General features: G+C 40.3%; 1 protein-coding gene across 1 annotated transcript; it reads right to left on the reverse strand.

The window, feature by feature from the left end:
- Positions 1–4,791: 4,791 nt before the first annotated feature.
- On the reverse strand, positions 4,792–118,557 carry TRAF3 (TNF receptor associated factor 3). Its single transcript, XM_083360234.1, has 13 exons — positions 118,246–118,557; positions 116,886–116,940; positions 70,508–70,623; positions 42,636–42,894; positions 39,781–39,832; positions 36,220–36,324; positions 32,588–32,755; positions 29,813–29,893; positions 26,011–26,085; positions 23,119–23,211; positions 19,687–19,827; positions 8,240–8,414; positions 4,792–6,049 (listed from the first exon to the last, which is right to left on the reverse strand). The coding sequence occupies exons 4-13, from the start codon at positions 42,875–42,877 to the stop codon at positions 5,478–5,480; spliced, it is 1,704 nt and encodes a 567-aa protein (XP_083216360.1). The 5' UTR covers positions 42,878–42,894; positions 70,508–70,623; positions 116,886–116,940; positions 118,246–118,557; the 3' UTR covers positions 4,792–5,477.
- Positions 118,558–144,179: the final 25,622 nt, after the last annotated feature.

Consider the following 144,179-nt stretch of genomic DNA (forward strand, 5'->3'; position numbering starts at 1 on the left):
CTACATTCTCAAAAGAAAGTTACAATATAAGGCTGAAAATGAATGTTGCATAAAGCCACCCAAATTCTTACTGTAAATAGTTGAAACAAAATAAACAGTAAACAGTGCAAACACAACCATGCATATTGATCTTTAGGCACTGAAATAATCTTGGTTGGATTCTGTGAGATTAAAAATAGATAGGTTAGCATGATTCAATAAGATATGACAGACTAAAGTGCTTTGTTAAAATATAAGGGAGCAAAGCTGCTTGGAGATCTAAGCTAAAGTAATCGAAATTAATAGCATTAATACTGCAATTAGTGAAGGCGTCCTTAAAACACCATTAACCAAAAGCTGACTTAATACTGAATTCTATGCGTTTCCATTGAAATAATCCTCCTGTGAGCCCCTTGGGATCATCATTTCAGAAATATTTCCTTAGCTAACAAAGAAACAGAATGACCAAGGGCCAGTAAAAAAGCTATGGAATCAGGAATAGCTTCCAGCTGGATTTCCCATTGACTTTTCTTGTAGGAAACTGCAAAGGAGAGTTGGAAATGATGATCACGTGTCTGCGGCAGTATGGCAGCACTGAAGAGGCCACAACATTGCCAAATTTAAATCCCATGGGATGCATTCTTTATGTTAGCTCATTTGAGTTATGTTGATTCAAAAATGGTTGCCTTATCTTAATGAAGGTTAAAAATAATCAAACTGACATGAAAATTTTAGTAGTACACAGAAATGCAAGAAGTTTTGTAATACCAAGTGCAACTCTGGAGTAGGAGCATTGAAGGGCAGTACTAATGAATAGCCTTTGGGAAAGGAATCCAAAGATATAAAAAAAATAACATATTCACAATTTTTTTAAGAAAAAGAGCTTTGGACTTTTTAAAATACTTTTCTCTCAGTTCAGAGAAGATACTAACACGGCTGGTTTTGTAGGAAGGCATCTTCTCTCTTGCCCTATCTCTACATAAATCAGGGCCAGCAAAGATACATTCTTAATATATAAGCATATATGATCAAATCAATCATGAAAGGTATTATTTGGGGCAGTAATTGGACTTTTCTCCTTACCATTATAGAATCACTTTCCATAAAAACTTACAAAGTTAAAAATTGGTTTTTGAAAATATTTTAATTTGAAAAATGGGGTAACTTTTGGCAATCAAAACAATATTTGTTATGTGTTATTATAATTTAAATTATATATCTCCTATATGGATTGGGTTAACGTGGACAAATACTTTTAGAATCTTAAGGGAGGTAAAATACAAGTAAGTCATATAAATGCAAATTCTAATCCTATTTCTACATCACATTCAATTTACTGTATCTACATTTCAGGTTATAATTTCTTCCACAAACTGGGCTATTCATGATTCATACCCTAAACAAACATCCTATGAAGAGTAGTAGATATATACTATATAAGCTATCATTCTTTCAGTCCTCTTGGATAAGCATCTTTACCAAAGAACATGTTGTCATCAAGAACATGTAACTTTATAGCCATCTTACAAAACTTACTTCAGAACATGTAAGGTCATCTGAACTAAATAATTTTGTCAATTGACTAGCTAGCTTGCTGTGCCTATATTAAAAGCATTAGTGAGCCAATGTGGATGACAAAGAGTATGTTCACAGCATTAAAATTGGATCATTTTGAAGAAGAAAGCATTTGTTTCTAAAAGACAACACCAAAATATATTGAGAAGATGTCTTATGGAGATTCTTGGTCATCCAGGTCATAGTTATCCCAAAGATGCTTTTTCACAAGTCAACTGGACTTTCTTGGGTTTTTTTGGAAGATGTTTCCCTTCTCATCCAAGAAGCTTCTTCAGCTCTGACTGGATGGTGGGGAATGAAAGGATTTATATTCCCTGCAGATAGCTGTTCATTTGCATTCTTTTAAAAAGTTGTTAGTGCTACCTGGAGGCTTGACCTGACCCATCAGGACAAGAGTCAGCAGTCCATCTGCATTTAAAAGACAAAAGCCACTCTTTCGAAGACAGCAAAGTCCACATTTTGGACAGAGAGGACCCCTGATTTGAAAGAGGGGTCAAAGAGGCCACCTATGTCAAAACTGAACAGCTCTCTCTCAACAGAGAAGGATACGACACCATCTATCTCCAGTCTACAACACAGTCATCAGTTCCAAGAAGGCTCCACACCCATTTGCACCACTCAGGTGACCCTGAAGACACAGATAAGCCTCCAGGTAGCTTTAACGACTCGTCAAAAGAATGCGAATAAACAGCTGTCTGCAAGGAATATAAATCCTTTCATTCCACACCATCCAGTCAGTCCTGAAGAAGCTTCTTGGATGAGAAGGGAAACATCTTCAAAGAAAAATAAGAATGTCCAGTTGCCTCGTGAAAAAGCATCTTTGGGATATTGAGAAGATAACCCCAAGTTAATTTTTTGAACAGTATGTTTTGTTTTGAATATTTTCATCCCTACTCCTACTCCTTTCTGGGTGCTGGTTTAAAAAAAGAACCATGAGATTATCCTTTTGTGCTTTGGGGAAGCAAGTTATTTTATCAGCTCTAAGACTCTGTAGCAGAAATTCTAGCACTTGCATTGATCTACAGGTTTGTGACAAGAAGAAAAACTTCACATAATTGTGGGGAAAATAGCTATAACAATGGAGCCATAACAGCTGCCACAAATATGTTGATATCTGGTCTTATTTATTAAGAAGGGAGTTTTAATAAAGTGCACGTCCTAATTTTATAGCCCAATAAGATAAGTATTTTGTGTTTTAAATGTGTATATATATAAAAAAATCCTTTCAAACTGTTGCGGATCAGAGTAATTGGAATATATAAGCCAGTCATTATTGGCAATCTGTAGATTTAAGAAAAAGAATTAGAATTGATTTTTTTTTTACTCAATTTGCATTTTCAGATGTTTTAGGAATAAGAATTATTTCTGAAGGAACAATGCCAGATTAGACCAGTCTAGATTATAGAACACAATTAACATATTCCAATAGAACATTAACTGCATGTTGCAAAAGCTATGGGTACTGAGCCCTTTGGACATTTTCACTAAGGAATCCTGTTTTCAGTAAAATTCTGTAATGCATATACAAAAGCTCAGCTACCTATACTCATAACTATAAGAATAGTATGAGAAGCCAGGTTAATTCTTTCCCCTAAGAAAAGATGATGGGTTTATATCAGCCTGCCTAAAACTATGGCATATAGATCTTGAGTAGGAAGTCTTCCTTTTTTTAACAGTACTAGAATGGTAACGCTTGCCTTCTTACATTGATTTGTACCAGTTGACATCTAAGAACCATAAGAAAGACAGAATACAGTACCTGAATAATGGAAGGCAAGAATAGGAAGACATATTGCTACAAAATGCTCTGGCTGCCAAATAGCAGGCCGTATTCAAGCAGGCGGCTTGAAAACCCATGAAAACCACTCCGCATGCACTGTATATTTATTAACAGAAAAATACCTCTTGCAGGCACTGGGTAGGAAGGCACAGCCATAAAGACCAACGGCAAGGGCAAGAAACACAACTATGAAACATGACAATTCAACTGAGTCTTAGACATGAACTCTGCCTATAATGCCCAACATAAGAGGAAAGCTCAATGGATGTAACATCACTGGCTAGACAACAGGCCACACAATTCCTTTTTCCATGTCCACATCAGTTCCTTCTAGGGGAGCACTCAAGTTACACAGCACCCATGCAATTAAGCAGCACCCACATGGTTGGTGTACGCTCAAGCTATGCCATTAGACTTACTAGTCTCACAAAGGACTATTAAACAGAATTCTGTGGGTTGCAATCAGCATGATTTAAAGGCTGGAGAATGCTTTCTAGTAAAGCTCAGGTAGTTATTTAAATAGGAGGCTCCTGTGGGTTTCCTGTCAGTTTGCCAGAAAACCGTCACTGTGAATTGGCTAGCAAATCTATTCTCTCACAATTCTGAACTGAGCCAAATTGAAATGATTAGCTCTGCTACTTCGAGGCATTTTATCATGCAGTAGTTTCACTACTGCTTTGGAAACCGAAGGGGCACTGTCAGAAGTCCTAGCTCCATAGGAGCACTGTGAACAAAAATATAGCACCTGAATAAGTAGTATTTCATTGATGGAAACCCTGGCAAGCCAGACACACATTTGGGTTTCCATTTCTGTACGCTGCAAAATATTGGTGGGTTTTACAGATCAGTCAGCACATTATGCCTAAAGTCCAGTTAAAACAAGTATTCTAACGATTGGAAATTAAAGTCTGAATACAAAACTATGAGCTACAAAGCAGCACATCACAGCTAAGGCACATGAATGCATGCACGCCACCATATCTCCATTAAGACACTGCTTTCTCCTAACGGATATCCTCTGTAAGATAGAAAAATTACTACCTAGAGGATGAATTAGCAGTTTCCCATATAGGTATTACTCAGTACTACGCCTCCTCTCAAACCCAAAAAATATGTTGCACATTTATGCTTTAGCAAAAAATATAATATAATATGTTTATATACACACATCTATTTTATAGAGCTTGGTCTGAGCGCATGAGGCAGAACTTTAAAAACATACAGGATTCCATTTAGAACTCCAAAGTTCAACAAATGCCCTATTTTAGGGTGAAAATTATAAATCTGATAATGATGCACAGCATCCATGAGTGATTTTTTTTCTTAATTTTGAAATAGTGTCATTAACTACGACATATATTGTAGGTTTACATTTCTAAAGAGAAATAACAGCAGTATTGATTAGTTTCTTTTCATATCACAAGTGATAACCTGCATTTGATCTTTTTTTTCTTCCAAGAAATATCAGTCTATCAACAGTTTTAAAATAAAATGTTTTCTGTAGCAATTAATAGAACTCTAAACAAAAATATGACTCTGATTTAGACATTTTCAAGAAGATCTAGACATTTTTGTCAAGGTCTTCTGACAAAGTAATTTTTAAAACAGAGACCAGATGAGGCCTTAAAAATAGACAATATACTGTATTTCAGACAACATTGCACTTAGATGTTCAAAGTAATAATATCTTTAACTGCAACAATACTTCATAATTTCTTCTTCTTTTTACTTAACATGCTGACAGTTTCTAGCTAACCCACATGTGAACTTTTATTTTCTAGTTAAAATGAAAGTAAAGTCTGATGTCGTATTCAGCATAAGATACTTTGTTTTTTTCCTCTCCCAAATTATTGTCAATAAATTACAAAAAGCTTTTCTGACAGTGATCTTTGTCTTCATGAGGGTTAAGTAACTTGCCAGAACTTGAAGTGTTCCTATTAGTTTAGAAAATACACCACAATTATGGTTTCTTAATGGGTTGCTATGTTTGCCATTGGACCCTATGTAAGTTATACCTCCAAACTCTTCCTCTGTTAACATAAAGTGGTCCTCTCTGAGCTTTAAGGACCTCTCATTGAAGACAGATATAAAAAAGAGCCCCAAATGGAGTTGTCTTCTGTTGAATCTGCCTTTCTGCTATATGTCAGGGGTCTGGTAGATCCGAAGTATCCACTATGACTTTAATAAAAATAGTATCATCTTTAATATATGTTCCATTTTCTAGAACAGTTTGTGCAACAAAGACTGGGCAGCCAGATGCAATATTCATTTCCCCAGTGGGTTTCTTGAAACTACTGCTGTTGGGGTCTGGCTTGAACGCATCTCCTAAGTGGCGCCGAGAAGGTCCTTGATCCATCAACATAAGAGTGACCTTTTGCTTGAATGGCCAAGGAAGCAATGCATCGTATTCTCCCCGCATTATAACAAAGAACAAAGACAAGTGCGTCCCTTTGCCCATCCCATCTCCATTGAGGTAAACCCTGGCACACATCTTATAGCCAAAGTATCCTGTATAAAATGGTTGGCTATATAAGGACAAAGTCTTCCCCATAACAGCCTCTTGCTTTCGACGTTTATAATCTCGAATTTTCCAGATTAATACTCCATTGTAACTTGCTGTTTCCAGGACTTGAAATCGTAGGTCCATGTCTGCCAGACGGATGTCATGAACACTTAGCATTTGATCATGTCTCGATAACTGTGATTCTAGAAGACCTAGAAAGAAAACAAGGGACTTTAGATTTTTAAAAATGTCAAAGGGACAGTTTTCCCATTATGTTGCACTTCTTTCTTCATTTACACCCACTCTTTGTTTAGTAACCGAGTTTGTTCCAACGACTAGGTCTTTAAGCAATGTAATTGCTAAATGAACATGTAACCCTTGCTGCAAAGATCACTGGTTGCTGCCATCTCTTTCAGATAAAGTTGTCTTGTACAGCTACACAAGTGTTAATTCTCACTCCAGTGGGCATTGTCAGACACACAAAATTTGGTCATCAATGAATGTATTGGTTGTAAAATTAATATTTTATTACCATCATATTTGTGAATGGTAGCTGATCAAGGTAGTTGTTTAACAATGAGTGGGTATATAATACTTGAGAATTCAGTGTGAAAAACACCCAAACCTGCAAAAGATGTTTCCATAGTATTAAAAATGTAAAAAGCTTAGGGTGAAATTAATGATCACATAAAAACAAGTCTTCAGAAATAATTTTCTGAAAAATTATTTTCTGCAAAATTACACAAAGAAAAGCCTTCTTTCCTGCAGTGTGACTAAGTATTGAATGTCCATTTATTTATACTCATCATTTCAATTTATTTAGCCACCCATGAAAAATGAATGATTCTGGGCAGCTAACAGCATTTAAAAACACCATATAAGCAGATACAAATTATACACATTGAACTGTAAGCTGCCCAGAGTCATTGACTGAGATGGCCATAGAAGTTGAATTAAATAAATAAGTAATCAGCAACTGAAGTAAAAAACCAAAACCATATAATCAATACCACCACATCACAGCCTCTGCAACACATTTGGATGGAATGGGGCAACTCGCTGCAAGTCAACTCACTACAGACAGCTCACTTTGACCAACTTGCCACAGCCAACTTGCCACAGGACAACTCACGGGGGAAAAAATTAACAATTCAATTATTATTTAATTATTTAAAATAAATTTAAAAATATTTTAATTTTTGTCATTCACATTTTGTTCTGTCCTTTTGCATCCATTCTTTAATGATTCTATTTCCACCATTTCTTTGATATTAGTCCTGCAGTGAGTTGTCCATGGCAAGTTGTCCCTGGCGAATTGTCATAGACCCCATCTGGATCTCCAAGATAAGTGACACAACTATGTCTTTATGGTCTTGTTTCAGGCCAGCAAGGAAGAGGCATATCTAATCTCTGGATAAAAGATGCTCCAAAGGGTGAATGCAAGCTTGTGTAGTAGATGTGGGGGAAGATATGTGTGCAGTTATTTGCACACATACACAGAAACTGAAATTATTTTTCTGTGGTTTAAATGTTCTATTATTCTAGTTGAATGTTTTTTTTAATATTAATGGGGCTTTGATCTCTCTCAGAATTCTCCTCAGTAAATCAATTCTCCATGTTTACAAGAATCATCTTCCTCTCTTTGGAATGGGAGCTTATGACATTTCAATCACCAGCAGAAGCAACAAGAATCTTACCTAAACTTTTAAGCTCTGAATGACTATAGTAATGCTCTGTAATGAAAAGAGTAATTCAAGGTGCTTGAACAGATGGCAATCCTTTTATATGCTAATTTGTCTTTCAATTGACTAAACAGTATTGTGTGAGCCTGTTAGAAAGGTACATGTCATATTGCTAATTGGTGGCTTTATTGCTTCATTCAAATGAGGCAATGACCTTTTATTTTATCAGATCCCATTGTGCTGCTCAGAAGAAAGATTCCTCTGAACTAAACATGTATGATGTTAAGCCTTATAGTAGAGGTAACCTCAAGCTATAAATGGGGAATGGATCAAGCAAAATATAATTAAATAAGTTTTTCTACTTACTTTAGAAGGCAATTGCTATTCATTTTATGAATACATCCACACATATTTTATATACTGCATTTCAAGAAATGAAATTTCTTTGGAATTCTGAAAAGTTAAGCGCTATCAAAAGTTAAGCATTATCAACCATATGGCTCTTAGCAAACTATATATACTACTTTGCTCTGATGGGGTTTGACAGGAGAATACCTCAATTGGTTTAGCAGCATACTCTAAAACAAACATTATGCAAATTAATCAAAGAATTAGGTTAAAGAAATAGAAAACTTGCAAGAAGTTACATGGAAGCAGCATTTCAGAATCTCTAATTTGTCAGAATCTGGCATTACTTCACCATCTCATGTTCAAACTTACCTGTGTTTCTAGCTCCTTGCCCAGTACTTTTATCAATGCTTTCCAGTTCAGTCACCCTGTTCTGGAGGGACTCAACGCTACTCTTCATGCTGTCTGCTTCTTCCCAGTTCTGTCGGAAAGGTCGGATCTCTTTGTCTAGTTCTTTCAGCTTCTCAGCTTGACTATCTATTACCCGCTTTAAAAAAATAAATAAATTGCATAAACATAGAACAACTCCAGGAAAATAACATACAGGGAACACTTAACACTGTACAAGAAAGTTACATATAATTATAAAGAATTTCAAATAAACCAAGCATAACTGCCTAGTCATGCTACGGCATAGGTCGGCAACCCGCGGCTCCGGAGCTGCATGCGGCTCTTTAAGCCGTCTCCTGCAGCTCCCGGTCGCCCGGTGTGCGCGCGCACCTCTCCAAACGGGCGGAGGTGCGCGTGCACCACTCCGAATGGGAGGGGGTGCGCGCGCACCACTCCAAAGGTTTGGAGAGCTGAGTGCGCACCTCTCGGAACAGGCAGAGGTGCGCGCGCACCACTCCGAATGGGAGGAGGTGAGCACGCACCACTCCAAAGGTTTGGAGGTGCGCGCGCACCTCTCGGAACGGGCAGCGGCGGTACCCGTTTGGAGACCTGCTGGTGCCAGTTTGGAAAGCTGTTGCGGCCCGTTTACAGAGCTACCGCCTTCAGTAGCTTTGTAAACGGGCCGCGGCAGCTTTCTAAACCGGCACCAGCAGGTCTCCAAACGGGTGTTCGGGCAGAGGTGCGTACGCACCTCTCCAAAGGTTTGGAGAGCTGCGCGCGCACCTCTCGGAACGGGCAGAGGTGGTACCCATTTGGAGACCTGCTGGTGCCGGTTTGGAAAGCTGCCGCGGCCCGTTTACAGAGCTACCGCCTTCAGTAGCTTTGTAAACGGGCCGCGGCAGCTTTCTAAACCGGCACCAGCAGGTCTCCAAACGGGTGTTTGGGCGGAGGTGCGCACGCACCTCTCCAAAGGTTTGGAGAGCTACGCGCGCAGGTCTCCAAATGGGTACCGCCGCTTCCCGTTCCAAGAGGTGTGCGCGCAGCTCTCCAAACCTTTGGAGAAGTGCGCACGCACCTCCGCCCGAACACGCGTTTGGAGACCTGCTGGTGTTCGGGCGGAGGTGCAGTTTGGAGACCTGCTGGTGCCGGTTTAGAAAGCTGCCGCGGCCCGCAGCAGCTTTCTAAACCGGCACCAGCAGGTCTCCAAACAGGTGTTCGGGCGGCAGTTTGGAGGTCCCGGGGGTGGCTCTGGCGGCGCCCGGGCTGAAGGCGGCGCCGCAACCCAGCGCCCGTCACCAGGGAGACCCGTCACCGCTGGTGTGCAGGAGCGTCCACATAAAAAAAGTGGAACCACGCGCATGTATCCACGCAAGCGCATGCGCAAAAACTAAAACATTTTGCGCATGCGCAAAACATTTTGTTCTATGCGCATGCGCGGTTGCACGCATGCGGTTCCCACTTTTTTTAATGTGTGATGGAACCGGTTCCCAGTGCCTCTTTTGCTTTTTCAGGTTGCCGACCCCTGTACTATGGTATTACTCACCCATCTAAAGGTAAAGGCAGGGCTTTTTTGTCACAGAACGCTCAGAACGGAGTTCCGGCACCTTTTCTGGATGGAACCTTGTAGGGTAGGCAAGGCGGGTTGTATGACATGTGTGAGTTCCAGCACCTTTTTCTTTTACAAAAAAGCACTGAGTAAAGGTAAAGGTTCCCCCCCACATGCGTGCTAGTTGTTTCCAACTCTAGGGGCCGGTGCTCATCTCCGTTTCAAAGTCGAAGAGCCAACGCTTGTCTGAGGACGTCTCCGTGGTCATGTGGCCAGCATGACTAGATGCCAAAGGCACACGGAACGCTGTTACCTTCCCACCGTAGTGGTCGCTATTTTTCTACTTGCATTTTTACTTGCTTTCGAACTGCTAGGTTGGCAGAAGCTGGGACAAGTAACAGACGCTCACTCTGTTATGCGGAACTCAGGATTCGACCCGCCAAACGGCCGACCTTCTGATCGACAAGGTCAGCGTCCTAACCCTCTGAGCCACCGTGTCCCTTTACTCACCCATCTAATAAACCTTATTAATGCAAAACAATTAAGTGAAAATAAAATTTAAGGAAACTTACAATCTCTGCAAATCTTTTCAATAAATTTCGAACAAATGAATATTTTTAGCATCCATTTAGATAATAATAATAATAACAATAACAATAACAACAACAACAACAACAATAATAATAATAATAATAATAATAATAATAATAATAATAATAATAATAATAATTTGGAAGGGACCTTGGAGGTCATCTAATCCAACCCCCTGCTCAGGCAGGAAACCCTAAAACATTTCAGACAAATGGCTGTCCAGTCTCTTCTTAAAAACTTCCAGTGTTGGAGCATTCACCACTTCTGGAGTCAGGTTGTTCCACTGGTTAACTGTTCTAACTCTCAGGAAGTTTCTCCTTAGTTCTAGGTTGCTTCTCTCCTTGACTAGTTTCCATCCATTGCTTCTTGTCCTGCTTTCAGGTGCTTTGGAGAATGGCTTGACTCCCTATTCTTTGTGGCAGCCCGTGAGATATTGGAACACTGCTATCATGTCACCCCTCACCCTTCCCTTCATTAAACTACACGTACCCAATTCCAGCAACCGTTCCCTATATATTTTAGCCTCCAGTCCCCCAATCATCTTTGTTGCTCTTCTCTGTACTCTTTCTAGTGTCTCAACATCTTTTTTACATCGTGGTGACCAAAACTGGATGCAGTATTCCAGGTGTGACCTTACCAAGGCATTGTAAAGTGGTATTAGTACTTCATGTGATCTTGATTCTATCGTTGGCTCATATTGAAATGATTGTCCACTAGAACTCCGAGATCCCTCTCACAGTTACTACTATTGAGCAAGGTACCACCTATACTATACAGTTGCAAGAAAAAGTATGTGAACCCTTTGGGATTATGTGGTTTTTTGCATGAATTGGCCATAAAATGCGCTCTAAACGTCATGTAAGTCACAACAATAGAAAAACACAGTCTCCTTAAAATAATACTACACAAACATTAGCTGTTGTCATGTTTTAATTGAAGATAAGATGGAAACATTCACAGTGCAGGATGGAAAAAGTATGTGAACCTTTGGACTTAATAACTGGTTGACTCTCCTTTGGCAGCAATAACCTCAACCAAACGTTTCCTGTAGTTGCAGATCAGACCTGCACAACGATCTGGAGTAATTTTGGACCACTCCTCTGCACAAAACTGTTTCAGTGTAGCAATATTCTTGGGATGTCTGGTGTGAATCGCTCTCTTAAGGTAATGCCACAGCATTTCAATCGGGTTGAGGTCGGGGACTCTGACTGGGCCACTCCAGAACGTGTATTCTGTTCTGTTGAAGCCATTGTTTTGTTGAATTACTTGTATGCTTTGGGTCATTGTCCTGTTGCATCACCCATCCTCTGCGGAGCTCCAGTGGCGGACAGATGGTCGTACGTTTTCCTGCAAAATGTCCTGATAAACTCTGGAATACATTTTCCCATCAATGACAACAATCTGCCCAGGCCCTGAGGCAGCAAAGCAACCCCAAACCATGATGCTCCCTCCGCCATGTTTTACTTTGGGGATGAGGTTTTGATGTTGCTGTGCTGTGCCATTTTTTCTCCACACATAGTGTTGTGTGTTTTTCCCAGACAACTCAATTTTGGTTTCATCTGTCCATAGTATATTTTCCCAGTAATGCTGTGGAACATCCAGGTGCTCTTTTGCAAACTTCAAACATGGACAGATGAAACCAAAATTGAGTTGTCTGGGAAAAACACACAACACTATGTGTGGAGAAAAAATGGCACAGCACAGCAACATCAAAACCTCATCCCCAAAGTAAAACATGGCGGAGGGAGCATCATGGTTTGGGGCTGCTTTGCTGCCTCAGGGCCTGGGCAGATTGTTGTCATTGATGGGAAAATGTATTCCAGAGTTTATCAGGACATTTTGCAGGAAAACGTACGACCATCTGTCCACCACTGGAGCTCCGCAGAGGATGGGTGATGCAACAGGACAATGACCCAAAGCATACAAGTAATTCAACAAAACAATGGCTTCAACAGAACAGAATACACGTTCTGGAGTGGCCCAGTCAGAGTCCTGACCTCAACCCGATTGAAATGCTGTGGCATGACCTTAAGAGAGCGATTCACACCAGACATCCCAAGAATATTGCTACACTGAAACAGTTTTGTGCAGAGGAGTGGTCCAAAATTACTCCAGATCGTTGTGCAGGTCTGATCTGCAACTACAGGAAACGTTTGGTTGAGGTTATTGCTGCCAAAGGAGGGTTAACCAGTTATTAAGTCCAAAGGTTCACATACTTTTTCCATCCTGCACTGTGAATGTTTCCATCTTATCTTCAATTAAAACATGACAACAGCTAATGTTTGTGTAGTATTATTTTAAGCAGACTGTGTTTTTCTATTGTTGTGACTTACATGACGTTTAGAGCGCATTTTATGGCCAATTCATGCAAAAAACCACATAATCCCAAAGGGTTCACATACTTTTTCTTGCAACTGTACCTGTGCATTTGATTTTTCCTGCCTAAATGTAGAATCTTACTTGTTTCACCACTGAATTTCATTTTGTTAGATAGCGCCCAGTGTCCAAGTCTGTCCAGATCCTCCTGTATCTTATGTCTATCTTCTGGAGTATTGGCTATTCCTGCCAGTTTGGTGTTGTCTGCAAATTTGATGAGTTCCCCATCTATCCCCTCATCCAAATCGTTGATGAAGATGTTGAAGAGCACTGGGCCCAGAACAGAGCGCTGGGGCACCCCACTACACACTTCCTTCCATGTAGATGCAGTTCCATTGAGGACCACACGCTGAGTACGGCCAGTCAGCCAGCTACAAATCCATCTGGTGGTGATGCTGTCTAACTCACATTTTTCTATCTTACCATCTACTTTATCAAATCGTTGATGAAGACCTAGAACAGAGCCCTGGGGCACCCCCATTACACACTTCCTTCCACCTACATGCAGTTCCATTGAGGACCACACACTCAGTACAGCTGGTCAGCCTGCTATGAATCCATCTGGTGGTGATTCTGTCTAACCCGCATTTTTCTTTCTTATGAAGTAGAAGGTTGTGATCTACTTTATGAAATGCCTTACTGAGGTCCAAGTAAATTAGATCCACAGCATTCCTCTGATCCACTAATTTTGTCACTTGGTCAAAGAATGCAATAAGATTTGTCTGGCATGATCTGTTTTTGACAAACCCATGTTGGCTTTTAGTGATGACTTTGTTAGCATCAAGGTGTTCGCTGATTTGTTGTTTGATTATCTTTTCCAGAATCTTCCCAGGTATTGAGGTTAGGCTGATAGGTCTGTAGTTTCCAGGATCTATTTTTTCCCTTTTTTGAAGATGGGAACTACATCAGCTCTCTTCCAGTCCTCTGGTAGTTCCCCAGTGCTCCAGGATCTTTGAAAAATATAGTTCAGTGGTTCTGAGATCACGTCTGCCAGTTCCTTGAGAACCTTGGGGTGTAATCCATCTGGTCCTGGTGATTTGAACTCATCTAGGCTGGACAGGTGCTCACTTACCATTTTCTTGCCTATCTTAACTTGCGTTTCTATTCTGTATTTTATGGCACTGTTTTTGGTAAGTTGGACTGTTTTTTCCCTTTGTGTAAAGACAGATGCAAAAAACGAGTTAAATAGTTCTGCTTTCTCCCTGTTGCTTATCACCTTCTTGCCACTTTCCCCCACTAATGGACCAATCATTTCCTTTACTTTTTTCTTGTTTTTTACATGTTGAAAGAAGCTTTTTTGTTACTTTTGACTTTGGTCACAAGCCTTAGTTCGTTTTGAGCCTTAGCTTCCCTCACTTCATCTTTGCAGGCATGGGCTATTTGCTGATATTCTGCGTTAGTTATGTGCCCCTCTTTCCACTTCTTATACTTGTCTTTATCTTTCAATTTATCAGAGAGTTCTTTATGCAGCCATGCTGGTTTCTTTTGAGAGCTATTATTTTTCTTCTTTGATGGTATTGTGCTAGACTGGGCCTTTATTATCTCACTTTTCAAAATTTCCCAAGCTTCTTGAGTTGTTTTCCCCTTTAGCATTCTCATCCATGGAATTCTTCCCAAGGTCTCTCTAAGTTTATTGAAATTAGCTCTTTTAAAGTCCAAGACTCTAGTTTGACTGTGTTCTATTGCTTGTGCTTCCAGAATGTTGAATTCCAATATTGCATGATCACTTCCCCTCAGGGTTCCTGTGGCTTCGACACCTTCTATCATTTCATCTCTGTTAGTGAGAATTAAATCCAATATCCCCTAGTTCCCTTCTCTACTTTTTGGGAGAGAAAGTTGTCTGCTAGGTTTGTCAGGAATCTGTTTGATCTCCCACTTGGTGCAGAGTTTGTCTCCCAGTTGATATCAGGGTAATTAAAGTCCCCCATTACTAATGTGATGTGCTTCCTACATACCTTAGTTAGCTGAATAGCAAAAAGTTCATCTATTTCCTCTGTTTGGTTGGGCGGCCTATTGTATACACCTATGGCAATGTCATTTTTTCCCCTTTTATACTGACCCAAATGCATTCAAGTTTACAGTTTACATCATTCTTGTGCTCTATTTCTGTAGAGATAAAGTTATTTCTTATATAGAGAGCAACTCCACCTCCTCTTTTGTTTGGTCTGTTTCTTTTAAATAATTTAAATCCCTCTAGCTGTGTGTTCCATTTGTGGGTTTCGTCCCACCATGTTTCCGTAATGGCAACAATATCATATCCGCCCTCATTTACCTGAATTTCTAGTTCACCCTGCTTACTGTTCATACTCTGTGCATTGGTGTATAGACATTTGAGTCCTTTATGACTGTCCCTGTGTTTACTTGCTACATAACGCGTGTGGTGCCTGAGTTCCCCTATTTTCTTAGATTGCTGGGGACAGTGATGTTCTCTATCAATTAACCCACTGTCCCCGTTGTTTAGTTTAAATATTCCTCCAGAAAAGCTGTGAATTTATTGCCAAGTAACTCAGTCCCTTTCGTGGATAGATGCAGACCATCTCTTTTGTACATTTTTTCATTGGACCAGCTACAGACATCGTGACTAATATAACCAAAGCCTTCTCCTTTACATCACTCCTTTAGCCAAATATTAAATTCTGCTATACACTGGCCTTTTCCATTTTTCTCCTTATACACTGGTAAAACTTCTGAAAAAGTGAGCCTGCAGCCTATTCTGCTGAGTTCCTGCCCCAAGCTCTGGAAATCATTCTGCACAGAGAGTACATCTTTTGGGACAGATCGTTAGTGCCAAGATGTACAATAGCCTCCACATCACAGTCCTTGCTGGCATTCTTGATTATTTTAGAAATACGCTTCTTGACCCTACTGCCAGTAGCACCTGGAAGACACCTGACCTCTTTCAAAACCTCTGTGTCCTTTCCTAAATTTACATCCCTTATAATTGAATCACCAACCAGAAGGTAGCTTCTCTTTTTGGATGCCTTTCTGTTCTTGGAAGACTGGTGCGTAATACCAGATTCGCACTTCTCCCTGTCGAAAACAAGTTTTTCATCTTGGACCACGATCCCCTGCTTATTTGAGTTATTATCACAGATACCTTTACTTGTCTCCTTAATGTCCCTGTTAAGGTCAGAAAGGGCACTGTATCTGTTGTGCAGGGACACAGCAAAAGCTTTGTGTTTTTGGTTCACAGATCTCACCCTGCCAGATCCCACGGTTCTCTACACTGCCCTTCTCCTGCAGGATCTTTGTGGTAGAGGGAGCTGATAGCACGAAGGCTCAATAGATTAGAAGGGCTGAACTTGACACCTAATTTCTGCCTGAAGAGCACAGATTACAGACCCTAGATAAATAATCTGTCCTTGTAGACTAGTGATTTGTGTACAGATAGGACATTTTTCCAGTTTGAAAAGAGTGCTGTGAAAGACAGCTGCAAAACAAGTGTTGCACTGAACTAAGCCAGAAATGCTGAGATGAAAGGAATCTCAGATGCACGTGCCCTGAATGTACCACCCCTATTTTTGATTTTTAGTTATATGATTCACGTGCCTAATGGCGTGCGGGCCGCTAGTTTGCTCCTCCACCCACCTTCTTCTTAACTCACAGTATTGTAGCTTTTCCCAGCAGCCTCTGGCAGTTTAAAAGCAAAGAGGGTCCAATCAGCAAGGGCATAGTTACTTTGCTCCTGCACCCACCTTCTTCTTAACTCACAGTATTCACTAAGAAAGAAATTTTACTGAAACATTTATATAACACAATACCACTATTACAGTTGCAATGGGGTGGGGGAGAAACGGTATATTGCTATATTCTTTTTGGCCAGGCAAAATCAACAGAGTTGTTAGAAACAGCAAGTTTGTGATTGAGAAAAATCTTGGGTTGGAAAATTTGTTCCCTGTTCCTCTCTGACTGTACCAGTTCCATCACTGCAAAATATAAATGTATCATGCAACCTGAAAGGAGTTCCAATTCCTGATCTTCAGTGGGCCAAGGGACATTAATAGGGCTTTTGCTCTTTAGTTATATACTACTCCATAGCGCTGTACAGCAGTCTCTAAGCAATTTACAGTGTCAGCGTATTGTCTGCAACAATCCAGGTCCTCATTTTACCAACCTTGGAAGGATGGAAAGTTAAGTCAACCTCGAGCCCCCTCAGAATTGAACTCCAGTGTGGGTAGAGTTAGCCTGCAATCACTGCACCACCACAGCTCTATTGTATTTTCTAATACAATACACTGCCCCATATAATTTGAAAAAGCAAAAATTTTAACTGGAAGAAATTGCAATCACGGGATTTGAAATGACAAGTATTACTATTCAAACCCAACTTAGAATATTTGCTCTAACTATAATGTTGTCTACTGAATCTATATTGTTATGGTAGGCAAAAGAAAATTAAGTAATTTCTGAATAATTTTTTATCAGTTGATCATTTTTGTTGCTCTTCTATTTGATTAAGATTTTTAAGCAAACCATTTATTTCATTTACCCATGAGTTGCAAGATAAATTGGCCAGGACAGATAATTTCATCTTGATCTAGAAGGAGAACAAGAGGAAATATTTTGTTTTTTATGTGGCGTCATTATGCCTTATCTGGATGTGCGAGCAAGCGAGCGAGCGAGCATGCGTGTGTGTGTGTGTGTATAAAAGCTTAAATCTCAGGCAGAAACAGTGAAATTTAAGGTTAATGGTATAGACAAAGAAATGTGATTTTCTCAATTTTCCACCCATTATTTCCTTCCATATTTATAACAGTTGAAAATTGAGTGAAATATCACATTTTCTCATATATTTTTTAAAAAGATACAAAATTGCTGAACAAGACTTTATGCTCAACAGATTGCTGAATCACACACCATACCTAAATTGGGCAATTGCATTGCCTTTCAAAAAAACACATTTAAAAAAAGTTGCCTAGAATATATTTTCTTTAACAAAAAGAATCAATTAGTTCTGAATTAATAAAATAGAGAGCGAGCTGTACCTATATTATTTTAACCCACTGGCTTTGGAAAAAGAAAGTCAATAACAATAATAATCAGCCTAACATATATACAGAATAATAATAATAATAATAATAATAATAATAATAATAATAATAATAATAATAATAATAATAATTATTATTATTATTATTATTATTATTTTATTTGTATACCGCCCTTCTCCCGAAGGACTCAGGGCGGTGAACAGGGCAAACATATAAAAGTACAAAGATACAAAAGTTAAAAAAGAATTAAACACAATGCCCAAGCTAAAACAATAAGTAAATATATTTAAAACAACAATAAAATCCCAACCCATCCCCCATCAGGCCAGGCCGGTTTGTTCGAACAAATAAGTCTTCAGATCGCGTCGGAAGGAGCGAAGGTCGGGCGCCATCCGGAGCTCAACCGGCAACCGATTCCATAAATCTGGGGCGCCCACAGAGAAGGACCTCCCCCTGGGGGCCACCAGACGACATTCTCTGACCGGTAGCACCCTGAGGAGGCCCTCTCTGTGGGAACGCACAGGGCGGAGGGAAGTTGATGCCGGCAGCAGGTGATCCCTAAGGTACTCCGGACCCATGCCATGTAGGGCTTTGAAAACCATTACCAGAACCTTGAATCTCACTTGGAAGACAACTGGGAGCCAATGCAGCTCACGGAGCAGAGGTGTAACATGGGAGTATCGGGAGACTCCCAACACAACTCTCGCGGCTGCATTCTGTACCAGTTGGAGCCTCCGAGTGGTCCTCAAGGGCAGCCCCATGTAGAGAGCGTTGCAGTAGTCTAAACGAGAGGTCACGAGCGCATGAGTGACCGTACGCAGGGCATCCCGGTCTAGATAGGGCCGCAACTGGCGCACCAGGCGAACCTGGGCGAAGGCCCCCCCTAGTCACAGTTACTATGTGATCTTCCAAAGTAAGCTGTGAATCTAGGAGGACTCCCAAGTTGCGAGCCCTATCTACGGGGGGTAATAGCTCACCCCCCATAGAAAGAGATGGAATATTCTGAATATCCCGAGATGCCGGTATGTACAGCCACTCAGTCTTGTTGGGGTTGAGTTGTTCCTCCCCATCCAGACCCGAACTGCTTCCAGGCAACGGGACATCACGTCGAGGGCATCACTGGGGTGGTTTGGGGTCGAAATAAAAAGCTGGGTATGGGTACTGATGATACCCAACTCCAAAACCACAAATGATCTCACCCAGCGGTTTCATGTAGATGTTGAACAGGAGAGGCGAGAGGACCGACCCCTGAGGAACTCCACAAGCGAGAGGCCTCGAGGTCGACCTCTGCCCCCCTGCCAACACCGACTGCGAACGTCCCAGGAGATAGAACCACTGAAAAACTGTGCCTCCCACTCCCAATCCCCTGAGACGCCGCAGTAGGATACCATGGTCGATGGTATCGAAAGCCGCTGAGAGGTCTAATAGGACTAGGACAGAGGAATATCCCCTGTCCCGGGCCCTCCAGAGATCATTCACCAGAGCAACCAATGCCGTCTCCGTGCTGTACCCAGGCCTGAAACCCGATTGGTACAGGTCTAGATAATCCGCTTCATCCAGGACCAGAGGGAGCTGATGCGCCACCACACTCTCAACAACCTTCGCAAGAAAGCGAAGGTTGGAGACCGGACGAAAGTTATTTATGTGTGTAATTTACATTGATAAATGAATGCCGCTAGTTGAGGTAGAAAGGTGACTATCAAACACATTTGGATTTACAAATAATGATATATATTTTCACCATAAAAGCTGTACCTGTGTGTATTCATAAAACTTCATAAAGATAACAAGGAACTATCAAAATTCATCTATATTGCACAGCCATGTTTTCTGAACACTTATCTATTCAGAAAAAGCTTATTACTGGGGAAACCTAAGAAAACGGTTTCTGCATTTTTTAAATGGAAAACAAGCCAAAATCTTACCTGCAAGTGATGTATTTTGGTTTCATTACTTCGCAGCATTTCCTTCTGTCTCTCAATTTCTATTTCAAAACTACAAATTTGATTATGTAAAGTTTGTATGCTCTTATTCTTTTCCAAGCTTTCATTCTGGAGCATGGCCACCTGGAAAAAAAAATCTACAATTATTCCTCCAAATGTGGAAAAGCTTCAGCTATCTCTCATGGTCAATGGATTACAAAAGAAGTAAGATGGTGATAATTGTGTCATCCTGCTTTGTCTCTTAAACAAAATAAACCTACTGGGGATTTGTTCTGTGGCCAGGAGTGAAGCTATTATATATGTAGTAATTAAGTGAAACTACAAATGATGAAAGCCAAAATCAGCCTGTAATATTTTTATGAATGAAATCACACAAAGGAAAAATGAAAGAGGGAAAGGCTTTGTTGATATTCCCTGAAAGTAATCAATCCATGCTTTTGTTTCCTTAAAATTCATAGCCAATTTTCTAGACTTTTGAACAGTTTCATAAAAGACTGCTAACTAATACATTTTATTCACAGCGTGTGTCACCCACAAAAACTTGCACATGGTTCATCAGTGTTTTTCCTTCCCCAAAAATATCTTGCACCTGGAATTCAGCCCTCGTCTTGCCAAAAGCACATTCTATATATTTGAAACTGAGAGCAGCTAGAAAAAAAATGTCCATGTAAAACACACCTTATTGCAAACTGCTAAGGATAAACATCTATGATCCACCCAACATGGCACTGACTATCAACAGTAAAAACACACCAAGATAGACAAACATCCATTTTTCTACCATCAGTAATTAAACTGTGTAAGATCAACTAACCCTTTTTTGTTTTAAAAAAAGAGAGGCTGCTCTCCCAACACCTTGCTCTGGAACCCGAACAGTATTTGCAGAATGTTGAACTATAAGAAACACAGAAACACAATGAAGATGTATGCCCAGGCATAGCAAAACTCTAAAAAGTCTATTTAGCTTACTTCCTACAGTTTCAGAGCCAGCCTCAGGCAGATTAGGTAACCTTCCATGGTGGTATCACGCAAGTAACATTCACCATTCCAGAAGTACTATTTTATATTCATATTAAGTTCCCCTGCTAATCTCAGCTCTATGAATAAGTGTTTATCCTAGAATTCTCTCATGGATTAACCCAGTATACCTGTTCATATATTCTTGTTGAAGATGACAAAGCAACAACACAATATCAAAGGCAATAAAATTTGCAAGAGATGAGATGATTCCTGACTATTTTAGAAAGGATGCTTATAAAGATATTCAGATTCTGCATTGGTACTTGTTACATGTAAGATGGTGCTGGAATCTGTAGCCTTTCAGATATTTTTTACTGATTACTGGACTGTATTGCCTTGGGCAGCTAGCCCTTCGAATCTAACAGGTCCCCAAATATGCATACCATAACATAATAATCTGTATTATTTTTCATATTATGTCTATTTATTAAGACAACCCATATAACAGAATGTTTCAAGCTTCTCACATAAAAATTTTCCCCCAAAACTGGTACTTTCCAGATGTTTTGACCAATTCTCATCAAAGACCATGCCACATGCAAATCACTTTGGAGTTGAAATCCAACATAACTAGATCAAAAGAAAGGTATTTTGAAAGAAATATTACATAAAGCTTTATTTAAAGATGAGAATCAGGATCAAATTTCACTTCAGATTATCAATATCAACACTTGAAAGCCAGTCTAATTTTCTTTTAACAAGGCACTAGCATCACACTTCTGAAAAAAAATAAGAATTGAATCTGTAACTTGTTTCTACCCCTAGAAAATGTTTTCCAACAAAAATGGCAAAGCCCACATTTCTGAAGAAACTATTGTTTAATTGCAATTTATATATGTCAAGTCCTAGGGCTGTTCTTTTGAGTCAGATTGAAAGGCAAAAGATGTTTCAGAATATGTATCTTCAACTCCTTAAACTAAGTACATTTTTCTAAGGATTGTGAAGGAACAGCTATGCACTAATGGGAAAAGATAAATCTGCTTTAAGCTACTGCAGATGGGTATGGCAAGGGCATCCTCACAAACTCCAAATCACATGCATGCCCTTTATTTGAGCAGTTGTGTTAGATGTCACTTCTACCTTTGAGCTGCCCTGGACAAAAAACATTCTTTTTATATATAAATTTTTATATATTATATATTTTTATATATTTCCACTAGAACAACAGCTGTACTTTGGTGAGGTAGCTGAGAACTTTGGCTATTTCCAGAAGAATTGTTAATGTTGCATACAGTAAAGATCTCTTATGCCATCACTCCATTTTGTCTTTTTTTCTTGGAACAAAGACAAACCATTTAATCAGAAATAGCACAACAGAAGCACAACTCTAAAAACATAGCATTTCTCTTGTTAGTTGGGGATAGGGATAGCGTAGAAAAGAAAACAATTCCAGTATCTGCAGTGATGCTCATTTCATCTCTCTGAAATGCTTTAAGGCATTGTGAGAACACACTCAAATGTTTCAGACATCTGCATGGGCACTAGTGATTTTGAGAAGTGCGCAAATAAACATTAAATTGATTTAGCTAACATCTTGAATACTTCAATTTAAATAGCAAATACTGACTTCTTCTGTTATTAGGGTGCAAGAAAGCTAGCATCATGACTGGTGGGTTTATTTCACATGTTATATAACATAGGAACACTGATAATGTGTGTGTATGTATATATGGTATGGTATGGTATGGTATGGTATGGTATGGTATGGTATGGTATGGTATGGTATGGTATGGCATGGCATGGCATGGCATGGCATGGCATGGCATAGCATAGCATAGTATAGTATAGTGTATACAGTGTAATGTTAAAAATGTGTATCCCGGAGTGTACTATATTTATTATAATTCTTCTTTGGGGGGAGTAAAGGAGGAAGAACAAGAAGAAAAAGGACTAGAGTGAAACTATTATAGATAAGTTTAAGTATACAATTTCATGATCCATCAAATAGAATAAACCTTAACTTTGCAATAAAATATAGCAGAAATTAATTCTGTGAATAATGCATTATGATTCTATGAGTAATTAAAAAAACCAGAAATTTTCTGGCACAGCCTCTGTTAGAGATTGTTAATCAGTTGTAAATGATAAAAGTCTTCATCTCTATTATTAAAAGTCCCCAACTCCTTTCTTTATGAGATGAACCCAATGGGAAATATTTTATGAGAAGCATCCAGCTAAAAGCACAAAATGAATATGCCATTGATTCATGAAAAAAACTATTTCAATGTTTATTTTTAACTATGAGGCAGTTTAGTTTGGATTTGCTTTTAAAGTCATTTCATTGCCTTTGAAACTAAAGAGTACTTAGATAACCACTCCAAATTCCAGAATTTTACCTGTGCTCCATTAGTAAAATATATTGAATAGGAAAGATAATGTGAGCAGGAGATGTACCTTATTTTCTAGACAATTACTCCACTCTTTCAATAAGTCTACATGCTGCACTGCTGAGGTGGCTTCATGTGCTTTAACTTGCTGGTTTGTTCCCTGTGACAAAGAATATATTTTAGCCAGCTTCATTTCTTAGCAAACCTACACTAAAGTATAGTATTGGCCCATCTACAATTGAACAATATTATATATTAACCCACTGATGCATTTTCAAACATATTACTGGAGACCTATTTACTGGAGTACAGATAAAAACACAGATTCAACTTTGCAATAATTAGTGATGCACCAAAAATTCTTCTTGAAAATTTAAAAACGTAACAACTACATTATCATTATTTCAAATCACATTTCAGAATCTTCATCTAACTGAAGGTTACGTAGTAATTTTTTTAACAGTAAAATGTTCCACAAATGCTACTCTATAGCAAATAATTATCTCAAAAAGTGGCAAAAACCCAGACTTTCTATCGTGTTGCCAATATTTCTTTAAAGAATTATGACCATCCAGTCATTCTCAGTTAAACCATCTCTTCCTTACATTGTTTTACTATGCAAATGTTAAGTTCCCTTATCCTTACAGTAAAACTTCCCTGGGGAAGCATCCTATACTAAAACCAAATAATGGGTGCTGGGCAATCTTCCATCTTTATACATGGTCATATGGAAATGGGTAGGGTTTTACCCTAGTAAAACTGGAGTTATCCACTTAAGATAATTTACAAGAGATTCAGTCAGACAAACAAAAAATGTTTTACAAAGCCACTATTATATGATATGACAGACATCAATGTAAAGGGAGTCTAGACAAATTCATAGTTAATAAAGTCATCAATGACAATTATATACCACCTTCTGTGGAAGAAAAGGAAAATATGATTTTTCCTGAAAAAAATCTAGTTGGTTATGTAGTGATAAGAGGACAAGACTACTGGCTCTGAGACGTTTGTATGATTTTAAAGTTCAGTGGCAACACAGCTGACTTTCACCAATTTCAAAAACTGAAGAATAATCAGTTTTTGAGATTGGTGAAGGTCAGCTGCGCTGCCAGAGATCACCAGCAGATCTGAAACCTATAAGTTTGGAGGGAGGGACACATCTTACAAGAAGGCAGTGACAAATTCTATCACTACTGTTGTTACGAAAACTACATGGATATGTCCATGAAGTCATAAAAAATGTGTTTTAACTCAATTACCTTCTTTCCCTGACAGAATAATAGAAATGACAGGAGATGGACATCATTAACAGTGTGGTTTTAAGGGCAATAGTTGTAGCAGTCATTTTCTTAGTTATATTAAAGTTCCACAGGAACAAACTTGGTAGATTGGATTAAAATTTCTAGGTTACCAAAATGCTTTTATACAGAGACAAGCAGTTTCAGCTGAATAGACTGAAATGAAAACAGTCAGACCCAGTTCAAATACCCCCAGAAATAGTAGCACTGCCTGCTTTAATAAAATAAAATTCCCTACTCTAAAGAATGTTGAGAACACTTTAGTGCTGTTAGACACAATATAGCTCAGCATCTTATATAATTAAATAAGAAATTATAATATACAGTACTTAAGGAAAAGACTGTATTTGCCATCTTTTTCTGTCATACTTTTAGTATACATGTCATTTTGATAAAGAATTATGGTGTAGAATGTTGCAAATGTATCCTTATAAATTTCACTATGTACATTGTGTTCAATATATTCAAACTCTATGCAAACACATATATATTCAAACATACAACATAAAAATAAAGAAGGAACATGAAGCAATGCTAACATGACAGACTATTTCTTCTTAGAGCAATTGTGTTATATGCAAACCACTTAATGTTTTGATTTTATCACTCAGTGCCATTTGGTGTCTAGAGCCTTTTAGAAGAAAATAGTTTATTTCTCTTGTTACTTCTTACTGATCTTATAGCATCGCTACATGGAAATATAGTCCACTTTTAAACAGTGAGAATGATAGCTCTATAAGGAACTTGGATTACACTACCCTTCCTTCCCAAAATATTGAAAAGTGTTAAACTATGGGGGACAAAGGATTTTGTGGATTCAACATTAGATTTTAAAAGTGGCAGTTAATATTCAAATAAATAAAGTTAAACCACAAGTCACACGTCTGCAAGGTAGATTAAAAATAAAAAAAGACATGCAAGGATTTTATTTCAGTGAGCTACTCTTTACCCCATCCTTTTTAATATAACTCTCTTGTTGGAATTTAACACTGATATCAAATCAGTAATTTTATTATAATTCTAGAAAAACATGTACTGCACAAATTTAAAATACATACATAGCATAGCCTTGCTAAAAAAAGAACCCATCTTCTACTATACTAATTTGTTTTTGCCGATTTAATTTTTATTGTCAAAAGTTAGACACAAGTCTGTTCACACTTACAATATTATTACCAGATTTGTACTGGGATAATATATTTAGTTTTCTTGAACACAATCCACTAAACTCTGAATCTATATGGAATACATATCTAAGCGAAATTCACAACAGCGGAAGTTACAGAGGTTTTTAGCCTGTTATGGATCTGATCCCTCTCAAACAGGAAGAATTGAAATGTTTCTTTTCTAAAGAAAAAAAATGTATTGCTGAAACAGCTGAAATAATTACAGTCTGCTTTCTTGAATTAAAAAATGTGTCTTGCATATTCTAAATTTGATATTCAAAACTCTTTAAACCATTTAAATTTCTAAAGTATGAAAAAAGAAAAGAAAAAGGACATTACTGTAAATCCAATATGAAGCTTTTAATCACTCAAGCAACTGGATGCATTCTCTCTTCATGGATAACAAGAGACATCAAGTCCAGTCCAGAGAGTTATTAATAATATTTTCTTATTGCAGACTTTCATCAAGTATATAAATCATTATATACTGACCTGAAAAGTGCAGCCATAACGCTTAAAACTACAGGTACTTGGGGCATTAATACATTCTGACAAATGTGCATTCAACTGTAATAGGAAAAAAATGTGAGTTTTTTGGGGGGATGGAAAATGTATGCATAATAAGATTAAAAATATATAGGGGATGCAATATAAGTTTGCATTGTGGTTGATTTGTTTTAGTTTGTTTTAAAACCATGTGTTCATATTACCTCCAGTTGTACTTGAGAGTATACACATACACATGTAATCACAGGAACATTCCAGTAGAATATACAAATTGACACATTTACAGTGAAACCTAATCAAATAATCATTTCATCTAATTTCAAAAGGATTTCAGTGTGTTTTTATCAAAAAGCCAATTTTTCAAGAGGTACATTAAATAACCTTGTGGGCCAATCATTCCAGATAAAGGTTTCACTGTATATAATGCACATCCTTCCCCATCAGGCCGCCTCCCAAATTTTTAATTCGAAACAATTTTTCATGCAAAATTCCAGTGATAAGAAAATAGAACATTTTGACAGAGACTTTAAACAAATATTGCATGAAACAAACATATACATTTGTAAATTAAAATTTATATTTACTAAAACAGCACATAGAAATAAAAGTTGCTTAAGTAACCACATGTTGTTTCACACTGTTTATATATATATATAAATTATCCTAATAGCTAAGAGCAGTGGAGAATAAAAGTAGATATAAGATAGGAAAAAGTCATATAGTAAAAAAAGGAACGGTCTTTATTATTCCACAAAAAGCTTTTGGATCCTCTAAAGCAGGGGTGCCAAACAGTTACATCATACAGAGGCTGCGCCCACCCCAGCTCTGGCAATGCAAAAAAAGTCATGATATGTTGCGACACATCACGTGACATGGTGAGTTTGACACCCGTGCACTAAAGCATCACTGAATACCGACTACACTGAAATCTTGGCTGCCTCATACAATGTCAGTGATCTCAAACATCCCTTGTTCCTCAACCCTCTGCTTGCATCTAATGGAGATCTGACTCAGGATCATGGAGTCTGTAATATCTCCACAGCTCAGCTTCCTGTTTATGGCATATAATAGATGCACAAGAAAAAACAGTTTTAGATTCACTCTATAGCATCAGAGTAAGAATAACTGCAGGTAACATGGGATATGCTATTTTTGTAAAGATTAAGAATTTTTTTAAGATGCTATAGAAATTGGGGGGGAGGGGGAGAAATCCAAGAAACACAACTTGCTAATTTTTAAATAAAGAAAAACAGCCAATCCATACTTCTTAAGAAGCAATTCTTTAAAATTGAACAATATCATCCTAGAGAAAAATCTAAGTGTAAAGAGAATGGCACAAATTCATTTTCCTGAACAAAAATCTAGGAATTATTTTTCCTTCCAGATCTCACAATTTTGCTTGGTCAATTTCATAGAATGAAAGCCATCTCCACTTTTTATGCAATCATACCCCCTGTACTACTCTTATTTTTTGGCCGGAGTTTTCATATTAGTGGGAGAGTTTCAAAACAGTGGAAAGATTACTATTTTACTGTTGGCAAATCAGGTGACTTAAGCAATAAGTTAGAGCCATATAAATTAGCTATTCTGCTATTTCAGAAAATTCTAGATAAACTTTCTTTATAATTTAAACTCAATAAAGTTCTCCCACAAAAGTATAACCTCAGCTATAATATTGGTTCGTAAGCTTTATTCAACTGTAATGATTTTTCTGAATTTATTAAATAATCTAGACATTACTTGCTCATTACAAAACCTGACCAACCGGTTATAGGGGTTTCCAACCTTGGCTGGCTGAAGAATTTTGGGAGTTGAAGCCCATAAGCCTATTTCTGAAAAAAATCTATTTCCCAGTCAATACTGAAACCACCAAATCTTATTAACTTTAGTGTAAATACTAAGAATTGTTGAATGTTTATTCTATACATAGTTCAAATACATCTTCTGAATAGTTCCCTCCCTGCTTCAAACCTGTTTCCATTGGGTCGGTAGACCTCTAATAAATGTTCTATCAAAAGAAGACATCCATATTAATCTCTGACCAATAAATACCAATAAACCCATCATACCATCATAATTTTTTTCTGATTAGCGTCAATGAATATGATTATAGTTATATACACTGAAGGTGAAGCATCACATTACTTCAATCAGTAATGCAAGACATCACCATTCACTTGAACTGCAAAGAAAAATTGCTTGTCAGGGTATGGAATGCTAAATAATCTACCCAAATTTCTCCTCTAGCACTTTTTTTTAAACCCAGGACAGTTTTGGAGTTCATTTGGAAAAGAAATTTGGGAATAAAATGACTAAAAAGGACTGGAGAAGCATTGCCAAGGAATGATTAATATATCTCCTGCACTGATTTTTGCTCAGACAGACCAAAACAAACAAACAATTTCATTTCAGATAGAATTTTTATCCTGTATGACCGAGTCCTCTTTATTGCAGGATGTAGGTATTTCGGCTAGATATTACATTATATTACATGTATATTACTTTAGCTTCCAGTACAAATAGCTTCTCAAATCAAAGAGACTATTGGAAGAAATAAATACAAATTTGTATGTTACTTTCTTAGAAATATTGTGCCCTCATGATTTATTGATTAATGTAAGTTATAAGGAAAAGATCACAGATTATGAACTGAGTTGCTCATGTCAGCTTAACAATCTAATGGCTCTAAACTTACCAAGCAATTACACAATTCCTAAAATCTTCTATACTACCTATTCATTAGAAAGAACAAACAGGTTTTCTGATACCTGTGATAATTAAGAGTTTTAATGCAGCATATGTTGTGTTTTCCCCAAAATAAGCCCTAGCTTGATTTTTATGTGTGTGCCTAATAAGCCCTAACCCCAAAATAAGCCCCAGTTAAGACCCTGCCCACTCTGTCCCCGTCTGGTTGTACGAGATGGGGCAAGGTGCACATGTAAAAATCAAGCTAGGGCTGGAGTGAGTGAGTGTGTGTGTGTGTGGGGGGGAATCGAGCTGCTCCATGCACCCCGCACCCGCTTACCTCAGGACCACTGCAGCCAGGCCTCCCACACCCCAACACCTGTGGCACTGTTGTTTGCGGCCACTCGTAGCTGGTTGCATGTTGTACCACTGCTTGCAGCAGGCCATGTGATGTATTGTGCTACAAGCGCCAACACCAGCACAATGTGCCACACATTGTCCTGCCATGAGCAGCGGCACTGGCACCAGGGACTAGGTGGCCTCCTGTCGTAAGTGGTGACATCGGTGTGATGCGCCACATGGCCTCCTGCTGCAAGTGGCACCAGCGCAGCCTGCTGCGAGCAACCGCAGAATTCAGGTGGCGGTGCGGCAGGTTTGGGGTGTGGGAGGCCTGTTTGCAGTGTTCCTGAGGTAAGCGGGTAAGACATCCTCCAAAAATAAGACCTAACGCCTCTTTTGGAGGCAAAAAATTATATATTTTTTGGGGAAAAGTTATTTATTTTGGGGAAAACACAGTAATAAGGGAAAATTATTTATTTTGGGGAAAACACAGTAATAAGGGTAAAGGGAAAAACTGCTGCAAGCATTGCAAATTTTTGTTTACTTATTTATTTAAGAAAACAGCAGCATTATATTCTGGGAGTTTAGAAATACCTTTAAAGTTAAAGGTAACAGAAAGACTTTTTCCCTTGTTTTTCAAATGTATTGGAGCTGCTTCTGGCAAATTTCTTACATATTATTTTAACAAAAACATTCTGCAGCAACTAATATAATACAGCATGTTATCTGATTTTATAAACAGCTCTGCAATATGATTTTTTACCTCTTTTCTGAGGAGTGCTGAAACACTGCACTGATGAGGACATGTAACCATAACACAAGGACAGTCTGCATCTTCATGTTTCTAAGAAAACAATAGGAAAAATCATGTCACATACTTATACATTCATAATCACTTATACTGGACAAAAAAATAAAATGGCAAAGAAGTTATTTCTTAAAATAAATAACATGAATATATAACATGTCAATATAATTTATTTTTATGACTGAAATATCTGCCTTTTAGAGATGCACAAAATGTTTCTTCCTCCAACCTCCCATTTCAAGTGTTCCAAGTTTGAACAAAATGTACATTATCTTGAGTTCTATTACCTGGAAGTAAATGTGCACGAATGATCTTATGCTGACATAATTTTTTAATAATGCATTTTGCTTGTTAGTTGTGCAACAAAGGGGGTGTGTGCATACACACACGTGATATATATACATATCACTTTTTAATGTGTATGTGCACATCTATATGTTGTAAACACAACACTTGATTGCAGCACAGTGATGTTAATTTTTTATAGAACAAAAATGAAGCGGATACCCAATAATAATTCATTAAAATAATCTATTCCTAACAACTATCTGACCCAGCCAGGCTTCTCTAGATTTTACAGGGTCTTGGTCACTGCTGTTAATATGCCCATCAATTGCATAATGAAATGAATGCAAAATATTGATCTCTTTATGCTGATGATGGACCTCTGTGAGATTCCTCAACAAACCGAAGATTGAATGAGTCTCTGTGGAGAACCCTAGAAATGATTCGATTGATCCTACAGCAGACAGTTTTAAAACACTGGATCATTTTTTTGCAACTTTGCCATCTTACTTATTTCTGCAGCACTGTGATAAAAAGAAAATAGCAAGGCTATTTTCTATTGCTTCATTCAAAGCTTGAAACATTCCATATTTGGCTCCAAGCTTTTTTCAATAGGATGTAGGCAGCACAGAATGTTTTAAGCAGGGTTTTGTTTCCAAGCTTGAAGTAAAACACAACTAGGCCAATTTTTCATATTTGAGAATTTAAATATAAAATTTAGACTTTTGAAGGCTACAGGCATGTATTTTGTCCCACCAAAACCCCAAAATCTGCAAAGAAATCTCTAAAGAAACATGGTTTTAATACTGCTGCTATGGTAATCAAAGTCACAACTAGCAGATGCAATCAGGTATCAGGTTGATAAAAGTTGCGCTTTCCAACATACAACGTGTTATTCTAAATTAATTTTTAAAAAATCAGTAACCAGTGCCAAAGATACTAGTCTCTTGAAGAGTTATTATTCATTGAATTGAAAATCCTCAATATAACTGTGATTTCTTACTTTGCAGAACATGTAGAAGTTTAGAAATATCTGAATTATCAAAAGCAGAAAAATATAAAAGCTTATTTGTATAACTTTCATTCCATCCCCCAGTCCTGTACAGCTTCCTTCATCCCTCTTCATTCTGAAGCCTTGGAATTTGGTTTCCTCTATTTGTCTGACAACTCTCTCTCACCCGTGTAAAATGATTTGGAAAAAATGGTATAACTTTCTGTTATTTTCCCCAAATATAGCCATTGACCACTTCTTATTAGATCCAACAGAATGAAAGATTTAAGAAATCTGAATTCCAAAATGTTCCAATTGAAGCTCATATTTAATTTAATTTAATTTAATTTATTGAGATTTATATACCGCCCTTCTCCCAAGGGGACTCAGGGCGGTTCACAGGGCATAAATATAAACAACAATACAAACATTAAAAAACAATTAAATCAATGCCCAAGTTAAAACCAATAATAAAACAAGCCTATATAAAAAACCCATGTACCCCCATCAGGCCAGACCCGCTAGTTCAAATAAATGGGTCTTCAACCCGCGACGGAAGGATCGGAGGTCTGATGCCATCCGGAGCTCTACCGGCAGTTGGTTCCATAACGCCGGAGCACCCACAGAGAAGGCCCTCCCCCTGGGGGCCACCAGTCGACATTCCTTGACAGGAGGCACCCTGAGGAGGCCCTCTCTGTGGGCGCGCACAGGGCGGAGGGGAGTCGACGCCGGCAGCAGGTGGTCCTCGAGGTATCGCGGACCCATGCCATGTAGGGACTTAAAGATCATAACCAAAACCTTGAACCTTACCCGGAAGACAACTGGCAACCAATGCAGCTCACGGAGCAAAGGTGTAACATGGGAGTACCGGGAAACTCCCAAGACAACTCTCGCGGCCGCATTCTGTACCAGTTGGAGCCTCCGAGTAGTCTTCAAGGGAAGTCCCATGTAGAGAGCGTTACAGTAGTCTAGGCGAGAGGTCACGAGCGCATGAGTGACCGTACATAAGGCCTCCCGGTCCAGATAGGGTCGCAACTGGCGCACCAGGCAGCATCATTTCTTAGGGCATATGCTTCCCAGTTTATAAACTATTTAGAAGACTTTCAAATTACAGCCTCTGGACCCTCTACTTGGAAAGATTGCCTTCCAAATCATGGTTATCTATTTGAAATAATCACATAAAAATATTCCTCCACTTTTCAATCAAGGCAATAAAAGTGACCTTAAGAGACTTCAGCCTTTTGGACTTTCTCCATTCAATCCCATTTACTAGGCTGCTAATTGTAATGAGTGAGAAACAATGGAGAAAAGGGTGCATTGTTATTATATTAAGCGTGTGCATATGGCACTGAATGAGCTGTCTGTCTTAAAGGCTCCCAGATTCTTCAAAAGACCTTGTTCACCATAGATACTTTCCTGAAAAGTTGTTTTGCTTTCTAAGAAGACATACTTACTTGTATCATAATGATTGGTACTTGGCTTTTACAGTATTTACATGTTGTTTCCCGATAGTTACAGTTTTTTTCTATATGATCTGGTAAATCTTTTCTCAGTATTTTTTCTTTACAATCAGTACGAGGACATGGAAGTTCTTCAAAGAGACAGTCATTTCTTAGATGTGTCTGAAACCAACAAGCACCAGGTCACCAATACGCCAAGGGTAATAGATTTAGTTTATTTATCAATTTAAAGATAATGAATCTTGTTAACTTTATTTAGTGGTCACAAGAAATTCAAAATATTCTTCCCCCTTGTTTTTTCTTTGGCATAAAGTATAAGTTAATATTACATTAACAGCTGAGAAAAAACACAAAAACCTGGTTGCCAATAAAGTTCGAAACATCTGACTTCTTGCAGCAGTAGTGCTAAAACATGATATAGTTAGTCCTTGACTTACAACAGTTCATTTAGTGACCTGTTACAACAGCACTGGGAAAAGCGACTTATGTGTGTTGTTCACGCTTACAACCGTTGCAGCATCCCCAAAGTCATGTGATCAAAATTCAGTCACTTGGCAACTGATTCATATTTATGATAGTTGCAGTGTTCCATGATCATGTGATCATCTTTTGTGACCTTCAGACAAGCAAAGTCAATGGGGAAGCCAGATTCACTTAACAACCATATTACTAACTTAACAACTGCAGTGATTCACTTAAATGTGGCAAGAAAGGTTGTAAAATGAGGAAAAAGTCTCTTTAAAAGTGTCTCACTTAGCAACAGAAATGTTGGGCTCAATTGTGTGGTTGTAAGTTGAGGACTATTGTATTAACTTCAAAACACAAACAGAGGTACCTACCAAAGTTTATTGGGTTGGAGTACTTAAGAATTTAGTATCCAACAATAGTAAATTTCTCTGTGTTTTCATATTTTTAGTTGCCAGTCTATTATTTTTAATATGTGATCATGTAGTTAAATTAGATAACATTTTATAAATACTACCTGCTACTCAAAGTTTCAGTTTTCTTTGGCTTGGTGGATTCAAATAGAGAGGTCAGAATTTGCACATATTTATTAATAAGTCTATTCTATGAATTGTTGTACTATCTGCACACACACACAAAAACCCAACAAAAACTTGTGCATTACATTCATGTACTTCAAAACATACTTTATTTTAAAACACAAATATCTAAATGTTTTTGACTGAGCTTTTGGAACAACATTTGGAGAAATGCAAAATCTGACTCTGTATTTCTCATCTTCATAGTAACCTTCAAGTGCAGATTAAGTACCTTTGTTTAGTTGGAAGCCAATGTGTACCACATGCAGTTGTATATAACAACAACAACAACAATAAAGCTGCTGCAAGAAGACTGCACAGACTGATTACAAGCAGCGGCATGACAAATTAGCAACAATGGTGCATTGGAAGATCTGCAAGAAATATCATTTGCCTGTAAGCAAGAACTGATGGGACCATAAAATAGAGAAAGTCATAGAAAATGACAAAGTTAAACTGCTCTGGGACTTCAGAATTCAAACAGACAAGCACCTGCAATATAATAACCTGGACTTAACAATTGTCAATAAGAAAGACAAAAAACTCTGGATAGTGGACATGGCAGTGCCTGGAGACAGCAGAATAAACGAGAAAGAACTGGAGAAGATAACAAAATACAAAGATCTACTTTGTTCCACCGGTTAATTGTTCTGTCAGGAAGTTTCTTCTTAGTTCTAGGTTGCTTCTCTCCTTGATTAGTTTCCATCCATTGTTTCTTGTCCTGCCTTCAGACACTTTGGAGAATAGCTTGACTCCCTCTTCTTTGTGGCAGCCCCTGAGATAGTGGAACACTGCTATCATGTCCCCCCCTCGTCCTTCTTTTCATCAAACTAGACATACCCAATTCCAGCAACCGTTTCTTATATGTTTTAGCCTCCAGTCCCCTAATCATCTTTGTTGTTCTTCTCTGTACTCTTTCTAGAGTCTCAACATCTTTTTTACATCGTGGTGACCAAAACTGGATGCAGCATTCCAAGTGTGGCCTTACCAAGGCATTGTAAAATGGTATTAACACTTCACGTGATCTTGATTCTATCCCTCTGTTAATGCAGCCTAGCACTTTGTTGGCTTTTTTTGGCATCTGCAGCACACTAGGACTCCAAGATCCCTCTCACAGTTAACTACTATTGAGCAAGGTACCACCTGTACAACATCTGTACATTTAGTTTTTCTTGCCTAAATGTAGAACCTTACTTTTTTCACCATTGAATTTCATTTTGTTAGATAGCACCCAGTGTTCAAGTCTGTCAAGATTCTTCTGTATCTTAAGCCTGTCTTCTGGAGTGTTGGCTATTCCTGCCAGCTTGGTGTCGTCTGCAAATTTGATGAGTTCCCCATCTATCCCCTCATCCAAATCGTTGATGAAGATGTTGAAGAGCACTGGGCCTAGAACAGAGCCCTGGGGCACCCCCATTACACACTTCCTTCCACCTACATGCAGTTCCATTGAGGACCACACACTGAGTACAGCTGGTCAGCCAGCTACAAATCCATCTGGTGTTGATGCTGTCTAACCCACATTGTTCTATCTTATCAAGTAGTAGGTTGTGGTCTACTTTATAAAATGCCTTACTGAAGTCCAAGTAAATTATATCCACAGCATTCCTCTGGTCCACTAATTTTGTCACTTGGTCAAAGAATGCAATAAGATTTGTCTGGCATGATCTGTTTTTGACAACCTCATGTTGGCTTTTAGTAATGACTTTGTTTGCCTCTAGGCGTTTGCTGATTTGTTGTTTGATTATCTTTTCCAGAATTCCAGAATATGAGAAGGCTTTCTCCAGTATTCTTATATGAATAGATATCCTGTACACAGATGATATTTGAGCAACTTTCTGAGGGCTTATCTGAATTGTTTGAATGGTGACTACTCTATTACTGCATGTTTGAATTTACTATAGTTTGGAGCAATAGGCCTGCTATCAGCATTGTTAAAAAAGTAGCATTGGTCCTTAAGAACTATACAAGTCGATCTGCCATTTTGCACAATAAGCCTTTAAAAAGATACTGAACAAATATATCTCCCTAGCTATACTGTATAAAGTTTACAAACCTTGGTCTAGAGCAGACATGTTAAACACAAGGCCCGGGGGCCGGATCCGGCCCACGAAGTGGTTTCATGCGGCCCGCGAAGCCATCCTGGAAACAGTGAGGGAACGGCCCCCACTGCCTTGGCCCTGGCCCAGAGACCCTCCTTCTGCCAGAGACCCTCAGATCTGTCCCACTCCTGCCCAGGCCCCCATAGGCACCCTTGATGTGAACGATGTAGAGCAGGCCACGCCCACCCAGTAGGCCATATGCACTCTAGCCATGCCCACCCAGTAGGCCATGCCCACCCTGGCCATACCCACCCGGCCCCTTGAGGGCAACCGCAATGCTGATGCAGCCCTCAATGAAATTGAGTTTGACACCCCTGGTCTAGAGACTTAGCCTACTTCATACATTACAATTTTGATGTGGGTTTGTTTGTTAAAACAATGTGTAACTTAGGTTCAGTTAACACCACAAATCATATAATCTAGCATTCAGTGATGAAAGGAGAGGAAGAGACAAAAACATATTGGAAGGTTTTCAACTACTTACCAGCAACTGTCCCAAGGTCAGTTGATCTCGACAACCTTTATTTTCATTTCTGCAGAATATCTGAAGGGCTAGAAGCTCCCTCCGACAGCAATTATCTTTAAATATCTAGAATTAACAGACATTTAATAGAGTTTTAATTGCAATAATGATATAAAAGTTTATCATTTTGGCACTAACCAGCTTGATGCAAATAACTACATTCTGATAAATGGCTCAATAAACTTCTCTTAGACAATTAAAATATATAAACGTACATTCACATGAAATCTGGTAAAACTATTTCAGAACTTTTTTTATGAATAAGAAATTTTGACGGCAACTGCTACAAACGGACAATACAAGAACGTCTTCACTTTTCTTTGCACAGTAAGATGTATTCGTGCAAAGTCTGAATTAGTTTGAAAAAAAGATTTGTATAGACTACACTGTACTATAGAGTACACAGTATTTGTCCTGATTTTTTTTTAAATTGGCAGTATCTTAAAGTACAAGAAATTATACATAAGAACAGTTCTTCATTTTATAGTAAAAGGAGGAAGATGGGCAGTTCCTAAATATGGTAAATAAATAAGTTAAATAAAAAATGTTGAGCTATACTAATAATAATAATAATAAAGTTGGAAGGGACCTTGAAGGTCATCTAGTCCAACCCCCTGCTCAGTCAGGAAACCCTATACCATTTCATACAAATGGCTGTCCAGTCTCTTCTTAAAAACTTCCAGTGTTGGAGCATTCATCACTTCTGGAGGCAGGTTGTTCCACTGATTAATTGTTCTAAATTTCTCCTTAGTTCTAAGGTGCTTCTCTCTTTCATTAGTTTCTATCTGTTTTCTTATCCTGCCTTCAGGTGCTTGGAGAATAGCTTGACTCCCTCTTTTATGTGGAAGCCCCTAAGATATGGTAACACTGCTATCATGTCACCCCTTGTCCTTCTCTTCATTAAACTAGACATACCTAACTCCAGCAACTGTTCCTTATATGTTTTAGCCACCAGTTCCCTAAGCATCTCTGTTGCTCTTCTTTGTACTCTTGCTAGAGTCTCAACATCTTTTTTTACATCATGGTGACCAAAATTGGATGCAGTATTCCATGTGTGGCCTTACCAAGGCATTGTAAAGTGGTATTAACACTTCACATGTTCTTGATTCTATCCCTCTATTAATGTAGCCTAGCTCTGTGTTGGCTTTTCTGGCAGCTGCAGCACAATTTTTGAACCAGTCCAAAAAGTGAGGAAATGAACAAACACCCCATTTTTGCCATAGAAAACTGCAATTACATTTTTTCACATTACATTTAACATTTATTGGTACAGATTGGTCTTTAAACAAAAAAAATGCAATCCAAGGAAATCTTTAGTAACCATTAGGGCTATCTGTGTACTTCCAACTTTCATTAATACCAAATATAGTAGAGAACCATAATTCAATAGAAATTTGAAATATCACCTATTCTCTCCTACCTGCTTGTTGTGTGACAAAAGTAACAGATCCTTCAACTCTAGGATTAACTGCTAGACCATAACACTATTTATATAGCTATAGATTGATTTTGAATGGTTCCAACAGTTCTCTTGGTTCACAGCTGCAAAGTATACAGCTGAGGAAAATTATATTTCCCAGGACTGTCTACTCTCAACTGATTAGAACACATATGGACACAAAACCTATAAGGTGAGTTTAAACTATACAAAAGCAGACTGTATGTCAATGCTTACTGTTTTTAAATTAGATTCTATGAGGCAATAAAACATCTATAAAGAGTAATAAAGATCTGTCACAAATGACTAAGGAGCAGAGAAATGAGTCAGATAACAAGACTTTGCACTAAACTAAAGGTCCCCAACCCCCAGTCCGTGGACTAGTAGTGGGCCGCTGCATGCCAGCAACCGGTCCACACAAACAAGCTCCATCTGTGGAATGCAGGCAGCACACAAAACCATGCACTTTCTGGTCTGTGGAAAAGCCTTTCTCCACGGAACCGGTCCCTGGTGCCCAAAAGGTTGGGGACCTCTGCACTAAACAATTTTCTACATGATGAATGCTACACAACCAGCTCAATTTGAGGTCCAGATAAAAAAGTATATAAAGGAAGAGATCAAGCAGGTAAAATCAGAATTAATATCATAGAAGAGCAGTTCAGGCAGTGAAGTAGTATCTAATTTCTAAAGCACCCAAATATTTTGTTATACAGTAGTAGAACATTAACATTTGGACTTGGTTTTTCAGCAAAAAACATGGGTTAAATGATATTTACTTTCAGTTGCCAGAATTTGATTTTAACTTTTCTTTAAAATGAAAAAGAGCACACTTTCTAGCAGTGCAAAATGTCATCTCTACTCAGTGGACCCTCCAATCACCTTCTGAATATCATCTGGAGGATATTACAGGAAATGTATAATACTTTTGAGTTTGTCAATGAGTTTTCTGATAGTATTTGTATGGCCAATATTGCAAAGAGCAAACTGAACTATAGCCGCCCCAATCCATTATCCTCCAAATGTGGTACGTGTGCAACTGCCAGGATTCCCAAGACTGCAGTTTCTTCGGGCTATATATGCAGTACAACTAAAGGAACCAAACTGGGCAAGGATAATGGACTTTATATGCTTCCACATTTTAAGTTCTTCAATATTTTCCCATTCATGTGTGCATGCCATGTATATTACCATAATGCAAAGCAGCTTCCTTATGGAAGAGCAGGCAAACATATATCTATTTCTGGTGGCCCTAGTGTTAAATTTTTTTTTCCCCTTCTGTCTCTGGGGATTCAACATTTATCTTTGGCTACCTGCATGTGCGTGTATATATGAACTTCTCTTCATGGACATTGTCAGAGAAAATGTTTGTATTTGCAGATGTAGACAATTGTGCACCAATGTTATAAAAGACCTCAAAAAAGGAACTTATGATTGGATTTGAAGTTCCAACTTCTGCCCCCCCAATCATGTGACTGCATTTTTGGAACCCAGCAACCAGCCAGCATTTATGGCCATTTGCAGCATTTCATGGTCACATGACCATGAATTACTAAGTTTTTCTTCCTGGAAACCAGCATTTACTTTGACTTTCTGGGGAAAAAATGCCTCATAGTGAACAATGCCCACCACAGAAAAGGTTGTAAAACTGGGTGCGGTTATAAGGAGACCCACTTTATGTCCATTACAACTTAACAACCAAAATTGCAGACTCAATTATGATCAAGACTACCTGTATTTGTTCAAAAAGAAGTCTATAGTTCACCTTGTTATTATTCATTTGTGTAAATCATTGTAAAAATAAAATGGCACGTGCTATTTCCAGCCCACTGAATGAGTGAAACTTTAGGAAAAGCCATAGGGGGAAAAACCAAAAGAATTCAACAAGATCTCTTCATTCAAAAACTGTATTAATAAAAATTCTATAGTACGAAATGCAGAGATTCATTTATATAGCACAAAACCTTTTCTAATTTGAGCTATACAGTTAAATGGATTTTCAAAGTATAACCAAAGCAAAATATTGTTATGCTAGTAATGGTAACAGCAACAACGCAAAATTGCAAGATTATGGGGGGAAATTATACCTTATCCTTCACTATTGTATCTTGACATGCTGTACATTTTGGACTTGTGGAACTAGAAGAGAAAAAAAACCTTGATTTTAGATTATAAATTGTTTGTAGAGATATAATTGCCGATAGAGAGGAAGACAAATCAGAATATGGAAGTAAGAAATTATGTAGAGATGAGTGCATTAATATTAACAAAATCAGGTGTGTACGTTGACAGAGAGACCAAGGAAAGAGACACAGAACAAAGACAGACTAGACTGGAGCCATATTACTGTTAATGTAGATTTTGATTTATGCAATTCAGGATAATTTTTTATAAACACAACTGCTTCATTGTTCTAGGGTGCCTACACATAAATCACAGGTTTTCTTTGTGACCCTTATGGGAGCCCCTAGGCTTAGGTATACCTTTCTTGGCATCTGCCAGGGTACCTGTTCCACCAATTTTCTACATTTTTTGTTTAGAAGTAAATAAATAGGAAGCAAAACATCAATCTCAAATACAATCTGCAGCAATATCTTTGGGTCCCAGAGAGGTCTATTTTATTCTTGGAAAATAAAAATGTAGTGTTTTAGCTGAAGTATGCCATTGGTCTGAAAAGAAAGAGAATTAAGCTGAGGTGGTAGTTATCAATAGAAGAGATTAGAAGAAGTGATAAGAAAACAACTTCACTAGTTTGCCTTCTGTTACATAAGATTTTTTTATGATTGTCATGACCATTTTTTAACAGAACCCCTGAAATCCACTCAAAATTCCAAATCTGCCCAACAGCTGAAAGGGATGAGAGACCCTGACTTGATCTTACGCTACAAATGGTTTGGAAAAAATATAACATTTCATACTTATTAGACAGTGCATTCACAAGTTCAAGGCCAAATTCTTTCATAGTGTGTGGAACAACCAAGGTTTTGCTGTGGCATTTGTTTAAAATAGAGCAATAATTGTTACAATACTATACTGAATTGTTTGTCCAGCATTTGAATGCCAGCTACCATCATTACAGTTCTTGACCATTTTAATCAAATTGAAACCTTATATTTTAAAAGTAACAGTTCTGCACTGGCTGTAATTTTTTTCTGTATTGTTTGTTCCTCTGGTACAAATACAATGCTACAAACTACATTCTGCAGCAGACTAAATAGCAGAAAGGTGTCATCATTTTCTAGTCCGTGCTGAATCTACTCAAGTGGAATGTCTGTTCTCTTCAACTGCTCTGTCGTAGAGATTACTAAGCAGTAGTCATCACTGAAAAATCATTGGTAGTTCTTGTATTTATATCCTCAAATGACCCGAAGAAGTACTAAAGCTTCACAGCTCCATTACTGAATGCCAATATATAAACCAGAAACCGGGGGGGGGGGGGGGGGGAAACTACGCACAATTCTGAAAATCATCATTATGACACATCTTTCATTTATTTTAATAGTTGTAAAAAGGAAAAAAAAATACAATCATTGAAAATATTTTTAAAAGCCACTATATGTAAACCAACAATGCAGGGGAATGCTAAGTACTAAAATGCCATAAACCCTTTTGTTCTTTATATATTTAAATTTACTTTTATTTATTATTTCCTGACAGAAAATATTTTGGTAATATACCAATGCTAAACATTTTATATCAGAAAATGATCAGATAGAAAGTTGTAATACACAATCACTTTTATCAGGAAAAGTCGGTAAGATGCATTTCTGATACCTGCATATTAAGGATGTATCAAGGAGGATCTAAAGGTATCTAAAAACCTGCAATGAACCTAACAGCAGCAGTTTGTAATTAGAAACTTTGTTGTTGTTGTTGTTAGTTGCGAAGTCGTGTCCGACCCATCGCGACCCTATGGACAATGTTCCTCCAGGCCTTCCTGTCCTCTACCATCTTCTGGAGTCCATCTAGGCTCACGCCTACTGCTTCAGTGACTCCATCCAGCCACCTCATTCTCTGTCGTCCCCTTCTTCTATTGCCCTCAATCTTTCCCAGCATTAGGCTCTTCTCCAGTGAGTCCTTCCTCCTCATTAGGTGGCCAAAGTATTTGAGTTTTAGCTTCAGGATCTGGCCTTCTAAAGAGCAGTCAGGGTTGATCTCCTCAATTAGAAACTACCTAGAACAATAATTCAACTAGAGCCACTATAAAATCTTCGTTTTGTTCTACACATCTGTAAAAATCACACTGCTATTTTCTGTTCGTTCAACAATTATGAACATTTCAATTTTGTGGCCTCACTACATAATTTCAAATTCCTATAAATTTTGTATCAGCCATCACCATCACACACATGCAATTTAAAATTAAATTATTTCTTAGATACTTCATCACTATCTTATTTGGGGGGGGGAAGAGCTCAAATGCTCTTTTGCAGATACAAATAATCAGAGCAATGATTTATATTTAATATCACATATGCTTTCTAAGGCTCTCTGGAAGCAACTGAAATTAGAAAAGTTTTGAAGTGTAGCATAACATTAGAGCAATATTTCTCATCCTTGGCAATGTAAGATGTATGGACGTTTACTTCCAGAATTCCCCAGGTAGTTATGGGAAATCTGAGAATTAAATCCACACATCTTAGTTGCCAAGATGGAGAATCTTTGCATTGGGGTAATCTCATCTTTTTCTGGATTAAAAAATGGTGTACTTATTTATATTTAATTTTTATAAGTAGTGGATTTCTTAATACAAACCTAACCTATGTTTATTCTGAATTGTGTCTCAGTCTTTCAGCAAGTACCTAATGAGTACAGTATTGTTATTTAATGTGTCAATTGCAAGTAAACAGCAAAGAAAGAATTGAGATACAGGTTTAAAATCCTAAATTTCATTTTTTTTAGTCTAGTTCATATATATATATATATATGAAGAATGACTAACCTCAACAGAGAACTCATGCAGGTCTCACAATAGCGATGTCCACATTCTGTCTGTCTTGGATTACACAAGATGAGATGACATTTTTCACATTTGTATTTGTCTTCGACTGCATTCACAAATTTTTCCTTGTAACCACCTTGTTCTGGTACATAAATGGATGGGATAGGGTGGCGATCAGGATTTGACTTCTGCTGTATTGTTTCCACTAAGACTGGAAGATCTGCTTTCTTGCTTGCATCCATGTTGGAATTAATAAACACTATAAAGAAAACATACGTATGCTCAATAATTAAACATATTAAGAATAAAATAAAGCATAATCTTTTATTTATACAATTCATATGAAAATGAATGCACAGGTCACACTTGCATTTGCTTGAAATCATACTACTCCCTCCTGTGGGCCAATCCATGGATAAGGCTTAATCCTCAATGATTCCTCATCAAGTAACCATCTACCACCTCAAACTTAAAATTTTTCAATTGAATTCATTCATACCAATCTGTTGAAATAGAATTTCTAGTAGACATAGTGAATACCAATATTTTTTTCAGCTTGTTCATCCTTACAGCTCCTAAGTATTAGCATCATTAATAGTCACAGGGAGGAGCACTGCTCTCACTAATCTTGCATATTGCACTGAGAATAAAACAATGAAGTTAAGGAACTGGAACATTTTAGCTCTCAGTGGACTATGGCAGAAACCTGTGACCTGGTTACCTCTTGTTTATATTTGTGCAAAACCTTAAATCCTTTCTGTCCTATTTCTGTCCTATTTCTGCACTTTACCTGTTTGGTTCAGACAGACGAATGACTCAGTGAGGTTTAACAGCAAAAGGTTTATTCAATACACATATGTCAACTGACAACTGTCAAATAACTCTGGCTTTTATACTCGAGCTGTTTAAACTGTATCCAATCACAAGCCCGGGTTTTCCTGCCTTTACAACATTAACCAATAATTGCACCAGAATCTCCCGCTTCAAAGGAACCTTCTTTGCAACAAGCTACTGACATATTTGCAACAAAGCTACTGACATAACACCCCTTCCCCTCCAGTTGATGTTATTTGTTGACGTAATCTCTCAAGTATTTGGGTGGCCTATGGACCCTAGATGGGTATCTATTGGTTTGGTTACTTAAGTCATTGTTAACTGACTGTCTGATTGGCTGGCTTATATTTATGGGTCTGGAATTTTGAATTACAGGCTCTGAAGATTCCCTACTAACAGATTGTGATTGCAGTTGTGTTTGTTGTTGTTGCTCAGGTACTGCTGGCCTGTTCATAGGGGACAGCTCCCAGTCAATTTGACAATGTTGTGTGTTAGCAGTAGTCACACTGGTTTGAATTTCCGCTTCACCGCTAACTGGCAAGTTGTTTTGATTAAGCCAAGATGCAGTATCACCCCCGTGTACGTTTTGACCCCCATCGACTGGCATACTTCCGGCAACTCTCTTCCTTAATTGATCAATATGTCTTTTACTTATTCTATTCCCTTCCCCCTCAATGGTGTAAGACAACGGCCCCATTATGTCAGTGACTACCCCAGGAACCCATTTGTCCCCCTGTCCATAGTTTCTGGCCCAGACTAATTCTCCAATTTTGAAGGACCTGTTTGGGATGTCAGGTTCAGCACTTGAGGGTAGTTTGTCAGGATGTAACCTGTCCAGTTTGGTGGTTAGCCGTTTGCCCCACCTCATTTCCGCAGGGCTTTTCCCGGTAGCCGTGCAAGGGGTTGTGTGTTGGGTCAGCAAAAAGTCTGCAAGTCTTTGGTGCCAGTCGCCACGGATGATTCGCTTCAAGGCGTCTTTGGTGGTTCTAACGTTGCGTTCAGCCAAGCCATTGGTGGACGGGTGGAAGGGTGCTGATGTTGCATGTCTAATCGAGTTGGCCCTGAGGAAATCCTGAAATTCAACAGAGGTGAATTGGGGCCCATTATCCGATACAATCACATCAGGTAACCCGTGAGTGGCAAAGAGGCCCCTTAGAACCTGTATTGTTCTACTAGATGTCATTGAATTAACAGGCACTACCTCCAGCCACCGAGAGAAGCTGTCCACCACAACTAGGAAGGTTAAGCCTTGAAATGGCCCTGCAAAATCAATGTGAATCCTAGACCAAGGATTCCTGGCCAATTCCCACTTATGTGTGTGTGTGTGTGGCAGCTCTGGTCTAGATCGCTGACACAAATAACATCCTGAGACGCATTCTTCAATATCTTTATCAAGCCCTGGCCACCACAAATGACTTCTAGCTAATGCCTTCATTCGCACAATTCCAGGGTGACCCTCATGTAATTCCGTTAAAACTGTAGTTCTGTGAAGTTCAGGAATAACAACACGGTTGCCCCACAATATACATCCCAAATGGGATGATAGTTCATTCTTCCTCCTAAAATATGGGATGTACTTGGCATCAGGGTTAGTACTAGGCCAACCACCAAGAACCCAGGTCATAATCCTTTTGAGAATATGGTCTTTTTTAGTAGCCTCAGCTATTTCTTTAGCAGTTAAGGGGCATTCAGGAATTTCCTGTAATGACATAATTTGTCCTACTGGGGCAGGGTCCTCCTCTGTGTTGGTTAAAGGCAGTCTACTAAGGGCATCTGCATGGCCCATTTCCTTACCAGGTCTATGTTGCAGTGAGAATGAATATGCTGAGAGGAAAATTGACCACCTCAGCATTCTGGGAGACATTATTTGGGGTGTCTGTTTATCAGTGGTAAACAGTCCCAATAATGGTTTGTGATCAGTGAGTATGGTAAAGTTCCTACCATAAAGGTAATCATGGAACTTTTTTACTCCTGCCACGATTGCTAATGCTTCTCTATCAATCTGTGCATAATTCCGTTCAGCTTTGGTAAGCGTCCTGGAATAGTATGCAATTGGCTTTTGAATGCCCTGACTATCCATGTGACTAATAACGGCCCCCACACCATAAGGTGAAGCATCACAAGCTAAATAAATTGGTTTATTCTCAATAAAATGAGTAACTGTGGATTGGCTTGAAAGAATATCTTTTAATGTTTGAAAACTGACTATGTTTATCTTGCCACTGCCATGGGGTTTTTCTATCTAATAGTCTATGTAGTGGTTCCGCGATGGCAGCTTTATGTGGCAAGAATGTATGATAAAAATTGACTAATCCTAAAAAGGCTTGTAATTCCGCCTTGTTTTTTGGTTCTGGTGCCAATTTGATTGCCTTAATTTTATCAGGTGTAGGGTGAATTCCATTTTTATCTATCCTAAATCCTAAAAATTCTGTGGATTTAACTCCAATACAGCACTTTTCCTTTTTTAATTTAAGTCCAGCCCCCCTAAATCTTCCCAGTACCTGTTCCAGACGCTCAGCTAATATTTCTTCATTTCTTCCAGCTATTAGAACATCATCAAAGTAAGGGCATACACCAGGTATGCCCTTTAAGGTCCTCTCCATCACCTCCTGGAAGATACCTGGAGCTGCTGCAATACCAAATTGCAGTCTGTGGACTCGGAACGCCCCCTTGTGGGTAACAATAGTTTGAGCTTCAGCAGCCTCCCTGGAAACAGTAAGTTGCAAATACGCCTGCGCCAAGTCTAACTTGGCAAATATGGCGCCGTCCTGTATCGTGGCGAGGACCTGCTTCACCGTCGGGACCGGGTAAGCATGCTTTTTCATTCCTAGGTTCAGGGTGGCTTTGTAATCAGCGCAGATCCTCACATCCCCATTAGGTTTAAGGGGTGTGACGATCGGCGTCTCCCACAAACCACCCTCGACCGGTTCTAGAACGCCTTGGCCTACAAGCTTATCGAGCTTGGCCTCGATTTTTTGCTTAAGGGCGAAAGGCACCCGTCGGGCCTTAAGCCTGATGGGTTTAACCGATGGGTCTAAATTAAAATTAATTGGGGGTCCTTTATATTTACCCAAAGACCCATCAAATACGTCTGCGAATTCATCGCAGACAGATTTGAGGGTCTTATTATTAATAACGGTGTTTATTCCCCCGACCCAAATTCCCAGGGCAGGAAACCAGTTAAGGCCTATTAAACTAGTTCTATGGCCTTCTGTAACTATTAAGTCTAGTATTCCATTAAACCCCTTATATTTAACTCTAAGGGTAACTTTTCCCTTAATTTTTATTGGGTTTTTTTGGAAATCTGCCAATTGAATTTTGGTTGAACTAAGTGGAATTTTGCGACCACTTTTAAGTTCAATCTTTTTAAGGGTCTCACTTGAAATTATGGACACTGAGGCCCCAGAATCAATTTCCATTTTGCAAGGAATTCCTTGCAACTGGACTACGATTTTTAATTTTGATCCCAAAATGTGATTTATTTTTCTCTTCCCTATGTGATTAACTCGCGCCACCTCGTCGCGGTTGGGGTATTGTGCCCAAGGTCTAGGGGTCTCCTTGCCACTATAGTGAGGGGTTACCTTACCTTCGGGCCAAACGTCGATTTCATGTAGACGATTGTCGCGTGCACGACCTCTGCAAATGGCTTGAATGTGGCCGGTCTTTCCGCACAATCTGCATCTGGCAGAGCGGAATCTGCATGTTGCTCGGGCATGATTTCCCCCGCAGCTTCCACGTCGGTTGTCGCTGTCGCGCTGTCTAGCTGGAACTTCTCTCGGTTGTCGTTGTGGTGTTGTTGGTTGTCGTTGTGGTGTTGTTGTTTGGAATCGGTGACTCGGTTCTGGTCCTTCACTGCGGAATGGTTTTGCCGCCATTTTTCCAAACCGCCTGGTGACTTCGGCTATGTCGGCTTCCCATTGTGGGTCCACCTCCCCGCAGTCCACAGGGCTTTCTTGGTTTATTTCGGCAGAAGCAGCCATGCTATTGCGGGGGGGGGGGTCGCGATACCCAGTGGATTCATAAGTCAAAAGTTCATCAAGGACTTCTTGCAAGTCGCCGGTGGGCTTAGCGATAATTCTATTTTGTAACTGCTCGTCGCGTAACCCGAGCACCACTCTGTCCCGGATTCTTATTTCTAAGTTATCATATTTACAACGTACCGCTGCTTCTCTGACTGCCGCAACGAATTTTGTTATTGACTCGCCCGGCCTCTGATTTCGTTTTTCAAAGATGCGCCGCCAAAAGAGTTCTGATCTTCTTGGTGTAAAATGTACCTTTAATTTGGCCAGCAAGTCGGCGTACGAAACGCTTGATACTGGCAATGGTTGACAAAGTCCCACGGCAACCCGGTACACAGGTGTGCCACAGATAGTCAGTAAGGCAGCCGCCTTTTTCCGGTCGTCGGTTATGCCGTTCACTAGCAAAAATCCTTCGACCTGTCCCACATATTCTTCCCAGTCCTCTGGGAAGTTTGGATCGAATTCTTTTAAAGAACCAATTTGCGCCATTCGGAGGTTTGAGGATTCCGCCGTGGCCGCTTGCGGTTGACTGTGAATTTTTAAATTTGCCGCTTTACGCGCAGCTGCTTGTCGCCGATCCTTCACTAGTCCGCCGTCTATCCCACCTTCGTCGCCAGTTGTTTGGTTCAGACAGACGAATGACTCAGTGAGGTTTAACAGCAAAAGGTTTATTCAATACACATATGTCAACTGACAACTTTCAAATAACTCTGGCTTTTATACTCGAGCTGTTTAAACTGTATCCAATCACAAGCCCGGGTTTTCCCGCCTTTACAACATTAACCAATAATTGCACCAGAATCTCCCGCTTCAAAGGAACCTTCTTTGCAACAAGCTACTGACATATTTGCAACAAAGCTACTGACATAACATTACCAATTCAAAAGTGCAATTCAAGGTGCTGGTAATAACCTTTAAAGCCCTACATGGCTTAGGCCCGGGGTACTTGCGAGATCACCTGCTGCCATTGTCAACCTCCCATCACCCGGTTCGCTCCCACAGAGTCGGCCTCCTCAGGATTCCGTCGGCCAGGCAATGCCGACTGGCGACCCCCAGGGGGAGAGCCTTCTCTGTGGGTGCGCCGACCCTCTGGAATGAGTTGCTCTGGAGCTGCAGATGGCCCCTGACCTTCGGTTCTTCCGCCGTGACCTGAAGATGTGGTTGTTCCAACAAGCAGGCCTGGACTGACTACGATTTTTTATTGGGTTAAATTGTTTTGTAATTTTGCATTTATTGTTTAATTCTCTTTTAAATTTTTTACTCTATGTTTTTTAATTTTTATTGTTGTGAGCTGCCCTGAGTCCTCAGGGAGAAGGGCGGCATATAAATTTAATAAAACTAAAACTAAACTAACTAAAATACCTTAGTCTTGGATCAAGACTAGCCAGTTCCTCAAAGGCAACGTAGTGATATTGTCTTATAACTGACAGCTAAAGAGTATATATTACATCTGCTGCCATCTCATCCTTCTCAACAGCATTAGCTGTCCCTCTGTTTCCAGTCAGGTAAACTTTCCCAACTGTACTTTAAATCACATTTCAGGGTAAGAGGATAGACACAACAAATATATCCCTTATATCAGTGGTGTTAAACTGCTGGCCTGTGGGCCGGATGTGTCATCGGGAAACCACGACCACCCCATTGTCGGCAATGGTGAAAAAGCTCCGATATGTTGCACAACATGTCTGCCTTATATCCTTATGAGTTCAAGTTTCTTGATTTTTATTGTCTTTCTTGAAATTCACACAAATTATTCCTGCCACTAAGCTTAGAACGATTCATCTACTCTTATTTTTTAACTAATTCCAACATTTTGAATAACGTTGCAATGCCAATATGCACATATTCCACAAAATCAGAGTTTACATCAGTGGTATTTAATCTTTCCAGCAAAATTCTGTCACCTTAGTAAAAGCAAAAGGGGAAACTAATGCACCCTCAGCTTTCTCTAAGACATGTCACATGTCTTATTTTGTACTACAAGCACAAGTACATTCAAAACAATGTTTGCTATATCAAATACTGTATGTACACAATAGATCTCAGTTCTGTAAAACCAGCTGTAATGATGCTTTCTGTTAAATCTTGGAAAATCTATGGCCTACATTTTCCAGTCTTGTATGGCTTCTTTCAATTGTTTTATGCTCTGGCTGGTATCAGCTTTGATGCCATCTAGCCATCGTGTTTTATGGCAGCTTCTTTCTTTTATCACTGACCATTCTGAGCATAACTGCCTTTTCCAGTAAATTAATTACACATCATGGGAAAAATAAGTAAGATAGAATTTTGTGATTTTGCCTTCCAGTGAATGTCTGATTTTATACACTCCTGTACTTGCTTGTCTCCTTTCTGTGCAAGGAATATACAGGACCTTCTCCAACATCATAGCCTAACTGAGTCAAATTCCTCCTATTAGGCTTTGCTCCAACTTTCACAACCATAATTAGTTATGGAGCATACAATAGTGCATATTAATCTGCATTTATTTGCCAGCCTGATGTCCTTGATTTTCCATACTCGATTTATACTCATCAATGTTGGGTGACACAGTGTGATTGTATACTTTATTTCTGGACTACATTCCCTACTTCAATCAATTTGTGATCCTAGGAAAGTGAATTCTTGCATACATTCAATTTATTCACTGCCAATTGTTATTTAGACATTTCTAGTTTTTATAGTGGTCATGAGTTTTGCCCTTTTTATGTTCAGGAAGAGGCCAAATGTCTAACTTCTTCTTTGATCTTTTTGATTAGATATTACAGGCCTTCTTTGGTTTCTGAGAAGAGTTTGTCTTTAGCATATTAAAGATTGTTGGATGTTCCTTCTTCCAATCTTTACTCTGATTTTTAATTCTTCAAGTTCCAGTGTTATCATGATCACTTTGGCATACAAGTTGAATGAAAAAGGTGAAAAAAATGCAACCTTGCAGCACTCCTTTCTCTTTTTTGAATCAGTCAGTGTGTCCATATTACATTCACAGACACTTCCTGATTTGTGTTCAGGAAGTGCACAAATGTGTTATAACAACTGCACCAACTTGATCAGATATGTTGGCACCCTAGGTCTTCTAGAGCTCTCCACAGCTTGTCACGATCAATACAATCTAAGGCTTTCTTGTAGTCAGTAAATAGATGTAGATGTTCTTTTGATATTCTTCAGATTTTTCCATGCTCCAGCATAGATTTGCAATATGGATAGTGAAACTAGCTTGAACTTCAGGTAAGACCCTTTTGATGATCAGATACTGTATAGCGCCAGATATTGTTGTATGATCTTAAGGAGAATCTGGCTAGAGTATCAGATAAGGACAACTGTGTGCTAATTAGATAATCCTTAAAGTCACTGTTTTTTGGCAATGGACGAAGACTGATTGTTTCCAATCCTGTGGCCATGTGTTCTTTTCCCAAATTTTCTGGCACAAAGCTATGGTGGATATGGATGGTGCAGGCCTCAGCAATTCTGAAGGGATGGTTGGACCTTTTTGTTTAGCAACTGGATCATTGCCCACATGACATTTTCCTAAAGGATGGCTGGTCCTATTTCTGTATCCCTTTCTTCATCATCCTTGGGAGGATGGGTCTCTTTGTTGCAGGCATAAAGTTCTTCTGTATATTTTCACCATCTGTTCTTGACACCTTATGTTCAGGAAGAGGTTTTGTTTTTGAAGATGTTTTTATAAGTATCAAATGGTGTACCATTTACTAAAGCCAGGTGTGCAATGGCACAATTTCATATTCTAACAAAGTATTCAAAATTTATATGTATTTAAAATGAACTAGATTAAAAGCTGTTTAGTTTTGGATTTAACTGGTAATACATAGTAAGAGCAGCAAAAGGTTAAAACATGGTTACAACATGGAAACAGTTAGAGGAACAATGGTATGGTAATCACATCCTTAAAATTGCTCATTTTGACATTAATTTATTATTGATCAATAAATCAGAACTAAAATATATTCTTAAGCTTTAAAGTTCTATCGTACATTCAGTTTTTCCAGTTTACATTTCCTTCCTGTGAAACAAACATTCTAAGATTCACTGATTTTCTAATCATTCACTAGGATCTGGGACATGACATAAAAAAAGTCTGTATGTTTGGTCATAGATTTAGTATTTGTTAACTATTCCAGTTCATGCAGCCCTGGGCCATGTTACAAAAAGCAAAAATGAAAAAAGTAAAAAAGTAAAACAGAAATAAAATACAACATTAAATAAATATAAGTATAATGATGATCTAGAATCAATCAGAATCAAAGGCACTGTGAAATAAAATAGACTTAAGAATTTGAGGAAGGAAGGGGCCCAGCAGATCTACTGGATATGGGAGTGGGAGAGACCATGGCGAATGGGTGTTGGAAAATGCCTGTTGCTTTATCCCCAACTCCATGAACTTCATGAGATGGGAGGATTCTTAAATAAGACTCCCTAGATTTTCAAATTAGATAAGAAACCAATTCTGGAAAGGTAGTGCCTGATGAGCCCCAGTGCTCCAAAGATTATGAATATGAATAAATGAAGTCTGGAAGAGAAATAAGATGACTCACTGAGCTTTTCCATGTGAATAGTTGCATGTAATTTTATGATTAATAACTTCCTGCTATGTTGTTATCAATTAGGACCTGCAGGACTAATGAACTAATATTTTTGATTGACAGTCACAGAAAAAAACTCTTATACAGAAAATAGTCTTTTGAATGACTCTATGCTCAGGAAGAGCCAACATCAGCATTTTTTCTACTTTGCATAATTTATATTTTAGAAAGACTGAACAGCAGAAAGAGCAGCTTAATCAACCCTTCTCATTTTTTCAATCACAATAGCAGTCTTTCAAACTTGCTTTACATTTTAAATAATGAGGTGGAAAAGATGGAGAATTTTGTGTCCAATCTTGCTGAGTCCAAAGAGGTGTTGGGGAATCAACAGCTGATTTAGTCATCACAGGATGTTCCTAAAAATTCATTTTCTAAATGAGATAAGCAGGAAAAGTAAGTATGAGCTTTACAAATTTACTAACTCTATATACACCAAATTCAAGACCAGTGAAGAATAATTTACCATTTAAGGAGCATTACCACAGAAAACTGCAGGAACACATAGAAAATGCACATTCATTAGCGGATGTGAAGTATTCCAGATTTGCAGTATAGGTTCAAAAGGATCCTTTTATTAGCACATTTGGAAACTGAAATTGAAATATTAGATATTACAGAGAAACTGATATAATATTGACATTTTTACTTCATTGCTTGGGGTTTTTTAAAGTGTTTATTTACAAAAGGCAAAGAGTCAAATTCAGAAACAAAAGAGTCTGCATGGACTTTATTTAAGTCTGGAAGTTGGACTGCTTCCATATTTTCAACTTATATATAAATTGAAATTTTATTTTATAAAACCAGATACTAAATACTGATTTTCAGGCAATGCTGATAGCCTAAAGAATGTATTAAGATACAGAAAAATAAATCCTAAAACAGGAGGAAAATTAATGTGTTTAGGTACCACATTAGGTTTCCGATTATGAACTAAATGTTTAAAAAACAAAGAAGAAAAAGCAAGGATATCGTAGCAGGGGAATTCTGTCCAACCTCTACTTTAGGCCAGGTGTGGGATGCTCAGAATGGAGCAGTTGCCAACATTCTATGCCAAGGTCCAAATGCTTTCCCTATATGCATGCATTGGAGAAACTGAACCCTAATCACTGCAAGAAGCATAGGCACAACCATAGGTGAACCTCCTCCTTGACCTTGCATCATAATTGAGCAAGGCCTGAAACCTAGGAGAACAGATTTTCCTATAACTGTCAACAAGGTCTCAGTTATGTATACCACATCTGTGCATCTTTCCATTATATATGGGTAAGGTCATATTTCATAAAGATCTGGTGTTTATTAGCAGCAGCCTGAGCCCTGGGTACCTAAATTCTGGTCCCTATGCCCAGGGATGAAAAGCTGGCTTTGAAGTACATATGTTCTTTTTCCTGCAACAATCTCTCTGTGAGAGGACACCAGCAGTGGTAAGGACTGCACCATTACTATTTTGAGGAGACAACCATTTAAACAATGATGTAGCTGGAGCAGACACAGGAAAGCTTGGCTCTGCAGTGCAACACCACAACGGAGAGAGAGAAAAAAGGAGTTAAAGACTTAAAGAGAACTAAAAAAAAGGAAGTGATGCCAGGGAAAGTCTAAGAGGGCAAGTCCCTTGGAAAGGGGTTTTTCCAGTCACAAGGAACTGGAAAGCCCTGGAGTACTAGGCTGTTATCTGGGAGGGGTTGAGGCCAGAAAAAGAGAGGGGATGTTAGCCTTTCATACCACCAGCATTTTCACTTACTCCAAGCCGTAGATGCGGCAGAAGCTGAAGTTGAGGCTGAAAGCAGCACAGAGCAACAATAACAACAGTACAAAGGGTCAGAGGGAGTCAAATTGGAGCATATTAGATACACAAACTGCCAGAGAAGGTCAAACCAGAGGAGATATGCCAAAGAGGACTGAATCAGAGTAACAGGATAAACCAGTGATCAAAGAGTAGGCTAGATGTATCAAATGCCAGAGAGTATCAATCAAAAAGAGCTAATGCCAGGCCATTAGTACTAGAAAGCCATTGGCAGAGGTGTTGAGAGCCAGAACTAGAGCCCAAGCAGTCTTGGCATAATAGCAGCTTAAGTCAGAGAAGGTCAGTGCAGACAGAAAATAAGTTAAGACTACAGCAGCAAAAGTAGAGGCAATCAGGATCTATAATGATGGTCAGCCACACATTAACAAGAGAGATGGCAAAAAGCCAGGAGAAAGGTCAGTAAAAGTCTGGAATTGACACATAGAAGAATGAAAATTTAATAAAAGAGATTATAATAAAAAATACAGTAGTAAGTACAGGTAATCCCTGAGTTACGAGCGTTCACTTAATGCTCATTCCATATGGTGTAGTAACAACAACTTGCACCTAAACATCGGCAAGACGAAAGAGATGGTGTCAGAAATGGTGGAACCTTTAAGAGAATTGTTTAGGACAATCCAATTGGGAGGAGCTGATTCCGAAGGAAGATCAAGATATTACCCAAGCCAAAAATTATAGGCCAATATTGCTTTTGAATACTGATTACAAGATATTTGCAAAAAATTTAGCAAATAGATTAATGAAGGTAATGCAGCAAATGATTCAGAGTGATCAAACTGGATTTATAAGTGGTAGACAAATGAAGAATAATGTGAGACATATTGTAGATCTATTGGAATTTTTGGATAGAAATAACCAGGTTTCTGCAGCACTGATCTTTTTGGATGCTGAAAAAGCCTTTGATCAATTGGATTGGCAATTTTTATTTAAGGTATTGGAGAAAATGGAGTTTGGGGAAATTTTTTTACAACCTATTAGGGCAATATATCAGAAGCAAACAGCTCAAATAATAGTTAATGGTAGTTTGACAGAAATATGTAATATTGAAAAGGGTACAAGACAGGGGTGTCCGTTGTCACCTTTGCTGTTTGTTTTAACATTGGAAATATTATTGATTAAAATACGAGATTCAAATAAAATTAAGGGAATTAAAATAAGAGATCAATATTATAGATTGAGAGCGTTTGCGGACGACCTGGTTATTACAGTTAGTCAACCGACTTATTCAGTTGTAGAATTGATGGAGATAATAACGTCATATGGGAAAGTTTCTGGATTTAAGATAAACACACAAAAAACTAAAATATTGTCTAAAAATATGACTATAGAACAAAAGGTTGTTTTAGAAGAGTTAACGGGATTTGAAATAGTTAAAAAGATTAAATACTTGGGGGTATATCTTTCGGCTTCAAATGTAAAATTATATAAAAATAATTATGAACTGTTATGGTTAAAAATACAAAAAGAGTTAGATGGTTGGAAAAAATTACAATTATCCTTACTGGGAAGAATTGCAGCAGTAAAAATGAATGTTTTGCCAAAATTTTTATTTTTGTTTCAAATGATACCTATACTTAAAAAGGATTCAAATTTGGAGGAATGGCAGAAAGGTATTAATAAATTTGTTTGGGCAGGGAAAAAACCACGAGTTAAATTTAAGATAATGCAAGATATACGTGAAAGAGGTGGTCTTAAAATGCCTAATCTTGAATTATATTATGAGGCTGCTGCTTTATCTTTAATTAGTGATTGGTTTAATTTAACACAAAGGAGATTATTAAATCTTGAGGGTTATGATTTGTTATTTGGTTGGCATGCATATTTATTGTATGATAAGAAGGTGGATAATGTTTTTAAGATACATATATAAGGTATGCTCTGTTGCGAGTATGGAAAAAATACAGACATAAGTTAAATTATAAAATACCAATTTGGGCAATACCTAAACATGCAATAGAAAATATAAATGTTGGATTTAAACATGATGTGATTACATACAAAGAAATTTTAAGGATGGAAAGTTTGATAAGTTTATACCCTGTATTCAGCTCTGGGAGTGGGGGGGGGAGGAGAGGGTAAGGGAGGGTAAGGGGGAGGGGAGGGGGAGGGAGGGAGTTCTTTCTTTTTAAAAATGTACTGTAAAACTTTTCAATTAAAAAAAAAGAAAGAGATGGTGTTAGACTTCTGGAGAAAAAAAAGGAGGAACCTGCCCCACTTTACATCTGGGAGGACTGTGTGGAGAGAGTTTCCTCCTTTATATTTCTGGGAGTCTACCTCTGTGAAGATCTGACCTGGAAAGTTAACACAACCCAGGTGGCTAGAAAGGCCCAACAGAGGCTTCACTTTCTTAGGGTCTTGCGGAAGAACAGGGTAGAACAACGGCTTATGACCCTCTTTTACCGGTCTACTATAGAGAGCGTCCTCTCGTATGATATTGTGGTTTGGTATGCTGGTCTGACAGCCGCGGACAGGAAAGTATTACAGAGGGTAGTGAGCAAAGCACAAGACATTGTGGGCTGTCCCCTGACACCACTGGATGACATCGCCAGGGCTCGTTGCCTTGGAAGAGTGAGGAAAATTCTCAGGGATCACTCACACCCTGGACGGTATCTCTTTACTCTCCTAAAATCAGGTAGGATATATAGCAGTATAGCCAGCCGTACCAACAGGCTGAAAAACAGCTTTTATCCGTGGGCTGTTAGGCTTTTGAATGGGATCTAATCTCTGTGAACTTATGCAGAATTGACTTGGGAGGCCGGTGTGTGATGTAGTTGGTTCACATGGTGTGGTAGGATGGAGGGTTTGTTGTCACTGTGTGTTGGGGGGAGGGAGCACGGGGGGAGGCTCAGCTAATCTCAATGTACACATGTTGTACTTTGACAATAAAGGTTTATTTATTTATTTATTTATTTATTTTATTTTTTAACTGATAAGCACCCTCTAGAAAAACCCAACATTATGAATATTGCAGCACTACAGCAGTTGTTCATCCTTACAAACTACTGCAGAGGCTCTGCAACATTCACCCTATTCTCCCCCCACTCCCCCCAACTCCTTCCCTCTCCCTTCCTGCTGCGCCAGATTCACCTTGAGAAGATGTGTCTCCTCTTTGCCACAATTTCTGCCTTTGAGGGAGAGGAGAATCAATGGAAGCTCCTGGATGCCGTAATATTGCGTGAGTTCAGGCACCCATCCTTTTTGCAAAGAATGGCTACCCAGAAACTATCATTTTTTGGCGCAAACTCTGTGCTTGTCTCCTGCTCCCACCCAACTCCTTTCCACCACCACCGGAACACTTTTTATATGAACAGAGAACTTAGGGAGATGGGGACCTCTGTCTGTGTGTAAATGCAACGCTTGAAAATGCAGCAAATTGCTGCGTCTCCAAGGATCCCATATGTGCTCAAACACCTTTTACCGAATGGAGACCTTGGGGAAATGGGGAGTCCCATATGTGAGCAAATGCAATGCTTGGAAACACAGTGAATCACTGCATTTTGAATAGCCCCAAAGGCGCTGAAACACTTTTTATCCGAAAGAGACCTGACAAGAGATAGGAAGCTCCATGTGACTACCAATGAGGCACTTCAGAAACGGACCATTCCTTTCTGTTTCTGAACCACCCCATTGGCAGTCACACAGAGCTTCCAATCTCTGTCAGGTCTCCATTCAAATAAAAAGTGTTTCAGCGGCAGTGGCTTGGGTTTCTCCGCTCCATCCAAGTAGAAGAAAGTGGAGGCGCAGAACAGGATTGCTCTCAATAAGGCTGGCACACACAAGCAAGTAGCACACCTGCATCTTCTTGAGAGCAATTTTGCTCTACTCCTCTGGTTTCTTTTGGACAGAGCAGAGAAACTCAAGCTGCTGCTGCCACTTGAGTTGGAAAGATGACAAGGAGAAGAGCGGCCAGAATTTGTGCTACTGGCCAGTCAGGCAAGGAGTAGGTCAGGCAGGCTGAGTGGCTGGCTGGGGAGGGGAGTTTGTGGTCACTCAGGTTGCTGCCCCTGCCGCCAGCAGCATGTACACAGGTGCAAGGGGATTCACTCTGTGATGCCTCCCCGCTCAGTTGAAGGCTTTGTCCCTGCCCTCAAACTAAGGCAGGCACATGCAAGCGAGCAGCGCACCTGGGCCATGGAAGGCATTGGTTCCTGTGCCCAGCTGACTCCAATCCCATAGGCAAGCAAACACTTCCCCCGCCCTAGAATGGAAGCTTCTGGGGGCCATGATCTCTTTTGAACTTGCACAATATTATAGCACCCAGGAGCTTCCAATGTCGGCATGAAAAGCATTTCCAAGCTGACTCTCCTCTCCCTAAAAAGGAAAGAAACTGCGGCAGAGAGGATTTTTGCAAGGTATGTGAGTCCGGCACGGCAGGAAGGGAGGGGGAAGCATAAAGTATCTAGTGGGTCGGGAAGGCCTTGGGGGCCTGTCCCATCACTATGCCCTCCATGGCCTTCCCCACTCTGAGATACCTCATGTGCACCTAACGAACCGTGCATTCACCCATGCATTCGATTAGCAAATGTGTGGGCCAAAGCAAGGAGTGATCTGGTTTGAGGTACAAGATTCACTCCCACAAATTTTCAAGTTACAAATGAAATAGGCAGGCTCCATTACATTCATAACTCGAGGACTACCTGTAGGTTCCAATATGAGTAGGGGCTGACTAAAAATATCTTGGCAAACAAGCTATAAAGAAAGAAACACCAGCAAGTAAACCAGTCTTCTGAATCTCTCTGGGGAAGAAGACTACCAATGAGTGCTGTGAATGGCAGCTCCTCCAGTGGTTTCATGAAGGTTCAAACCCCAGAAACAGAGGAAGATAATATTTTTGCTCTTAATAGTAGCAGAACCTTTCATAAGGACACTAAGCCAGCTAAGTGATCAATAATAATAATAATAATAATAATAATAATAATAATAATAATAATAATGATGATGATGATGATGATGATGATGATGATGACGACGACGATGATGATGGAAGGGATCTTGGAGGTCACCTAGTTTAAACCCCTGCTCAGGCAGGAAACCCTATACCATTTTGGTCAAATGGCTGTCCACTCTCTTCTTAAAAATTTCCAGTGTTGGAGCATTCACAGCTTCTGGAGGCAGGTTGTTCCACTGATTAATTGTTCTAACTGTCAGGAAGTTTCTCCTTAGTTCTAGGTTGCTTCTCTCCTTGATTAGTTTCCATCCATTGCTTCTTGTCCTGCCTTTGGGTGCTTTGGAGAATAGCTTGACTCCCTCTTCTTTGTGGCAGCCCATAAGATATTGGAACACTGCTATCATGTCCCCTCTCGTCCTTCTTTTCATCAAACTAGACATACCCAATTCCAGCAACCGTTCCTTATATGTTTCAGCCTCCAGTCCCCTAATCATCTTTGTTCTTCTTCTCTGTACTCTTTTTAGAGTCTCAACAACTTTTTTACATCGTAGTGACCAAAACTGGATGCAGTATTCCAGGTGTGGCCTTACCAAGGCATTGTAAAGTGATATTAATACTTCACGTGATCTTGATTCTATCCCTCTGTTAATGCAGCCTAGCACTGTGTTGGCTTTTTTGGCAGCTGCAGCACACTGCTGGCTCATATTTAAGTGATTGTCCACTAGGACTCTGAGATCCCTCTCACAGTTACTACTATTGAGCAAGGTACCCCCTTGCCTAAATGTAGAACCTTAACTTTTTTCGCCATTGAATTTCATTTTGTTACATAGCACCCAGCGTTCAAGTCTGTCCAGATCCTCCTGTATCTTAATCCTGTCTTCTGGAGTGTTGTCTATTCCTGCCAGCTTGATGTCGTCTGCAAATTTGATGAGTTCCCCATTTATCCCCTCATCCAAATCGTTGAAGAAGATGTTGAAGAGCACTGGGCCCAGAACAGAGCCCTGGGGCACCCAACTACACACTTCCCTCTATGTAGATGCAGTTCCATTGAGGACCACACGCTGAGTACGGCCGGTCAGCCTGCTATGAATCCATCTGGTGGTGATTCTGTCTAACCCGCATTTTTCTTTCTTATCAAGTAGAAAGTTGTGATCTACTTTATGAAATGCCTTACTGAAGTCCAACTAAATTATATCCACAGCATTCCTCTGATCCACTAATTTTGTCACTTGGTCAAAGAATGCAATAAGATTTGTCTGGCATGATCTGTTTTTGACAACCTCATGTTGGCTTTTAGTAATGACTTTGTTTGCCTCTAGGTGCTCGCTGATTCATTGTTTGATTATCTTTTCCAGAATCTTCCCAGGTATTGAGGTTAGGCTGATAGGTCTGTAATTTCCTGGATCCATTTTTTTTCCTTTTTTGAAGATGGGAACTACATCAGTTCTTTTCCAATCCCAGTGCTCCAGGATCTTTGAAAAATATAGTTCAGTGGTTCTGAGATCACATCTGCTAGTTCCTTGAGAATCTTGGGGTGTAATCCATCTGGTCCATTTTCTTGCCTATCTTAACTTGTGTTTCTATTCTGTTTTTTATGGCACTATTTTTGATAGGTTGGTCTGTTTTTTCCTTTATGTAAAGACAGATGCAAAAAATGAGTTAAATAGTTCTGCTTTCTCCCTGTTGCTTGTCACCTTCTTGCCACTTTCCCCCACTAATGGACCAATCATTTCCTTTACTTTTTTCTTGTTTTTTACATGTTGAAAGAAGCTTTTTTTATTATTATTGACTTTGGTCACAAGCCTTAGTTCATTTTGAGCCTTAGCTTTCCTCACTTCGTCTTTGCAGGCTCGGGCTATTTGCTGATATTCTGCCTTAGTTATGTGCCCCTCTTTCCACTTTCTATACTGTACTTGTCCTTTTTATCTTTCAATTTGTCAGAGAGTTCTTTATGCAGCCAAGCCGGTTTCTTTTGAGAGCTGTTATTTTTCCTCTTCGTTGGTATTGTGCTAGACTGGGCTTTTATTATCTCACTTTTCAAAATTTCCAAAGCTTCTTGGCTTCCGGCTTGTGCGTGCGGCGCTTCTGGACGCCAAGAACAGTCTGCTTCCTGCCGTCCGTTCTTTCTTTTTTGGAAGACCCTGAAAAGGGTCGAAAATTGCCCTGGACGGGCAACTACCAAGAGGACACCTTCCCTGTGATCGTGGAAGGGTGGCAGCCCTCCGCTTGAATCCGGGACAACTACTTTGGCCTGAAGAAGAAGAGACCAGCCATAAAGATGGCCGATCATTAAGCCACTCCCTGCCGAAAACCAAAAGCAGTACCTAGCACTAAGAAGCAATCTGGAGGACCTAGGGGAGATTTTACTTTTCTTAACTATTTTCCTGTGGGACTTTCCTGAAAATTTCTTTCCTCACTTTTTGAAAAAATGGCGAATATCTACTCTGGGAACAAATCTTAAAGCCTTAAAGAAATTCAGGTAATTCAGCAAAGAAATTAAGTAATTCTATTTGTATTTACTAAAAGGTTCCTATTTTTTGGTGCGGATCTACTACCCTATTTCCTCTCTAAGCTGTGAATTAAAGAAAAAAAAATTGGACTAATGCTACAAAAGTTTTATATTAATTTGGGGAAAAAAGAAAAAATTACACTGCATTTTATATGCTATTGGTGACATCTTGTGGCGAAACCTGGTACAGCAAGTAAACCTTTCTCCTGTTGTGAGAGCTGACGGAATAACAGAGCAGTCCTTGACATTACTTTTAAAGATAAGTGTGGGAACAACTGTCACTGAAAACAACTCTTGGAGGTGGATAATCTTTGACTATTATTAAAATAGCCTCCATGGAAGATTTAACTGCAAACAACAATGAAATGGATGAATATATCCCACCACTTGATTATAAACTGATATTGGACACGATTTTGGCAATGACAGAGCAAATCAAAGGTAAACTGCAAGAAAAATCTGACAACTTAAAGCCACCAAATCAAATTCTGACCTTAAATGAGGAAATAATAATTCAAGAGCAAATAGAAGTGGAAACTAACACTAAAATAGGAGAATTCAAAGAACAAATGCAACCTACAGAGAATCTTAAAGTCCAAACTTCAATGTAAACTACAAAACTTACAGCAACTAATCAAATGACAACCATCACACCAGCTACTACTTTCTGCCTAATCCAGATGGAATTGGAAGAAGAAAAAGACGTGCCTGATTTAATGACAACTATATTGCATCAATCATCAAAAACTGAATTATTAAAGCAAAACTTCAATGATTACAAAGGGGACACTTTCTCTGCAAAACTGACATTTGGATACTCTCCCTGGATTCAAATAAGGGGTACAGGAAGAAAGGGAAATACATTTGAGAACTTAAAAGATGCCAAAAGGGAAGCCTGATTGGCACAAAAGGAAGGCAAGTGTTAGATTTAAAAAACTGAACTTGTTTCTTTCTTGGGATTCCTAAAGATAAACTATAAAAATAGCTTTCAATGGATTAAGGGGAATCTCTAAAAAATATAACTGATTTAACATTTAGGTTTTAGATTTGTAAGGGAAAACAAAAGAAAGCTTTTAGAATATAATTCTGAACTATATTATAGAATTTGGAATGATATCGAAAGATAGCATTTTAACAATTGATGTATGGTTAAGATGACATATAGAATATATTAGTTGTTACTTTTGAACTATATTATAGAATCTAGAACTTTATATACAAAAGATAGTATTTTAATAACTGTTGAACGGTTAAGACAAAAAATATCTTTCTAATAATTGGTGATTTGTTAACATGAAAACTAGATTTTAATGGTAAAACATAAGAATGTTTTGTAGCGAACAATGTAAGTTTTGTAGGTAAGAGAATTATTCTTTATTGAAATAGGGAATTGTGGGTTACCCAAAAATTAAGCTTTCTTTCATACATTATAGGCTATTCTAGAATATTCTATTGAAATTAGATAAAATTTAAAAACAAGATATTGATATGTATTAGTGAAAATATATTGAAAATTTTGTTAATTGACTAGGTTACAACTAGAAATGTATTAACTTGACTATTTTGGACTATGTGATAATTAAGGGAATCAAAGAGGGAATCCCCATTGATGCAACCTGAACTATTTATAACTTGTTATTTGTTATTTTGACTACCCAACCACTGTATTGCTTCACAAATACATGTATATGTAAATATAAAAAAATCAATAAAACTTGTATAAATTTTTTTTCCAAGCTTCTTGAGTTGTTTTCCTCTTGAGGATTCTCATCCATGGAATCCTTCCCAAGCTCTAAGTTTATTGAAATTAGCTCTCTTAAACTCCAGGACTCTAGTTTGACTGTGTTCTACTGCTTGTGCTTCCATAATGTTAAATTCCAATATTGCATGATCACTTCCTCCCAAGGTTCCTGTGGCTTCAACACCTTCTATCATTTCATCTCTGATAGTGAGAATTAGATCCAAAATGGCTAATCCCCTAGTTTTCCTTCTCTACTTTTTGGGTAACAAAGTTGTCTGCTAGGTTTGTCAGGAATCTGTTTGATCTTCCATTTGGTGTGGAGTTTGTCTCCCAGTTGATGTAAGGGTAGTTAAAGTCCCCCATTACTATTGTGATGTGCTTCCTACATACCTTAGTTAGCTGACTAGCAAAAAGTTCATCTATTTCCTCTGTTTGGTTGGGTGGCCTATAGTATACACCTATGGCAATGTCATTTGCCCCCCTTTTATATTGACCCAAATGCATTCAAGTTTACAGTTTTCATTATTGTTGTGCTCTATTTCTGTAGAGATGTAGTTATTCTTATATAGAGGGCAACTCCACCTCCTACTTTATTTGGTCTGTTTCTTTTAAATAATTTAAATCCCTCTAGCTGTGTGTTCCATTTGTGGGTTTCATCCCACCATGTTTCCGTAATGGCAACAATATCATATCTGCCCTCATTAACCTGAATTTATAGTTCACCCTGTTTGCTGTTCATACTCTGTGCATTGGTGTATAGACATTTGAGTCCTTTATGTCTGACCCTCTCTCTCCTTTCTACATAACCTGTGTGGTGCCTGAGTTCCCCTATTGTCTTACCACCTATTTGGTTAGTGCACTTTGTGTGGGACTTGCTAATAGAAGTTTAATTTTGCTTGACAGCAAGGTTGATATTCTTGTCCACACACACATCTATGTTACATGCATTGATAGCCCTATAATTTTTAGATTGGCGGGGACAGGGATGTTCTATATCAATTAACTCACTGTCCCCGCTGTTTAAATATTCCTCCAGAAAATCTGTGAATTTATAGCCGAGTAACTCAGTCCCTTTCGTGGATAGATGCAGACCATCTCTTTTGTACATTTTTTCATTGGACCAGCTACAGACATGGTGACTAATATAACCAAAGCCTTTTCCTTTACATCACTCCTTTAGCCACATATTAAATTCTGCTATACACTGGCCTTTTCCATTTTTCTCCTTATACACTGGTAAAACTTCTGAAAAAGTGAGCCTGCAGCCTATTCTGCTGAGTTCGTGCCCCAAGCTCTGGAAATCATTCTGCACAGAGAGTACATCTTTTGGGGACAGATCGTTAGTGCCAAGATGTACAATAGCCTCCACATCACAGTCCTTGCTGGCATTCTTGATTATTTTAGAAATACGCTTCTTGTCCCTACTGGCAGTAGCACCTGGAAGACACCTGACCTCTTTCAAAACCTCTATGTCCTTTCCTAAATTTACATCCCTTATAATTGAATCACCAACCAGAAGGTGGCTTCTCTTTTTGGATGCCTTTCTTGCATGACTGGTGTGTAATGCCAGATTTGCACTTCTCCCTGTCGAAAACAAGGTTTTCATCTTGGACCACGATCCCCTGCTTATTTGAGATATTATCATACCTTTAACTGTCTCCTTAATGTCCCTATTAAGGTCAGAAAGGGCACTGTATCTGTTGTGCAGGGACACAGCAAACGCTTTGTGTTTATGGTTCACAGATCTCACCCTGCCAGATCCCACAGTTGTCCACACTGCCCTTCTCCTGCAGGATCTTTGTGGTAGAGGGAGCTGATAGCACGAAGGCTCAAAAGAGTAGAAGGGCTGAACTTGACAACTAATTTCTGCCTGAAGAGCACAGATTACAAACCCTAGATAAATAATCTGTCCTTGTAGACTAGTGATTTGTTTACAGATAGGACAGTTTCCAAGTTTGAAAAAGGTACTGCGAAAGACAGCTGCAAAACAAGTGTTGCACTGAACTAAGCCAGACATTCTTAGATACAAGGAATCTCAGATACACTTGCCCTGAATGTACCACTGCTGTTTTCGATTTTTAGTTATATACAGCTCTGAGCAGTTGAAATACTGCTCAAAAACAATGAAGATCTAATCAGGGCCCCAAATGCAGTTCAAATACAATGCAATCCAATCAGGGCCCTAGCTACTTTTCTGGTGCAGCCTTCCCAAAACTTACAGAATGTAGCACTTCCCAGCAGCTCTGAGCAGTTGAAATACTGTTCAAAAGCGATGCAGATCCAGAGCCCCAAATGCAGTTCAAATACAATGCAATCCAATCAGGGCCCTAGCTACTTTTCTGGTGCAGCCTTCCCAAAACTTACAAAATGTAGCACTTCCCAGCAGCTCTGAGCAGTTGAAATACTGCTCAAAAGCGATGCAGATCCAATCAGGGCCCCAAATGCAGTTCAAATACAATGCAATCCAATCAGGGCCCTAGCTACTTTTCTGGTGCAGCCTTCCCAAAACTTACAGAATGTAGCACTTCCCAGCAGCTCTGAGCAGTTGAAATACTGCTCAAAAGCGATGCAGATCCAATCAGAGCCCCAAATGCAGTTCAAATACAATGCAATCCAATCAGGGCCCTAGCTACTTTTCTGGTGCAGCCTTCCCAAAACTTACAAAATGTAGCACTTCCCAGCAGCTCTGAGCAGTTGAAATACTGCTCAAAAGCGATGCAGATCAAATCAGGGCCCCAAATGCAGTTCAAATACAATGCAATCCAATCAGGGCCCTAGCTACTTTTCTGGTGCAGCCTTCCCAAAACTTACAGAATGTAGCACATCCCAGCAGCTCTGAGCAGTTGAAATATTGCTCAAAAGCGATGCATATTATTATCTAGACCCGTACCAATCGGGTTTCAGGCCCGGGTACAGCACGGAGACGGCATTGGTCGCTCTGGTGAATGATCTCTGGAGGGCCCGGGACAGGGGATATTCCTCTGTCCTAGTCCTATTAGACCTCTCGGCGGCTTTCGATACCATCGACCATGGTATCCTGCTGTGGCGTCTCAGGGGATTGGGAGTGGGAGGCACGGTTCTTCGGTGGTTCTCCTCCTATCTCCTGGGACACTCGCAGTCGGTGTTGGCAGGGGGGCAGAGGTCAACCCCTAGGTCTCTCGTTTGTGGAGTTCCTCAGGGGTCGGTCCTCTCGCCTCTCCTGTTCAACATCTACATGAAACTGCTGGGTGAGATCATTCGTGGTTTTGGAGTTGGGTATCATCAATATGCTGATGATACCCAACTTTTCATTTTGACCCCAAACCACCCCAGTGATGCCCTCGCTGTGATGTCCCGTTGCCTGGAGGCGGTTCGGGTCTGGATGGGGAGGAACAGACTTCAGCTCAACCCTGACAAGACTGAGTGGCTGTACATTCCGGCATCCCGGGACATTCAAAATGTTCCATCGCTCTCTATGGGGGGTGAGTTTTTACCCCCCGTGGATAGGGCTTGCAACTTGGGAGTCCTCCTAGATTCACGGCTTACCCTAGAAGACCACATAGTAGCCGTGACTAGGGGGGCTTTCGCTCAGGTTCGCCTGGTGCGTCAGTTGCGGCCCTATCTGGACCGGGATGCCCTGTGTACGGTCACTCATGCGCTCGTGACCTCTCGTCTTGACTATTGCAATGCTCTTTACATGGGGCTTCCCTTGAAGACCACTCGGAGGCTCCAACTGGTACAGAATGCGGCCGCGAGTGTTGTCTTGGGAGTTTCCCGGTACTCCCATGTTACACCTTTGCTCCGCGAGCTGCATTGGTTACCAGTTGTCTTCCGGGTGAGGTTCAAGGTCTTGGTGATGGTTTTTAAGTCCTTACATGGCATGGGTCCGGAATACCTCGGGGACCACCTGCTGCTGGTGTCGACTCCCCTCCGCCCTGTGCGTTCCCACAGAGAGGGCCGCCTCAGGGTGCCTCCGGTCAGAGAATGCCGGCTGGTGGCCCCCAGGGGGAGGGCCTTCTCTGTGGGCGCCCCGGCTTTATGGAATCAACTGCCGGTTGAGCTCCGGATGGCACCGGATCTTTGCTCCTTCCGGCGCGGGTTAAAGACCCATTTATTCGAACAAGCTGGCCTGGCCTGATGGGGGAAATGTTAGGGTTTTAATGTTTTTTATATTTTGATTGTTTTAATTTGGGCAACAATTTAATCCTTTTTAACTTTTGTACTTCTATTTATATGCCCTGTTCACCGCCCTGAGTCCTTCGGGAGAAGGGCGGTATAAAAATTCAATTAATAATAATAATAATAATAATAATAATAATAATAACAACAACAACAACAACAACAACAACAACAACAACAACAACAATAATAATAATAATAATAATAATAATAATATCCAATCAGGGTCCCAAACTTCCTAATCACATTAAAAATTATTCAATCCCACTACTTTAGGAATATTAGAGACCTTCAAAACAGTGAGCTTAATTTGACATCCGTTGAGTTTTACATCTTTCGGACTTGAAGAAATTTTAAAGAATTGGCAAAAAGCTTTTTATAAAAGGAGTTTGATTTTAAAAAAAATTAAATGGATTTAAAGATTAGAGAGATATGGAACAATGCTTATTATTTAATTATAAATATGTTTATTTAAAAAAACAAATATTTATAATTAAATAATAATTTTTAAATAATTAACTATTTCCTTTCAATAATTTCCCATTCAGTTATATTATAATAATATACTCCCATGGGAAATGACTGAATCATGCTAGCAACCAAGATTTGATGACAATTGCAAATGGACACTAGAGGGAACTAAAGGACCAGGCAGAAAAAGAGTTAAAGTGCCTAAGCTAATTATAACTTTTTCTTATTAAAAAAAGTATTTTGAAACATGGATTCAAATATTAATAATATCTCAGAAAGGATACAGATTTCAATGGGCAGACTTTTAAAAGATGATGAAAAAACATTTACCCGAGTTTGAAGGCATGGAAGACAACAAAATTGAGATTACCCAAATGGAACTACAAAAGACAAATCAAGAAAAAGATATGGATATGGAACAGCTGCACAAATAAATTCTAGACGATGCCTCTTTACAAAGGCTGGTGAAAACTTTAAAGACTGCTTATAAATGCGGTCAGATGCAAAGAATCAGGCTCATTTGTTAGACTGCAGCATCGGAGATTTTTTCCCCCCAAGCCTATACCCAAGAATCTAGTCAAGTAAAGTTCAACGCTAAATTGGCACCAGATATATGTGAACGGAATTCAGGAATGTTTGGACTTAGATCATTTGTGGCAATGTAAGAACTCTAAACTGATGACATGCTTAATTCCATCCCCCTCAGCTTTGCCTATTCTACACAAAGTGTGATAAATGATCAACTCTTGTCATGTGATAGGAATGATTTAATGATCAAGACTGTGCAGAGCAAAAAGGAATATAAAGTTGGACTATTTGATCATGGAGAAATTATTTGTTTGATATTTCTGGTAATTCCTAATGGACTTTTTGCTGAACTAGAATTAAAAACATGATTTCTAGACTGTGTAGAAATAAAGGTTACGGTATGGGGAAAAGAGCTTTTTTTATTTGTAACTTGGGTGTATATTAAATTACATTATGCTTGATGTGAAGAAGGTTCAATTCAATTCAATTCATTTATTTAATAATAATTAAATTATTACCAAAAATATAATATTATGTATATAAAACTAGGTGTAGAAATTTTGGAGAAAAATAATCATAAAAGTTGGATAAATGAAAATAAAATGATTAAGAAATATAGATTATAATATAATTAGATACAAAAAGGATAGGACACTAAAAAGCAGAGACATCACCCTGCCAACAAAAGTGCGTATAGTCAAGGCTATGGTCTTCCCAGTTGCAATGTATGGCTTTGAAGGGTGGACCATAAAAAAGGCTGAGCGCCAAAGAATTGAGGCCTTTGAACTATGGTGCTGGAGAAGACTCCTGCGAATTCCTTGGATTGGAAGGTGATCAAACTGGTCTTTAGAAGGCCAGATCCTGAAGTTTAAACTCAAATACTTCAGCCACCTAATGAGAAGGAAGGACTCACTGGAGAAGAGCCTAATGCTGGGAAAGACTGAGGGCAAGAGAAGGAGGGGAGGACAGAGAATGAGGTGGCTGGATGGAGTCACTGAAGCAGTAGGCGTGAGCTTAAATGGACTCCAGAAGATGGTAGAGGAAAAGGAAGGCCTGGAGGAATGCTGTCCATGGGGTCGCAAAGGGTGGGACACGACTTCACAACTCACAACAACAGATAGGAAAATACAGTTTTAGAAATAATATAGAAATAAAAAATCTTAAAATAAGAAGCCCAGAAATAACAGATAAGTCTGAAGAATAAGTTTAAAAAAAGGCCCACAATTCTATTTGTAAAACATATCTTTATTTTTAACAGATAACAAAATATTAAATTCTCTACTGCACTAGCAGGAGGAAAGAAAATCACCTTTTCTCTATGGATTGCACTATCACTCCAAAAAACCTATAACAATCCCTAGCACCTCCTGCTATATCTACATCATTAAGCCCCAATCAAATCACTCCTAAACATCAAAATGTACATTACCTGCACCTGCCACCTACCTATCTCATCAACATCAGCTAATAAATACAGGACATTTCTATGGGCTTAGTTTGTCTTGTAATGCCTTAACTTACACAATATCAACCCTAACTCATTTCACCTGCCTATCTTGTAATTAGTCCCATTAGCCTTTACCCTTCAATAATAGAAACAAATCTTCCACGTTTCCTAGGAACTCCCGTTATCTGTACACCTTCAGTATTTACCAGATAACAGTGCCCCCCTGCCACAATTTTCTCACTGTGGAGTAGGAGAGTTCCTCAGTAATTTCCAATTTGTGCACTGGGCATGTGATATTGTCTTACTTCCTATTCGAAAACCCACTCTAACTACAAAATATCTGATAAGACTGGTATTTATCCTCTTTCCTTTTCACTGGTTTTTGCAAGTTAATCTCCTTATCAGAGTCCAAGTCTCTGACTCTGCTGCTATCTGTCTCACTGACCTCTCCTGAACCAGAAGCTCAGAGTTTTGGAGTTGGACTCCAATCTCCACTTTGATCTTCTAAATCAGTGGTTAATGAAGGCAAGCTGCACTCCTCTTCTGACCATTTAAGCTGGACATACTGCCAGTAAAAGTTCACCTCTGCCATACCTCCATTGCTACCTGAGAAAGCTGGCTTTTCCATTGCAACTCTTTGTAGAGGCTGAACCAAATTCATTGTCCGTAATCTTGTTTGTTTTTTTTAATCTGATCTATCATTCCTTGGCTCTTCCTTTCCCTGACTGTCCAAGGTGACACAGCTTACTTCCATGGAGGATTAGAACACAGGTCTCCCCTCTTAGAGTCCAAGTCTTAACCATACAATATGCTAGCCCTCATAACGTCACTTCTATTCTGAAATGTTAGTAATGTTTATTTCCCAGAACAAAATAGCTTACCTCTATGAAAGATGGAAAGGATAAGACCATCTAAATTTGATCAGAGGAAAACATCAAAGAAAAATGAACACTTAGGCTGCTCCAAGTTGATGTCATCAAATGTGGATTCTTTTAACCTAAAGATACAGACAAACATGTTTAAACCCACATCCAAAATACTGATATATACAGAATCCTACAGAATTAAACATATCTGGTGAACACATAATCAGACTGTCCTCCTTCCCACAATTATTAAGTGTGTCTTTTTTACTCCTTTAAGTTTTTAATGAGTTTTTAATCTAAGACTCAAAACTGCCTACAGTCACAGGTCAGCAGATATATTTTGTCAAAGATAAACATTTCCATCCACCTTTAATTTGAAAAAATAAATGCAAAACAAGAAGGCCTAGAAAATAAATAGCTATATCCAATCTTGGTCACTTCACTGGTTATTTACAATAAGAAATTAATTTTCATAGTTCAAAGGTACATTTTGCTAGGAGACAGTTATCCTGTGTTAAGATGGGTGGCCAATAAATTTTATAAATAAATATTTTGAGTTTTTCCACAATGAAATAGAATTGTCTTTAGTTACATGATTATTCTCTAATTTCAGGCAAACATAAAAAGTGAGCAAATCTTATACGTAAAGCAAAATTACATTTCAGAGAAAGGAAATGGAAGAATTTGATCAAACACTATGTTTGAATTCAGAATATCTTAGTATTAGAAAAATGATTTATCATATTAAGGGACTGTATAAGAAATCTACTGATTACAGAAATAATTTCCATTAAAGAGCTCATCCAGCTGATTTCATGAAATCTGCAACTGCAGCTTCAGAAAAAAAGCCTTTTGCTATAAGTGAAAAATATGGAAGTGCTCTTAGACAATAAAGCTATAGGACAGCAATCTCTAATACAACTTTTGCTACATTATAATTTCATAAAATATGTTTTGTTGTTTCTTATTACTTAAGAAACCTATCTAGAAATCTCCATTAGGAGTGTTGGTAGTAGCTCACCTCTATGCGCAACTATTCATTTTAAGTCTCTATTTTCATCCCTATATTATGCAATAAAGAGATTTTGCAACTTTCCTTGAAGATGAAGTCTGTTTCAGTGCCTAGAGTTGCACTGTAAGCACTACAAGGACACAAGGAGTTCTAGTAGTTGGTGACTCACTACCATGAGAAAATGAAATAAATATGTGCAGAACAGAACCCATCATCTCAAAGTAGTTTGCCATATGCAAGGATCAGAAGTGCAATGGAATTTCCAAGATTTATCGTATCCATTAGTTAGCACATGGGGACAACTACTTTTGCAAAATCATCTATTTAAAAATCTAGGAAGGAAGTTCAAGGATCTGAAAACTGAGGCTTATGAGGTCTTCTCCCTACTTATTGTTTTTAAATCCAAGGCACATTTTTATTATAATTTTCTTTTAAAATCAAGAAAGCCAGTAATACGTGATCACTTTTTCCTAAAACTTCTGGTACTTTTCTATTAAGTCTTCCTTATTTTTTATTCATTTATCACATTGTATAACCACCTATGTCACAAGTGTGACTCTGGGAAGCTCACAATTAAAACAGCAGAAGCAATAACAATATAAATGTTCATTTATAAGTCTTGCAGCCGTAAAGTATGACATCACATGACCATGTCATTTAGCAAAGACAATTCTGGCAGTCCTGGATGCCAAGAGAATCACCAGCAATCACATGACAGCGGGGATGGTCAGATGGCCAGAACTCTGAGGACCAGTATTATGTACTACTTGTTCAGTGTAATTGCAAAGTCAGTGAGTGGCCATTAACTGTGGACCACTTGTATTTTTATTTGTTCCTATATTTATTTTAATCCAAACTCTTTACAGTATTTCCAAGTTCACTTTCTTAGACTTGTGAGCAAATATAATATATGTACAGTATCCATAAGGATATAAAAATATAAACACACTAAGACTGCTTCGGATTGCTTATAATGTTTTGAGTTTATGCATTTACGATAACCATTATTAAATGGAGAATTAATATTTTCTTTCTTAAAAAGTCAAATTCACCTTTATTCCCCATATTCTAAGCATTTGTGTATAGACAACAAAGGTCATGAACTTTATGAGCCATGTTCTTTCTGATTATTTCATAATCAGAAAGCTAGAAACCTTAATTATAAATAACAATCATAAATAGACTCCTATGGCAAGAGAAGCTAATCAGAAAAAGAATTAGAGGATAAGAACTTGTTTTAAAAAAAGATATATCAGACTTCTCAGGGGCAATTAGATAAGAAACTGCAGAAACAAGATTTCCAAGAACAGAAAAACTCTGATAAATAGCAAAGTTAATTAAATTATTACAAAAGAATCCCACTGACTACTACGTACAGTATATCTGGTATTAGGCTATTTGCTGGTGATCTTATGAGAATGTGTTTTCACGCTACAGAACACCCTTTCCCTCATTCCTGCAGAAGCCTGGTGCTTCCATTATCCCCTCCCCCTCAGATAGCCAATCCAAAGGGTCTGTTTCTACATTGAATCTCTTTACTTGTGTATGCATAAGTGTTGATTTTGTACATGGTATGTTTGAGTACTCCTCCCTCCAAATTCCTAGAGTGGAGGCCATGTTCCTTTACCATAGAGCCAAGCTTAGGGCATCTAGGCCAGATGATGGCCAAATGCTCTCATAACGCCTATGTGAAGGATTTGATAACTGATTCAGAGCAGGAAAAGTTACCAATAGTACAAAATGCCCCAAAGTCCCACAATATAAACAAAGGCCATGCATGCATTGGCACTGCTTTTCCACCACCAACAATGAGATTCTGCTAGTGTCTTTTGCTGCATGTATAATTAGACATATACTGATGTCTCATAAGCAGATGGAACGAAATGGTGGGGATAATCAGAGACTATTTCTCATTCCCATCCAGTGTGTTCAATTCTTAAAGCACTGAAGGAATGTTTCTAAAGATTCTACAGTGCCCTGTCCAATTAAATCATCCTATAGTTTATTAGATAGGCTCCTTTAAACTGGTCAATCTATGTCATCTCATTCCACCTCACATCCTGGACTAGAAGTTGTGTCACTCATTTATTTATTTATCAAATCTATATGCTTCCCCAGCCCAACTGAACTCTACAGTTATACTTTGTGCTTACCTTGTCACTGTTGTTCAATATTATGATAAGTTATTCGTTGTCTAACCAGTTCATCAAAAGCAGCTCTCAGTTAGGCCATAAATTTTAGTATACTTATCCATAAAAAGTGGTTGTTCTCCAGAAGACGGACTGCCCGTTTTGAGGTTTCCCTGGTCAACAAGCCAATTATAAACCTTGCCCAGTAGGTTAAGAGTTAATAAATATTTATCAATTTTTGGATGGCAAAAGAGTCATATTTATTTTTATATTTATTATGAGTCATCACATCAGTGTGATCTCTTAAATTAAAATCACATAGATTTTCCCTATGATTACTTGGTAAATTAGAAAAAGGACTAAAAGTAACAGAAGGAAACTGATCAAAGATAAATGCAAAATTCTTCATTTAAAAATTAGAAAGTAAAATCATAGGAAGTGCTCAGGAATACCTAGGAATACCTAGTTTGGCAACAGTATTTGTGAAATTAATTGTGTGAGATTCTTGGTCCTCTCTGAGGTTGGTTGTTTTCTTGCAGACATTTCATTACCGAATTACGTAACATCAGTACTAGAAGAGAGTGAGGCTTGCTATCTATTTATATATTAATGACTTGTCCATCAGTGTTGATAGTAGTGGTTCCTTGATTAAACTGTTTTTTAATGTTAGTTTGTAAGTCTGAGTTAATAGTTCCTTAATTGGGGTATTGTCCACTTCTTGATTGATGGTCTTATGGTGTTAAACTCTGCTTATCTGGGTAATGATAGCTCATGAGGCAATGTTTTGGTCTTGTGTTAATAATAATAATAACAACAATAATAATAATGAAGTTGGAAGGTAACATGGAGGTCATCTAGTCCAACCCTCTGTTCAGGCAGGAAACTCTATACCATTTCAGACAAATGGCTGTCCAGTCTCTTCTTAAAAACTTCCAGTGTTGGAGCATTCACAGTTTCTGGAGGCAGGTTGTTCCACTGATTAATTGTTCTGTCAGAAAATTTCTCCTTAGTTCTGTTGCTTCTCTCTTTGGTTAGTTTCCATCCGTTGCTTCTTGTCCTGCCTTCAGGTGCTTTGGAGAATAGCTTGACTCCCTCTTCTTTGTGGCAGCCCCTGAGATATTGGAACACTGCTATCATTTGTTTCCTTTTTGGCTTTTTTATTGTCTCTTTTGAATAGTATGTAGTTGTTGTTAATCTCCTGTGCCTGTTGACGTGCCTGTTGATTGCTGATTTGTCTGAATGCCAGGCTTCCAGGAATTCTCTAGGATTTTTGAATTTGACTTGGTTTAAGATGCTCACAATTCCTTGTTGAAACTATGGTTAAGTCTGTCCATGTGTTGTGAAAGGTAAGTTTTCATCATGTCTTTAGGACTGCTAATTGGTGTCCATGGATGTGTTCTGTTAATCTTCTGCCTGTTTGTCCTACATAGTGGATATTAGTCCTTATACTGTACATTGCAGATGATTCCTGGTTTTCTTCTGGGGCTGCTGTAGTTTTTAATTTACTTAGGATGTTTTGGAAGGCTTTAGTTGGTTTGTGTGCTACAGTGATAACATGTTGTTGTAACTGCTGGTGGTTTCTGACATGGTTTGAATGTACGGCAGTGTTATGTTTTTCTCAGCTTGTGTTGGCTATACTGTAGTAGACTGATCAAGCACTTTTTTAATAAAGTTGTATGGGTATCCATTTTGTTGGAAGATGTTGTATAGATGATCTAATTCCTTTTTCTGATGTCCATGGATTACTGCAATGTGTTTGTGTTCATCTAAATAGTGTTCTTACACAGATTCTCTTGTGAATAGGGCAACATGTTTTCTTCTTCCCTTGTGAATTTTATTCCTTTGAAGATGATGTTGATAATTTAATTGTGCACCATCAAGTCAGTGTGATCTTTTAGTAGAGATGGACCTCCTCTAGAAACCTCTGTCCCCAATATGGCCCTTTCCCAACAGTACACTCATCACCACTATACTGAGTCAATCCATCCATCCATGTAGCTGTCCTTTTCTTTTCATTACACTCCCTAGCTTTACAAATTTCTCAAAGCAGCTGGATTTTCAAGTGTCCTAAATATGATCATTTGAGTCTGAAGGTTTGTAGTTCAAATGAGAATTCTAGATTTATTTGTTTTGTGTTCCATTTGTTGTTGTTGTTGTTTTTTTCTTGGCTATTCATATTCTCAAAAAGCCTTCTTCAACACCAACACTGAAATGTGTTAACATTCTTTCTATTCTGATTCTTTAACTATTATCAAAGGGGAAATCACTACCAACACAGTTTTGATGCATATGTGTGTACACACTTCCAGTCATATTTTCTAAGGACTTCAATATTATTCTACAAAATCCTACTCTGAGGCATATTTATTGATTCTTGGATCCTTTACTATTAATAGTCAACCCTAAAAAAAGCAGAAGCTATCTCCCTCTTCAGTATTTTCATTGACAGTCCTAAAGCTGGTTGTAAAGCTTGTTATTTTAGTCTTAATCTTAGACCCACTGTTCTCCTTGACTTTTCTTACTAGAGCTTGCAGATCATTTGCATTTTCAGCCCTTAGAGAAATGTCATCAGAATATAAGTTATTGATATACCTTCCTCTAATTTAAAAACCATGTATACTCTCCAATCCAGACTTCAATATGTATTCAGCATGTAGACTGAATAAATAAGGACAGACTACATAGTTTTGTCTCACTCCTTTGCCAATCTGGAGCAGCCTGTTTTATCATGTTCCATCAAAAGTACTTGTGAAAATCTAATTACAAACTTGGTATTAGTCATCAGTGTAACACAGTTGCAAAAAAAATGCAATTCAGTTTTGGACTGTATCAACATAAATATAATTTTCAAGTCATGGGAAATAATATTTCCAATTTACTTTGCATTCAACTGAATCCTTCTCAAATAGTGTCCAGTTCTGAGGAGATTCAGGAACAATAATTTGATGTTCTAATAAATAAGATATTCCAAAGCATGTTTAGCATAAATAAATAAAAGGAAATACCCATAACTGAGCTAGGATCCAAAAACAGGTTTTATGAATTCAGGAAGGCTTGATTTTTTTTCCCCAACATCCCCTTGATATATAATCATTTCTAAAAACAGCCATTCATTGGTAATACTGAACAAATGGAAATGACAGGTAAAAGAAATAAAATGAAACCCATCAGTCTAGTAAGAGCCCTTTGTATCAACATAAGCAAGTGAGAGGATGCCTGACCTGCTTTATAAAGATTTCTTAAGAAATATCTAAATGTAACATGAAGCCCCCTTATTTTATTTATAAAATCCCTATACCATCCTTAAAGCCAAAAAGCATAATAAAACTAGTTGCCAAATGATTTTTGAAGCCAGAAAAACATGAAAATGAAATATATTAAAATAAACATTAGGTGCATACATTTAATTTTAATATTAATTTTAAAGCAAATCACAGTGTTACACTGAATCAAATGTGTTAAATATGTTCAGGATAGCCCTGAATAGCAGTTTCTAATAGTGAAACCACTACAGCAAAAGATATCTACCACTTTGTATTTTGCAAATAATTCCAGCAAAAAAGAGGCCATAGAAATAGATTATACACACATTGTCTCAACAATATTTAATTTAGTAAGTGTTCATCAGGATGCTCAGGTTCTTCAAATAACGTAAATATTTAAAATGTGTATCAACAAAATAGGTATCAGAATAAAGAACTGGGGTTCTATTTTCAGATACCAATGTGGCCTTGGGCTTCTCCAAAAAAGGCCTATACAATCATATTAAAAAGAAAGTACACTCTTTGAGTTCTATGATTTTATGTATTACCTGGTCCTTGGCAGCTCTTAAAAGTAGGTATATACAAACTCAGATGAACAACAGCACATGATGTATTATACCATGTCATCATTTATTTTTCAAAAAGAAAGCCAAAATAGAGAAGCCATGTGTGAAAAACTATACTTTCATAGATATGAAGAGGCTAAGTAACAGCCAAGTGCTACTAATCAAATGCTCTTGATCAATTGTTCATCAACAAGTGTGGCTAGCTCTACAAAAGCCAAAGTATAGGACGTTGCTGCTCTCCAGCATTCAGGTGTATATTAACACAATGCCAAACAGTAAATAGATCAGCAATGATCTTAGAGAAGCAATTGTTGCTGCCCATTAATCTGGGAAGGGTTATAAGGCCATTTCCAAACAATTTGAACTCTTTCATTCTATAGTGAGCAAAATTATTCACAAGTGGAAAACATTCAAGACAGCTATCAATCTTCCCAGGAGTGGATGTTCCAGCAAATTTACTCTGTGTAATGCTCAGAAAAATTGCCAAAAGAAAATAAAATAAAAAAAAAAATCCAAGAGTTACCTCTCAGACTCTACAGGACTCAGACAGCATGTTAAATGTTAAAAGTTCATGACGGTACAATTAGAAAAAGACTGATCAAATATGGTTTATTTGAAAAGGCTGCCAGGAGAAAGCCTCTTCTCTCTATAAAGAACATGGCAGCACAGCTTAATCACAAGGGCTCTGGAACAATGTCCTTTGGACAGACAAGACCAAAGTGAAGAGGTTTAGCCTTAATGCACAGTGCCATGTTTTGCAAAAACCAAACACAACAGATGAGCACTAACATCTCATACCAACCATTAAGCACAGTAGCAGAGGGGTGATGATTTGGGCTTGTTTTGCAGCTACAGGACCTGGGCTCCTTGCAGTCATTGAGTCGACCATGAACTCCTCTGTATAGCAAAGTATTCTACAGTCATATGTGAAGCCATCTGTCTGACAACTAAATCTTGGTCAACATTGGGTCATGCAACAGGACAATGGTCCCAAGCACACCAGCAAATCTACAACAGAATGGCTGGGGGAAAAAAGAATAAAGGTGTTGTAATGTCCAAGTCAAAGTCCAGACCTCAACCCAATTGAAATGCTGTGGGGAGACCTCAGGAGAGCTGTACATAAACAAATGCCTACAAACTGAAGCAATGCAGTAAAGAACAGTGGGCCAAAATTCTTCCAAAATGATGTGAGAGACTTAATACCTTCTCTAGTATTTCAATACTTGATACAATATCCTTTCCCATATCTCATTCCTTATTGTAAATAGTAACATATACAGGTAAAACTCAAAAAAATTAGAATATCGTGCAAAAGTTCATTTATTTCAGTAATGCAACTTAAAAGGGGAAACTAATATAGGAGATAGACTCATTACATGCAAAGCAAGATAGTTCAAGCCGTGATTTGTCATAATTGTGATGATTATGGCGTACAGCTCATGAAAACCCCAAATCCACAATCTCAGAAAATTAGAATATTACATGCAATCAATAAAACAAGGAGTGTACATAGAACAATATCAGACCTCTGAAAAGTATAAGCATGCATATGTACTCAGTACTTGGTATGGGCCCCTTTTGCAGCAATTACTGCCTCAATGCGGCGTGGCATGGAAGCTATCAGCCTGTGGCACTGCTGAGGTGTTATGGAAGACCAGGATGCTTCAATATCGGCCTTTAGCCGAATGAAGTCAGCATCCCCATAAAGCTCATCTGCAGAAGGAAGCATGAAGTGCTCCAAAATTTCCTGGTAGACGGCTGCGTTGACCCTGGACTTAATGAAGCACAGTGGACCAACACCAGCAGATGACATGGCTCCCCAAATCAACACAGACTGTGGAAACTTCACACTGGACTTCAAGCATCTTGCAGTGTGTGCCTCTCCATTCTTCCTCCAGACTCTGGGTCCTTGGTTTCCAAATGAGATGCAAAAGTTACTCTCATCAAAAAGAGGACTTTGGACCACTGAGCAACAGACCTGTTCTATTTTTCTTTAGCCCAGGTAAGACGCTTCTGACGTTGTTTGTTGTTCAGGAGCGGCTTGACAAGAGGAATACGACATTTGAAGCCCATGTCCAGGATCTGTCTGTGTGTGGTGGCTCTTGATGCACTGACTCCAGCCTCAGTCCACTCCTTGTGAAAGTCCCCAACACTTTTGAATGGTCTTTTCCTGACAATCCTCTCCAGGCTACGGTCATCCCTGCTGCTTGTGCACCTATTTCTTCCACACTTTTCCCTTCCACATAACTTTCTATTAATGTGCTTTGATACAGCACTTTGGGAACATCCTTTTGCAATTACCTTTTGAGGCTTTCCCTCCTTATGGAGGGTGTCAATGATGGTTTTCTGCACAACTGTCAGGTCAGCAGTCTTCCCCATGATTGTGACTCCTACTGAACCAGACTGAGAGACCATTTAAAGGCTCAGGAACCCTTAGCAGGTGTTATGGCTTAATTAGCTGATTAGAGTGGGACACTGAGCCTAGAATATTGCACCTTTTCACAATATTCTAATTTACTGAGATTGTGGATTTGGGGTTTTCATGAGCTGTAAGCCATAATCATCACAATTATGACAAATCACAGGTTGAACTATCTTGCTTTGCATATAATGAGTCTATCTCATATATTAGTTTCCCCTTTTAAGTTGCATTACTGAAATAAATGAACTTTTGCATGATATTCTAATTTTTCGAGTTTCACCTGTATAACCTTCATCAAGTAAATCCATTTTGTATTTCCAAACTTTCCCTATGAAATAAAGCAAAAAGAAATCTCTCCCTACTTCTAAACAGATCTTTAAAGCCTCATCATTCAATCCTGGTCAAAAATAAATCCCATTAACAGCTACTAGAAACAGAACATATAAGTAAGGCATTTGATAAAGTAGACCACAAACTACTGCTTGATAAGATAGAAAAATGTGGGTTAGACAGCATCACCACCAAATGGATTTGTACTTGGCTGATCAATTGCACTCAACGTGTAGTCCTCAATGGAACTGCATCTACATAGAAGGGAATATGCAGTGGGGTACCCCCTTCATGGATTACTGCCTTGTCGTGGCGAAGGGGCTTGCGTAATTCAATGAAGCTATGAGCTATGCCGTGCAGGGCCACCCAAGACGGACAGGTCATAGCAGAGAGTTCTGACAAAACGTGATCCACTGGAGAAGGAAATGGCAAACCACTCCAGTATCTTTGCCATGAAAACCCTATGGACAGTACCAAAAGGCAAAACGATATGATGCTGGAAGATGAGCCCCTCAGGTCGGAAGGCGTCCAATATGCTACTGGGGAAGAGCAGAGGGCTAGTACTAGTAGCGCCAGAAAGAATGAAGCGACTGGGCCAAAGCCGAAAGGACGCTCAGCTGTGGATGTGTCTGGTGGTGAAAGGAAAGTCCGATGCTGTAAAGATTTTTTCTCCATAGGAACCTGGAATGTAAGATCCATGAATCAAGGAAAGTTGGACGTGGTCAAACAAGAGATGACAAGACTGAACATCGACATCTTAGGTATCAGCGAACTAAAATGGACAGGAATGGGTGAATTTAATTCAGATGACCATCAGGTATACTACTGCGGGCAAGAATCCCTCAGAAGAAATGGAGTAGCCTTCATAGTCAATAAAAGAGTAGGAAAAGCAATACTGGGATACAATCCTCAAAATGACAGAATGATCTCAGTTCGAATCCAAGGCAAACCATTCAATATCACAGTAGTCCAAGTCTATGCCCCAACCACCAGTGCTGAAGAGGAAGAAATTGACCGGTTCTATGAAGCCCTACAGCACCTTATAGAACTAACACCCAAAAATGATGTCCTTATCATCATGGGGGATTGGAATGCTAAAGTAGGAAGCCAAAAGATAACTGGAATAACAGGCAAGTTTGGCCTTGGAGTACAAAATGAAGCAGGGCACAGGCTGATAGAATTTTGTCAAGAGAATACGATGGTCATAGCAAACACTCTTTTCCAACAACCCAAGAGACGGCTCTACACATGGACATCACCAGACGGTCAACACAGAAATCAGATTGACTATATGCTCTGCAGCCAAAGATGGAGAAGCTCTATACAGTCAGTAAAAACAAGACCAGGAGCTGACTGTGGCTCAGACCATGAGCTTCTCATTGCAAAGTTTAGGCTTAAACTGAAGAAAGTAGGGAAAAGCACTAGGCCACTCAGGTATGAATTGAATCATATCCCTGTTGAATATACAGTAGAGGTGACAAATAGATTTAAGGAATTAGATCTGATAGACAGAGTGCCTGAAGAACTATGGACAGAGGTTCGCGACATTGTACAACAGGTAGCAACCAAAACCATCCCAAAGAAAAAGAAATGCAAGAAAGCAAAATGGCTGTCTGAGGAAGCTTTGCAAATAGCTGAGGAAAGGAGGGAAGCGAAAGGCAAGGGAGAAAAACATAGATATGCCCAATTGAATGCAGAATTCCAGAGAATAGCTAGAAGAGATAAGAATGCCTTCTTAAATGAACAGTGCAAAGAAATAGAAGAAAACAATAGAATAGGGAGGACCAGAGATCTTTTCAAGAAAATTGGAGAGATGAAGGGAACGTTTAATGCAAAAATGGGCATGATAAGGGACCAAAATGGCAGGGACCTAACGGAGGCAGAAGAGATTAAGAAGAGGTGGCAAAATTACACAGAAGAACTATACAAGAATGAGCTTAACGTCCCAGATAATCACAATGAGGTGGTCACTGACCTCGAGCCAGACATCCTAGAATGTGAAGTGAAGTGGGCCTTAGAAAAGCTGAGCAACAACAAAGCTAGTGGAGGTGACAGTATTCCAGCTGAGCTATTCAAAATCTTAAAAGACAATGCAGTAAAAGTGCTACACTCAATTTGCCAGCAAATTTGGAAAACTCAACAGTGGCCACAGGATTGGAAAAGATCAGTTTACATTCCAATTCCAAAGAAAGGCAGTGCCAAAGAATGTTCAAACTATCGCACCATTGCACTCATTTCTCATGCTAGTAAAGTCATGCTTAAAATCCTACAAGCTAGACTTCAGCAGTATGTGGATCGAGAACTACCAGAAGTACAGGCAGGATTTCGAAGAGGCAGAGGAACTAGAGATCAAATTGCCAACATACGCTGGATCATGGAGAAAGCTAGGGAATTCCAGAAAAACATCTACTTCTGCTTCATTGACTATGCTAAAGCCTTTGATTGTGTGGATCATAACAAACTGTGGCAAGTTCTTAAAGAGATGGGAGTACCAGACCATCTTATTTGTCTCTTGAGAAACCTATATGCGGGTCAAGAAGCAACAGTGAGAACTGGACATGGAACCACTGATTGGTTCAAAATTGGGAAAGGAGTCCGGCAAGGCTGTATACTGTCGCCCTGCCTATTTAACTTATATGCAGAGCACATCATGAGAAAGGCAGGGCTAGATGAATCAAAAGTTGGAATTAAGATTGCCGGAAGAAATATCAACAACCTAAGATACGCAGATGATACCACTCTAATGGCAGAAAGTGAAGAAGAACTAAAGAGCCTCTTGTTGCGGGTGAAGAAGGAGAGTGCAAAACTTGGGTTGAAACTTAACATTAAGAAAACCAAGATCATGGCATCTGGCCCTCTCAATTCCTGGCAAATAGATGGGGAAGAAATGGAGGTAGTGACAGATTTTATTTTCCTGGGCTCCAAGATCACTGCAGATGGGGACTGTAGCCAAGAAATTAAAAGACGCTTGCTCCTGGGGAGGAAAGCCATGGCAAATCTAGACAGCACACTAAAAAGCAGAGACATCACCCTGTCAACAAAAGTGCGTATAGTCAAGGCTATGGTCTTCCCAGTTGCAATGTATGGCAGTGAAAGTTGGACCATAAGAAAGGCTGAGCGCCAAAGAATTGAGGCCTTTGAACTATGGTGCTGGAGAAGACTCCTGCGAGTCCCTTGGACTGCAAAGCGATCAAACCGGTCAGTCCTAGAGGAGATCAATCCCGACTGCTCTTTAGAAGGCCAGATCCTGAAGCTAAAACTCAAATACTTTGGCCACCTAATGAGAAGGAAAGACTCACTGGAGAAAAGCCTAATGCTGGGAAAGATCGAGGGCAATAGAAGAAGGGGACGACAGAGAATGAGGTGGCTGGATGGAGTCACTGAAGCAGTAGGCGTGAGCTTAAATGGACTCCAGAAGATGGTAGAGGACAGGAAGGCCTGGAGGAACATTGTCCATAGGGTCGCGATGGGTCGGACACGACTTCGCAGCTAACAACAACAACAACCCCAGTGCTCTGTTTTAGGCCCAGTGCTCACATCTTCACCAATAATTTGGATGAGAGGATAGATGGGGAACTGCCCAAATCTGCAGATGACACCAAGCTGTCAGGAACAGCCAACACTCCAGAAGATAGGCTTAAGATACAGAAGGATCTTGACAGACTTGAATATTGGACGCTATGTAACAAAAATGAAATTCAATGGTGAAAAATGCCTACATTTAGGCCTACATTTAGGCAAGAAAAACCAAATGCACAGGTATAGTATAGATGGTACCTGGCTCAGCAATAGTTAACTGTGAGAAGGAACTTGGAGTCCTAGTGAACACTTAAATATGAGCCAGCAGTGTGCTGCTGCTGCCAAAAAAGCCAACACAGTTCTAAGGCTGCATTAACAAAGGGATGGAATCAAGATTACATGAAGTGTTCATACCACTTTATAATGTCTTAGTAAGACCACACTTTGAATACTACGTCCAGTTTTGGTCACCATGATGTAAAAAAGATTTTGAGACTCTAAAAAGAGTACAAAGATGAACAACAAGGATGATTAGGAGACTTGAGGCTAAAACATATAAAGAACAGTTGCTGGAATTGGGTATGTCTAGTTTAATGAAAAGAAGTACTAGGGGTGACATGATAGTATTTCAATATCTCAGGGGTCATCACAAAGAAGGATCAACCTATTCTCCAAAGTACCTGAAGGCAGGACAAGAAGCAATGAATGGAAACTAATCAAGGAGAGAAGCAATCTAGAACTAAGGAGAAATTTCCTGATCGTTAGAACAATTAATCAGTGGAACAACTTGCCTTCAGAAGTTGTGAATGCTCCAACACTGGAAACTTTTAAGAAGAAATTGGACAACCATTTATCTGAAATGATATAGGGTTTCCTGCCTGAGCACAGGGTTGGACTAATATATCTTAAAGGTCCCTTCCAACTGTTATTCTGTTATATATATTTAACCCTAACTGAATAAACTCACTCTGTAGAGCTCCTGTTTGCTTTTACAAAGCTTGATCTTTAATCCCATCACATAATGTCCCACAAGTTAATTTGTCATTCTCTTTGTCTCCTTTGAGAAACAGCTTCGGTAGATTCTGTGTCTCCTCAGAGAAAGTTTCCTTGATTTTACACACTCCTTTTCAAACTTTCCAAATTACACTTCTGATTTATTATTTGTATGATCCGTTTAATTGTTCAGAGTCCAGCTGGTTTCATTTGGCATCTTCATCCATTTTTGCATCTTTTTCCACATCGTTCTTATTCTTTGGCATTTAAAATCTATTTTCAGGTCCAAGCATCTTTTTCCATATCACTTTGTAATCCAGCAGTTTCTAAAATTCCAAATCCACATTTAAATCAGTCTCACTCTGTTTTATCTAATAAAATCTCTTGTTCTTCTACATCCTCTGTCATAATACCAAACAATCTTATAAACAATTTCTGATTACCTTGTTCTTAAACACCCTTAATTTTTTCTATAGTTAAATAGTATTGCCCCATTATATTAATGGATCTCTCCTCCTTTATTTTTTCTGGTTCCCTCTTGTCAGCTTTTAAGTCTTCTCTTATCATCTGTTTATTTTCCAATCAACAAAACTTTCACACATGAGGATTTTTTTTTACAATTCTTTTATAAATTCTTTTATAAATGTTCAAACATCCCACATAGCCACATTCAAGTCCACATAGCCACTTAACTTTCCAAAATCCACATTCTAGTCCCCATTTTACTGTTTCCAAAAAAATGAAGTTTTTCATTTTTAATTTTTAAACTTACACGAAGCTTCTTTCATCCACAATATTGGTGTTTTCTCCTGGTCCTTCAGAAGGCTCTTAACTTCTAGGAAGTTAATAAGTATCCTAAAGCAGTTAGGTGAGGAAATAGGTTGAACCCATTGTCTCTTTGAAAAGTGCCAAATAGTGGCTTAAGCAGGATGAGTTTCATTGCAGCTCCCACAGTTTACACCTGTTGGAAATTGCTACTTTACAATCTCTTTATAGAGAGATTATGTATGGATTAGCTCCATTCCAAGGAGCTAATACATTCACCTGCTCCTAATATCACCATGGTTACTGGTTCTGCCATTGCTGAAAAGACTCCTTCCTTGTCTATGTTGACTAGAAATTATGAGAGTTGGAAACTTCCATGGCTAAAGGATGTCAGGTTGATTAACACTGAACAGTAGCAGTATGTTTGAACCAACACAACACATTCATTACTATCAGTACTTACTACAGCTAACTCAAAGCTGCTTTTCAAAAGGCAATTGGACTTACTTGATTTTTCTTTAAAAATGTTTCGCTTCTCATCCATGAAGCTTCTTCAGTTCATTCGTGTATGAGAAGAGAAACATTTTCAAGGAAAAAACCCAAGAAAGTCCAGTTGCCTTTTGAAAAGCACTTTTGGGACAACCATGACGTGGATGATTGAGAATCTCCATAGTCACTACAACTAATTTATACATAGATTTGCTCTTTGGCCCCCAAATAATGAAATACTGAAACTTTTTATCTTATGGCATGGGAAGCATTTTACAACTATTTCATGTATGCTAGAATTTAAGGTGGATGAACATAGCTGTTTACAGTATGGCAAAATGATGAGCATATATAACTTGTTCAGCATATAAAATCAGTAAAGATAATTACTCGATCATCAGTTTCAGTAATGGGGAAAAAAGGATCAGTTTCCCCCTTGTTTAGTGTTGAACAGCCAACTCTAAATATACTCTAGCAGCCCAGCATTTTTCACTATTGTAGGAATTTCCATCAGTGGTATGCTGTGAATCAATGCTCAATTCAAATTCAGTATGTTAAACCAGGAATTAAACACAATTGTAATTTTGCTTCTTGATCTCATTCTCCTTCCCTGTTGCTTACTTTTGTCATGGTTCCGACAGATGAAACCCTTCAAAAGAACTTCAAGGCATTGTTTACCTTAAAGAACCTTTTATTTGGGAAACAAAGTATCGGCACTACATAGTTGAACCCAAAAACTAAATTCCCCTCCTCTGGATACAAAGTAACAAAGTACAATCCCCACCCCCCAATAGTCATAAATCACATTTCTCAATTAGCTTGAAGCGCAGGCTTTCTCCCCAGCTTTCCAGCCCGCCAAACATTATCAGCTCTGGACCCAGTCTGTCCTTGGATTCCCATGGCAGAGTTATTATTATTATGGCTAACTGCAGTCTCATCCCAATCCCCCCTCCCAGCACCAACTGATTCTAAAAGCATAGAGAAAATGGCTGCATTTTCATCTATAGTCAAAGCAAGAACATCCGATGTTAAGAGCATTGACATCCACCCCCCCTTACAAAAAGGACAAGTCCTGTAATACAAACAAAACCATACACTAGGGGTTGCCTCTTGGTTTGTTAGGGTGTTTCTTATAGAACTTATTAATGAGTCTGTCAGCTTTTACATCACTAGATTTTACCCAGGTGGCTTCAGACAATGGGATACCCTTTCCATTGCACTAAGTACTATAGCTTCCCTTTAAAAAATCTTGAATCAAGAATACGCCTCACTTCATAGTGAGTCTGTCCTGCAACTGAGAGGTCCAGGTGCCTTCTTAGGGGAAGGTAGTAAGGTGGAATCCCAAAAAGGTTTCAGCAGGCTACAATGGAACATAGGGTGGACTTCTGCTAAGAGTCTGGGAAACTTTAATTCTACCGTGACCGGGTTAATGATCTTTATGATGGGGAAGGGTCCTAAGTATTTCGGTCCTAACTTCTTATTGGGTAACTTAAGCTGTAAATATTTTGTGGACAAATAAACCTTTCCCCCAACTTGGAACGACCTATGAGGAGCCCGCTTTTTATCTGCTTGCTTTTTATATGTCTCAGAAGCCTTTTTCAAAGCACTTTTTGTGGTTCTCCAAGCTTCTTCCCCCCCCCCCAATCCACTGATCAAGGGTTTGGGAAGTGGAGGCTCCCTGAGGATATTCGGGTATTGGGCTGAACTCTTTTCCTGTGGCCACTTAATAGGTGTGAAACCGGTGCTGTTGTGAACAGAATTATTGTAAGCGACCTCTGCAAAAGGGAGGAGGTCAGTTCAGTTTGGCTGCTGATAATCCACATAGCATCTGAGATACTGCTCTACCATTGAATTTGCAGATTCAGCTGCCCCATTGGTAGAAGGGTGAAAAGCCAACAGTCCTTAAGACGAGCCAATAAGCTTAAGAAAACCCTTCCAAAAGTTGGCTGTAAACTGCACACACACACACCCTGGTCTAAGATTATGTTTCGGTGCGCCATGCAGCCTATACAACTTCCCCCCTTTGTAAGTCAAAACATCCTGCATTTTAGGGAGGTTTGTCTTTGAACCATTGGTCAGCAAGGAGCTCCTGTTTTATTTTCTTTGCCCCAGGGTTGTCGGGGTTCAGGGCTCTTGAAGGTGGGATTCTGCACGGCGTTAGTTCAGAAGCAGTTTGTAGAGCAGATATAATTGCTTTACTAACCTCTTCACGCTGGCTCCTGTATTGGGGCAGTCTGGATAAAACATTCGCTAAAAAGTTTTTTCCTCCCGGTATGTACTTTAGGGTGAAGTTAAATTGGTTAAAGTATTGCACCCATCGTTACTTGTTTCAGGGACAATTTGTGGGAAGTTTTCAGTGCCTCTAGGTTTTTGTGATCAGTCCATACCCTGAAAGGCACCTTGCTCCCTTCTAGTGTCGCCAGTTTAATATATCCCAGCGAATTGTGAAGGCTTCCTTCTCCCACACAGCCCACCTCATCTCACAATCAATGAATTTTTTTGATGTATAGGGGCAGGGTTGTAGGACCCTATCCTGGTTCTTTTGCAATAGCACAGCTCCGACGGCCACATCACTGGCATCAGCTTGAATCACAAAGGTTTTCCCTGGACAAGGATGTTTTAAGACCAGTTTGATTGCAAATAGCCTCTTCAAATTCTCAAAAGTAGTTTGACAGTTCATAACCCTTGCTAGTGGCTGGCCCGGTCACGTTTTCCCTCCCTTCTTGCCTGTTTTCAGTAAGTCTGTAAGGGGTAAAGCAATTTCAGCAAAGGAGGGGATGAACTGGCAGTAAAACTTGGAGAATCCTAGAAAGCTCTGAAGCTGTTTGCGATGTAGTGGAGCTGGCTAAAAGGCTTTGCAGGAGCCTGGCCGAGGAGAGGGAAGCTCAGACAGCTGCCGGTTTTGGGCGCACCAGGTGTGGATCAGGTGGAAGAAAGAAAAAGGGGGAAAGAAAGGGGGTGTGGGAGGTTGTTGCTGCTGTCTGTCAGAGAGAGACCAGGTGAAGTCGGAGATGGGTTGGGGGTTTTAAGCTGATCCCTTTCTGTGAAGGAGGGGGAAGAGGAGAGTGTGTGTGAGAGAGAAGGTGGAATTTTATTGCTTTCTTTCGCAGGGGGGATACCCCAAGCGGAGCCAAGGGAGAGAGTGAGGAGAAAGTTTCTGGGGTTGTTAAATTCAGATTTTAATAATAAAGGACAGGGGGGAGGGGTTTGACACCGATGAGACCTGAGGCTGCAAGCAACAATAGAAGAGAAGGAGAGGCTGGTCGTTGCTGCTTTGGAAACTAGTGGCCATCCAAACTTTGACTATTGCTGCTTGTGCAAGTTTTAGACATTGTGGGGAATTGCCCTGAGGGAAAAGCTGTTACTGCAGCATGATGACTGCCTTTGATCGTGTTCCTATTGCTGCCTGCAGCCGGGGTTTCCCCCCACCCCACTGGTTTCCAAACAGCTGCTGGAAAATCATTGACTATTGTTGCTATGACTGCCTGGGGCTGTTAAACATCACCACGTATTGACTATCGGGGCTAGGGGCTGGCAATTTTTTTTCCTGAAAGCCCCCTTTTGACGACAAGAGTCTGCCACCACCCCCACTTCACGTGAACTTCTGCTAGAAGAGACACTTTACTAATACCTAGAAAGCATAGCTGCAGAGCTTGACGGAGGGGAACGGGGCTGGGAGGGCCTGGGCTTTGGCAGCCTCTGATGAGGTAACGCTACACGAGTCTTTGGGGGTTGCCATTCAATTACAGTTTTCATTTTGGCCGGGTCCATTTCAATGCTCTCACTAGAAATTCTGTAGCCAAGATAATTTCATCGGGTCTGGTGAAACTCACAATTTGATGGTTTAACATAAAGTTTGGCATTCAGCAGTTTCTTTAGTACTTCTCTCACTAGTTTTACGTGGTCAGCCATGTTTGTGCTGTATATCAGGATATCATCAAGCCCCCTTGTATAAATGGTCATGTAGTACGTGATTGATCAGCTGCATGAAGAAGGCTGGAGGCCCCTGTAGTCCAAACAGCATGACTTTAAAATGGTAGCTCCCCATGGGACAGTTAAAAGCAGTCTTCCACTCATCTTTCTCTTTTATCCTCACTCAGTAATATGCCTCTCTCAGGTCTAATTTGGTGAAGACACTTCCCTTTACTAGGTGGGTCAGTTAGTCCTTCAGGATGGGGAGGGGGTATTTGTTTTCCATGCTCACAGCGTTTAATCCTTTATAGTCCACGCAGAGACGAAGCGACCTGTCTTTTTTTTTCTTTAAATGATACCGGAGCTCCCACTGGGATTTGGCTCGTTCAATAAATCTTCTCGCTAGGTTCTTGTTCACATACTGCTGCATTACCTCCATCTCAAGGGGGGTCATGGCGTACATCCTCGGTTGTTGGAGTTTAGCTCCTGGTAACAGTTCAATGGAGCAATCATTAGGCCAGTGGGGAGGTAGGGTGTCACATTTTTTCTCACAAAACACCTCTGCTATGTCCTGGTACTTGCTGAGGATGAGTGGCTCGCCTGATTGAAACAAAGCAGCTATTTTCACTAGCTCGGTTGATGGGCTAAACTCTCCAGTAATGTCAGTCAAGTTAAGGGGGGGGGGGTGTTGGGTCCTATAGGTAATCTCACAGTTCTCATTCCCTTCTCCCACCAGATAAATGGCTTTCATTTGTCTAACCAAGCTAGCCCCAGGATCGTGGCCTCAGTCATTTTCGGAGCCACCAAGAAACAAAGTACTTGGTGCTCACCTATTTCTAAGCGTATGGTTTCAGTTAATTGCGTGACTAAAGTTCCTCCCATTAGGGAGCCATCAGCTTGCTCAAACCTCACAGGATTGGAGAGCAGCCTTGCTCGTATGCCCGTTTTCAGGGCAAGTGGCAAGCTAATAACGCACCATCTTAGGGATTATAAGCTTGGAAGGCAGAGAAAAAGGTGGAACAGGTCAACTCATCATTGGGTTGTTCTCTCCTTCGTCGTCACTGTCGTAGGAGGGCAGAGCGGCGGCAGGTCCAATTTGGGCCTCGGCACTCTCCTGCATGGGTGACGTGACTTGGGTAATGGGTTTCTGCACGAACCAGTTGGATTTCTCTTTCACTGGCTGCTAGGCTGGTTTCTTTCTCGCTGGTGGTCCCAGTTTATTCTGCTGTTGAGGGTAAGGGACTGGGCAAGTCACTGCTCAATGTCCCTGTTGTCCACATCTTAAGCATTTGATTGATGGGCCTGCAGGTGGCTTGCGGTTTTTCTGCGGCCGCTGTGGTTGGAGGCTTTCGGGGAGGGTGGCGGCCATCTGGGTTGATCTGGCCTCAGCCCGGCTCCTTGCAGTGGTGGCTTCTTATAGTGGACAAGCTGGATGTCCAGCCTTACTGCTGCCTGGTACCATTCTTGCACTTGATTAGGGACTGCTTGATAGACACAAACCTGGGAGAGGTGTATTTCCACAATCTCTTCATAAAATATTTTATCAGTTGGTTCCCCTCTCCCAGAAAGGGGAAGAGGAAAAGCTAAGAAGGAAAATAAATTTTAGGCAAGAGACCATGAAATCATATTGTTTTAAATGTTTTTGGAAGGCCAAAACATATTCAACCTGACAGAGTAAGAGTCAAGCTTTACTCCAAGTATAGCAATAAGTCTTGACTCTAAATAATTAAAGAAATTTGATTATAGCAGAAATTTACAGACATGATAGGGCCAGATTAATTACTTTACTGAGCAGCCACAGAATACAAGAAGCTATATACACAAAGATCAGCCTTCTACAATACCTAAAAGTGAAATAATTCTAGTGGGATTTTTCAGTATGTATGGGATAAAGGTAGGCATTAAAACATAATGGCAAAACGAGATGCAAAATCCTACTCTGCATTTTGAAGAGTTATTTGAAGAGTTGGTCCCATTATTGGGGATGGAAGTCTCAATAGACAGGTATATCCTGCTGGGATAAAGACTGGTGAACCTTATTTTAACTTCCTACTATTAATAAGCATAAGCAATTAAATCAAGCCCCCAAGACAAAAACTGATACAGTGATGGAGTTCTGGAAACACTTTAAAATGACTCCTTAGATATTTATGTTTCACAACCTAGAGTTGTTTAGCTTTTTAAATCTTGCTTGCAGAAGTGTTAAATTATTCTGCTATTGGATACTACTATTTCTTGCTTTTATATTTCATAACTCTGATGCTTCCCTTTTCTTATGCTACTTCTGGGTCAACTCTGAGGAACTGTAAATGCTAACCGTATAGGAAAATGAGCTGTTTAATTTTGAACAGAAACACTAATTTGTCAATTTGTCACTAATTTGTCACTAATTTGAGACATAAGGGATTGAAGAATATCTGACAGAGATAAGGAGGTGAAACAATAGGTTTGTTAGTAACTGTTGAGGAAAAAGTCATGTCATAATATTTCACAATTATTTTCCTTCTTTTTTCTTGCACGTTTCCCCCTTTTTCTTTAATTTGTCTTTTACTTTACATAAAATTCTCAATAAATTAAAAAAAGAAAAAACGCTCTTGAAAATGACAACATTCTCACTGTCCTTCCTAGTTCTCCATGTTATAGTTTATCAAAAAAAGAAATAAGATCTTAGGATTTAAGAGCAGCAGACCATAGGTTGCTGTTGATTTATGAAAACACAAGAATGACGAACTGAAAAACAAACTATTGAAATAACAGTTGAATAAGTACGCATATCTTGGAAGACAATGTATCCTTAAAAAACTCATTCAGGAGTGAATTCTTTTATTTCTCAGGGCAATTTACCCTAAGGCAGATGGGCAAAAATTGAGGAAAGATTGAATAACTGATAGTAGGTGCTGTGTGGTTAGAATGCAGTACTGCAGGCTAACTCTGCTCACTGCCAGGAATTCAGTCATGACCGGTTCAAGGTTGACTCAGCCTTCCATCTTTTTGAGGTTGGTAAAATGAGGACACAGATTGTTGGTGGCAATATGCCAAATCGCTTAGAGAGTGCTGTAAAGCACTATGAAGCAGTATATAAGTCTAAGTGCAATTAGTATTGCTATTTCCCTTGTAGTGTGCATTACAAATTAAAAAGGAATATTGGCAACTGGCATTTTTATGACGATTACAACATCCTAGGGCTACGTGATGACCATTTGCAAATTTCCCAACCAGCTTCCGACAAGCAAAGGCAATGGGGAAAGCCAAATTTGCTTAAGAATTACATGTTTCACTTAACAACTGCAGTGATTCACTTAACTATGGCAAAAAAAACATAAAATCAAGAGTGACTCATTTAACAACCATTTGCTTAACAACTGAAATTCTGGTCCTGATTGTATTTGTAAGTTGTGGGCTGCCTGTATTATCATTTCTGAAAAGCAGCATACTCCTGATTAGGAATCAATTACAATCCTGAAATCATTTTCACCTGTATTATTGCCAAATAGGAATCTCCCAACTTAAATTTTTTAAAAAAAAAATCACCTTCTTTTGGATGCTTTGATGTTTGTGTAACTTTGCTATTAAATATTATCATAGCTTTGTGTCGGTCTGTATTGTACTAAATGGAATCTAAGTAAATAAATAACAGCATCAAAATTTGGTGCTCAATTTTATAACCAAGTCATTTAATATATAATCTACCCAGAAACTGGTTATGCCAGACATAATACTTTTTGTAATGCTAATAAACCGGGTAGGTGATTAGCCTATTTGTTAAGGAAGAAACAAAGAGCTTGTAATATAGATAGAATAGAATATAAGGGTAAAGTAGTGTATCAGCAGAGTCTTATTAAAAAGACTTTTGTTGATTTTTATTCTAAGTTGTATGTTAGAGATAAGATTAGAGATGTGGATATAGATGGATATTTGTTGGAAGCTAATATTCCTGTCCTTACACAAGAACAAAAGAAAGGGATGAATCAATTGATAATTGATGAAGAAATTCTTTTAGCAATTAAGCAATTAAAAGTGGGTAAAGCACCGGGAACTGACGGTTTGACTGCCGTTTATTATAAAAATTTACAGTCAGAAATGGTGGAACCTTTAAGAGAATTGTTTAAGACAATTCAATTGGGAGGAGAAGTGCCTCCATCGTGGAAAACAGGAAGATCAGGATGCTACCCAAGCCAAAAATTACAGACCAATATCGCTTTTAAATACTGATTATATTTGCAAAAATTTTAGCTAATAGATTAATGAAGGTAATGCAGCGAGTGATTCATAGTGATTAAACTGGATTTATAAGTGGTAGACAAATGAAGAATAATGTGAGACATATTGTAGATTTATTGGAATTTTTGGAAAGAAATAACCAGGTCCCCGCAGCGCTGATCTTTTTGGATGCTGAAAAAGCCTTTGATCAATTGGATTGTTCTGTCAAGAACTTTCTCCTCAGTTCTTGTTGGATCTCTCTTTGTTTCCATCTAAATACTTACATACATACATGTATGCATGCATAAATATACATACATGTGTGAGTGTGTATACACACACACACACACATAGGGATGCGGTGGCTCAGTGGGTTAGGACGCTGAGCTTGTCGATCAGATGGTTGGAAGTTTGGCGGGTCAAATCCCGAGTGCTGCGTAACAGAGTGAGCGCCTGTTACTTGTCCCAGCTTCTGCCAACCTAGCAGTTCAAAAGCACGTAAAAATGCAAGTAGAAAAATAGGGACCACTACAGTGGGAAAGTAACAGCGTTCCGTGCACCTTTGGCGTCTAGTCATGCCAGCCACATGACCACGGAGACGTCCTCGGACAAGCGCTGGCTCTTCAGCTTTGAAACGGAGATGAGCACCGGCCCCTAGAGTTGGAAACGACTAGCACACATGTGCGGGGGAACCTTTACCTTTACCTATCTATATATATATCTGTGTGTGTATATATGTATGTATATGTATGTGTAACTATTTGTGTAATTAGCAGAATCTTTACTAAGATTCAAGAGCCTTGGTGGAGCAGTGGGCTGATGCCTCCTTAAGTAACACCAGCTGCCTGCAATTAGTGCAGGTTCGAGTCCCACCAGGCTCAAGGTTGACTCAGCCTTCCATCCTTCCGAGGTAGGTAAAATAAGGACCCAGATTGTTGGGGGCAATAAGCTGACTTTGTAAAAATGCCTCTTGGGGCCCCCCGAAAGCCCTAATAAGCAGGCATATACATAGAATGAAGGCTATTGCTAAGCACATTGATTTGTGCTTCTTAGATTGTAAGCCACCCTGAGTCTACGGAGAAGGGAGGGATATAAATGGGATTAAAAAAAAGATCTTAGTATATATGACCTTAATTAAAGGAAATTTGATTTTTTTTAATTCAAAAAGCATTATTATACATCATGATATAGAATATCCAACAATATTCAAGTCAACAAAACCAGTATGTGTTTTACAACATTAAAAAGGATGGGCTTCAGAGCAGGAAACTTTCCTGGTTTTTGTAGATTTAGTGTCATCTCCTACATCTTAAAGGGACGCAGTAGATAAATAATTACCTAGTCTAACAAGATGAGGAACCAATGAGGAACCAGATTTCTTGGATTCCTATAACTTGGACGAATCCAGGTACAAATACAAGAATCTAGTCATTTCAGCTGCCTGTGCCTCTGAGCTGCTAGTTGCTAGTAGACTACGGAGTAGCTCACTCTGCCCCTGAAGATGCCAGCTAGAACTACCAAGTGAAGCATCAGGACACCAGAAAGCCACACTACAGCCATTAAGCCTGAAAGCCCATCAACCCTTGACACTGATTCTTTACCAAGTGCATACAGATGATTATGCTCCTGAGTGAAGAAACGGAGAGAAAACAGAAGGGTTCCAGAAGGGGTCTGAGCTGAAGAGAAGAAAGAGAGAGGAGGGAACTTGCTGACTAATTGCTACTAGCCAGATATTTTCTGAAGGTTGCTGATTGTGCACTGTGTATGTTTGGAGGACTGCTTACTGTTAACCTAGCTAGCACAGTTTCAGGGTCCATATATGGAATCCAGTTCCTGAGAGAGCAAACTCACAGAGCAAGCAAACAGGAGAGCAAGTAAGGAAGTTTCATGTGGGAATCTGGCAGAAGTGTAACAGAGAACTCTAAACAGCATATAGAAATCAAGGAAGTTTCAAGGTGTTCAGCAATTGTGTGCTATGCAGGCCCTCCAGTTTAGAGAGAAACCAAACTATACCTTCTGGAAGTGAAAGCTTGTGATTGTACAAGTAGCCCTTGACTTACAATAGCAATTGGATTAAAAAAAATAATCTACTAGTCCAGTTTTAAAATTTGCAAGCAATTAGGACAATTGAAACTGGTCTAGAGTCAACATACATTCCACTTAATTTCAGGTAGTCCTTGACTTACAATCTTTCACTAAGTGACCATTCGAAATTACAACAGCACTGAAAAAAGTGACTTATGATTGTTTTTTCAGACTTTTAACCATTGCAGCATCCTCATCATCAGGTGATCAAAATTCAGATGCTAGGCAACTGGCTCAAATGGGTTGCAATGTCACAAATCATGTGACCACTTCCTGACAATCAAAATCAATGGGGAAGCCAGATTCATTTTATATTACTACCTTAACAACTGCAGTGATTTACTGTGTATTTTTGAGTCAGCGTTTACTCCTAGTTTTCTTGGCAAGATTTTCAGAAGTAGTTTGTCATTGCCACTGCCATATTTTTGCTATAGCCATGGTGGTGCAATGGTTAGAATGCAGTATTGCAGGGTAATAATGCCAACTGCCAGCAATTTGATCCCAACTGGCTCAAGGTTGATTCAGCCTTCCGTTCTTCTGAGGAAATGAAGACCCAGATTGTTGGGGCAATATGCTGACTCTGTAAACTGCTTAGAACAGGGGTGTCAAACTCGCAACATCATGTGATGTGTCACGATGTATCACAACTTTTTTTTCCATTGCCAGCAATGGAGTGGGCGCGATTTCGCCATAATTTTATCCAGCCTGTGGGCCGGCAGTTTGACACCCCTGGCTTAGAAGGGCTGTAAAGCAACTATGAAGTGTTATATAAGTCTAAATGCTATTGCTATTTGTCTGTTTCCTAGGGCTGAGAGTGGGTGACTGGCCCAAGGTCACCTAGCTGGTTTCATTCCTAAAGTAGGATTAGAGGTCATAGTGTCTCTGTTTGCAGCCTAATATCTTAACCACTCACTAAACTGACACTCTTATGAATCTTTGAAAAAATATCTCAAATAAATTTGGTCCAATTTTACTTTAAAATAGTTTTTTTCAATTTAAATAATGCAGCTCCGCGAGCTGCATTGGCTCCCAGTTGTCTTCCGGGTGAGGTTCAAGGTGCTGGTATTGACCTACAAAGCCCTACATGGCATGGGTACGGAATACCTTGGGGAGCACCTGCGGCCGGCATCAACTTCCCTCCGCCCAATACGCTCCCACAGAGAGGGTCTCCTCAGGGTGCCTCCGGTCAAAGAATGCTGACTGGTGGCCCCCAGGGGGAGGGCGTTCTCTGTGGGCGCGCCGGATTTATGGAACCATCTTCCGGTTGAGCTTCGGATGGCGCCCGACCTTCGCTCCTTCTGGCGCGATCTAAAGACGTATCTTTTTGAACAAGCTGGCCTGGCCTGATGGGAGGGGGTTGGCTTTTTATTACTTTTAAATGCGTTTTAATCTATCTAAGAGTTCTGGGCACTTGTTTAATCTTTTTTTAATTTTTGTATTCTGTTTTTTAACATGTATTGCCCTGTTCACCGCCCTGAGTCCTTCGGGAGAAGGGCGGTATACAAATATAATTAATTAATTAATTAATTAATTTATAAATATATTCTTTTGTATCAATGCAAGCTTTGATTAATGGCATTAAACAAAACACGCTCTCTAAAGTTCCAAATAAAATTTCATTTGAACAACATGCTAAAGAGTTACCCCTTATTTATTTTCCAATTCTTTTCAGTGATGACTGATACCAAAACCTCAGTACTACAGGTATTTTTTCTGTCGGAGCTTTGAGTTTACCAAGCTTTAAGATCAGATTGGACAAAGGATCCCTTTATTTCGTAAGAATCCTCTATTAATCACAGAAACTCTACTCTTATTTTAAGACAAATTAGAGTTGCAAGGAACATGCATTTTCAGTGGTGGCACCACATGAAGAAGTAGTATCTAACTCCCACTTATTTTAAATAGAATTTTATTTTATTTCAATCTACTCCATTCTTCTCCATCTACTGAAATTCCACTCTAACTGAATAATATTAGTTGAAAATATTTTTCTACAAAGTGAAAACTTTTGTTTCGAAAGATGAGGCAAATATTATAGTTGAAGAACAGGAGAAATAAATTGTTTCCAGGCACTGCCTCTAAAATCATGTCTTCTCAGAATACCGTTTAGCTTTCAGTGAAACAATTAGCATCTTCAAACACAAAATTCAGGTCAAATGAAGGTAGAGCACTTGCTATGCTTGCAAAAGGACTTAGGATTAATCTCTGGCATTTCCAATTAAAAAAAGGCCAAGCAATGGCTAATGATAAAGAATTTCTTTGACAGGGATCCCAAACAGCTGTTGTTCATTACGGTAAACAGTACTGTGCTAGTTGAACAAAAAGTTTGACTTAGAGAAAGAAAGTTTCTTTTTTAAAAAATAACATTTTATTAAGTTGTACAGTAAAATACAAACTACAAAGCAAATAGTAGGACACAGTGGGGAGGGAAAAGGTAGAAGAAAGGGAGGGAAAGGGAGGAAAAAAGGAAAAAAGAGATTGACTTCCAACTTCCCATTGCAGTAGAATAGAGCATTAATGTCAAGCCTCAACTTTTTACTTTTTCACAATAGTAAAAACTAGCCATTTCTGTAACAACAAATCAATCTAATCAGTGAAACCCAGAATCAACGTTTCATTTTTTCCCACCTCAAGCACAAAGTCCAGAAGCGGACTCCATGTAGAAACAAATGTACTTGTATTCTTTTCTTTAATCAAAACAGTCAATTTTGCCATCTCTGCCAGCTCCTTCAGTAGCCATTCATCCATAGTGGGGAGAAAGTTTCTCATGTTCTACATTTATGAACTTATCCTACGCCAGGTGTATAAAACTGCCAGCTCGCGGGCCGGATGCATCATAGCGAAACAGCACTCACCCCATTGCCGGCAATGGAAAAAAAGTAGCGATACATCACGTGACATTGCGAATTTGACACCCCTGTCCTACACCATGGAGTCTATGGCTTCAAGCTGGGAAGTTCAAGGTCTTGGCATAGGCCCTATCCTAATGAATTGCCATGAATGTGTAAATTCACATATCTATTTAGATTAATGATAAAATATAAATATATAATGTTTCATGGAACATTCAGTGTCCCATGAAAGCTTCTACCATCTGAAACTTAGCAGATAATTTCTCAAAGAGGAACCTTAGCTCCACAAACTATGTCTTTTCAGGTTTGTTCCAGAGAAGATTGTGTTCTCATAGAAATACATCCTCATGAGTTCTTAATGATTTTTAATAGTTTTGGTTCTTCTCTCTTGTTAATGGACTTCCCTACTTTAATTTTTAATATTATCTTTCAACTGATTTAATATTTTTTCTTTAAATTTATACTCCAAATTTTCACCAAAAATTCAAGGTAGCTGAAAAATAGCAACAAAAAAACCACTGTATCTTGTAACTGTATTATATTATTTACTATACTATAAGGCCACACCTAGAATACTGCATACAGATTTGGTCACCACTCAATAAAAAAGATGTTGAGACCCTAGGAAGAGTTCAGAGAAAAGCAACTAAGATGATCAGGGGACTGGAGGCTAAAACACATAAAGAACGGTTACAAGAACTGGGCATGGCTAGTCTAGTGAAGACAAGGACCAGAGGTGACATGATACCAGTGTTGCAATATTTGAGGGGCTGTCACAGAGGAGGGGATCAACCTATTTTCCAAGGAACATGAAGTCCAGACAAGCAATAACGGATGGAAACTGATCAAGGAGAGATTCAACCTAGAAATAAGGAGAATTTTTCTGACAGTGAGAACAATCAACCAATGGAACAGATTGTCTTCAAAAGTTGTAGGTGCTTCATCACTGGAGATTTTCAAAAAGAGACTAGGCAGCCATTTGTCAGAAATGGTATAGGGTCTCCTGTTTGAGCAGGGGTTAGACTAGATGACCTACAGTAGGGGTGTCAAACTCACAACGACACGTGACGTGTCGCGACATATTGTGACTTTTTCCCCATTGCTGGCAATGGGGAGGGCATGGTTTCACCATAACGCATCTGGCCCGCGGGCCGGCATTTTGACACCCCTGACCTACAAGGTCCTTTCCAACTCTGTTATTCTAATAATTCAAGACAGAGTGACCCTGAGCCAGGCTTATTCTCAACTCTCCTGAAAAATATTGGCCAGGCATGTATTATTTGTATGGTGTGTATCAAGATACTGAGCACAAAAATTCCAGCTCAAAACACTGATGTAAATGTCTGTGTCCTGGAACATAAAAAGGTTTTGTAACAACCAGCTCCGTTAATTTTGCTTTTTGAAAAAATGGAATGATTAACTAAGATTATATAAAATCATTAAATAATTCATTTTCTGTATCAGTAGGCTAAGCTAGTTAACATTGTTTTCTACCTTACACATATATTTTTATTATTAAATCTCTGTATTTTTTCAGTCAAATTTATACTGGAGATAAGAAAGTCATAATTTGCACTTGTATGATTCTTAGTAATGATATCCTTCTCATCTTTTACCATCTCTTCATATAAGGATGCAGGTTTCTGCCTTCCTTGCTATAAAAATAATATTTGTAGCCTCACCATCTTAAAATTCTCTTGAAGAACTAGATCTGACTTACCCAACCTGGGCACCCAGTTGGTTATAGCCTTCAATTCCTACAATTTCCCAGTCAGAATAGCCATTGCTGACAGTTCTGGGAATTGTTCTATGAATTTGGAAGGCATCAGGTTGAGAAAGGCATAACTAGATTTTTAATATAAGAAGGGATGCAAAGTACTAAAATGCTGCTTTGTTTGACACAAGATAACATTACAAAACAGAGAAAACTAAACTGTTCACATTTTGGCGTTAGGTTACATGTGAAGATTTTGCTTTTTGCAGATTAATTCACAGCAGCCTATAATTTTAGAAACTCTTGATGTCTTATACCTAAATTGCCATCCTAGTCTGCAAAACCTATGACTCAGCAAATAACAACAAATTATTCAGCTTTTATTTTGAAAAAAAGTTCTTATTAGAGATCTGCTCTTTGCTCTGGATCCTATCAGAACTGAGCCTTTAACATATTGTCTAACTTTTTACCAAAACTAATTACAGAAAACCTGTATTAAAATGAATGCCTTTTTAGACCTGTTTTCATAAGACTGCCTGAGTTCTAGCTGTCTATTCTGTCTGAGTTACATTCAATCAGAACATAATTAGATCTTTCCAGTCCATTCTTATCACTTGCCAATTTATCCTATGAAGATACCATTTGGATGGAAAAACAACAGAAAACTAATCACATACAGTACAAACTGATTAAACACATGCAAATACTAAGTTATTAAAGATTAGACTCTAATAAAACAGGTTCATAACATTAAGCTTTCATGATAATGGAAACAATGTTATTGATACTTTGACAAATAAGTCAGTCTCCCCAAACCTGGGCTTCTTCCACTGCTGATAATTCTAGGAGTTGGGGCAGAGCACCATTATAAACTGCAGAGCACCATTATAAAAAAATAGATACAGGTAGTCCTTGACTTGCAATCAGTTACTTAGCAACTGGTCAAATTTATCACAGACCTCCCCAGGGCTACTTATGATCCATATTCAAAGTTCAGATGGCCCAAACACCACTTCCTGCAATAAAGTGGTCTCATTTTGAGCAACTGGCCTACACTAACAGTCATTTAGACTGTCCTGTGGTGTGGCAACTGTGGTTTATGTTTTGTGCTACAAACTGGTGTTGACTACCATTTTATGACAAAAAAACACCCACTGAGGAAAATGGGTTTAACAACCACAGTGATTCACTTAACCCTCACAAAAAGCTCGTAAATCAGGTACGATCATGTGTTTGACCTTCTTAATGACCAGTAGTCATAATTACAGTCATAAATTGAGGACTACTTAAAAAGCTTTATAATTGTAAAGCATACAATAAAACAGCAGTAGACATATTTGTGAAGAAATAAGTTGAGGCCTACTATTAGATTTTGAGATATCTCCTTTTGTAACATATCTACATGGATAATCTACAGAAAATTAAGATTTTGAACTTTTAGTAATACAAAACTGTAAACAAATGGCTTTATTTTTCTCACTTGGATGGGATGGGATGGAATGTGATGTGAAGTCAGAAAATTCTGTTATTTAAAATTAATTTTTAGTCTGAGTATTAGGTCAATAAAAACTAAAATAAAAACATCAGAAATCATCACATGCTAGGCGTACAATTTTAAAAAAACTGAACAGCCTTCTAAATTTATACTACAGTATTGACTGAAATCCATTTTTGGAAAGGCTGAGACCAGATGAAAAGTATTACCCAAACATTCTGCCATTCTGTTATTTTTAACTAATGTCTTGGTTTCCATTTCTCCCACTTCTTTGCTGTGGTTTTGAAACCACCTTCAGGTTTGTACACATACAAAACAAGACACCATACCAGAGGAAAGCTTTCTATTTCAGCCATGTATGAGGGCTGAAATAAACTAAAATGGTCAAAGGTGATGTGTTGTCACAATTATGAGCAAGAATTTACAATAGCAACTTCAAAACGTTTTCTACATATTCTAATACACAGAGAAACACAAACTACATAATAGCAGAGCAGAGATGTATGGTTATCAAAAGATTGAGACTTAAACCAGTGAAAACACCTATTACTTTCCTATTGCAAAACAAAGTTGTTATTTTTAAGGATACTTACCAGCTACAAAATACCAAACAGCCACATCTCCAGAACAATGACGCTTTAAAAAAAGCCAGTAGTGTAAAACGTGATTTTGAGAAATTGCATACAATACTATCCTCCAGTTGTTGGCTCCAAAATCCAAATATTATCTCTCCCTTTTTTTTTTAGCAAGTAGGGTAAATAAATTTAGACAGTTGGATACTCCTAAAAAGATTTTTTTGCTTAGTTCTCTTCTTTTCTCATTCTGTTTTTTTCTCTTTCTGATTTAATGTATTTCCATCTTGGTACTCAGTTTGGGCTCAGTTTTTCAGGATGGCTTTTAAGTATGAACACCTAACATACCAAGAAAAGTTGCGGGTATCAATTTAATTTCATGACTTAAGCAAACCATTTTAATTTTTTTCAATTTTTCAATATTAAATATAAGTATTTTAAAATATTTTAAAACCTTTGAAATTCAGATACTCCTAAAATTGTAAATTTACTAATTGTTATAAGGTACATATGGACCATAAGAAAGGCTGAGCACCAAAGAATTGAGGCCTTTGAACTATGGTGCTGGAGAAGACTCCTGCGAGTCCCTTGGACTGCAAGGCAATCAAACCGGTCAGTCCTAGAGGAGATCAACCATGACTGCTCTTTAGAAGGCCAGATCCTGAAGTTGAAGCTCAAATACTTTGGCCACCTAATGAGAAGAAGGGACTCACTGGAGAAGAGCCAAATGCTGAAAAAGATTGAGGGCAAGAAAGGGACAACAGAGAATGAGGTGGCTGGATGGAGTCACTGAAGCAGTAGCCGTGAGCTTAAATGGACTCCAGAAGATGGTAGAGGACAGGAAGGCCTGGAGGGACGTTGTCCATGGGGTCGTGATGAGTCAGACACGACTTCGCAACTAACAACAACAAATAAGGTACACATTTATGCTATTGCTCCACAAATAATATATTGCCACATATCAGAAGTTTCTTCTTTAGTCTTCATTATCTGTCAAGTAATTTGCTCCATCTAATTTCCTCTTTGTGAATATTTATCTGCATTAGTTCCTTTCTCACTGATCTCAGGTCTCTCCGACTCTACCCTGAATTAAGGGACTACAAGGTTGTAAAAAAGGGAGAGTTCCTTTCTCCCTGATAAAAGTTCACAGTTCCTATAATTATAGTTTCAGCATCCTTATGGCCCTAGTAGATACCATTTTTCTATCTCATTTTCTTCCCTATTCACAATCAATTGTCCTGGGTGACTTAAAATATATATATACGGTGTATGTATGTGTGTGTGTCTCTGTATTACAACTAAAAATATTAAAAAATTAAAAAACATAATAAAAACTCTAAATACATCCAGATTAATTATACACACTATTGAAAAAAGATACTTTGCCAGTTGGGCAGTAAATTCAGGAAACAAGAGTCCTTAACACATTCAGCACCCCAGACCTAGTACCATAGCCAGTTTTTAAGGTATTACATAAGGCTAACAAGAGTTGGGGCCACTCTAATCTTCGGAAGAAGGATGTTCCACATATTTTTGTCCCAAAATAGCTTTTAAATCGTCTTCTTGAAAGTCATGACAAGTTAGGCCATAACTGATTTGAAGGACATATTCATAACTTCCCTATCAAATGTACTCGGTGATATATTTCATTCCAGGAACTGCAAGGTCCAGGAACATGAAATGATGTCTGAAAACCTCAGGCTTAAGGTAAACAAGGAGAGTGGAGATTCATTAGCAACAGATGCTGAAAACACCTTTATGACTTTCAGTAACAAAAGCATTTTACGGACAAGAAATTATGAGTAAAAATAAATGGCTAACCTAGCAAGATATACTAAAATTTTCTCAAGCGGACTATTAAAAAAATATTTGATACCAGAAGGATATTCCTGTCAGTAGTTTTATGAAAAATTAACTGAAAAGTTTAAAGTAGATAAAAGTTATGATTTTGAACAAAGAATGAATTTGAAACAGAATGATACACTAATGATGGTTATTGCTAAAATGTATAAACTTTTGTTGATATATGAAACAGAGCATAAGTGTAAGAAAGGTTTGATAAAATGGCTAACCTTTTAGTTATAATATACAAATGGACTAATGGGAAGATACGTGGTTGAAAAGAATGAAATTTACATTATATTCTAGCCCTAAAGAGAATTTTTATAAAATAATATATCATTAGTGCTTGTCATTAGAGAAATTGTCTAGAATGTATAAAGGTATTTCAAATCATTGCTGGATATGAGCAACATGAAGTAACATTCTATCATGTTTGATGGACTGGTAAAAAAAATCAAAATATTTTGAGTATAAATACATGAATAAATTCAAAAGATTTTATGGATTAAAATATAACTGAAACCAGAGATTTTGCTTTGGGAATTAATGTACAACTAGAAAAAATTGGGGAACTTAAGTTTTTATATATGACAACTGCAAGATTATTATATGCCCAAAAGTGGAACAGAGAATTGTTTGGTGAACATGATAGAATTTGCAGAGATGACCAAATTAATTGATTTGGTCAGAGAAAAAAACAGTAAAAATGTTTATGGTAGACTGGACACCCCTTACAGATGTTTTACATGAAACAAGAGCAAATGCACTTAGGATTTGTGGTTTTGACAATTAGAAAAAAATTGAATAGAAAAACACAGTGGTTTTTTTGTAATCAGTGTACAAGATAATTCTGTAATATTATTTATATTTGCTCTAAGGAAATCAGAAGCTTCTTCATCCAAATTTTTCTTTGATTTTCTTCCTGCAGTTTTGCTTTTGTTCTTTTTCTCTACTGATTCTGCTCTTTATTAGTCTGTTAGCTTTTATGTGTTTTGTAAGTTTAATAACATGAATCAAAAGAATCAATAGATGTTAATAAATTGGTCCCGTGAGTTACAAGAAAGTCAACATCAAACTGCTCATATTCAACATGTCTTGAAAATCACTAATTTGAATGTAATTAATATCTGCAAGAAAAATCTATTATTTAAAGAATTCATAGCAGCAGAAAGATTAATCAGTATAATTATACTGATTTCAACAAGTAACAAGATGCAATTGACCTTGGAGAAGTTACAATATATTTGCACTTTTTTGAAAGCAAGAATGTATTGGATAGTACAAATGAGAGTATCCGATCCAATGGCTATATCATGAGCTTAACATGACAGCAATTCATTAAAACCATTTATATATTGCTACTTATACTACATTTCCAAGTTGTTTACAATTACCTTTAAGAAGAATAAAACCGTTAAGTTAAAACTTTTAAATTCACCTCTACCAGTACCAGTCAAAATGAGAAATAGTACATCTCTAAATGTACCAATAGTTGCCCTTTATCAAGTGAAAAAAGATTACAAAGGGCAGATATTATGATCAAAAAAGACCATTTTCAGTGACTGCAGAATGATGATCCACAATTTATACCAACATAAATTCTTTAACAATCCTAGCAATTTTGCAGATCTGTAATGAAAAACAATCTGCTTGATCTCACGCTACTTCAAGTCTAGTAGCTTTAACTGGAAGCCAATTCACTTGCTTCAACACAAGGACTTTATGGCCAAGCACTGTACTTAGGAACCAGACAAATGCATCCTGCACTGGTCACATGACTATAGTGACAAATTCAGTTTTTAATTGCTTACTTTTTCCCATTTGCAGGCCATTACTTGTTAATGGCAGACTTAAAGATTTATATTAACCAGCTGACTTAAAATTTATTGTTGTTAGCTTAAATTTACTTATAATTAACATTTCTTTATGAACATCTTGTAGGAAAGGTAAGATGGCAGAGCAATTCATGTGCAAGAGGAGTGTTAGAAAAATACTTTTTCAGCTTTCATAATTAGCACAATTTGGAACCTATCATATTTCATGCATTAATATGGAAGAATTGCTTCAAAGAAAGCCATTCTCCCTTAGGCATTTGGGTAAAATGTTAAGTGAGTCTTTCTGGTTGATTTTTTTATGGTTGGTGGTTTTACAATTGATTGTAAAATTGAATTTTTTAAATGTCTGTCATGTTGTACAATATATTGTTTGTGGTTGACATTTCTTTTGAATTATTTACATTGTTCTATTTTTTGGGGGTTAATTTCTTGTTTGCTGCCCAGAGTAACAATAGTGATATGGGTAGCCATATAAATTGTTTAAATAAATAAATTCTAGAAGGTCCATATTTACTGACACATTTCTTTCAAATTTCAATTTCAAATTTGATTTTTTTACCAACAAATTCTGATGCAAATGAGATGGGTGGTAGGTACAGCTATGCAGCCTACATGACAAGAGGCCATTGAAGACTGCCATGTCCAAGAGCTGCCTGCTCTTCCACATTAACTAGAAGTGGCTGACAGTTAATCACAGTTAATTGAATCATGGTTTATTAGTTCAACTGCTTGGACTTGCAAAATTAGTCACAAATCAGCAAACCATAAGCCTCGCAACTTCTGTGACATCAATTGAAATTTAATATGTAATTAAAACTTGAAATTAATGGTGATTGTGTATACTAGGAGGCAGAAGGGAAAAATGCACAAACTAGCATGGTAAAACGAACTGAGCTTTAAATTGGAAACAATTTTAAAGCCTACTCACATGTGTAGCAAATTGGGACTTCTGCAAATCCCAGTTTGCAAAAGTAAAATACTATCTCGAATTTTAAGAGCAAGAGCGATAAAAAAATGAAAAAATAAATTAAGTGAAAGCCCTTGCTAATTCAAAAAACTATGCTATTCCTGCTTGTCTAAATTCTACAAGTAGAGATAGTGCTAAATCACTAAGAGACAGTTTGGTATAGTTAAGACAGCAGACTAGAAAGTGGGAGATCATCAGCCTGCCATAGGTACAAAGACAGCTGGGTAACCTTAAGCCAAAAATTTTCTCTCAGGGCTAGAAAGGAGGCAATGGCAAACCACAAGATTTGATTATAAAACCTTTCCAAAAAACTTCAGGGACTAGTCCAGTTGCCATGAATTAACACTGATTCAAAAGCACACCTCCAAAAACAACACTGATACTCCATGCTTGGAATTATCTCCTAGTTGCCAGCTGAATCTCAATTTTAAATTGATTTCCCAGCAAGTTACACTGAGAGCAGAGCCGATGACTGGTGGAACAAGGAACTGACAAATAGACTGGCTCTTCAGAATTTCTCTCTGCTCAAGGAGAGAATCTGGGATTGGCCACAAGTACTCCCTCTAGAATACAGTAGAACAGTGGTCATTGGCTCATTTTAGAGCTCTAGAAGCCAAAGGACTGGCCATCTTTACCCAAGCCACCATTTAGCACCTTCAAAAGGACAGTTACCTTACTTCCTTTCTTAATCACTTCTGGAAATAGCTTGTTAACAGCTTTTTGGATAGAAAAGAACCTTCAGAAAGGCAAGTTTCATTACACTGAGTCTCCTTCAATCCTTGGCAAAAAAAAGTTATGCAATTTAGGAAGAAAGAAAAAGGTGGTCAGAACATTAATTTCATTAAGTTATACAGTAAATCAGAGGTGTCAAACTCAATTTCATTGAGAGCCGCATCAGCATTGCGGTTGCCCTCAGAGGACCGGGTGGGTATGGCCCAGGTGGGCGTGGCCTACTGGGTGGGTGTGGCTAGTGTGTGTATGGCCTACTGGGTGGGCGTGGCCAGCTCTACATCGTTCGCATCAAGGGTGCCTATGGGAGCCTGGGCAGGAGTGAGACAGATCTGAGGGTCTCTGGCAGAAGGAGGGTCTCTGGGCCAGGGCCAAGGCAGTGGGGGCCGTTCCCTCACTGTTTCCAGGATGGCTTCGCGGGCCACATGAAACCACTTTGCGGGCCGGATGCGGCCCCCGGGCCTTGTGTTTGACATGTCTGCAGTAAATGGACTGGAGGGGCAGATAGATTTGAAATAAGATTTTGAAATTAATTACTGTGAGCTGTTTAAAATTCTATAAAAATATATGAAAATTTTGAAATTAAGTGTAAGTATCCTCTCATGAAAAATGCTGTTCATTAAAAAAAAAGCATGGTAAAAAGGAACTTTAAAGGTTGGACATTAGAGAAAACAGAAAGATTATAAAAGAGAAGAGACCCATTAGTATAGAGTGGATCAATATATTCTAACTTTGGAAGAATCCAATGTTATTTGGGAATAATTAACTCAGATGTTACTTTAAAGATTAACACTATCATAAAAATAGATTTAAGAGGTGATAGAAGAGGATAAGACTGAGGCTGTTTTGAATGTGGATTTAAAAATGACAGTTACAAGATTGATATGGAAAAAGATGTTACACTAAATTTACAAATGAAACCAGCTGATGTTTTGATAATTGGAAGGGACATATAAATAACAAACTGGCGGAGTGACTTGGATAACTTTATTTTATATTTACAAGAGAGACATGTTAAACTTATGAAGGAGCTTCTGAGAAGTGACAAAGAGAAAATGAAATCAATTTTTGGTACAATATTTAAAGGAATTAAAAAGATTCTTAAAAGCAAAGGGAAGAAATATAAAGTTGGTCTATTTAAAGTTAAAATATCAATGTTGCTGTTTCTGGTAATTCTTAAATGATTTTTGCTGATTGAGACTGAATGGTGAGACTGTTTATAGATAAACAGATGTGATATGGGAAGTAGAAATGATTGTGTAGTTAGCAGAGAAGGTGATAAGTTACTGAAGTACTTTGTACTTGTCTTGAAGGAAGAAGCCATTTCTTTATGTATCATTTTTCTTTACTGTATTTACATTTTTTCACATTCTTTACATTTATATTTTCTTAGTGTGTATTGGTTTTTATCTTTGTATCTGGTAAACTCATTAAAAATTCTTACATTAAAAATGTAAGCTTTACAATAGCTCATTTATGCTGCAATTCCAATTTACTGAGTTTAAGTTTAAGCAAACACTGCACACATTAAGCAAACAAATGATTGGCTATGGGCATAGTTTTGCCAAAATTCAGAAGTAAATACCATTTTTTGGTGTAAAACATGATCACATGATTGCAAGACCGTATAAACAGCCATAAAAGTGGACCAGTTACCGAGTGCCCCCAGTATAGTCAGACATGACCATGGGGACCCTAATTGTTGGAATTTCATAGCTGGTCATAAGTAGATCCACTGGAACATCAAATGGTTGCTAAATGACCCATCTTAAGTCAAGGACTGTCTGTATTAAGACTGCTGAAACAGATTTGCTTCTATTAATTCTAAACAATCATCTCTAGAGAGCAATAGCCATCTTTGAAACATATTCCTTTGAAAGCATGGATTCTGCAGATTTTCACCTTCTCCTTCCTTTGCGGTTTGAAATGTATAAAAAGGGACTGAACGAGTCAGAAATGTAAATAGAGAGTAGCATAACTATAAAATTATCAATAAAGGAACAGCCTTTTCAGTTGTGGTTGTTAGGCTCTTCCTTTTATAAGAAACAGCCATCCAGTTTAATTTCTAATGGATTTAGGAAATAACTTAAGCTTAATACTTTACAAGTACTTTTGGAAAAGTTAAAGGTATGCATATATTTGCTTGGGAGGAAGTTATAAATATTGCTTATATAAATAAAAAAGAGCCATTGGTAAGCAGAAAACACCCAAATGGTAAGCAGAAAACACCCAAATGCATTTTCCTTTCTGTTGCAGGGATAGCTCACCTTAAAGTCTATGCAACTCTTCAGAGGCTGATTATTATGTATTCCATGCTGCCATTGCACATCTTTTCTGTCAGATTTCTCTGAGTATGAAGCACTACAGTGCACTTGGACCCAGATTCCATTTTCACACTGAGGAATATTTAGCATGTTTTGGGATCAGTTCTAGACTTAGAAGATGCTTTTGCATCTGCTTCATATTTAGCTTTTGCAAAAATCTAGTAGGCAACGTTGCTATTGCTCATATTGCAATTATTCTGCCCATAACAATTCTGGATCTCCACCTGCAGGCTGCAGGGGAAAATATTTGCACCAGCAACCATATATTTCAGTTCATTTCACTTCATTTCAATTTATGTATTTATTTAGCAAATTTATATGGCCATCCAACTCACACAAAGATGACTCTGGGCAGATTACATTAAAAATCAGAAATTTAAAAATCTATAACCCAGCCACCCCACCCCACCCCCGGTAGCACTTGATCGGCTCCATCTCCATTTGTGGTCCCCAGACCCTTGGAGAAAGCCGTCATCAGGCTCTTTTGGAAAGGCAACAAGGTAAAGGCCAATCATACTTCCAGAGAAGAGGAAAACAACTGAGAAGACCCTTTTTGTGGTCTCACTAGATATACATTCCCCAGGGGGAGAGCATTCTCTGTGGGCGCGCCTGCCCTCTGGAATCAATTTTTTAACTGGGGTTTTTAAGAGTACAGGGATGATTTAATATTTTATAACTTGGTTTTTTAACTTTTGTATGTTTGATTTTTAATTCCCTGTAAACCGCCCTGAGTCCTCAGGGAAAGGGCGGTATATAAATGCAATAAAATAAATAATAAAATAATTGCCTGTTGAGCTCCAGATGGCTCCTGTCCTTCGCTCTTTCCGCCGTGACCTGAAAACCTGGTTATTTGAACAGGCCGGCCTGTACTAAGGGTTTGGGGTTCATTTTTAACTATTTATTTGTTAGGGCTGAATTAATTTAATTTTATTTTTAACTTTTGTATGTTGTATTTTAATTGCCCTGTACACTGCCCTGAGTCCTTCGGGAGAAGGGCAGTATAGAAATTCAATAAATAATAATAATAATAGATGGCATCCACAACATACCCTGCCTTCCCATCCTGGTGGCCAAGGGGGATGAAACAGGAGAAGGCCATGTGGGCTTTAAAGGCGATAACCCTGAATTGTACCTGGAAACAGACTGGCAGCCAGTACAACTCCAGCAAAAGAGGTGCACAAAATTGTTCAGGCTGCTGCATTCTGAACCAATTGAAACTTCTGGATATCTTCAAGGGCAGCCCCACGTAAACACATTATGGCAGTCACAGACATATCCAGAATTGTGGAATATTTCTCTTCTGAAGACCCTACAGCATGATAAGTACCATAAAGCATTTTATTTGTCTGGTTTGGTAGCTACAAGATAGGAAGATGAGAGAAAGGAAATTTAGTGTGATTATTTTTGCTTCAGTGAATGTTTACTAAGTTACACAAATTCTTCTAAAAGTTGCTTCTTTACATCTTAATAAAGTTTTGGGTCACAGAACCAATATTTAACAGATATTTCTGCTGGTATGTAATATTACCCATTAAGAAATTATGGGCTTATTACTTTTCTGATTGAACCGTGTGTGTATGTGTGTGTGTTGTGTGTGTTGTGTGTGTAATTCAGGAAGTTTTCAGACCCCCTTCACTTTTGTTATGCTGCAGCCTGATTCTACAGTTGTTGAAATTCATTTTTTTCTCATTAATCTACACTCAGTACCCCATAATGACAAAGTGAAAACAGAATTTTTCGAACGTCTGTAAATATATTAAAAAGAAAAAAACTGAAATATCACATTGGCGTATCACATTCCCATCTCCACACAGGATCTCTGGAACCGGCTGTTTTAAATAACTATCGTCCAGTCTCCAACCTTCACTTTTTGGCGAAGGCTGTTGAGAGTGTGGTGGCACATCAGCTTCCTCTGTTCCTGGAGGAAACTGATTATCTGGACCCGTACCAATCGGGTTTCAGACCCGGACACAGCACGGAGACGGCATTGGTCGCGCTGGTGAATGATCTCTGGAGGGCTAGGGACAGGGGTTGCTCCTCTGTCCTGGTCCTATTAGATCTCTCAGCGGCTTTCGATACCATCGACCATGGTATCCTGCTGCGGCGTCTCAGGGGGTTGGGAGTGGGAGGCACCGTTTTACGGTGGTTCTCCTCCTATCTCCTGGGCCGCTTGCAGTCAGTGTTGACGGGAGGGCAGAGATCCGCCCCGAGGCCTCTCATTTGTGGAGTTCCTCAGGGGTCGGTTCTCTCGCCCCTCCTGTTCAACATCTATATGAAGCCACTGGGCGAGATCATTCGTGGTTTCGGGGTGGGGTATCACCAGTACGCTGATGATACCCAACTTTTTCTTTCCACCCCGAACCAACCCAGTAATGCCCTCGCCGTGATGTCCCGGTGCCTGGAGGCGGTCCAGGTCTGGATGGGGAGAAACAGGCTTCGTCTCAATCCCGCCAAGACTGAGTGGCTGTGCATATCGGCATCTCGGGTCAACCAGACTATTCCATCTCTAACGATAGGGGGTGAGGTGTTACCCCCCGTTGATAGGGCTCGCAACTTGGGCGTCCTCCTGGATTCACGACTCAATTTTGAAGACCACATAGGAGCCGTGACCAGGGGGGCTTTTGCCCAGGTTCCCCTGGTGCGCCAGTTGCGTCCCTATCTGGACCGAGATGCCCTACGCACAGTTACTCATGTGCTCGTGACCTCCCGTTTGGACTACTGCAACGCTCTCTACATGGGGCTGCCCTTGAGGACCACTCGGAGGCTTCAACTGGTGCAGAATGCGGCCGCGTGAGTTGTAATGGGGGTCTCCCGATACTCCCATGTAACACCTCTACTCCGCGAGCTGCATTGGCTTCCGGTTGCCCTCCGGGTGAAATTCAAGGTGCTGGTCATTACCTATAAAGCCCTACATGGCTTGGGTCCGGGGTATTTGAGGGAACACCTGCTGCCAGCATCATGTGCCCTTCGTCCAGTGCGCTCCCACAGGGAGGGTCTGCTCAGGGTCCCACCGGTAAGAGATTGCCGGCGGGTAACACCCAGGGATAGGGCCTTCTCAGTGGGGGCGCCTGCCTTTTGGAACCAGCTGCCAGTGGAGCTGAGGACTGCCCCCGACCTCCGTTCATTCCGCCGGGGCCTGAAGACATAGCTCTTCGAGCTCTCTGGCCCAGGCTGAGGAGTAATTTATTTTAATTGGGGTTTTAATTGCACAGGGTTAAGTTTAATCTTTTTAAAATTGGTTTTAACTTTTGTATTGTTGGTTTTTAATTCCCTGTAAACTGCCCTGAGTCCTCGGAAAGGGCGGTATATAAATGTAATAAAATAAAATAAATAAACTCAAGAGTGACCATTGGATTCTTGGTCACTTCTTACTAAGACCCTTCTCCCCAATTGCTCAGTTTCACCAGTTGACCAGCTCTTGGAAGAGTCTTGGTTATACCAAACTTCTTCCATTTGAGAATTATTGAGGCCACTCTGCTCTTAGGAAACTTCAGTGCAGCAGAAATTTTATTGTAGCCTTTCCCAGATCTGTGCCTTGCAATAATCTTGTCTCTGAGCTCGGCAGTTCCTTTGACCTCATGACTTTTGCTCTGCTATAATATACATAGTTAGCTGTGAGGTTTTCTTTTTAATATATTTGCTGATATTTCTAAACTTCTGTTTTCACTTTGTCATTATGGGGTACTGAATTACCCCATTAATTAATGAGAAAAAAATGCAACTGTAGAATCAGGCTGCAGCACAACAAAATTGACAAAAGTGAAGGGAGTCTGAAAACTTTCTGAATGTACTGTACACACACACACGCACACACACAAAAAAATTCCATGCCATTGAAAGCTGGCAGCAAATGCAAACACCAAAAAATGTAGCCTCCTCCATTACAAAAATAAGTTCTGCTGTAAGTTGTTCTGGGCTGTCCAAATTTATTTTAGCATACAAAAGTAACTCTAAAGTTGGGGGGCGGTTTCAGTCATATCTTTGTGTCCTCTAAATATTGAGAGTGTGATGTTTGTGAAATTCCTCACGACTGCACAAAACAGAACTGCATGCATTGCATTTTATATACAGCTATGCAAACAAAATGCCCAGATATCAATGGCCACTGGAGGACAAGCATTACCTTGCTTCTATTTTACATATATCTTTCTGATCCATTCATTTGAAATGAATATTTAGAATATAAACTAATTTTTCATTTTCTAAAAAATTGAGCAAACTTGTCAAAAGAGAACTAGATGGCTACCCTGCTGTATTGCCCCACTGAGTCATTTTAAGAAAAGACTATCAAAAGTTTCAGACAAGACTTGTAAAATGAACTGTTTATTTTTTATGTAGACTTCCGCTGATTTTATAGATGTAATCCAAGTTCAGAAAAAAACAGGAAGAAAAAAAGCAACTGAACAGCATATCATGCTATCCAGTATCATATACATACTTCAATTATTTCATTTTGTTATCTCCTAATTATATGTAGTTTCTTTCCATCTTGAAAGATACTGGTGTAAATGTTATTTAAAAGCAGAGATCTTTGTGTAGAACTGACACGAATCCCAGAATTAAAAATCCTGACCAGTATGGAAACCTCATTCTCCAAACCCTCTGAAATACTGGAAATTCACTGAAGCTATTCCCTATTAATGACTATAGGCAGGACATAGTCATCAATGGGCAGCAGTTGTGATTACTATGTATTATCTCTAATATGAAAAGCAGCATGAACCTGAATACCAGTTGCTGGAGGGCAGCAATGTCGGGTTATGATTCTTACATCCTACTTGCAAGGCTTCCCAGGGACAGCTGCTTGGCTACCACAGGAAACAGGATACCACTTTAGGGAGGACTTTGGTCTGATCCAGCAGGTCAGTCATGTTCTTAAGTATACACTTTACATTTCGATTAATGTCATAATTCCTGATTTTAGCTTCATGGTATGCTGCATATCTCCACTGCATACAAAAATAATGTACATATGTAATAAGTTAGTCTGTTTTCTTTAGAATGTCATAACTGTCTGCTCTTCACCCCTACATCTCAGTGACAAAACTGTCATAAATATTGCTTTCTTATTTATAGATTTTAGAAAAAAGCATGGTTTTCAATTTTCTTAACATCTTCAATGACTTGGGATTAGATCCTTATCATTGCACATAGGAATATATATATTATTTCATTTGTTTAACCTGACACTCTTTCCGTTCCTTGCTAATACAAGCAGTTTCCCAAAATGACCCTACAATCTCACTACCATGTACTAAAAACAATTCTTTTATACACTATCTTTGCTATAAGCACTATAAGCACTGAGTCCTTCGGGAGAAGGGCGGTATACAAATATAATAAAAAAAATCCAGCTTTTGCTTCCCAAATATTATAAACCTGGATATGATTTCATAAATCTATCTTCTATTATTTTAGATAACTAAATACTTGCAATTTCAAAACCAACCATTAGCATTCAGTAAATTAGAATGGAAAGATTAAAAAAGAAAAAACAAGATAGTATATGGACTAAAAATGTCAGAATGTTATAATTTACCTACTGCATGCAGCTTGTAATAATGCATTTTTCTAAATAGCTTGTATTTAGAAAATTGTATCAATTAAAAAGTCCAAGTCATTCACATTATAGCATTCAGCAGCATAGGCTAGAGCAGTCTGCTTCTCTGCACAGACATGCCTAAAGCATACAGTACTACTGGTGCAGTCCTGATCTCAGAGACATGTTTAGTCATTGAGTTCAATAACTGGGAGAATTGGGCTCTAAAAAATATTACATTTACCCATAAAATCTGTAACATGCATCTTTTTTTTACAATCTTTGATCAAAATGCAGAACATTCACTCCTTACTAGCTTGAGGTTACTCCTCCCATTGTCATCACATATAAAACCCCAATGTCCTACAATCCATATCTAATTTCCTAGCAGAACATGATAAAGAACAAAGCTTTTCAAAATACATTTAAATGAATGAAAGGACAGCAATCTGTGCTATTGACAATAACATCTGAATATTTCAGCAACATCTTAGTAAAACACTATGTAGACATGACTAGACTGACAAATGCAATTATGATTTTCTTAAATTGTTATCTTTTTCTAATATACATTTTACTAACTGATCTGTTGCCAACTTCCCTTCCTCATTTAAAACAGACAAACAAATAAAAAGCATTACAATCAGCTTTAAGAATCAGTAAGATTTATCTGCAGAGGCATGACTCAGTATAAACTTTTAAGCAAATTCTTCACAGCACTATGAAATGACGTAATCGTGTATAATTCAAGCTTTTCTACTTCTTAAAATAGAGGCACATTTAAAGTACTACTGTGGTGACAACAGCAAAACAATTTGTAATCCAACGCCCGTTAATACCTTCATGTTGTATCCTTTAACTGCTCCTTCTTCTGCACTTGCTATAAAGCTATCCCTATAAAAAAAACACACCACAATAAAGAAATTTCCATTGCATTTCATTCATCCCACATCTTTTACAAGTGTCCTCCCTCTTCAGTTGCACCTGCAGCAGTCGTTATCCTGCATGACTACTACTGATAGAAATTCAAAATGCAGCTGCCTGAGCATCCTTCAGTGACTGCAAAGTGATCAAGCAAAACAAGTGTTTGGAAAGATACAAAGTTGGTAGGTGCAATGAGAGTTTGCCACAAGTAAATTAAAAGCAGCAGTCCCCTCCACCCCCGTTTTTTTCAAGGCAGACGCTTCCCCTTTGCAATCCCTCCAGTCCGCCCACATCGACTGCATATGGAGGGAGCCAGAAATTAAAGAGCTTTCTGCATTCACACACATCAAATGCATGCAGGCAGACACCTTTACAGCGCAGCAGCGGCCCAAGAAAAAACCGGCATGCTTTCTTCCCCGCCGGCAGCACCACGTCCTGCTGATCCGATCCTGAAACGTTACAAGAGGTTTCGGCCTCTCAACAGCTTCAAGAAAGGAAAAAGGCACACCGCGTCTCTTAAAGCAGCCAGACACACCATCTCTCTCTCTCTTCTTCCAAGGCGATAGTGGAAGGAGGAGGAACAGGAGGGGGAGGAGGGAGAGGAGCAACAATAGCAGCAACAGCTTGAAGGGTGATGAATGTGCGAGCAAAGCAGCCAGTAGCGATTCTTGGCGGCGGCAGCAGCAGTAGCAAGAGCAGCAGAACGAATCTACCTCGGAGAGGCAGTTTTGAGGGCGCATGGAGGCTGAATACGAATGCCTCCGGGCAGCAGCACCAATAGACTCCTCGCATAGTCCTTAAGCAGCAGCCTTCTTTCCGGGCGGCTGCCTTAATTGGAAAAAGAGGCGAGAGAGAAGCAACAGCTCGGGGGAGCGGGAGATGCAACCCCTACCCCAGTTCTAGGCAAGCTCCCACCTTCTCGAGACCCGCGCTTAACCGAGACGGCAGACCTCTCCCGCCTTTCCCTCCGACTAGCAGCGGGGACCTTCTGACCGCGGCGCCTGCCCCTTCCCCAGCAGGTCCGCGGTTCGGGCAGCTGCCCCCGTGGGCTCTTCGGAGGGGACCTCCGGTCGTTGCGACCTCCCTTCCTCACGCACACGACGGCTTCCCTCCCAGCCAGCTCCGGCCCCGGACTTAGCAAGGCAGCAGAAACGGGTGAGACCAAGCGCTCTGCCTCGCTTTGGGAAACGCTCCCTCCCCACCAGCTCCGGATTCCGCCTCTGCCTGGGGGGGCGAGCAACGGCCGGCCACCTTCTCCCTTCTTCCCCTACTTACTCTGCGCCTGAGGACAAGAACGGGGGGAGGAAAGAACCGCGGCCGCCAGCACTACCGACCACTGCTGTTCTTGCAGCAGTTCAGCCAAACGTAGTCTGCCTTGCCCTGGCTGGAAAGTCCCTGGTGCGCTGCCCCGGCTGGTTCTCTTTCCCCCCGCCCGGCACTTCCTCTCCCGCCCTCGAGCCCAGTCTGGAAATCCCCGCCGCGTCGCGTTCCCTTCTTTGCTCGCTCGCGCTCGCTCGCTCGCTCCCTCGCGCGCTGCCGGGCTCTTTCTACAACCGGCACACCACCAAGCGCGTCTCCAGACTGGCTCCTCGGCACTGGCGAGGCGGGTGAACGAGGGACGGGCCTCCGCGGAGCTCAGTCCCCGCCCCGCTCATTCGCCAGCCGCAGGCTGGTTGGCTCTCCTGCCTGGCCAAACGGAAAAGAGGGGGCGGGAAAGGGGAGGGGGCGCTATTTCCGCACACATTTCATTCAGGAGGAAAAGGAATGATCAACCCCAGCCGTATTTCCGAGGAAGAAGTGACATAGATGGCGCTCTTTCATTCGTGCGTAATTTGGGGTTTCATTTATATGGGGAGTCCCGCTGGAATTCTAGCGCTTGTTTGTGTTTTGAAATGATAATAAAGTCTCTCTCTCTCTTTCTGAGCATGGGCTGAGCGCAGTCCTATCCTTCCACTTCTCAGCCGATATCTGTGCAAGCACTGACTTCCCTGGTAAAGTTCAGAGGGAATTAAAACTTGATTTCCCACAGTTGGTGAAGAGGGAAAGAGCAATTCTGAGCAGGCATTTGCTTACATCGGTTTTTTAGGTGTCGCTCTTTTCCTTTGTCTAAGGGTCATTTTCACATTATGATAGCATTCATAATTATTTTGTAAAAGTAAGTTTTAAAACAAGTAGAAGATAAGAACCTCCTCCGTTTCACTGGTGCTGAAATGCATCTGACAGTTTTAAAACAGAATAATTCATTAAAAGCATTTTAATGCAAGTTACAAATTAAGAGTTTCCACAAATGTTTAATGTTTTTTTTTTTAAAAAAAAGTCATACTGAGCCTTGGTGGAGCAGTGGGCTAATGCCTCCTTAAGTAACACCAGCTGCCTGCAATTAGTGCAGGTTTGCATCCCACCAGGCTCAAGGTTGACTCAGCCTTCCATCCTTCCGAGGTAGGTAAAATGAGGACCCAGATTGTTGGGGGAAATTAAGCTGACTTTGTAATAATGCCGCTTAGGGGGGGTGGTGAAAGCCCTAATAAGCAGGCATATACATAGAATGAAGGCTACTGCTAAGCTTGTAAGCCGCCCTGAGTCTTTGGAGAAGGGCGGGATATAAATGGAATTAAAATTAAAAAATAAATAAATAAAGGCATTCTCGACACCAAACTTCAAAAGCATCAATCCTCTTCCTATTCTGCTTCTTTAAAGCCCAATTTTCAGTTCCATATCAGGGAACAAACATCATGGCTTGCACAACTCTGATCTTTTTACATGTACAGACTTAGGGCAGTTCACAATATTTTTAAAAAAACATATCCCGTTGGAATAAAAGCATGAAACAAGATGGTCACCTCACCTCACTTGGGGTTTGTAATTATGAGGTACAGCATTTCTAAAATGAAATACATAGGGAAATGGGTAAAAAAAAAAGGTCTGGCTCCCTATAAATCATCTCTTAAGGTGCTTTCCAGGTGTGTTGGGATGGCATGGGCACTGCCCTAGAATTCAGTGAGGGCATCAAATTGGGGAAGGCTGCTTTGGGTACAGCCAAAGAGCTATCTCTGCCACACAAAAAAAAAACCTTCTTGTGTAAAGAGGTTTTCAGTCAGCCTTGTATGAAATCACTAGGGAAGCAGGGAATGAAGAAGGAAGAGAAACATGACCAGTGAAAATGAAGGGAAATCAACAGGCCAAATAACCAATTCAAGAAAATAAGCTCATTTCATTCCAAAGTCAAGGGTCAAAACAATGTGAAGAATAAGAGTAAATAACATGTAAAATAACTTCAGATGACAAGAAAACATTCAGAACCCAAGATTTATAGGAGCTATCAAAACCCTGCCAACAGAGGCAATATACATGTATTGCTGTTCACTCTTAGCAAATATTATCTATTTGCCATCATAACCTAATTCATAGAAAAACTATTTTTATCCTAAGGTTATTCTAGTAGCGCAAAGCTGACAAATATTTAGAAAATGCTATTTGTACATTTTGGGTGATATTAGAGATAAGAGAAATAGCATTAAACTGGTAAGTTTGAAAGTCATCACCACATTAAAGCTACTTTATGGTTGTAGTTCTTTATTCTGAAATGTCTATAAAGAAAAAATAAGCACTTAAATCATTTTGAAGAAATGCTCAGATTTAGGCTTTGACAACCCCTCCTCCAGCTGAAAAGCAAGCAAATAACTGAATCCTAGTTTATCCCGCTGAGAAGTTCTCTTTTTACCAGATCTTTGCCACAAGATTTGGTGCAACTGAGATGCTTATCCAACACAATCCATATTGATCATTTGATTGAGCATGTTGTTAGAGACTGGCAGCCATGGCAAAGCCTATCAGAAAGAATGAACCTCTCAAGCGAATTAGAACCACTTCCACAACACCAGCGTTTCCACCCCTTTAATCCCTCATAAAGCAGTGTGATTCCAAGTCCAACCAATAAATGTTATTCTACCAGCCTCAGAGCACTGAAAAACCTCATTGTCTTGGCAGATTTTCAAGTGGATACTTTTCCTTACAGCTGTGACCATGGTTACCTTTGCTGGACTAGGGAAAAGTAGAAATAATAAATTATACATACAGGAAAAGTCAAGCTCGGAGAACAGGATGCTGAACTTAAAATGTTTAGGGGGGTAAATCATAGAATCACAGGGCTAGAAGGGAGCTTGGAGGTCTAGTTTAACATAATTCAGTTTAACTACTAACTAGTATAAAACCCTGGTAAGACCACACCTAGAATACTGCACACAATTTTGGTCACCATATCACAAAAAAGATGTTGAGAGTTTTGAAAAAATTCAGAGAAGAGCAACTAAGATGATCCAAGGCCTGGAGACTAAAACCTATGAAGAATGGTTGCAGGATTTGGGTTTGGCTAGTCCAGGCATTGGCAACCCGCGGCTCCGGAGCCGCATGCGGCTCTTTGAGCCGTCTCCTGCAAATCCCAGTCGCCCGGTGCGCACGCACCTCTCCGAACGGGAGGAGGTGCGCGCGCACCACTCAAAAGGTTTGGAGAGCTGCACGCGCACCTCTCTCGCACCTCCACCCGAACACCCGTTTGGAGACCTGCTGGTGTTCGGGCGGAGGTGCAGTTTGGAGACCTGCTGGTGCCAGTTTAGAAAGCTGCCGCGGCCCACGCCAGCTTTCTAAACTGGCACCAGCAGGTCTCCAAGCCGCTGTTCGGGCGGAGCTGCGCACGCAGTTCTCCAAACCTTTGGAGAGGTGCGCACGCAGCTCCGCCCGAACACCCATGTCGAGACCTGCTGGTTTTCGGGCGGAGGTCGGGCGGCAGTTTGGAGGTCCCGGGGGTGGCTCCAACGATGCCCGGGCTGAAGGCGGCGCCGCAACCCAGCGCCCGTCACCACAGAAACCCATCGCCGCTGGCGTGCAGGTGCGTCCACTGGCACCAGCAGGTCTCCAAACCGCTGTTCGGGCGGAGGTGCGCGTGCAGCTCCGCCCAAACACCCGTGTCGAGACCTACTGGTTTTCAGGCGGAGGTCGGGCGGCAGTTTGGAGGTCCTGGGGGTGGCTCCGGCAACGCCCGGGCTGAAGGCGGCGCTGCAACCCAGCGCCCGTCACCACAGAGACCCGTCGCCGCTGGCGTGCAGGTACGTCCACCGGCACCAGCAGGTCTCCAAACCGCTGTTCGGGCGGAGGTGCGCGTGCAGCTCCGCCCAAACACCCGTGTCGAGACCTACTGGTTTTCGGGCGGAGGTCGGGCGGCAGTTTGGAGGTCCTGGGGGTGGCTCCGGCAACGCCCGGGCTGAAGGCGGCGCTGCAACCCAGCGCCCGTCACCACAGAGACCCGTCGCCGCTGGCGTGCAGGTACGTCCACCGGCACCAGCAGGTCTCCAAACCGCTGTTCGGGCGGAGCTGCACGCGCACCTCTCCAATGGTTTTGAGAGCTGCGCGTGCGCGCAGCTCCACCCAAACACCCGTGTCGAGACCTACTGGTGTTCGGGCGGAGGTCGGGCGGCAGTTTGGAGGTCCCGGGGTTGGCTCCGGTGACGCCCGGGCTGAAGGCGGCACCGCAACCCAGCGCCCATCACCACGGAGACCCGTCACTGCTGGTGTGCAGGTGCGTCCACATAAAAAAAAAACGCGCGCGTGTATCCACGCACGCATGCACAAAAAGCATTTTGCGTATGCGCAATACATTTTGTTTTATGCGCATGCACGTGCATGGATGCACGCACACGGCTCCCACTTTTTTTATGTGTGATGGAACCGGTTCCCAGTGGCTCTTTTGCTTTTTCAGGTTGCCGACCCCTGGCTAGTCTAAAGAAAAGAAGAAATAGGGGTGACATGATAGCGGTATTCCAGTATTTAAGGGGCTGCCACAAAGAAGGGGTTGTCACGTTATTCACCAAAGCATCATACGGCAGGATAAGAAATGGTTGGAAACTGATCAAGGAGAGAAGCAACCTGGAATTAAGGAGAAACTTCCTGACAGTGAGGACTATTAACCAGTCAGCTTGCCTCCAGAAATCGTGGGCACTCCATCACTGGAGATTTTTAAGAAGAGGCTACACAGTCACTTGTCTGAGATGGTATAGGGTCTCCTGCTTGAGCAGGGGGCTGGACTAGAAGACCTCCAAGGTTTAATTTAATTTAATTTAATAATATTTATATACCGCCCTTCTCCCTGAGGACTCAGGGCGGTTCACAGGGCAGAATAAAATACTAAATACAAACGTTAAAACAAGATTAAATAATTGCCCATATTAAAACAGTTGGAATCAAGTTCTAAAACACCAAGTTAAAATTAAAACACAAGAATAAAAACCCCACCAATCCCCATCAGGCTAGGCCGGCTTGAACAAACAGAAACGTCTTGAGATCGCGACGAAAGGAGCGAAGATCGGGCACCATCCGGAGCTCTACCGGTAGCTGATTCCACAGCTCCGGAGCGCCCACAGAGAAGGATCTCCCCGTGGGGACCACCAATCGACATTCTCTGATCGGTGGCACCCTGAGGAGGCCCTCTCTGTGGGAACGCACAGGGCGCAGGGAGCTTGATGCCGGCAGCAGATGTTCCCTAAGGTACTCCGGCCCCATGCCATGAAGGGCTTTAAACACTGTTACCAGTACCTTGAATCTCACCCGGAAGACAACTGGCAACCAATGCAGCTCACGGAGCAGCGGTGTAACGTGGGAGTATCGGGAGACTCCCAACACAACTCTCGCGGCTGCATTCTGTACCAGTTGGAGCTTCCGGGTGGTCCTCAAGGGCAGCCCCATGTAGAGAGCGTTGCAGTAGTCTAGACGAGAGGACACGAGCGCATGAGTGACCGTGCACAAACCATCCCGGCTAAGATAGGGCCGCAACTGGCGCACCAGGCGAACCTGGGCGAAGGCCCCCCCTAGTCACAGCTCCTATATGGTCTTCCAGGGTGAGCCGTGAATCTAGGAGGACACCCAAGTTGCGAGCCCTATCTACGGGGGGTAATAGTTCACCCCCCATAGCCAAAGGTGGAACATCCGAATAAACCCGGGATGAAGGTATGCAAAGCCACTCAGTCTTGTCGGGGTTGAGTTGGAGTCTGTTCCTCCCCATCCAGATCCGAACCGCCTCCAGGCACCGGGACATCACGTTGAGGGCATCACTGGGGTGGTTTGGGGTCGAAAGGAAAAGTTGGGTATCATCAGCGTACTGATGATACCCAACTCCAAAGCCACGAATGATCTCACCCAGCGGTTTCATGTAGATGTTGAACAGGAGAGGCGAGAGGACCGACCCCTGAGGAACTCCACAAATGAGAGACCTCGCGGTCGACCTCTGTCCTCCTGCCAACACCGACTGCGAACGTCCCCGGAGATAGGAGGAGAACCACTGTAAAACTGTGCCTCCCACTCCCAATCCCCTGAGACGCCGCAGCAAGATACCATGGTCGATGGTATCGAAAGCCGCCGAGAGGTCTAATAGGACTAGAACAGAGGAATATCCCCTGTCCCGAGCCCTCCAGAGATCATTCACCAGCGCGACCAATGCCGTCTCCGTGCTGTGCCCGGGCCTGAAACCCGATTGGTACAGGTCTAGATAATCCACTTCATCCAGGACCAGAGGGAGCTGATGCGCCACCACACTCTCAACAACCTTCGCAAGAAAGCGAAGGTTGGAGACAGGACGAAAGTTGTTTAATACAGCTGGGTCCAAGGCAGGCTTCTTGAGGAGAGGCCTCACCACCGCCTCTTTCAAGACGGCGGAGAAGCAACCCTCACTCAGAGAAGCCGATATAACTGCCTGGAACCAGCTGCGTGTCCTCTCCCGGGCTGCATAGACCAGCCAGGAAGGGCACGGGTCCAATAAACATGTGGTGGTGCTCAGCCTCCCCATGATCCTGTCCACTTCCTCCGGAGTCACAGAATCAAACTCCTCCCAGATGATATCGACAAGACCGCCAGTGTCCTGATCGTCAGACTCTGCCCAGTCAGAGTCCAGACCGGTCCGAATCCGAGCGATTTTGTCCGACAGATGTTGGTTAAACTCCTCGGCACGACCCTGCAAGGGATCCTCCCTCACCTCCTGATTTAGGAGGGAGCGAGTCACCCTAAACAGGGCGGCCGGGCGATTATCTGCGGACGCGATAAGGGTGGCGAAGTGGTTAGACCTCGCCTCCCTTATCGCAGCGAGATAAGACCTAATGTAGGCTCTTAGTCGCAATCGGTCGGATTCGGATCGGCTGGACCTCCAACCGCTCTCTAGGCCCCGTCTCCGACGCTTCATCTCCCGAAGCTCCGCAGAGAACCATGGAGCTCGACGGGATCTGCACCGGGTCAGGGGCCGCAGGGGTACAACTCGGTCAAGAGCCTCAGTGGCCGTCCTTTCCCAGGCTTCCACTAAGGCATCTGCCGAGCTGTGAGCAAGGGAGGCAGGTGGGGACCCCAGCGCTGCCTGGAACCTCTGGGGATCCATTAAGCGTCTGGGGCGGTACCATTTAATTGGTTCCAAACACCCACGGCGGGAGGTGGCAAAACGGAAGACCAGCCGCAGGAGATGATGATCGGTCCATGACAGGGGCATAATAATTGGAGAGCCCCCACCAAGATCATCTAACCACCGTCCAGATAAAAAAACTAGGTCAAGGGTGTGGCCTCCCTCATGAGTCGGTCCCAAAATTACTTGCGTCAGGTCCATGGCCGTCATGGAAGCCATGAACTCCCGAGCCAACTCAGATGATCCTCCCAGCGATGGTAGATTGAAGTCCCCCAAAACTATAAGTTTCGGGAACTCAACCACCAGCCCAGAGAGGACATCGAGCAGCTCAGGCAGGGCTGCTGCTGCGTGACTAGGCGAAAGGTACACCAGCAGCAAGCCCAACTGCGCACCAGGGCCGCATCTCAAAAAGAGAGACTCACACCCGACTATCTGAGGAACAGTGGCCTCCCGCGGACACAAGGTCTCCCTCATAACAACAGCCACACCCCCACCCCTACCCTGAGCCCGAGGCCGGTGCAGCACCCGGAAACCTGGTGGGCAAAGGTCAACCAGAGGAATCCCGCCCTCTGGGCCCAACCAAGTCTCCGTGATGCAAGCCAGGTCCGCCTGCTCACCCTCGACCAGATCCCGAACGAGAGGAGCCTTATTAGAGACGGACCTGGCATTCAAATACACCAGCCGGAGCTCAGGGGGCTGCACACCCTCACTCCCGGGACCTTGGGGTAGAGCCAGAGGGTCGGAGTGCCTCACCGCTTGTAAGCAGCGGAGAGGCCTTCCCTGAGATCGATACGGCCCTCTGCTCCTACATCTGCTGCCATTCCCTGATGTCGTGGGAATAGGTAGCCCCACGACCAGCCCTGGAGCCCCGGAGGTGACCGACCCCCGCTCCTCCCCCCTGCGATCTCCATCGGCCCTAGCCAGAACAGCGGTAGTTGGATAGCCCCCCTTATCCAAACAACCAAAAGAACCCTCCCGCCTCCCTAACCCCCTAAAAATTTTTGAAAGAAAAATAATCAGGGGCCTCTTATTAGGTCTACGTCGAAGGCCCCTACCCGTGCCCAGCCAACTCTCAGGGTCCCAATAAATGGGCCCTTCCTCGAGGTTATAATCGGCTGGCAAGGCGGGTCGCACCCAGGAGGGGGGAGCACCCCTGAGGGCGCACAAGTCCGTGGAAGAATATTTAAAGGAAGGCATAAATAGCAGTCCGGATCGCAGGCAGTCCATAGATAATAGTCCATAAGGAGGATCTATTCAGAGAGGGAGTCCCAGGCCTCCGTCCAGCCGCTGCCACTCAGCTGGATAAACCCCCCGGGCAGGCCTGCCACCGTCCTCTCACTACGGCCACAGAGCCAGTTCTCGGGGGGGATGGAAGTCTGGAGCAACTGCACTGGGTATGGCCTGCCCCATAGAGCTCTCACCTCTAGGGGCAGCAGATGTAAATTCGGCCATCCTCTCACAATGGCTAATACCCAGAGTTCTCTGTCCTTTGGGGTATAAGGGGCAATGCGCAATCGATTGTGAAAACAAAAACAAGCCATCATAGTCAATTCTGGTAAAAGCCAAGTCCCCCGTTGTCCCGTCATTCCTAGAGGTTGTAACTGACCACCAGTCCATAGGCCCTCAGTTCCATAATTATTGGGGCCTTCCAGACTGTGGTCAACAAAGATTGGCTCCCCCAGGTCCATTAAATTCCCCGCCGGTCTTCCAAAGTCCTTCAAAATGGCCCAAGTCCACAAGGCTCCACTGGGCTCCACCGGAATCCACCGGCTAGCCCAGGAACCTTCAGGGCCATCAGAAGCCGTGGGGGTGCCAACCCATCTGGGATATGCAGAACCAACCGGGGGACTGGCAAACCGGCCATAACGCCATCGCTGAATCATCGAAGCCGCTGCCGCTGGGCCGCTATGGACACCGCCGCCGCCATCACCGTAGCCACCGTAGCCACCGGAACGCCACCAAGGTCGGAAACAATCCGGGGAAAGCCACCGCCTCCGCCGATGAAAAATGGGCCAAAAAGGCCCAGGGGGCAGCGGGACAAACGGTTCGGTGAAAGCAGGCCAGACCACAATAGTCGATGGTAAAGTGGCCCGCAAACGGCCCGGGAACAACGCCGTCGCCGCCGCCGCCATTAGGATATCCCAAAGCGTCGTTGATGCAAGCAAAAAGCAGGCAGAAGGCAGAGGCAGACCGGTTAAAAGGAAAACGATAGAAAAGGCGGGCCGAGCAGCTCGCAAACAGCTCCGTCGCCGCCGCCGCCGCCGCAGCACCGCCGCCGCCAGCCGCCGGGAACTCCAAACGCCGCCAAAGAAGCCAAGACCGCCCGACATAGGTCCCTTCCAGCTCTATTTTATTCTATTTAAGTGCTAGGAAGCAGGGTGAGGTAAGGATTTCAGCCAATGAGAAAATTAACCACTCGCGAGATTTACTCGCAATTCTAAGTAAAATATTAGTTTTGTAATGATTCCAAAGAATTTGGATTAGACTCAGAACAGAACAATTTTGCATCTAAAAATAAATGATAGCATGAAATTAATCTGGTTTGGAGCTGATCCCAAAATAATTGCAAACAGTTATTTAAAAATGCTTTAGTATTCAAACATGGAGTGATTGTGCAGGGGTTTTGGGGGGGGGGAGAATAATAGTTAGGTTATTTATGGTGCCTTCTAATCAATCCTAAATCCTAGTCAGTGCCTGTACAACTCCTAGGAGTTTTCTGGCAACTTTTTAGGAAGTGGTTTGCCACTGCCGCCTTCTTTCTAAGGCTGAGAGGGAGTGACTGATCCAAATTCCCCCAGTTGATTTCATATTTAAGGTAGCATTAGAACTCACAGTCTCCCAATTTTTAGCTTGGCCACTTTAACAACTGCACCAAATTGGTTATCAGGATTCAGTTACAAATTCGCATTCCGTGGAGAGCTGCCAAAGCCCATTTTTATTTTAAATGCTTAAATTCTGCTTCTTGCTGTTGTCTCAGCATGACAAGCTATCTCTATGAAACAGCTTTAATATGGTTTAAGTGATGCTACTGGCTGCTGTTTTTCTGATATCTGAAGTCCACTCAGTCAGGACTTGCCTTTCTCCAGTTGTTTCCTACAAAGAGTGAAAATTAAGCTTGATATCTCTATGTCACTTACAGCTTCTTATCTCTTATTGTCATTGGAATCTCATGGCCAAGAAACAGTCTGATTCTATCCATTCTCCTTCTCACTACTAAAAAAGAATCAGTCACGTCACAACTATTTTGCCTACATTTGCTAATGTCATTGTAAATTTCACAATTCACAAAAGTTTCTAGAATCTTTATATAGCAATAGCCAAGACTGAAGAATTCACCAGGAAAATGATTGTAAGTAATATGAATATTATAGTAAGGTAAAGGTTCCCTCGCACATGCGTGCTAGTCGTTTCCAACTCTAGGGGCCGGTGCTCATCTCCATTTCAAAGCCGAAGAGCCAGCGCTTGTCCGAGGATGTCTCCATGGTCATGTGGCCGGCATGACTACTGTTACCTTCCCACTGTAGTGGTCCCTATTTTTCTACTTGCATTTTTACATGCTTTCGAACTGCTAGGTTGGCAGAAGCTGGGACGAGTAACAGGTGCTCACTCTGTTACGTGGCACTCGGGATTTGACCCACCAAACTGCCGACCTGATCGACAAGCTTAGCGTCCTAACCCACTGAGCCACCGCGTCCCTTCCATGAATATTATACATTAATATAAATTTGATTCTGTAAATTATTAACATAATTTAATATACAATATTGATCATGTTGAAGACAGTATTTGTTCAAGTGGTATAAAACACAGTTATGGCAAGATTACAAAATATAGAAGTAGTTCATCCCTTTGATGAAAATTGAAGGAAAAAAGTGGTGTGGGAATGGGAAGGACAAAGATACATTACAAATTTTTATGAGGCCAAAATAATTTCCTAGAGGGAAAAATGGACTGCTGAGTGATTTTAAAATTATTTGACACAAATATAACAGAGCTGAGCATAAATCCAAACTTGGCTCAGCTAAAGGACAGAATAGGTCAGCAAGAAGCTAGAAAATACAATACTAGCCTATTTTAGCCGAGTGAAATGCTAATACTAATAATACTATAATACTAAATTATAATAATATTGTATAATAATATTGTACTATGTTAATATTTATTATAAAATGCTATTCCAAACCTTGTTTACTAAATCTATTGATTTTTCCCTCTGGAAAGTGCCATCAAATATAAACAAGTTCTAGATAAGTAAACCATGGATGTTGACATGGATATTGTCAGTTGAAATTGCTTATTTTAAATTGATAATCTATTGAAGAGAAAAATCAAACAGTATTATGCTCATGACTTCCAATAGAGATTGATTGAATTGGTATTGTAAAATGGAATTAGTCACTGTTTTGCAATTCAGTTTTTATTGAGCGGGGGGAAGGGTTGGAATTCATCAGATAAAACCTTAGGAACACTAAGGATGGACAAGTTCCCAAATACAGGAAAACTGAATAAAGAGGAAGTCTATAGGCAAAAAAATGAATAAATGGTGCAGACATGACAAAAAAACTGAATCAACTGAAGAACTGGTAATCATGTTAGTTAGAAATTGGGAAAAACGTGATCCTACAACTAAGAATCTATGATTCAAGGACTTGAGACAAGAAAAAGATAATTACAGTACGATCAAGATGGGACTTCCTAATTCAAGAGGTTAGGAAAGAAGTATGAATTGAATGCAGGGAGGCTTGTAAAGTGAATAGTAGATAATAGAGGTGTCTGTTGAGTTTATAGTTAGATCACTTTTTCCTACAATATGCCATATTCCTAAAGGGTAAGATTTATATAATCAAGAAGTGAGCAATGTGGCATATTTACCTGGCATATACAGTCCATGGAATCCTCAGATTAAATGACAATTATTAAACAAAATATCCCCAAACCTGTAATTTCCATAATTTAAATTTAAGATGGGAACCCTGAACTCTTATGAGGCTTTATTGCTCATGTGCAATATCTTGCAGGATTGTGGATCATTTTTCATTCTTCTTTGTATTATATCTTGTGTGTGTGCAATGTAATGCATTACTGTCCACTAAATAGAAAAAATATGCTATAATCCCAACCAAATTGTGATAATCTGCACTGTTAGAATATGATAGAAACTAAAAATATGCATGTTTAAGTGACATCAGATCCTGGAGGCTAGTTCAGAATTTTGAAAGTTGTAATTATTCTGAGAATTTAATCACCAATCTAGGTCCCAAATGTATTAAAAACTGATTGATTGATTATATTTATATGCTGCCCTTCTCCCTAAGGACACAGGGTGGCTCACAACAATAAAAACTAAAAAGAACATGAAAATACAAAATTTAAAAAAGAATTAAACAGTAGATATGTTCAATACATAGTAATTTAACCCCATAAAACCAAATTTAAAACCATAGTCAGTCCAGGCCCGATTGTTGAAACATCCATGTCTTCAGGTCATGGCAAAAGGACCAAAGGTCGGGGGCCATCCGCAGCTCCGGAGGCAACTCATTCCAGAGGGTTGGCGTGCCCACAGAGAAGGCTCTCCCCCTAGGGGTCGCCAGCCGGCATTGCTTAACTGACGGAACTCTGAGGAGGCCAACTCTGTGGGAGCGAACCAGGCGATGGGAGGTTGACAATGGCAGCAGGTGGTCTCGCAAATACCCCGGGCCTAAGCCATGTAGGGCTTTAAAGGTAATTACTAGCACATTGAATCACACCCAGAGGACAACCAGAAGCCAGTGAAGCTCGCACAGGAGTGGAGTAACATGGGAGTATCAAGGAACTCCCATAAGTACCTGCGCGGCCGCATTTTGCACCAGCTGAAGCCTCCGGGTGTACTTCAAGGGCAGCCCCATGTAGAAAGCATTACAGTAATCCAGGCGAGAAGTGACAAGGGCATGGGTGACCGTGCATAGGGCATCTTGGTCCAAAAAGGGACGCAACTGGTGCACCAGGCGAACCTGTGCAAAGGCCCCCCCTGGTCACAGCAGTTAAATGTTCTTCCAAATTAAGCCGTGAATCCAGGAGGACACCCAAGTTGCGAGCCCTTTCAGAGGGGGGCAATACCTCCCCCCCATCAAAAGAGATGGAACATGTTGGACAATACGAGATGCCGGTATCCACAGCCACTCGGTCTTGGAGGGGTTGAGCCTGAGCCTGTTCCTTCCCATCCAGACCCACACCGCCTCCAGGCACCGGGACATCATATCAAGGGCATCACTGGGTTGATTTGGGGTGGAGATGAACAACTGGGTATCATCCGCATATTGGTGATACCTCACCCCAAAACCACGAATGATCTCACCCAGCGGCTTCATATAGAAACAGGAGGGGGGAGAGAACCAACCCCTGAGGCACCCCACAAGTGAGGGGCCTCGGGGTGGATCTCTGCCCCCCTGCCAATATAAGCTGCGAACGGCCCGAGAGGTAGGAGGAGAACCACTGTAAAACAGTGCCTCCCACTCCCAACCCCCCGAGCCGTCACAGTAGGGTACCATGGTCGATGGTATCAAAAGCCGCTGAGAGGTCAAGTAGGACCAGGACAGAGGAACAGCCCCTGTCCCGGGCCCGCCAGAGATCATCTACCAGTGCGACCAATGCCGTTTCCGTGCTGTAACTGGGTCTGAAACCGGACTGTTATGGGTCCAGATAGTCCACTTCATCCAGGAATTACGGAAGCTGACGCGCCACAACACTCTCAACAACCTTCGCTACAAAGCGAAGGTTGGAGACAGGATGATAGTTATTCAACGAGGTCGTGTCCAAGGCAGGCTTCTTGAGGAGGGGCCTCACCACCGCCTCTTTTAAGGCAGAGGGGAAGACACCCTCTGTCAATGAAGCATTGACAACTGCCTGGAGCCAGCCCCCTGTCACCTCCCCGGCAGCCGAAACTAGCCAGGAGGTACAAAGGTCCAGTAAACAGGTTGTAGCACTCAGTCTGCACATAATCTTGTCCACGTCATCCAAAGATACAGGGTCAAACTCACCCCAGATGGTATAACCAAGACCTGCCCATTCCACTCCGCCGGATTCCACCCAGTCAGAGTCCAAACCAGACCGGATCTGAGTGATTTTGTCCTGCAGATACTGTACAAATTCCTCAGCTCTACCCTGCAAGGGGTCATCCCTCGGTCGCTGATTAAGCAGTGAGCGGGTCACTCTAAACAGGGCGGCTGGGCGATTATCTGCGGACGCGATGACAGCAGAAAAGTAAGCACGCTTTGCTGCTTCCATCGCCACTAGGTAAGACTTAAGATAAGTTCTCAACTGTGTTCGGTCAGATTCGGATCTGCTGGACCTCCAACGACTCTCTAGGCATCTTTTCCGGCGCTTCATCTCTCGGAGTCCCTCAGTAAACCATGGGGCCACCTGGGATCCACGCTGGGTCAGAGGCCGCATAGCCACAACTCGATCCAAGGCCCCAGCAGCCACCCTCTCCCAGGCTGCCACTAGGGCCTCAGCAGAGCCGTGGGAAAGGGAAGCAGGAAATGTCCCAAGCTCTGTCCGGAACCTCTCAGGGTCCATCAGGCACCTGGGGTGGAACCACCTGGTCGGTTCCGCCTCCCAGCGGCGGGGGGTGGCATACTAAAAGTCTAGCTGGAGAAGAAAATGATCGGACCATGACAGGGGATGGATGGTTAAATCACCCCTACCCAGATCATTAATCCACTGCCCAGAGATAAAAACCAGGTCGAGTGTGTGACCTCCATTATGAGTCGGGTCCTGAATTATTTGAGTCAGGTCCATGGCCGTCATGGAAGCCATGAACTCCCGAGCCAACTCAGACGCCTCACCCACGGATGGCAAATTGAAATCCCCCAGAACTATAAGCCAACCCATGCAAGACGTCGAGAAGCTTGGGCAGGGCTGATGATACACAGCTGGGAGACTGGTACGTAATCAATAGGCCCAACTGAACACCAGGACCCAACTTCAAAAGGAGAGATTCACACCCCCCTATCTGAGGGACAGTGGCCACTCGCAGACACTGTCCCTAATAATAACTGCCATCCCTGCACCCCTGCCCTGGGCCCGTGGCTGGTGAAGCACCCGGAAGCCCAATGGGCATAACTCTGAGAGGGGGACACTTCCCTCTTGGCCCAGCCAGGTCTCCGTGATGCAAGCCAGGTCCGCGTTCTCTTCCTCAACAAGATCATATATGAGGGGAGCCTTGTTCACCACGGACCTGGCATTGAAATAAACCAACCTGAGCCCAGGGTTCTGCAATCCTATGCCCCCAGGGAAACGAGAAGAGCAACGAGGGCGGGAACAGGCAACCGCTTGAAGACAGCAGTGGACCGTTCCCCAATAACGATAAAGCCCTCTGCTCCCACACTCTCTGCCCCTCCCAATCACCGTCAAGATAGGGAGACCCTCCGCACTCGGAGCTGAGTCTGCCCCCAAACCCCTATTCCCCCCCCCCCCGCAACCATCCGATGGTCTGGACTGCTGTCCGGGTTGAAACTGCCCTGAAATATCACTATGTCTGAATTGTTTAAAATTGGTTTAGAATAATCAAAGACATTATCTAAATTAAAGCTTCATTCCATCTGAGACAATCTCATCTCAGCCTAGAGTAACTTGTATATCAAAAATTATATGTACAGTCTATATCAAGGTTCCTCCCTCTTCAATTTCAGATGGAGGTGCACAATGAATTCAAAACTAAACTCATACCCAAACCTACAGTATATTCTTCTACCCAGAATAATAAAACATTATATTGATAATCTCAGCTGTTAAATAAAAAGAAAGAAGAAAAATTCAAAGAATGAATGCCCAGGAAATATAAACTAGTGGGTTGGGTTAAATAACTTTTCCAATTAAGAGGAAAAACAAGGAGATATAGTGCAGACTTGCCTCAAATCACACACTGAAGCAGAGAAAAGTAAAAAAAAAAAAAACAGAAAACAACAATCACAATTCACAATATAATCAGTAATGTAAATCCTGGCTTTCCTTGACCTTTCAGTGACTTTTACAACCATCAGTCATGGTATCCTTCTGAACTGATTCCAGGAATTGGAGGGGATAACACAGTATGCTTCCTTCCTAAGGGATCAAAAACAGTCAGTGTTGGTCAGGAGTGAGAATCCACCCTCAGATGCTATAGTGAAGGGTACTGCTGCACGCTTCAGTGCTCTCCACACTCCTGTTTAAACTCTACATGAAACTGCTTGGGGAGATCATCCGTTGCTATGGAGTGAGGTATTAGCAGTAGGTACTAATGATACTCAATTATATAATCTTTGACCCTGGCAAATTAAGTGGTGCTGTGGAGGTCCTGTCATGATACCTGGAAGCTGCAGGGGTCCAGATGGGGAACAATAGGCATTAACTGAACCCTGGCAAGATTGAGCAGCTTTGAGTGTTAGGATTTTCCAGATTTAGGGTTTTATCTTATTTGGTACTAGATGAGGTGGCACTGCTCCAAATAGACCCAGTTTATAACCTGGGTGTCCTTCTGGACTCATAACTTCTGTTTGAAGAGTAGGTGGCAGTTGTGGCCAGGAGGACCTTTGAACACCAGTTGCCCCTGTTCCTGTATTGTGAAGGTCTGCTCACAGTTATTCATGCTTTAGTCACTTACTGAATGGACTACTGTAATGTGCTCTACATTGGGCTGCCCTTGAAGAATATCCAGAATCTGCACCTGATGCAAATTGTACAAAACCTGTACAACTCTGCTCCATAAGTTTTACTGCTTGCCAGATTGCTTCTGAGTCCAATTCAAAGTGCTGGTTTTGACTTTTAAAGCCTTACATGACATGGGGCCAGGTTATCTGAGGAGCTGCCCCTTTCTGATTAAAGGAAGGTACAGACCAAGGGAAGAAAGTGGAAGGTCTTTTGGAAGATAATTTCTGTTTAAATGAGCCCAGTGCACAGTTTATATAAAAACTACAGGATTTTATTATGCAAGGTTTGGAGAGCTCCTTCCGGCGCGATCTCAAAACCTACCTTTTTGAACAAGCTGGCCTGGCCTGATGGAATGGGGTTGGGTTTTATAAATCTGTTTTAACTTCTTTAATGTGTACTAATTTATTCATGGGCATTGTTGTTTAATCACTTTTAATTTTTGTATCTTGTTTTTAATATGTATTGCCCTGTTCACCGCCCTGAGTCCTTCAGGAGAAGGGCGGTATACAAATTAAATTAATAAATAAATTAATAATAAACATGAAAAAGAGTCATTAGTTCTACTTTTCTGTGGTAAGAGGCATTCCCTTCAGGAAATTTTGCCTGGTTAATATATTTTTTTGAGATTACCAAATAAGCAAAATTTGGTTATTTAGAGCAGGGCTTTTCAAGCAGTGGTACGGGTACCACCTGTGGAACATTGGCACCTGGCAGGTGGTACACGACCATCTTAGAAAAGTGGTAGTGGGGGAAGGAAATGAGCTGAACCGGTGGCAGCACTGCACAAGCCTGAGTGAGAGATGGCTGGAGCTGCAAGGCTGTCAGGGCTCAGCGGAAGCGCCAGGATCAGCCCTTCTTTGGGGCTGTCAGGGCTCAGCGGAAGTGCCAGGATCAGCGCCAGGCTCCAGCTGTAGCTCGGTGCTGATCCTGGTGCTTCTGCTGAGCCCAGAAGTAACAATCAGCTGGAAAGTTGCAGCATCTCCAGGGCCTTGTGATTTACATTCAGATGCTTGGCAACTGATTCGTATTTATGATGGTCACAGTGTCCCAGGGTCATGTGAAGTGACCAAAACCTGCTGCAACCACTCAGATGGGGTGGAATAAAAACCAAACACCCACCCCTGCTGCAAATCCTCAACAGAAATGCTCACAACAATGAAAACCTCGGACAGGAGGAAGAGCGCTGCCGGGCGGGCAGGCAGGTGTCTTGCTCGGCTGTGGCTTGGGGGGCACCTTTTTCAGTGCCATTATAACTTCGAACAGTCACTAAGTGAACTGTTGTAAGTCAAGGACTACCTGTACTTCATCACTTTTTCCTTTTTTGGGGGGGTCATCAAATTTTTTGACAACTTGCTAGGCAACTGGTGGTACTTGGAAGTTGCCATATCCTAATAGTGGTACAATGGGTGAAAAAGTTGAAAAGCCCTGTATGTATATAAGATAACCTTAAAATATAGAATGGAGTCCAAAATGGAAATAGTCTTGTTAAGAAACAAGCAGGATTTAGAGGAGACAGTTCAAGTCTAGACCGTTGTCCAGTCCTGTACTATTTAGCTGAAAAATATACCTTACTGCCCAAAAATGTTACCTTTTTGCAACATTTATGGATTTCAAATCATCTTTTGATCTGATTCCAAGAAAGAACTATGGGAGAAACTGCAGGAATCCTCAATGGATAAATTTGCTTTTGTACATATCTAGCAACTAATGAGAAGGAAGGACTCACTGGAGGAGAGCCTAATGCTGGGAAAGATTGAGGGCAATAGAAGAAGGGGACGACAGAGAATGAGGTGGCTGGATGGAGTCACTGAAGCAGTAGGCGGGAGCTTAAATGGACTCCAGAAGATGGTAGAGGACAGGAAGGCCTGGAGGAACGTTGTCCATGGGGTCGCAATGGGTCGGACACGACTTCGCAACTAACAACAACAACATATCTTAGATTGTTTATTCTAACACTTCATTGAGAGTCAGATGCTCCCCTAGGGGCATCTTTTTGGAATAGGGTGAGGCGAGGGTGGATTCTAGCCCCTTTTCATCTGTCCATTAATTCAATGACTCAGTCTCTTTCATCTTCTAATTATCATTCTCCAGTGATTCTAGATTATGCAATCCCAACCTTGCAGTATGCAGTTGATGTCATTAAATTTCTCAGTCTCCCAGGTCAGAATGAGAAGTGCATAACAACTTGCAGTAAATTATAAAAAAACCAAAGTACTAGTCTTTGCATAACATAATAGTATGATGCATAAATAACAAATTAATGGGACCCCAAGAGAGCAGGTATATACTTATAAACAGTGTATATTGGGGTGGAGTTCTAGTCTTCCTCACCTTGCAGCAGACATTCCTCTTATCAAGCAAGGTGTTGTCCAATGACTTAAATTTCTTTAATTCAGGATTTTCAGGTGAGGACCTATGGTTAGATTAGAATTATCTGCAAGCTTCTCCATGGGCAGATACAGCACCACAGCAAAAATCAGCAACCAGGCATCAAATTCTGGATGACAAAATTCTCTCCAGAGGAGAAATTGGGATATTATTCACTTGTGCTCTAGATAGCTGCACCTTGTGATAAGACCACAGGAATTGAGTTTCTTGCAGTCAGTCATGAATTAGGTGTCTTATATACTGAGGGATTACCCATCCACTCAAAACTGCTGTGAAGCATTTATGGACACAGGACTTACAAAAGACACACACTCTTAAAACATTTTTAGATATAATTAATTTACAACTTAAGAGTGATTTTTCAACCAGCAGGAAAAAATAAAGACACTTGAGTGGCCTTTTTTTAGAAAAGAAAAAAATACTATCATAATGGATTTTGACTTAAAAGCAAAAAGCTTCACAATATTGTGATTTAAGAAAGTTTTAAATGTGTAAAGGGACAATTTTAGAAAATGAAAAAAAATATTTTATAAAAGTTCCCTTGAAACTAATGAAATTAACTAGACAAACAGACCGGACCTTTGTGGAAATCCCAATTATTTATTATTAAGGAAAATAGATAATTGGTGGATTTTTCAAAACATGTAAACAGACTGTGTGAATGTAGCTATGGAGAGCTAACTGGGATTAAAGTGTTAAACAAAGAAAAGCAAAACAGGAAAAAAGAGAAGCGTGACTTTTACTTTCACCCTAGTAATAGACATGCTTATACTTTATTACAATGGCAACCACACAAAAAATAGCAGCAAAAATGGAAAAAGAAAAGAGAGGTACACTAGAAAAATATATAAGGACATCACTAGATTTATTGCAGAAAATGTTTGAGAAATTTGGTAAAAGGATGACTGAAATAGTTACCAATAATTTGGAAGCTTTTATTTATTTATTTATTTATTTAATTTATATACCGCCCTTCTCTCAAGAGACTCAGGGCGGTGAACAGGGCAATACATAAAAGTTAAATACAAAAATTAAAATTAAGATTATTAAAACATGATTAAACAATGCCCATAAATAATACAAATTTAAAATTGAAGTTATTAATAAAAATCCCAACCCGTCCCATCAGGCCAGGCCCGCTTGTTTAAAGAGATGGGTTTTAAGGTCGCGCCGGAAGGAGCGGAGATCGGGCGCCATCCGGAGCTCAACCGGAAGATGGTTCCATAAATCCGGTGCACCCACAGAGAACGCTCTCCCCCTGGGGGCCACCAGTCGGCACTCTTTGACCGGCGGCACCCTGAGGAGGCCCTCTCTGTGGGAGTGTACTGGGCGGAGGGAAGTTGACGCCGGCTGCAGGTGCTCCCCAAGGTATTCTGGACCCATGCCATGAAGGGCTTTGTAGGTCATTACCAACACCTTGAACCTCACCCGGAAGACAACTGGTAACCAATGCAGCTCGCGGAGCAAAGGTGTGACACGGGAGTATCGGGAAACTCCCAATACAACTCTCGCGGCTGCATTCTGTACCAGTTGGAGCCTCCGAGTGGTCTTCAAGGGTAGCCCCATGTAGAGAGCGTTGCAGTAATCAAGATGAGAGGTCACGAGCGCATGAGTGACCGTGCGCAAGGCATCCCGGTCTAGATAGGGCCGCAACTGGCGCACCAGGCGAACCTGGGCGAACGCCCCCCTTTTAAAAAGAAATGGAAGAAGGCGTTGCAGGGATAAAATATATACGAAAGAAGTTAAGAAGATTGATGTATCTGTAGGACAATTGGCTGAAGAGGTTAAACAAATTAATGACAAATTGAAAGTTTTGGAAAGTAAGATAGAATATATAAATAAAGAGATGGAGAAATATTTGGATAACTAGGCATTACTGAGAGAGAAGAAAAATATTTAAAATTTTAGAGCAATTCTTAATTTTTAGAACAATTAAATGACCAAGAGGAAGATATCAGAGAAAAGATTTTTAAGTCGCTGTCTAGTTTTTTGATTGGGATGAATCCTCAATTTGCAAGATTAAGAAATATTCCAAAGGATGTCCTTCTGCATTCCATCTGCAAAAAGACTAGAGATCAGGTTTTGCTGCAACATTTTAATACTAAATTAAGGATTGATAATATAGAGGTAATTGTACTTAAGGAAATTCCAGATGGAATACTGTGCAAGAAAAAATAGGTGGTGTTTTTTTTACAAACTTAAACACAAATAATTCTATTTAAATGGGATAATTTGGAAGGATAGTTTTTACTTTTAAACAGCAGAGATTCAAACTGAAGAAAACGAGATTTATTGGGAAAATTTTAAGGATTAGAGGAAATGCAAAGGGAAGTCACAATAAAGATGTAATAAACAAATGCCACAATAGATACAGCAGGACACTAAAGATGCTACCACCTTGGATGCTACAGATATTGATTTTTTTCTAATCTTGGCATAACTATGGATTATAAAAGCTTAACATGAAATGTAAATGGTGCAAATGCTCCTCAAAATAGAAAAAAATGATATTTGAAAAAGTTAAAATGTGATTTGTTTACATTAAAAACATATTAGGACATAAAATATTTGAGTCATAAAAATTGGGATGAATGGTAAACACTTTAGGAATGAAATTGAATGAAAAACAATGGAACTGTTTTCTATATAAATTTTCAACTATATCCAAAGCCTATACTGACTTATAATTATGCCAGATATATTGGGATGAAAGTTAATTTATAGGTGGCTATTGGGAATTTATGCCTCAAATAAAGTTAAAACAGCATTTTATAAAAGCTTATGGATAAACAATTGAACTTTCTATATGAAAATGGGTGTCTCCCAGGAGATTGCAATGGTGTGCTTCCCACAAACAGATAGAACTTCTGAGAAAAATATTAAAAATACCCAAGGCAAATTACCAAAGGTTTTCTTTGATTTAATGGAGAATTTGGAGTTTATTAAAGTATGGAGACAGGAAAATGGTGATTCGAAATAATATATTGATTTTTCTAAAAGACATAGATCTTTTTCAAGAATTTGGCTACTAATAATACATAGAGTGGATCTATTATTAAAGAATTTCTCTGACCACAACCCAGCTGCTTTAACTTCTAAAAAGAAAAATGGTTTTTTTCGAACAGAGATCGAATGAGATGTTGTTGCAAAAGGAAATATTAGTTGTTGTTGTTGTTAGTTGCGAAGTCGTGTCCGACCCATCGCGACCCTATGGACAACGTGGCTCCAGGCTTTCCTGTCCTCTACCATCTTCTGGAGTCCATTTAAGCTCACGCCTACTGCTTCAGTAACTCCATCCAGCCACCTCATTCTCTGTCGTCCCTTTCTTCTCTTGCCCTCAATGTTTCCCAGCATTAGGCTCTTCTCCAGTGAGTCCTTCCTTCTCATTAGGTGGCCAAAGTATTTGAGTTTTAGCTTCAGGATCTTGCCTTCTAAAGAGCAGTCAGGGTTGATCTCCTCTAGGACTGACCCTTTTGATCGCCTTGCAGTCCAAGGGACTCACAGGAGTCTTCTCCAGCACCAGAGTTCAAAGGCCTCAATTCTTTGGTGCTCAGCCTTTTTTATGGTCCAACTTTCACTGCCATACATTGCAACTGGGAAGACCATAGCCTTGACTATACGCACTTTTGTTGACAGGGTGATGTCTCTGCTTTTTAGTGTGCTGTCTAGATTTGCCATGGCTTTCCTCCCGAGGAGCAAGCGTCTTTTAATTTCTTGGCTACAGTCCCCATCTGCACTGATGTTGGAGCCCAGGTAAATAAAATCTGTCACTACCTCCATTTCTTCCCCATCTATTTGCCAGGAATTGAGAGGGCCGGATGCCATGATCTTGGTTTTCTTAATGTTTAGTTTCAACCCAACTTTTGCATTCTCCTTCTTCACTCGCAACAAGAGACTCTTCAGTTCCTCTTCACTTTCTGCCATTAGAGTGGTATCATCTGCATATCTTAGGTTGTTGATATTTCTTCCAGCAATCTTAATTCCAACTTTTGATTTATCTAGCCCTGCTTTTCTCATGATGTGCTCTGCATATATGTTAAATAGGCAAGGCGACAGTATACAGCCTTGCTGGACTCATTTCCCAATTTTGAACCAATCAGTGGTTCCATGTCCAGTTGTCACTGTTGCTTCTTGGCCCGCATATAGGTTTCTCAAGAGACAAATAAGATGGTCTGGTACACCCATCTCTTTAAGGACTTGCCACAGTTTGTTATGATCCACACAATCAAAGGCTTTAGCATAGTCAATGAAGCAGAAGTAGATGTTTTTCTGGAACTCTCTAGCTTTCTCCATGATCCAGCGTATGTTGGCAATTTGATCTCTAGTTCCTCTGCCTCTTCAAAATCCTGCCTGTACTTCTGGTAGTTCTCGATCCACATACTGCTGAAGTCTAGCTTGTAGGATTTTAAGCATAACTTTACTAGCATGAGAAATGAGTGCAATGGTGCGATAGTTTGAACATTCTTTGGCACTGCCTTTCTTTGGAATTGGAATGTAAATTGATCTTTTCCAATCCTGTGGCCACTGTTGAGTTTTCCAAATTTGCTGGCAAATTGAGTGTAGCACTTTTACTGCATCATCTTTTAAGATTTTGAATAGCTCAGCTGGAATACTGTCACCTCCACTAGCTTTGTTGTTGCTCAGCTTTTCTAAGGCCCACTTCACTTCACATTCTAGGACAGGCATGTCCAAAGTCCGGCCCGCGGGCCATTTGCGGCCCGCGGGGCAGATTAATATGGCCCTCGGACAGCCCTCCCTGCTCTATGTAAATGCGGCCCTTCCTTCTGAGAGGGCCCCACCCAAACCTGGAAGACGAGCGGCGCAGGCGCGACGCCCCCAACCTCCACTGCAGAATCTGTCTCCTTCCCCTCATTGGGCTTTCATTCAGTTCACCGTTCATAACCAGAAAATCAGCCTATCTCTGCCTCTCCCCCCCACACACACACGATACTCTGCTTTTTCCACCCCCTGCGGGAGAAAGTTTTATGCTCCGTTAAGGACACAACTGGATGCTCATCTGTTCGTAAAAGAAATCGTGAGAACCACCATAAAAAAACACCCCCTCCCCCGAGAGAAAGAGAGAGGCTCACGTCGGCACTTGTTGCCCTTTGAAGATCAGACTGGAGAGGAGCCAAAACAGATTATATTCGGTCTGCGAAGGTTTCCGATGCTTTTGTGAAGCTCAAGTGGATGCGAGTCCTTTTTATGCAGCCCGTTTAGTTTCGGTTTCTGCTTTGCACCGATTCCTGCAAGTCAGACGTGTTCGGAAATCAGCCCAGGTTGCAAAAGGCGGCTTTTCTACCCAGAACCTTAACTCTAAATCCCACCCTGGATGCTTCAGGCAACTTCCAGAGGCCACCTGTGGAAACTCTGCAGCCTCTCTTAAAATGGGGCATTGCAAATCAAAACGGTTTCTAGTTTTATAAATACCCGCTGGTCGTCTGAATGGGGAGTTCTTTCTTTCTTTCTTTCTTTCTTTCTTTCTTTCTTTCTTTCTTTCTTTCTTTTTCTTTCTTTCCTTCCTTCCTTCCTTCCTTCCCTCCTTCCTTCTTTCTTTTTCTTTCTTTCTTTCTTTCTTTCTTTCTTTCTTTCTTTCTTTCTCTTCTTGATCTCTGAATGTTTCACATCCATTTCTGGCAGGGATCAAGTCAGTTGCCTGCACTTTTTTCAATTCCACTTTAGCTAAGTGATTGGCAACTTTTTCTCATGAAATTAGAAAGAGAGATTAGGTGGGATGTGACTAGATTCAGCCCTCCGTCCCCTACCTTTATTTTTTAAAAGTGACTTGTGGGGGGGGGGGAAATGATGAATTCTGTAAGTTTCCAGATGATACACAACTGGATGGGTAAAATTCTAAATCAGATTCCACATTCAAAACCAACTTGAGAGGGTAGGAGAAAAGACGTTAATGTTTTGAATTGTTTTAATGGTTTTTACTGTTTTTTGTTGTAAAATGTTTTGAAGATTTTAATTGTAATACCAGTAAATGTTTTTGAATTGTGAGCCGCCCAGAGTTGTTTGCAGAGATGGAGAGGGCCGGCCTGGGAGGACTCGCTGCTACAACTGCATCAAGTTTGCGCTCTCGATGTCCTCCAATTGTTCAAAGAATGTTCGGAAAAATGTTCGGCCCTCCAGCATCTTCACTTCATCCAATCTGGCCCTCTTTGAAAAAAGTTTGGACACCCCTGTTCTAGGATGTCTGGCTCGAGGTCAGCGACCACGTCATTGTGATTATCAGGGACGTTAAGCTCATTCTTGTATAGTTCTTCTGTGTAATTTTGCCATCTCTTCTTAATCTCTTCTGCCTCTGTTAGGTCCCTGCCATTTTGGTCCTTTATCATGCCCATTTTTGCATTGAACGTTCCCTTCATCTCTCCAATTTTCTTGAAAAGATCTCTGGTCCTCCCTATTCTATTATTTTCTTCTATTTCTTTGCACTGTTCATTTAAGAAGGCATTCTTATCTCTTCTAGCTATTCTCTGGAATTCTGCATTCAATTGGGCGTATCTTTCTTTTTCTCCCTTGCCTTTCGCTTCCCTCCTTTCCTCAGCTATTTGCAAAGCTTCCTCAGACAGCCATTTTGCTTTCTTGCATTTCTTTTTCTTTGGGATAGTTTTGGTTGCTACCTCTTGTACAGTACAATGTTCCAAACCTCTGTCCATAGTTCTTCAGGCACCCTGTCTATCAGATCTAATTCCTTAAATCTATTTGTCACCTCTACTGT

The sequence above is a fragment of the Vipera ursinii genome (assembly GCF_947247035.1).
Source record: "Vipera ursinii genome assembly, chromosome: 1".
Taxonomy (NCBI): Eukaryota; Metazoa; Chordata; class Lepidosauria; order Squamata; family Viperidae; genus Vipera; species Vipera ursinii.

What these genes read in the sequence shown, in the direction of transcription:
- TRAF3 (XM_083360234.1), bottom strand. Translation starts at nt 42,877, where the DNA reads ATGGATGCAAGCAAGAAAGCAGATCTTCCAGTCTTAGTGGAAACAATA. An exon ending in TGCATGAGTTCTCTGTTGAG is followed by an intron (nt 39,833 to 42,635) that starts GTTAGTCATTCT and finishes TTTCTCTTCTAG; the next exon opens with TTCCACAAGTCCAAAATGTA. An exon ending in TGACCTTGGGACAGTTGCTG is followed by an intron (nt 32,756 to 36,219) that starts GTAAGTAGTTGA and finishes TGTTGGTTTCAG; the next exon opens with ACACATCTAAGAAATGACTG.